We start from the raw sequence: 144179 nt of genomic DNA on the forward strand, positions 1-144179 counted from the left end.
AATTTTCGTATTTTAAGTAGAAACAAACTTTTACCATGTTGGTAAGGCTAATCTTGAACTCCTAACCTCAAATGATCTGCCTGCCTAGGCCGCCAAAATGCTGGGATTTCAAAAACAACAAATAAATCCCAGAATGATGACTGGGAACTTGCCTCTTCAGTAAAACAACACAGAAAAGCCATGAACAGATGCTCAGCTGCTTTCTGCAATGATTACCCTCCTTATAACAAAGCAGAAAGCCTTTCGCAGAATTATCTGGGCTGTCATCACTCATTGCCCAGGCCTGTTAACAGAATCCTGAAACCCAGTGCTGTGAGGTTCAAATGTGCTCCTGCAAAAATGCAGTAGAAGGCCCGAGATTCAACATAATAGTATCCTTGAGTCCCTGGAGATGTTTAAGGCTCCAGAATATATAGATTCTATGAACTTTATGTTTTTTAAAATCTCAGATTATGGTTGTATCCACCACTGAGACAGACAACCAGTCTAAAAAATTATAATACCAAGGTCCAGAATGAAAAAAAAAAAAAGTTTTTCTTAGAGCCTCCTTATAACTGCCTGATTTTTCTGTAGCTATAAGAACTAGAGGTCAAGCTCTGCCTGATGTAACTGACCTAGGCATATGTAGATTTATTAATTGTAGAATGATACCTTTAAGGTAAAATGGCTCCATAAATTATTGAGTTGCTGTTTTTGAGACAAGTTCTCACTCTGTCAACCAGGCTGGAGTGCAATGGCACAATCACAGCTCACTGCAGTCTCAAACTCCTGGACTCAAGCAATCCTCCCAACTCAGTCTCCTGAGAGCTGGGACAACAGGTGCACACCACCACACAAGGCTAATTTTCTTTTTCCTTTTGGTAGAGATAAGGCCTTTGTATGTTGCCCATGCTGATCTCAAACTCCCGGCCTCAAGTGATTTTCTGCCTTGGCCTCCCAAAGCACTGGAATTATAAGTACGGCCACTGTAGTCAGCCTTAGATCACATTTTTTCATACACATAGCTTTCCAACTAAAAATATTTTATTAGAATCCTCTTAATTCAGCAATGCTATGTTATTATTGACTCAATCTTCACTTAATTTCAGCTTACATACAGGAATAAAATTACCTTTATTTTTAAAATTATGTTTTGTTTTATATTTTTAGGTGCATATGTTGTTTGAGAAACAAATCCATAATGAAACGATTACTAAACCCAGGCAGATTAACGAATTCCTCATATCACTTAGCCATGCTTTTTTTTTTTTTAATGATAAGAGCACCAAAAATCTAGTCCCTCAGAATATTTTCCAAACACAGTACAATATTATGAAAAATACCTACAGGCTGCACATCAGACTCATTTATCCTACAAGACTGTGCCTTTACAACGACTGCCCTTCATCTACCTATGTTCTTCCAACCGCTCTAACTAACGTCACTTTTCTACTCTCTGGTGTTATGTATTCAACTTTTAAAACTAGATTTCAAATATGAGTGAGACCATAAAGTATTTTTCTTCTTGTATCTTATTTCACTTAGGAAAACTACCATTTCCATATCTCCTAAATTTAGTACAGAAACATAGTGCTAGCCAAGAATGTGCTCAGTTTTGTTAAATTATTTTTTCCAGGTTATTCTCTTTACCAATTTTTTCTTTCTGTACTAGAAAAGAATCAAAATTCTTGAATTAAAAAAATCTGTAACCAGGCTATTGATAAATAACTTCTTTTAGGGATATAAAACAGGAAGTTCAAGATTTCTAGATTAATGATTGACAACGTTCTTAGCAGTGTCTTTGATTTATTTCAATTGTAAGTAAGTCTTGGAGATAGTCTAACATAAATTCTGAAAGGTGAAGAGAATAAATAAATTATGTATCTCTAGGAGCATCAGTAGAATAAAATTCTCTTGGCTAAATGGCTAAGAAAATATGCTAAATAGATACAGTACCTTTTTTATCTTCCAAAATCAGAGTCAAATACTAAATGATTGTAATGTCACTAATTCTCTACTTCTGTAAAAGTAAATCTTAGCTAAGTTAGAGGAATGTCGGGAATAAATTTTTTTCTTGAAAACTAGGAAAAAATAAGAAAATTAAATTAGGAGGCATTGACTGTTTCATAGAGAGTTTTGGCATCAACAGAAAAGCTCAGGAAACACAGGTGAAAATCAGAAAGGAGTGCTGGGTTGAAGTTCTAAGGGTAATAATTTCATCATCCCAATCACTTGGAAAAAAAGCAGCAAGTCCAAAAGAAGCCAGTGATCAGCTTTCTCTCTGCTAACTCCTAATGTGCTGCATGAAATATGTAGAGGGAGAAGAGAGACAGTTAATATAGAATCTGTATGGTATGGAGTGAAAGAATCGGAGACCATTTCGGGTAAGTATTTTCAACATTTGGAGAATTATTCCTATCTAAATCATCCACTTAAGGGACTAAAATACAAGTAAGATGTTTCCTGCCACCTAACCCTCAGCTAACCAGGCTCTGACAGGAAAGCAACGGACACCCTGACAGTTGTAAAAAGCAAGGTTCACCCACTCTTGAATACTAAGACCTGGTGCTAACCTTAAGCGACACCTTATCTGTTTTGTTGAGGTCCTGCTTTGTCTCACTGAACCAATCTCTTGGGTTATTGTCTGTTGTGCCAGTCATTTAATTTTTTTCTCAACAAAATGATAAATATAAGTATCTTTTGTGTGGAGACAGGATTCCCAGATATACCTCACAACTTCGTGTGCCACATGTCTAATTTTGAAACTACAGGATGGGAACAAAAGTGTTGTGAGAAACAACAGATCATTTCCTTAAAGACAAATACTCTTGTCCTTCCTGCTTTTCTTTCAGGTTTTCTGTGCATGGGGCATGGCATAAATGGCAGCTTCTTCCACACAGAGATAAAATTCAGTTGTTGAAGATGTCAGTCTTATTCTTGACTAACTCCTACATTGGCCCAAACAGGTGAGAGAAATGCACCCTCTCAATCATTTCAAATTTGAGGTCTTTGTTAGAGCAGACAAGCTGGTGCCCTAGGAGACATAGCTATTACATTCCATTATACAAGGTTCCACTCTATATCTGGATTCTTATTTGAAACGTAAATTAATTTTGTTCTTTCTACTGCATAAAGAGGTTCATACCAGTTTATGCTTAGTAAGTAATTAAATGTATATGTCAGTTGAAATAATGACAGTCTCTATTATTCTAAGTCCTGTTCCTGTTCCCCATCATTTTATATAGGAAACTTTATCTTTCACTAGTTCATATTAAAAAGCCTTAGACAATTGAAATCAACTTTATAGAAAAAAATTATGCTGTAATTGTTTTAAACTCTAACATAATAGTATTATCTTTGACTATAAATGTAAAAATTGATCTGTTGTCTTTTGATAGCTATTCATCATGTTCTATCCTATTTTGTTACTTACATTTTGGAAAAGTTTTCCAATGTTAGAATAATACTTGTACATATTAACACCCCTACTTATCCATTTACACATCTTATTTATTGTGTATTCTAAAAATTGCACTGATAATATGTTAACAAAGAAGGCAAATACTGCTTTTGCCTCCTTGAAATTTCCAATCTGGTAGTAATAAGAGTTTTCTGAATATTATAATCCGATATAATGTACTCAGAGAGGATGAAATAGCACAGCCACCCAGCACTGAAAAACTATTGTATGAGCTGAAATGTGATTAATAATTAGGATGATAAGAAGTAAAAAAGTCTGTGAGATCAACTTAATTTGGTCAGATGTAAAAAGAAAATAAGCCCTCTTCTTTATTATTGTAAGATAAGATATCCAGCACTTCATTTTTTTACCACAGGCTGGTTCAAATACACAAGTAAGACAAATGGTTTACAATGTGTACAAACTTTGAAAACACACTCTGAAAAAATATCAGATTTTTAAAAACCCTCATATAGTATTTTTTTTTTACCTGAATGCACAAATTGAAAAGCAGATTAAGTGTTATGAAGAAATGGTGGAGGGTGAATGGAGAATAAATGTTAATGGTTATTGGGATTCTTCTGGAAGTGATAAAAATGTCCAGGCAGTAGGTAGTTCTGATGGCTGCACAAGTGTGATATACTAACAACCTCTGAATTAAATACATTAGAAAAGGACTTTCGTGGTAAGGGAATGGATCTCAATAAACCTGTTACCAAAAACGAAAAGCTATAATTGATGTTCTAGTAACAATTACACAATAATTTATTAAAATAACTTAATTAACAAAGGTATACAATCAAGGTGGTTATTTCATTTATAACCATAAAGTAATTACATTCCATGAAGTTACAATGAGCTCACAGGCTCCCACACATAGGCCTCTTTCCTCGAATAAGGTCTCAGAACACTATTTGCCTCATTTATGGGGGGAGGTCACAATAAATCATCATGAAACCAAATTTTCATGTGGAACCAAAACAAAAGAAAGGCCTCAGAGGGGAAGAGAAGAAGGAAAACCAAAGATAAGAGAACCTTTATAAACATCAAAGAAACTCACAGCTCCATTCTCATAATCCAGAAACATCCCGACCCAATCCCGAGGCCTTTGCACATAATGAATTATAGGTGGAGAGACTATAGTGATTGCTACTCTTTGGGGAAAATTAAAAACAAAACAAAACAAAACAAAAACACCTTTCATCAGAACCAATAATGATATTGGTATCTGCTGTCTTGGAATCTTTGCAGACTCCCAGAATGCAGTTGGGGAGTAGGTCACATCCACTTCCCAGTAATGCCTGCAGGAGGAGAATGCTTGAGCTCCCCACAGCGCAAATCTCTCCACTCCTGGGGGATCCATGACTGCACTGCGATAGTCAACTCCAAATATCACTTGTCTCATGTCCTCAGAAAGGCTTATAGAGCAAGGAACCATTTCTGTACTCAGAGAATTACCCACTGCCAAAGAAAAAATACTGCCAAGCACTCAGTGAGTGCTATGAGGGGCAGGGGCTCTGTGGTCCATTTATTCACTTCATTTGATCTTCTTCTAAGAAAATGCAGAATGAAAGAAGGCAAAAAAATTCAGCCCCATGCAACCTTGAAGATGAAATGTTACTACAGCTCTACAGCACATACAATTATGTATTATTCTGTAAATGATAGAGAAAAAAATGTGACCGTATCACTGGGTGGAGTAATGATTTAATATGTATCTCTACATAGTTTGTTTCAGGACATATCTAAAAATTTTTTTAGTAGAAAATTCTTCTTGTTTTGTCTTTAAGATCACCAATAGGTAGACATCACTTCGTTGTGATGCATTTATTGGAATGAAAATTATCAAATATTTGGTAGAAATTAACACATGTAAAGCTTAGAAGTTTCTGAAAATAATATTCTGGCTTTACATTATCTGTTTAGCCCCTGATTCAAGCTACTCTGGGTTCCTGCCCTTTGCTGCCTAGACCTGCTCTCTTGAGTGGGCCTAACATGGTCAGGCCATGTTCACAATTCCTCACCTTTCAGTGATTATGAGAAGTATCTGATGGTATCAGAATTGTCCTGATTATGGATATGTTAGTCATTTTCTATGTTGATCAAAACTTTCTGATTTTATAAATAATAAAAGTGCTTGTAGAATGTATATAAATGTACTTAGAATGGAACCAATTAAAAGCCATTATGCCAAATCTAAGGCTTCAAAATTGAATTATAATGAATAAACATGAAATATTGTTGCCACCATGAGAACTAATGTCTTCATAACTATATAAGCTGAATATTCTTTGTCCTCTTATTCTGCAGATACAGTATGTATCTCATTTTACATTTTCTTCAAAATGTAAGTCAGGAAATTGAGTTTTGATTATTGTAATATTACTATGCAGGTAAGGAAGATGCAGATGTTTTAGTAAACTCTGTATTACCTACATGTTAGAAATAATAAAACTTAAGCTGGGTGTGGTGGCTCAAGCCTGTAATCCCAGCACTTTGGGAGGCTGAGGAGGGTGGATCACGAGGTCAAGAGATCAAGACCATCCTGGTCAACATGGTGAAATCCCGTCTCTACCAAAAATACAAAAAATTAGCTGGGCATGGTGGCATGTGCCTGTAATCCCAGCTACTCAGGAGGCTGAGGCAGGAGAATTGCTTGAACCCAGGAGGTGGAGGTTGCGGCAAGCTGAGATCGCGCCATTGCACTCCAGCCTGGGTAACAAGAGCGAAACTCTGTCTCACTACAGGCCCAGAGCTAATCACACGGTTGTACAAAGATACCATATTTTCATGCAAGAGGTTTCCTCAGAATTCTGCCAGTTTTGGTTAACTGCATTTACATTTTATTCCATTCTCTTGGGGACATGAGGATGTTACTTTTTCTAAATTTTACTTGCACAAAAACTCACTTTCTCCAGACATATTATTCTCAGACATGACACAATTTCTAAAGGCATTAAAAGTCATTGCCTCCCTCTGCCCATCACACCCCCTGGAAATATACAGAAATCCTGGAAATATTACAGAGAGCAGAAAACTCAGACCGAAACATTTGTGACATCAGCCTGCAGTTGTCACTAATGCTAGTCAGTGTCTAACAGAGACTGTTCCATGAGACAAAGGACTTAATCTTTTGTGCAAAATGAAGGGGTCTAATTCGAGCCTGAAAGCCCTGCTGCTGAGGGTCCTGGGGTGACCATCTTCCCGAGGTCTTTCCTACAACTGTATGTCTTGTGATGGAGCAGGTCTGGGATGCTTTTGGGAACAAACCTCCTTCCTCAGCCCATGCTTAGGGAATCTCCCTCCTACCTCTGTCTTCTTTACCTCCCACCCCTCTAGAATAGAAGACATCGCTATGATTCCTCAGAATAATTTTTTATAAAGATCTGTGGGTTAGAGCTGGGCAGGATGGATGAATTGGGAAGAACAATCTTCAGAATGGAAAATTGTTTTTAAATATATTTGAATTCATACAAATTTTAAAATGAAAACTTTCCAGACCAAAGAGAAAAAGACATCAGGGCCTCTTTTGAAACAAAATCAAAAATAGCCACTGAGGAATGCTGGGAAGATGGCCACCTAAGAACAGCTCAGGACTTCAGCTCCCAGTGAAAGTGCAGCGGGTGAGTGGACGCCACATTTCCAGACAAACTCTTATTGCCCACAAACCAGGAGATACCCAGGCAGAGGGGTCGCCAGCATCGCAGTCCCAGCCGGTGCGGCTGTTTTGGCCCTCGCGGGGCTGATTCCACCCGCGCGGCTGCTGTGACCACTCCCTGTTGCTGCGGTTCTCCGTACAAAAGCCACTGGTCTGGGAGCCCTCTTAGCTGGCAAGCAGAGCCCTGAGATGGCAGAGTTGCCCATTCATCTGAAATAGCGAGTCAGGCCAGGAGATTCCTAGGCAAAAAATCCGCCAGGAGCCGGCGCCGCAGTTCGAGCTGACTCCGTGAGTCGCAGCACGGGAGATCCCGGCGCCTTTTCAACAAGTGACCGGAATGTGGGGTTGTTCAACTTAAAAGAAAAGACTCTGAGTCAGGGAGCCAGGTGATCAGGCTCGGTTGGTCCCACCCCTCCACCCCCAACAACAACGAAAACAAAAACTGTAATTGGAAACCCTCTGGGTTGAGCCCTTCAAACCAAGCACAGCTGAACCAGGACGGTCCGGCTCCGTGGGGGAGGGGCTTCTGCCATTACTGAGACTCTCCACCGCTACGGAGGCAGGCTGCCGTTGCTGAGGCAACCCGCCATTGCCGAGGCAACCTGCCACAACAGAGAGAGTCCGCCATAAAAGAGGTGGGGCCACTGTTGCTGAGACAGTTCTAGGTACGCCCATATAAACAGGACTACAGGGAAGAGCTCAGGGCAGCTGGGCAGAGCCCACAGCAGCTCAGCAAAGCCCCTGCAGGCAGGCAGTGGCTATGCGTGCTGCTAGCTGGGCGGGTCAGACCTGAAAGAAAAATCAAAAAAGGCAGTAGTGCAACGGAAACTTATAAAGCCCCAACTCCCCGGGACAGAGCACCTGGGAACAAAAAGTGCTTTATGAGTTCAGCTGCAGCAGACCTAAACGTACCTGTCCAGCAGCTCTGAATGAACAATGGAGCTCACAGCTCAGGACTTAAGCCCCAATAAAAGATAGACTGTCTCCTCAAGTAGCTCCCTGACCCCCACAGATCCAAAGACTCACCTCATAAAAGAGAGAACGAAATGACAGTTGGCGAGCATCCTTCTGGGACAAAGATAGCAGAAGAGGAAACTGGCAGCAACCCTTACTGTTCTGCAGCTGCTGCAGGTGATCCCCAGGCAAGCAGGGCCCGGAGAGGACCTCAGCAGTCCTACAGCAGAGGGGCCAGACTGTTAGAAGGAAAGCTTAAAAAAAAAAAAAAAAAAAAAAAAAAAAGTAACTTCAGCATCCATGAACTAGAAGCTCACTCAGAGACCCAATCTGAAAGACAGTAAAACTACAAAGACAACAGGTGGATAAACCCACAAAAATGGGAAGAAACCAGCTCAAAAAGGAGGAAAACTCCCGAAACCAGAACACCTCTCCTCCTAAAAGCGATCACAACTCCTCACCAGCAAGGGAACCAGACCGGATGGAGAAGGAGGGTGATGAAATGACAGAATCAGACTTCAGAAGGTGGGTAGTAAGAAACTACAATGAGCAAAAAGAAAATGTTCTAACCCAATGCAAAGAAAATAGGAACCTTGAAAAAAGATTGGACGAACTGCTGACGAGAATGGACAGCATAGAGAGGAGTATAAGTGAATTGATGGAGCTGAAAAACGCAACACGAGAACTTCGTGAAGCATGCACAAGCTTCAACAGCCAAATTGACCAAGCAGAAGAAAGGATATCAGAGGTCGAGGATCAACTCAATGAAATAAAAAGAGAAGGCAAGAACAGAGAAAAAAGCACAAAAAGGAATGAACAAAATCTTCAAGAAATGTGGGACTATGTGAAAAGACCTAATCTACGTCTGATAGGTGTACCTGAATGTGATGAAGAGAATGAATCCAAGCTGGAAAATACTCTTCAGGATATTATCCAGGAAAACTTCCCCAACCTAGCAAGGCAGACCAATATTCAAATCCAGGAAATACAGAGAACACCACAAAGATATTCCTCAAGAAGAGCAACCCCAAGGCACATAATCGTCAGATTCCCCAGGGTTGAAATGAAAGAGAAAATGCTAAGGGCAGCCAGAGAGGAAGGTCGGGTTACCCACAAAGGGAAGCCCATTAGACTCACAGCAGATCTCCCAGCAGAAACCCTACAAGCCAGAAGAGATTGGGGGCCAATATTCAACATCCTTAAAGAAAAGAACTTTCAACCCAGAATCTCCTATCCAGCCAAACTAAGCTTCATAAGTGAAGGAAAAATAAAATCCTTTGTGAACAAGCAAGCACTCAGAGATTTCATCACCACCAAACCTGCTCTACAAGAAAGAGGCTCTACACATATAAAGAAACAACCAGTACCAGCCACTCTAAAAACACACCAAATGGTAAAAGAGCATCAACACAATCAAGAATCTGCATCAACTAACCAACAAAACAGCCAGGTAGCATCAAAATGACAGTATCAAATTCACACATAACAATACTATCCCTAAATGTCAATGGACTAAATGCCCAAATCAAAAGACACAGACTGGCAAATTGGATAAAAAGCCAAAACCCATCAGTGTGCTGTATCCAGGAAACCCATCTGATATGCGAGGATACACAAAGGCTCAAAATAAAGGGATGGAGGAAGATATACCAAGCAAATGAAGAGAAAAAAAAAAGCAGGAGTTGCAATTCTCATCTCTGATAAAATAGACTTTAAAGCAACAAAGATCAAAAGAGACAAAGAAGGACATTACATAATGGTAAAAGGATCACTGCAACAAGAAGAGCTAACGATCCCAAATATATACGCACCCAATACAGGAGCACCCAGATACATAAGGCAAGTTCTTAATGACTTACAAAGAGACTTAGATTCCCACACAATAATAGTGGGAGACTTTAACACCCCATTGTCAATATTAGACAGATCAACCAGACAGAAAATCAACAAGGATATCCAGGACCTGAACTCAGACCTGGAACAAGCAAACCTAATAGACATTTACAGAACTCTCCACCCCAAATCCACAGAATATACATTCTTTTCAGCACCACATCACACCTACTCTAAAATTCACCACATAATTGGCAATGAATCACTCCTCAGCAAATGCAAAAGTACAGAAATCATAACAAACAGTCTCTCAGACCACAGTGCAATCGAGTTAGAACTCAGAATGCAGAAACTAACTCAGAACTGCACAGCTTCATGGAAACTGAACAACTTGCTCTTGAATGTTGACTGGATAAACAATGAAATGAAGGCAGAAATAAAGATGTTCTTCGAAACCAATGAGAAGGAAGACACAACATACCAGAATCTCTGGGACACATTTAAAGCAGTCTCCAGAGGAAAACATATAGCAATGAGTGCCCACATGAGAAGAAAGGAGAGATCTAAAATTGACACTCTATCATCAAAATTGAAAGAGCTAGAGGAGCAAGATCAAAAACACTCAAAACCTAGCAGAAGACAGGAAATAACTAAGATCAGAGCAGAACTGAAGGAAATAGAGACACAAAAAAACTCTTCATAAAAACCAATAAATCCAGGAGCTGGTTTTTTGAAAAGATCAACAAAATAGACAGACCACTAGCCAGATTAATAAAAAAGAAAAGAGAGAATAACCAAATTAATGCAATAAAAAATGATAAAGGGGATATCGCCACAGATCCCACAGAAATCCAAACCATCATCAGAGTTTATTACAGACAACTCTATGCAAATAAACTAGTAAACCTGGAAGAAATGGATAAATTCCTGGACACCTGCATCCTCCCAAGCCTAAACCTGGAAGAAGCCGAAACCCTGAATAGATCAATAACAGGGTCTGAAGTCAAGGTAGCAATAAAGAGCCTACCACCCAAAAAAAGTCCAGGTCCAGATGGGTTCACAGCTGAATTCTACCAGACATGCAAAAAGGAGCTGATACCATTCCTTCTGAAACTATTCCAGACAATCCAAAAAGAGGAAATTCTTCCCAAATCATTTTACGAGACAAACATCATCCTGATACCAAAACCCGGCAGAGACTCAACAAGAAAAGATAATTTCAGGCCAATATCCATGATGAACATAGATGCAAAAATCTTCAATAAAATACTGGCAAACCGATTGCAACAGCATATCAAAAAGCTCATCCACCATGATCAAGTAGGATTCATCCCAGGGATGCAAGGCTGGTTCAACATACGCAAGTCCATAAAAGTAATTCACCACATAAACAGAACCAAAGACAAAAACCACATGATTATCTCGATTGATGCAGAGAAGGCTTTCGACAAAATTCAACAACGCTTTACGCTAAAAACCCTCAATAAACTAGGTATTGACGGAACGTATCTCAAAACAATAAAAGCTATTTAAGACAAACCAACAGCCAATATCATACTGAATGGGCAAAAACTGGAAGCATTCCCTTTGAAATCTGGCACTAGACAAGGATGCCCTCTCTCACCACTCCTATTCAATATAGTACTGGAAGTTCTAGCCAGAGCAATCAGGCAAGAAAAAGAAATAAAGGGTATCCAAATTGGAAAGGAGGAAATCAAATTGTCTCTATTTGCAGATGACATGATTGTATATCTGGAAGACCCCAACATCTCAGCCCAAAATCTCCTGAAACTGATAAACAACTTCAGCAAAGTCTCAGGATACAAAATCAATGTGCAAAAATCACAAGCATTCCTATACACCAGTAATAGACTTCAAGAGAGCCAAATCAAGAACGAACTGCCATTCACAATTGCTACAAAGAGAATAAAGTACCTAGTAATACAACTAACAAGGAACGTAAAGGACCTCTTCAAGGAGAACTACAAGCCATTGCTCAATGAAATAAGAGAGGATACAAACAGATGGAGAAACATTCCATGTTCATGGTTAGGAAGAATCAACATCGTGAAAATGGCCATACTGCCCAAAGTAATTTACAGATTCAACGCTATTCCCATCAAGCTACCAATGATCTTCTTCACAGAACTGGAAAAAAAAAAAAAACACCTTAAACTCCATATGGAACCAAAAGAGAGCCCGCATAGCCAAGTCAATTCTAAGCAAAAAGAACAAAGCAGGAGGCATCACACTACCGGACTTCAAACTATACTACAAGGCTACAGTAATCAAAACAGCATGGTACTGGTACCAAAACAGAGATATAGACCAATGGAACAGAACAGAGGCCTCAGAGGAAATACAGCATACCCACCACCATCTGATCTTCGGCAAACCTGACAAAAACAAGCAATGGGGAAAGGACTCCCTGTTTAATAAATGGTGTTGGGAAAACTGGCTAGCCATGTGCAGAAAGCAGAAACAGGACCCCTTCCTGACACCTTACACCAAAATTAACTCCAGATGAATTAAAGACTTAAACATCAGACCTAACACCATAAAAACCCTAGAAGAAAATCTAGGCAAAACCATTCAGGACATAGGTGTAGGTGAGGACTTCATGAGCAAAACGCCAAAAGCAATGGCAACAAAAGCCAAAATAGACAAATGGGACCTAATCAAACTCCACAGCTTCTGCACGGCAAAAGAAACAGTCAGTAGAGTGAATCGGCAACCAACAGAATGGGAAAAAATTTTTGCAGTCTACCCATCTGACAAGGGGCTGATATCCAGAATTTACAAAGAACTAAAGCAGATCTACAAGAAAAAAAACAAACAAGCCCATTCAAAAATGGGCGAAGGATATGAACAGATACTTTACAAAAGAAGATATACAGGAGGCCAACAAACATATGAAAAAATGCTCATCATCACTGGTCATCAGAGAAATGCAAATCAAAACCACATTGAGATACCATCTCACGCCAGTTAGAATGGCGATCATTAAAAAATCGGGAAACAACAGATGCTGGAGAGGATGTGGAGAAATAGGAACACTTTTACACTGTTGGTGGGAATGTAAATTAATTCAACCATTGTGGAAGACAGTGTGGCGATTCCTCAAGGACCTAAAAATAGAAATCCCATTTGACCCAGCAATCCCATTACTGGGTATATATCCAAAGGATTATAAATCATTCTACTACAAGGACACGTGCACACGAATGTTCATTGCAGCACTGTTTACAATAGCAAAGATCTGGAACCAACGCAAATGCCCAACGATGATAGACTGGATAGGGAAAATGTGGTACATATACACCATGGAATATTACGCAGCCATCAAAAACGATGAGTTCACGTCCTTTGTAGGGACATGGATAAACCTGGAAACCATCATTCTCAGCAAACTGACACAAGAGCAGAAAATCAAACACCGTATATTCTCGCTCATAGGCGGGTGTTGAACAATGAGAACACATGGACACAGGGAGGGGAGCACTACACACTGGGGTCCGTTGGGGGGAAATGGGGGAGGGGCGGGATGTGGGGAGGTGAGAAGAGATAGCATGGGGAGAAATGACAGATACAGGTGAGGGGACGGAAGGCAGCAAACCACACTGCCATATGTGTACCTATGCAACAATCTTGCATGTTCTTCACATGTACCCCAAAACCTAAAATGCAATAAAAAAAAAAACATAGCCACTGAGGATGATTTTAGTAGCTCAAAATGTATACATACACTTCATTAACAAGAGAATGACCTGTTCAGAAATAACATTATTTTAGTGCAAACTCACCTTTTGAATACATTTCCCACATCCTGCATAGAAATAAAAGATAATGTTAATTGTGAAAGTATTTTCCTTCTGCACATTTTCCCATACTTTTGTTTCTTTTTGGTTCAGTGTTTTAATAATGTATATTTTCTTATTCCCCTCTAAGGAATCATTCCAGGTTACGTTAATAATAGAACCTCAACTAAACCATGAAACACTTCATCGGCAGACATTAAGAGCAAAGGAGCTCAGCAAGAGATTGTGGAGTAAATCAAGGATACCTGGGTTTCCAGGGCCATTAGTTTCCTAATCTTATTCCCATGGAAAGGTCTGACCGCATATGACAGCTATTAAAACAAAACAGAGAACTATATGAGAAACAGAGTATGCTGACACTGATGAACAACTTTTACAAACCTTGCCCAGGCAAGAGGAAAAGCCTCAATAGCTTCAGTAATCACTGTTGTATGGGACATCAGAGAGTGGAGAGGAACCAGGGCACATAAATGGAGTATTAGTAACCTTCCCCTCACCTGGGGTTCTGCTGACCTTGGATAACCTCTCTGTGTGGATAGTACTCCTAATTATATTGAAGAGAATGTTTTCCTATGTTAGGTACTACAATGGCAAAAATTTCCCAAAGATTACCAAAGTATGCAGTAATAAATGACTGGACAAATGTAATGATGGGTGTCAGACAGCAGTTGTTACTTAGCAAACAGTAGTGACCTATGCAGGTGACATACCATGTCCTGGCAGCATTGGCCAGCAAAGGCTTCCTGTCTCTGAGGATGGACCCTCCCTCCTCACCTGGAGCAGCTCCATGCCAGGCATGTGGCTCAGCTCCCACAGCTCTCTGTACATGTCTTTCATCCTTTCTAAATGCTGGGTCATTCTCACTTGACTGTTTGGGAGTGGTTGGAAAAGCTCTTCTCTGTCCAGTGCCTGTAGATGAAGTTGCTCCTCCTCTTCAAGAAATGGATACATCTTTTGATATTGAATATTGATTATCACCTGCCTTAAATCCACATAGTCCTGCAGAGACATTTGGTTAAAATGATTACATGTTGTAACTCTCAACAGAAAACTGCAAATAATTATATTCTGGGTGTAATCAAGCAATTTAATAAATTTTCTGCCTACTCTTGCAAAGAGTCTTGAGTATTTGCCATTTCTTCTATCATTTAAAAAAAACTGTTCCTATTCTCTTTCCCTGTTTAAATCGAAACCTATATAAAGACTCTTCATTTCTCTTCCTGTGATGATTCTTCACAGTTCTTACCAAGTCAGTTATTTTCCCTATTAATCTTCTGCCTTTTAGGTTTTTTCCATGCCTGATTCACTTAAATATTAAAAAACATTTTAGCCATACACCATATTATGCATACAGGGTTTTTTAACTGTATTTTTCCTTTACATATTATTCTATTTATTTCCTCTTCCTCACACCCAACCTTAGTAAAATGTTGTCTCATTTCCAGTGTCTGAAAATGTTTATACCAACCTTCGAATTTGAACTAGGAGACATAATATGCCATTTATCTAATATATTAAAATTACTTGGCTAGCTTGTGTGGGCTTCTCTATTTGTGAATCCTATTATATCAATTGAAATCATTATATTTTTTATGGGACGAAACCACTATCTTTTAAGTGGTAGTTTGAATTTAGCTAAAAATTATAAGCCAACATTGTGTTTATTTGCATAAAAACAAAAGGAAACATTTTCATTCTTACCACTATCAAACGAGTGTTGCTAGTTTCCTGATTTAGATTGTTTTCTGTTTCTTGATTGATTTTCCATAGTCCATTTCCTTTGTGAGTTTCTTCTGCAACATAAACAAGAAGCTTAACAATAATGAGGACAGTATAGTAGATTTCATCCCATTACTGATTTTTTAAAAAGGCTGTATTTGAAAGAATCATGAATTTAAGTTAGAGTGCAGTGGTCAGATTTTTCCATGTTAAACAAATTTGTTTCCAATAATTTGGAAGTGAAAAGTAATAGAAGCATAATAGAGTGTTTTAAGGGACCCTTCAGATAATAGCATCAATTTTCTGAGAAACTGGCTTTTATATAATCTGACTTTGAAAAGTGTTTTGCTGCTGGCCGCCTGCTTCACAGCTCCATACCACATATTTGAACAATGTTTCTAAGGAAATCTGCTTTAGTGAAGGCTCAACACAGCTTTGATTAGAGTGTCAAATTAGTCGGCAACATTGAAATGACACATTTCTGTCTTTTTTATTGCATTTTAGGTTTTGGGGTACATGTGAAGAACATGCAAGACTGTTGCATAGGTACACACATGGCAGTGTGATTTGCTGCCTTCCTCCCCTTCACCTATATCTGGCATTTCTCCCCATGCTATCTCTCCCCAACTTCCCACCCCCCACTGTCCCTCCCTTATTTCCCCCCAACAGACCCCAGTGTGCAGTGCTACCCTCCCTGTGTCCATGTGTTCTCATTGTTCAACACCGACCTATGCGTGAGAACATGCGGTGTTTGATTTTCTGTTCTTGTGTCAGTTTGCTGAGAATGATGGTTTCCAGGTTCTTCCATATCCCTACAAAGGACACGAACTCATCGTTTTTTATGGCTGCATAAGGACACATTTCTGCTTTATGACTGCCATGGAATAATCACCACCGCCACCATCTGCATTCCCATCACCGTCATTAGCATAGGCCCTCATCTTTGTGATTTAAGATTCTGTAGATTTCAAACTGCCTTAGAGGCATCATGTACCCTGCAATCCTCAGCAGCCCATCCTATTGGGCTGTGGCTGTGAGCCATGAGCTCTGGTGACTCAGAGCTGAGTGCACAGAGCAATCTCCTGTCAGCCTCGCCAAAGAGCTCCTTAGTCTCCTCATGTCACACACAGATCTTGGCTGAGCTGTTGATGTTTCTCTGAGGTCTGCTCTGTCTGGCAAGGAAAGCCAGCTTTTTGAGGGCCACACTGGTTTTGAATTTGGACTTCTCTGAGATTTTTCTGCACACAGGGCAGTGCATTGGTGCTCTGCCTTCTTCCCAGCGGAGGCAGAGGCAGGGCCTGCAAAAGTTGTGCCCACAGGCAATGGTGACCCGGTCTATGAAGCAGGTCATGCATATGGTGCAGGTGACCTCATTCTGGAAGGCCTGCAGGCTGCTGAATCCAGGTTTCTGAAAATTAAAAAAAATTCTGAGAATTTCTCTCTCTTATTTTATTTGTATTTTCCCCTATAATAGGGGAAAAAAAGGCTGGTAGACAATTTTCCTTGTTTACTTGACTTCTGTCCAATCTATTCAATAACTTAGCTCCAGTACAAACTGAGACATAGTAAATTAGCAAACATGCTGAATTTATGAAGTTTTTCCTCAGTAGCCATTAGAGATTGGGTCCAGGGCTCCCTGAGATACCACAATCCTAAGATGTTCAAGTCTCTTTTTAGAAAATGGTGTAGGATTTGCATGTAACCTAAGTCTACCCTCCTGAATACTTTATCTTTAGATGACTTTGAATACCTAATATAATGTAAATGCTGTATAAATTCTTGTAATGCCATACAGTTTAGGAACAGCGAGAAGATTGTTTAGGAACAGCAAGAAGATTGTTAAAAATATGTACATGTTTGGCTGGGTGCAGTTGCTCAAGCTTCTAATCCCAGAACTTTGGGAGGCTGAGGTTGGCAGACCATGAGGTCAGTAGACTGAGACCATCCTAGCTAACACGGTGAAACCTAGTCTCCACTAAAAATACAATAAAATTAACTGGGCATGTTGACACATGTCTGTAGTCCCAGCTACTCTGGAGGCGGAGGCAGGAGAATCGCTTGAACCCAGGAGGCAGAGGTTGCAGTGAGCCAAGATCTGGCCACCGCACTCCAGCATGGGTGACAGAGCAAGATTGTCTCAAAAAAATGCATGTACAGCTGCTTTTTCTTCCTGCAAATATTTTTTATCTGAGATTAGTTGAATCCATGGGTATGAAACCCATGGATATGAAGATTCAATTGTGATTCAAATGGGAAAATGAGACGAGAGTCCTCATGGTATTATTGTTAAACAAGCAGTGCTCTCAATCATTCCCAATTACTTAGACAAGCTTAAATCCTGGGAAGAGGGTCAATGTGGGGATGCGTTCTGAGTCACTTATATAAGCTGATTAATGAAGAAGCACATTCTGAATCTCTTCCTGTCTCTGTCATTCTATCTCTCTCAAAGATTCCATGATGATAATATACGAAAGACACTTAGTATCTATGCTATTATTCTATACTCCCTGCCTCCAAACTCACCTGTGAAGTTTTCTTAGACAACTATGAATAGGTTTTATCTAAGATTGATTAATCAATCAAAGTGGACTTCAACTGTCAACTCCCAAAATTATCATTCATTGAATTAGTCCTTTTAGCTTTAACATCAAAACTCTTCCTTTCAATAAATTAAATGTAAATAATGTCTTAATTTAGAAACTTTTCCATAGTCAATTCAGATGATCAGAGAGAACACTTTCACATTCTGAAATAGTATTTAAACTATAATAGCAAGAATTCATAAAGAACTAATAAATTATCTTCTAAAATAACAAAAAAGTGAAGACATGCTTTAGGTTTTCTGTGCTCAAGTAGAAAATTCAGAAATGCAGTTAATGGAAGTGTAGCCCCCAATTCTTCTTCCTTCCTTCCTTCCCTCCTTCCCTGCTTTTTTGTTGCAACCTTACTGCAACCTCCAGCTTTCAGATTTAAGCAATTCTCCTGCCTAAGCCTCCCAATTAGCTGGTATTACAAGCACCCACCACCATGCCAGGATAATTTTTTCATGTTTTCAGCAGAGACGGTTTTCCACCATTTTGGCCAGGCTAGTTTCTAACTCCTGACCTCAAGAGATCTCCCAGCCTCGGCCTCCCAAAGTGCTAGGACTACAAGCATGAGCCAGCACACTAGGCCAGTTAGATCTATTTTTAACAGCTTTCAAGTGTCATCTGCAAACTGAAAATTGTGAAGAGACAGCAAATAGGACTTTTCCAACAAGAATTTTCAAAGCAATTCAACATTTTTAAATTTTACTGTGGTGAACATAATAACCATTACTACATTCCCACATTTCAGTGAACATTTTAGGTATTTGATGGGTTCTATCACTGCATGAAACCCTGGAAAGATATCTTTTCATACCTAAAAAATCCAACAATACAGAAAAAAAAATCAAATAGCAAGGGTACAAAAATGCTGTTACAAATAAAAGACACTTTATCTTGATTCGATGTAAAATCACTAGGACAGCTACTTGTTTGCTTAGAAAAGACCCAAGCATGCTGTCAGGTAAATTTAAAGTATTTTTAAGAGAAAAGTAAGCATGATGGGTTTACTGTAAATTTGATACTCACAAGACTACTATGAATGGTGTCTTTTTAGAAGCTCTGTCGATAACCAGATTAGAAGTAACTCCTGGTGCTCCAAAGCCCAAAAGCCAGAAATCCAGTGGGTCCTCACTGAAGGAGAGGTCCGTGGATGGGCATCCTTTTAGTGTGTAAGGGCCCACACAGGACCACACCCACTTCCTGAAACTGATTAGATTGCACAGGAAGGGGTAAATTGGCTGATTAGATTTATATAGTACAGAAAACCACACTTGGGGGCTCAAAGCTCAACAGACAAGTTTGGGATGCAAGAAAGTTGACTTTACACAACTTGTTCAAAGAAATATTTTATGTAAAACAATTATTTCATTAAATATGTTTTTATTTTGCACATGCTAACTTTTATTTATTTTTGAGACAGTGTCTCATTCTGTTGCTCTGGTTGGAGTGCAATGGTTGAATCTTGGCTCACTGCAACCTCCCCCTACCTGGTTCAAGTAATTCTTCTGCTGCCTCAGCCTACCAAGTAGCTGAGATTACAGGTGCCCATCATTACACCCAGCTAATTTATGTATTTTTAGGAGAGAAAGGATTTAACCATGTTGGTCAGGTTGGTCTGGAACTCCTGACCTCAGTTGATCCTCCCACCTCAGCCTCCCAAAGTGCTGGGATTACAGGCATGAGCCACCGTGCCCAGCCACATGCTAACTTTTAAAATTTTATTTCTTACTGTGAGTTTTAAAATTATAATTGCTTAAGTGCCTAGCCATTATTTAACAGAATATGTCCAAAGATAAAACATTAACTGGGATTACAACACATCTGTACTGTGTAACTCCCTTGTTTAAAAAAGTGTTGGAGGAACTCAATTGTGTTTCATATAATTGTATATATAATGCTTAGTGGAATTAGTTGTATTAAGCTTTTTTTCTTATTTTTACTATTTTATGACCATTTCATAATGGTTGTTTTATATAAAAATAAAATCTTTTTTCAATTCATACACCTTTTTGAATAATTTCACTACAGATACTTTACATATATGTACACAAATATCTAAAGCAATGTATGTATTCATATTTTTAAAATTATATAATAGTTATTTACAGAATAATAATCATTATTATTACCTTTTTTTGAGACGGAGTCTCCCTCTGTCACCCAGGCTGGAGTGCAATGGCATGATCTCAGCTCACTGTAACTTCTGCCTCCCAGATTCAAGCAATTCTCCTGCCTCAGCCTCCCAAGCGGCTGGGGTTACAGGTGTCTGCCACCATTCCTGGCTAAGTTTTGTAATTTTAGTAGAGATGGGGGTTTCACCATGTTGGCCAAGCTGGTCTCAAATTGCTGACCTCAGGTGATCTATCTGCCTCCAACTCCCAAAGTGCTGGAATTTCAGGCCTTAGCCAAGGCACCCAGATGCTATTTACAGAATAATTACATGCATAATTATCTTTAATAGTGTATAAAAGATATTTTTAACACAGTCGCCATACTAGCAGATTTTGTTGTTGTTTACCATGATTTAATAAATCACCAATGTTTACACATACTTGTATTAACAGATTATCTAAAGTTTGCGGATTTCGGTCATTTCTATAAACTAAAAATTAACAAAGCTTGCTAGAAACTGAAAAAGTAAAAATCTAAATAAAAGTCACCATTTACATATTAACAGATATTAAAACAATTATAAACCTTATAAAAGCATGTCCTAGTAAAGGATGCAGTGGCTGTCTTTTTAATCAATCCATGGCATTGCAAATTAGTATGTTTTCTGAGGTGTCATTTGATCAGCATTATGCTTCAAAAGATAGATCCAAAAAAGTTAGAAAAGGTAATCATAGATACATATATGCAGAGTCTTCCATAAATGTTGTTTTTTGAAAACTGCTTCAAACACTTCTTAAAATGTTGTATATTATCTACCTAAGTGTAGAGAAGAAAGGCTTTCTACTAGTCTCACTTTTCAGGAAAAATTCAATGCTGTGTTGTGTAGAATGCCCTGAATTAGAAAGAAATAAACAATGAGCACTTATGAGATGCATAAAAAAGAATGAGCAATAATTGCAAACTTTAGTGCTAGAGGCTGAAAAAGTTACCATCTATTATACTACAACTGTGTCATCACGCAGAATAGGTAAGAAAGAAAAAGCAGTATTTCATTACCTAACTAAAATATACGTCATTCAAATGAAAATATCAGACATTTATTAATTACAAATTATATGCTACAAGCTGTTCTAAGTACTAGCTTACTTAATTCGTACAGCAACCCCATGAGATAAATAATATTTCATACTCATTTAAAGATTAATAAATGTTAAGAACAGGAAACTTCAATAATTTGAATAGTTATATTCAAATTAAGTAGGGTTTGAACACAGGCAATCTGTCTCTGAAAACTGTTTTTCTCTCAGTGATATTAAATATGTTGCCAAAGTATGTTCCTAAGCCACAGAACTGCATACAATATTTTGCGGGAAATGCTTCTTGCATGCTGGCAGAATTGATTGGAAGTTTACACAGCTTTCAAGTATTGTGCAGGTTTTGGTGCATTTTATAGAATAATAATATTCACCTTGTCCCACATCTATAACGCTGTCCAACTCTCTATCAATGACATCACAAAAAGTCTGTTGGCATGCTCAGCCAAACCCCATAACAAAGGCATTGTGCAATTCCTACAATGCAGTGTAGCTCGTCTGTTCAAAGCCCAGAATGTCTCAGAGGATCTCGTGTGTGCACTTCTCTGGTTACTCACAAAATGAGTGTCTACTATGGACTCTCCATATTGGTAGGGATTGGAGCCAAAATAGTAACAAACCTACATGTTCTGCACATGAGTCCCGAAAATTAAATTTTTAAAAAAATTTAAAAAATGAAAACTCAATCCTTAAGGAGCTCATGGTCTAGTAGGTGATACAAAGGAAGGGACAGTCATCCTGAAAGTCTTCCTAAGAGAAGTAACACCTAAACTGAAATCCAACAGATGAGGGTAGTCTTATCTTTTCTGAGGGTAAAGTTTACATGACAGCAGTTGCCATGAGAAAAGATTTTAGGACCTGGAATAGTGGCTCATGCCTATAATTCCAGCACTTTGGGAGGCCTGGATAGATAGACTAGTCAAGCCGAGAAGTTCAAGACCAGCCTGGGCAACCTGGTGAAACTCCATCTCCACAAAACACACACACACACACACACACACAGACACACACACACAAATTAGACAGGCATGATGGTGCACGCCTGTAATCTCACCTACTTGGGAGTCTTAAATTGGATGATTGCCTGAGCCCAGATGACAGAGGTTGCACTGAGCTGGGGTTGTGCCACTGACTCTAGTCTGGGAGACAGAGTCAGACTGTTTTTCACACACACACACACACACACACACACACACACACACACTTGTTCTGTTCTCTTGCTGGGTTGAAGCCCTTCTATTTCATCTACGTCCGAATGCTTTCTGAAATACAAATGTGCCTATATTCCTACCTGCTTAACCTTATTACGGGATTTTGATAAACTACAAGAAAGTAGTTACACTCCTCTGGATGTCTTCCAAAACTTATTTGAACTATTTGATGCTCAATGTATAAATTGTTCTTCCCTCAAATCCCTTGGATTTTATTTTATTTATTTATTTTTTGAGGCAGAGTTTCGCTCCTTACCCAGGCTGGAGTGCAATGGCGCGATATTGGCTCACCGCAACCTCCGCTTCCTGGGTTCAGGCAATTCTCCTGCCTCAGCCTCCTGAGTAGCTGGGATTACAGGCACGCGCCACCATGCCCAGCTCATTTTTTGTATTTTTAGTAGAGACGGGGTTTCATCATGTTGACCACGATGGTCTCAATCTCTTGACCTCATGATCTACCCACCTCGGCCTCCCAAAGTGCTGGGATTACAGGCGTGAGCCACTGCGCCCCTTGGATTTTAATAAGAGTGAGTTATTTATATTTCTTTAACTTGCCACAATCAACCATACTTCTATTATTTTTATGTAATATGATTACCCTGTTAGTAGAAATATAAATGAAATCACTTTAAAACAGTAAGTGGCATTGCTCAGTAGAATTGACAATCCACAAATTTTATAACCCAGATATTCCACCTATCGGAAGATGCTGTCAGGAAAGAGAATCTCTTGATTATTTGCATGAGCAGACATGCTCACAAAACCAAAATACAAAAATAAATCCAATGTACAACAGCAAAAAATGAATAAATTTATTATGCACCAGTTATCCAAACTTGGGTTATCCACTCGCTCTTGATTTTTTACATAAATAGATCTAGACATTTTAAATATATATATATAGTCAAGTGTTAGGATGTCAGTCTTTTTGAGTAGAAGACATTGGAGAGAATTCCAAAAACGTGCTTCCAATCTGCTTTGGAAATGACATCTCCGGTATCTGGCCCAGATGGTATGCAGGGGTACACCAGTTCCCAGATTCTGTAGTTAAGGCTGCTGCTATAGCACTCACTTCTTCAAGTTCATGGTGACCAGGAGACCTCAGCAGCCAAGAGCTTCTTCTGATACTGGCCTTTTTTCAAATTTGCAGTGGAGCACCTCAGAGATGACATTTCTACCTAAACAGCTTTACAAGTGGCCCAGAAGGCAAGTTTCCAGGGAGTCCTGAAGTGTGGATTGAAACCAAGTTTTTTTTTTTGTTTTTTTTTTTTTTGTTGTTTTTTCCTTTGTAAGCGGTGTATTTTAAATAACTTTCAAGATACACATATTTTTTTTCCTTTAAAAAAGTCTGCTGTAGCAGTTTTGTTCTTGAATTTTGCTGGTCATCCTCATGGTCCCGAGCCCCCAAACTCTGGGTTGTGGAGGCAGCCGAGGCGGAGGCTGGGGGGCCCACACGGCCTGTCCTGGCGGTGCTCGCAGCACTGGCGGAGCAGCTGGGCCCCATCTTGCCACAGCTCACGCATGGCCAGCATGTGAGCGAAAACGTCCATGTATTTCAAAGCAGTAATAATTTAAAATTATAAAAACCTTTCCGCCACTGAACGCTTAGAAGGTGCGGTCAGACAGCGAGGCCAGGGAGGCCGGGGTGCCCCGGCAGGGGCCATATGGCGCAGGCCTTCCCAAGCCAGGGGGCCCGTGGGCCGGGCTCGGGTCTCGCCCGGTACAGGCCGGGCCTGCGGTGCCGACCAGCCAGGAGCGGCGCCGCCGGGGCACACGGTCTGCGAGGGCCACGTGGCGCCGGCCGGGGGTGGGGGGCAGAGGCCCCGCACTTTCCCCGGAGCCTCGGGTCCCCCGGGCGGGGGTGGGTGCGGACCGGGGTGGTGCCGGCAGACGCGGGCTCAGGAGCTCCTTGCGGCGTTCTGGTTGCCGGGCGAGCTGGAGGCGGAGGAGGACGCGGAGACGCTCAGCCCCGCCAGGCCCGGGGCGTTCGTGGCCGAGTTCTGTCCCGTGAGGCTTTTCCGGCAGCCGGGGCAGCCGCCGTGCTTGGCGGGGACAGCGGCGAGGGCGGGAGAAGGGGCAGGTCGGGGCGGGCGCGCGGGCGGGCACCCCCTGCTCCCGCCAGGGCACCGCGCGGCCTCGCGGACCCGGGGGTGCAGGGCAGCCGCCGCCCGCGCAGGCCCGGCGCACGGTCGTCCTCGCACACGGGCGCTCCCGCCCGGAGCCCGGTGCCCCTCGGGGCCGGGGCGGCGGGCAGGGCCTGGGTCTTCTCCGTCCGCCGGTGGGGGCCGCGTCCTCAGACGGATTGAGCGGCCGCGTGAGGACGGCGTCCGGGCCGCGGGCCGCGGGCCGCGGGGTCGGAGGGCGGAGCTCCCCAGGGACCCAGGCCGGGGACGGCGGCGGGCGCGATGTCCGTCGGCGCCGGGCGACCCCCTCCAGCGTGGGGGCGCCTTCGTGTCGGCCGGTGGCCCGCCGCGGGGGGAGGCGGCGCGGGGCCCGGGGGCGGGTGCCGGGACTCGGGCTCTCGCTCCCCCCGGCGCTCGGGGTCCCTGCCGTCGTCAGCCTGCGCCCCCGGAGGGAGCGTGGGGGTCTCGACGCCGCCGTCAGCGATGCCGAGAGCGAACTGTCTGTGACCCTGCGGTCCTGAGGTCCTGGTCCACGTTCTCCAAAGGCAGCCGGTTCCAGCGGTTCCAGTCCGTGAGGGCTGCGGAGGGGGCAGAACCATCCTCTGTGCCCCTGGTCTCTTCTGGAAGCTCCTCGATGAAACCAGACTCGCGTCTTGGGCAGATACAATCCGGCAGGCGTCGGACGATCTCCACGGAGCAGCAGTGGCAGAAGCACCGTCCGGGCTGTGGCGACGCCTCGCCATGGCCTACTCTGTGCCACCCACCCCCAGTACTTCAAGTCCAGGAAAGTAGACGTATGAGCCACAAAAGGCTGGATTACCAATAACTACACATGTTCTCTCGCAGTAATAAAGTTCTAGCCCAGACACTTTTTAGAGTGATTGTGCTTAACGAAGAGTAGAGTTGATGAATGAAGATTCTGTGTATTGACTTAAAGGAAAAAATAAGTCCTTTGCTTCCTCTTTTTCAGAAAATTTCTGATGGGTGTTCACCGATTTGTCTCTCTCTTTCTCAAGACGTTCAGTCTCCAGAGACAGCTTATACATCTCCAGGGCCATTTCCACATCATCTGGGCTTGGCAGGCGCTGCATGAGCTTTCTGCCTGTGAGCACCTGCTCGCAGCCTGCGGACACCGCCCAGCCACATCCGGGCACTTCTGGGTACCAGGTACCAGGTTCTTCCCTCTGAGCAAGTGATACTTTTTGGACTGACCAAAAGTTTTTCATGTGCAGCACCACAGCAACTTTCAACATTCAGTGAGGGCAAGATGTGAGGGGACTCTTCATCGGCTTCTCAAACTTCACCCTGGAAACAATGGCAATTCCTTATATGTGCTCATCACATATGATTTAGACTTCTCCTTACACTTTACTAGACAATATTTCATTGCTCAAATTCTATTATAATTAATCATTCTTTATATTAACTTTCCGTATTCACATTATTATGTATTTTCTTTGTCTTGATGGTCCATGAATCTTATTTTCATTTGAATAAATGCTATCTATCTATCTGAACACTTAAAGACCTGTGGGAAAAAATCAAGTACCATAAAAATATACATGGCATGATTGCATTTATAAAAAATAGTAAACTACATAAAACACAAACATAAAATATGTAAATAAGATAGCCATGTATGATAAAATCATAAAGAATAACAGGAAATAAACATAACAATTCAAGAAAGTGAAAAAGCACAACTGTTGTGAATACATAGGGGACCCAAAGATATTGAAAATATTATTTTCTTAATATAGCTAGTAGGTTCACAAATGTTCACTTCATTACTATTTTTCTCTACCTTGTGTGTTATATGATAGTGTTTTATATAAAATACTTTTAATAAAAAATTATTTCTTATGCTATAGAGTGATTACATTTACTAAAAGTGTAATTTAATTAGTTTCTCAACCATGTGCTGAGCTAGTGATCCTCTGAGCCCTGGGGGGCCAGGCAGGGCGTGAGGCCTCCGCCTTGGAGCAGTTGTGCATGTTCCCCAGTGCGCTCTAGGACACACTGATGCTTTCCTATGTGTGAAGTGACATGAACAGATTAGACTTGATTCCCTGATAATGCCAGATGAGAGTTTTACCATATTTACCCATTCCCCTTGGATGTTTTACTGAGTTTGATTCTTCCATTTCAGAATAATTATTATTTTTTTTGCCTAATTATTATTTTGTATTTTTAGTCCATAACAAGGAAATAAAAGAAAAATATATACACAGATAAATATATGAACACTCACATGACTGTATATAATGTCTAGCTTTATTTCTAATATACTCCTTTAAACTTCACCAATATACCCATCATAAGCCTTTCTGAATGATATACCACAAAAATCTCTATGGATTCTCTAAAGAACCCTCTCAGGCTGCTTCTTTCAAAGCCTCTGCAGCTGCCTGCACTGTGAAGGCTGCAACAGCAGTCTTTCTCTTCACTTCTCCCTTAGTTTTGCAAAGATCCACTTTGGTTTCAATATCAAACAGAGCATCAGAAATTCCTGAAAATGACTCCCTTGAATACTTGCTGTGGCTGCTTGGAGCATGGATGACATGCCTGTTGATAAAACAGTATGGTCTTTATTAGTTGCCTAAATGTTACAGAAGAGAAACACAAGAGCATGCTACCATTTTAACATTGAATATTTCTAATTTAACAATTTGAACAAGTCACTTCTCAACTGAACTTCCACATTCAATCATCTCTAAAGACTAGTCTGGCCAGGGAAGGTAGTACAAGCCTGTAATCCCAGCCGCTTGGGAGCCAGAGGTGGGCTGATCACAAGGTCAGGGGTGCGAGACTAGCCTGGAAAGCAAGATGAAACCCCGACTACTGAAAATACAAAAAGTTAGCCAGGCATGGTGGCGCATGCCTGTAGACCCAGCTACTCAGGAGGAGGGAGAATTGCTTGAACCTGGCAGGCAGAGGTTGCAGTGAGCTGATTATGCCACTGAACTCCAGCCTGACCTATAGAGAGAGACTGTCTCAAAAAAAAAAAAAATCATAGTCTATGAAATACATATTAATTAATTATATTTTCACTTTGAGCAAAAACTTAGAAGTGGTAAGTGGTTCAGTGCTACAACAGTAACAACAATATAGAAAACACAGCAATCATTCTTGATAAGAGTATTTAGTTACAATTTTCCAAATTCTTCAAAATAAATTACACACAGTTTGTATTAGTATTTCACAGAGAAGAAAATTGAGGTCTGAGAAATCAAGTGACTGAAGTATCTGTCTCAAGGCACATTATAAATAAGTCCTGATTTTTTAATGCATTATAATAAGTTATAGCACAACAGTGATCATTAAAGTCTTGTTTGTGATTAGCCAAAATTTTATTTTTTTGTTCTTTTTTAAAAAGTCACACTATCATGTTAGAATATGTGACATAAAACATGAAGAATCATCAGAAACAATTTTGTAATGTTTCACATGACCACGGCAGAAGAATATTTTACAGTAGGAGCTAAGATAGTTCATGCAATAGACCAGGAAGAGAAGAACAAACTCTGATGTAAATAAATAAGCTCCAGAGCAGTGGCTCATGCTTTTAATCTCATAAATTTGGGAGGCTGAGGTGGGAGGACTGCTTGAGGTCAGGAGTTGGAGACAATCCTGGGCAACATAGGGACACCCTATCTCGACAAATAAAAGTACAAATATTAGCTGAGCATTGTGGCACGTGACTAGTCCTAGTGATTTTGGAGCCTGAGGTAGGAAGATTGATTGAGCACAAAACTCACATTTTGTAATAGTATATGGTAAATGAAACACAGAATCCCTGTTAGCAGCTCCCATAAACAGATGAGACAATCAAATGAAACATAATTTTAATAAAATGCTATGGGCTTCTGAATCAAAATTACAAGGCATTGCTACAAATACAAAAATTGATGTGGTTACCATATGTAAAGCATGTACACATATAAACACACACAGACACACATTCTCTTTCTCTGTATCTTGTGTTAACACGCTGTATCCTTTGTTACAGGGGAAAGAAATAATACAAGAAAAGAAGGATGAAGACACAGTTCTTCCTTTGGTTTCAAAGGTTTGGATGGAAATTCAACATTCAGCTTAATTTACTTAGTGAGAAATTATTATGTGCAATGCACTGCTCAGTTGTTTCAGGAATTGTAAACATCAAATAGAGACACAAACTAGATCTTTACTATTATTTGGAGAAAATGAAACAAATATAGAAATAAGGAAGAAAAAGCTATGTGTCCTAAACAAACCATGTTTCTAATGATGAGGCATTTTGTCAAGGAGGGACATCATCATTTTTCTTTTCAAGTTAGAAAATCAGCTTCATGGAATACACCGTGTTTGAAATCTACTGAAAGTGTTATTCTCATTATTGACTTCTTACCCACAAAAAAAATTGGAAAGAATTATAAACAATAAGGAAACAATTCTCCCAATATTTCCCTAAAGATAACACAATTATTATACTAATTGATTAAATCCCTTTAATTTTTTCTATATTTGTTAAAGTAACCAAATTCTATTTACAATTTTATATGATTTCTGCTTACTTTATATTTTGTCATAAATATCTTAGTATATTGTATTCCTAATCATCAATTTTTTTATATTTATTTATTGATTTATGTGTTTTGGAGACAGAATCTCACTATATCATTGCAGTGGCATGATCTCGGCGCACTGCGACCTCCGCCTCCCAGGCACAAGCGATTCTTCCGCCTCTGCCTCCATAGTAGCTGGGACTACAGGTGCCTGCCACTGCACCTGGCTAGAGCTTTCTAGACTTTCTCCCTATACCCCTTGAGCTGGGTTGAGCAGTGCCAGGTAATATAGGAGGGAATCATATGTCCCACGGCTGCTGAGAGGCCCTTGGAAGGCTTCATCTGTAGCACAAGAAGGAGAAATATTCCTTCTGGAGTCGGGAGGCCAGGAGTAGCCCTAGATTAAATTCTTACATTACCATAAAAGTGAATTGCTGGGGGCTGTGGCTCAGGCTGCAATTCCAGCACTTTTGTAGTCCAAGGCAGGCAGATCACTTGAGGTCAGAAATTCCAGATAAATCTAGCCAACATAGTGAAACCCCCTCCTACTAAAAATGCAAAAAAAAAAAGTTAGCCAGGCCCGGCAGCGGGCACCTGTAATCCCAGCTACTTGGGAGGCTGAGGCAGGAGAATTGCTTGAACTTCAGAGGCGGAGGTTTCAGTGAACTGCGATAGCTTCGCGGCACTCCAGCCTGGGCGACACAGCGAAACGTCATTAAGAAAAAAAAAAAAAAAAAACCTTTTGTTTTGAAGAAACTTAATCAACTGTGTTAACACCCACCTACGCCCTCTGAAATCCAATTAGAGGAAAGGGGTGTGGTCTTCAGAGACGTATAAAAGGACACCGCAAGAGCCAAGCTCATTCTTCTCCAGCACCCACAGAGTGGCTTTGCAACTGGCCTTGGAGACTTCCAACAGCTACCGCCACTGCGCCGTGAGACCCTGATCCCTGAGCTGACTTCATCTTTTTGGACAGCAAGCTTTGGTGAGAACGTAGATCTATTTCTGAGGTAAGTGTACACTTTCCAGAGTAGGAGCTGCTATTAGGTTACAAACCAAAACAAACAAAATTTGGGGACTTTATCTGCAAACTTAGATTTTTTTTTTAGATTAAATGATGTCATTTTCTGAGTTTTAAAAACAGCTCCATTTCTTTTTTTAAATTATTTTAAACATAACCCATAGGTTTACAAGCTCCATTTAACCTATTTACAAATTAAACATTTTTGTCATCTGTCTTGCTGCATGATCCTCAAATGAATGTTATGATTAATTTTTTACTTAACGTATTTTTTAGTTGTTTTATAGATTATAATCATTTTGCAGTAGTTTCCAAATATCTAGTAATTCTTTAATCTCTGAAGACTCTGTAAATGGGTTAGGAGTGTTGTAATCTATGTGTAAAAATGTGTTATATTCTACTCTACTAGGGAAAATGTGCCTATGTTGCAATGTATGCCTGTACATAGGTAGAGTGCTTTGAATGATTTGGGCAAACATTTTTTTTCTAAAACACGGTAAAAGTCTCTTCAGAAACCTCAGTTCCTCTGTGGAAGAAAGCCAGAAATGGCTATCCATGTAGGAAAGTCTCACGGGCAACTATGCAGAAATATCAGAAATAGAGGGTTTCTGTATTTATACTGTGTAGAAACCAGGATTTTAGATTTTTCCTTTCTTTGTCTCTTTCTTTGTTTTAGACAGGGACACACAGCCTAGAGTGCAGTGGTGGAAATAATCCTCACTACTGGCTCTACTTAATACCTCAAGCAATTCTTCAGCCTCATCCCCCAAAGTAGATGGGACTACAGGCATGGACCACCATGTTGGGCTTTACATATATAATCTATATAGTGTGTGTGTGTGTGTGTGTGTGTGTGTGTGTGTGTGTGTGTGTGTGTTTAAAGATGGGGTTTCACCATGTTGGTCAGGCTGGTCTTGAACTCCCGACCTCAAGTGATCCACCTGCCTTGGCCTCCAAAGTGCTTGGATTACAGGCATAAACCACCAGGCCCGGCTGTGTGTGTGTGTTTTTAGAGACAGGCTGATCTAGACACTTTGCCATCATGTCGCCCAGTCTAGAACTCCTGAGCTCAAAAAATCTGCCTGACTTGGTCTCCCAAAATGCTAGGATTACAAGTTTGAGCTACCTTGCCTGGCCTACGTTTTCTTCCCCCCACCCTTCCATTTAAAACACCACCTTACTGTCTAGTGCCTTTTATTATTGCATGATACTGAGTATTTTTCTGACTGTGTGAAAGAGTAATGACAATGCTTCCAAAGGGCTTAGAAAACATTTCTATCCTCTGTTAACCCTTCTATATTTTATCAATATATCCCCAAACTAACAGACAGTCCAGGAATAGTAAACATGCCACAAAGTTTTTGTTGATTGAATGAACACAGCAGCCTAAAAAATGATTGTTTGTTCTATCTTGGAGAAGTGCCTTTACCTTGGTTTGTTTTGCCTTGGAGTGTAAAGGCTAGCTTTGCCTGATTTTGGACAAAGAATGACCTCTGCTTTATTTTCAAGCAGGGGCCCTCTGGACAACTCTGAGGGATCCTTGTTACAGTTAAATCAAACGATGAGAGTAGAAGAGCTTAGTTAGCATCCCTTCTCCAAACCAGTCCCTGGCAATTTAGAGTGTAACTACCCCATGAGTTGATAGCTTGATTAAATCCTAGAAGCCCAAGCAACTTGGTGGACACTAACACCTCAAAAAACTGACATTCTTCTGTGCAAAAGAGTTGGGTTTGGAAAGCTGGTTGTGCGTTGACTGGAGAACAATCACATTTTTCTGCAGAGGTTGATGGCTCTTAGTGCCTCAGTTTTCTATTTGTCCTATCTCTGTCATTGCAAATGAAAGCCAATTCTTCTCTAGAAAAAAAAACAAGATGTTATTTGATCACAACCTGATTGAGACTTTGCTTGGATCTTTGTCTCTCCAGGGCAGAAGATTAAATTCTTGTGGTTTTCTTCCCTCAGGAAAATGGACTCAGACTTCCCACAGGCCTTCCAGAAGGAACTCACCTGTGTCATCTGCCTGAACTACCTGGTAGACCCTGTCACCATAGGCTGTGGGCACAGCTTCTGTAGACCCTGCCTCTGCCTTTCCTGGGAAGAAGCCCAAAGTCCTGCCAACTGCCCTATGTGCAGGGAGCCATCACATCAAAAGGATTTCAAAACTAACATTTTTCTGAAGAATTTAGTGACGATTGCCAGGAAAGCCAGTGTCTGGCAATTCCTGAGCTCTGAGACACAAGTATGTGGGACCCATAGGGAAACAAAGAAGATGTTCTGTGCCACGGACAAGAGTCTGCTCTGCTCACTGTGCTCTAACTCTCAGGAGCACGGGGCTCACAAACACTGTCCCATTGAAGGGGCAGCTGAAGAACACCGGGTAAGACACAGTGCTGGGATCACCTGCAGGCTGGAGGGTGGAGGAGTTAAAGAGATGAGAAGGGAGATGAGAACCATTGTGGTGATCACTCCATCCTTTACTGAGTGCCAGGTGCTTTTGGAGGTACCAATGATGAAATTTTGAATTCAATATGCAACTATACCTGCCTTCACAAAGCCTGCACCCAAAAAGAGGGTGATTAAGTGAATGTCACTATTACTTTGACTCTACAGTATAACACTAAAGGCATCGAAAAGCTACCAAAACTACAAGAACAAAGAAAATACATTTTGGAAATGTATTTAATCTTACTGGACAAATGACAAAAGCAGGCGGCCAGCATAGTGGAAGGGTGTTTCACTGATCATTACCTAGGTTACAAGAAATCTTCACTCACCAGTTCCCTAAACTGTTATACATCTGAAACCTCAGATTTGAAAATACTGAGGATGAGCAGTGAAAAAACTTGGTTTATTTTCCTCTCTCTAGTCTGTTCATACATTTTAACCCTTGCCTGCGTATCTCACTCAGAGTATGGAATCTATGGTATTTGATTTTCTGTTGCTCACCCTCATAATTCTTTTGCAGGAGAAGCTCTTAAAGCAAATGAGGATTTTATGGGAAAAAATTCAAGAAAATCAGAGAAATCTAAGTGAGGAGGTAAAAACAAGCATCCTCTGGAGTGTAAGTATGAGATCATGTGTCTTCAGGACATGTTTGAGTCAGGCATGCCGAGAACATTTATATTAGCAACTTGAGTTGAAATTCTCATATGCCAGATTTTGTCATATGTTTATTTATAGCCTGGAAAACAACCTGACTGTTCAACATAACAATTGTTCAGGTGTTCTGGAAATGTTTTTCAGATAAGTAAATATATATATGTATATTTACATATATAAATATATATATGTATATTTACATATATAAATATATATATATGTAAATTCTGAGAGGCCAGTGTGCGCTTAAAATTAATCAGTATTTCAGGCAGAGGTTTCTGTATGAGATGAATTATGTAATACTGATTAAATAATATGTAAATGAGAAATAAAGGCATTTAGCAGTAAATATGATGTTGCTCCTAGGGAAAAAAGTGGGTGGAAACAGTAATTTAAGAACTATGCCTGTGTTAGTGAAATCTGATAGCAAAGGACCCAGACCATGATGCCTGTTTGAGTAGGAGAAAATGTAACATGATGAAAAGCTGAGGAGAAGAAACGAAAATGACTAGGGGAGTGAGAGAACAGTTTGTCAGTATTGGGAGGAGAAACACAATGGAATGGGGATTCATGTTCTTAGAATGGTGAGGTGAGACTGTAGCTTTAGACAGAAGAAGGGAGGAGACAGAGCAGAGGTGGTCAGTTTCAGAGATGGGGGCTACAATGTTTATTGAAATCTTTTTTGTGTGACGGCTTCTGACCCTGATTAGAATATACTGACAACATTTACTAAGAATGACTGTTTAGGCTGTGAAGTACAAAGATTTGAGACTACAGACTAATTGAGTAACAAATATATATATTGTTGATGATGATTTAACAATCAATGATAAATTTTACTTGTTTTCTAGTGGTATTTCAGATTTGAGAGGACATATATTTAAACATTTAAATCTAAAGGGCTTTTATGCAGGTGTTCAGGAATTGATGAATTATAAACATTTTGAAGGAAGGTCTTTTTTTAGGTTCTGGGGTACATGTGCAGGTCATGGAAGATTGCTGCATAGGTACATTCATGGCAAGGTGGTTTGTTGCCCCCATCCCCCCATCACCTATAACTGACATTTCTCCCCACGTTATCCCTCCTACCTTCCCTCCCACTATTCCCCCCAGCACCCACAATGGACCTCAGTGTGTGAGGCTCCCATCTCTGTGTCCACATGTTCTCATTGTTCAACATCCACCTATGAGTGAGAACATGTGGTGTTTGATTTTCTGTTCTTGTGTCAGTTTTTTGAGAATGATGGTTTCCAGGTTCATCCATGTCCCAACAAAGGACACAAACTCATCATTTCTTATAGCTGCATAGTATTCCATGGTGTATATGTGCTACATTTTCTTTGTCCAGTCTATCATCAATGGGCATTTGGGTTGGTTTCAGGTCTTTGCTATTGTACACAGGGCTGCAATGAACACATGTGTGCATGTGTCTTTATAATAGAATGATTTCTAGTCCTTTAAGTATACACCGAGTAATGAGATTGCTGGGTCAAGTGGAATTTCTATTTCTAGATCCTTGAGGAATTGCCACACTGTCTTCCACAATGGTTGAACTAATTTACACTCCCATCAACAGTGTAAAAGCATTCCTATTTCTCCACATCCTCTCCAGCATCTGTTGTCTCCTGATTTTTTAATGATCGCCATTCTAACTGATGTGAGGTGGTATCTCAATGTGGTTTTGGTTTGCATTTCTCTAATGCCCAGTGATGATGAGCATTTTTCATGTTTCTTGGCCTCACATATATCTTCTTTTGAAATGTATCTGTTCATATCCTTTGCCCACTGTTGGATGGGTTTGTTGGTTTTTTTCCTGTAAATCTGTTTTAGTTCTTTGTAGATTCTGGGTATTAGCCCTTTGTCAGATGGGTGGCCTGTGGATATCGCTCTGGTTCTGTGTCTCACTCAGTGGGAGCTGCACTCCAGAGAAGCTTCCTTTCAACCATCCTGGTCTCCACTAAGGAAGATCTTTTTAACTTATCCTAGTGTTTGCAAATAATGAAAATTAAACGAAGGAAAGGTCAGGATGAATTAGTGGGTTCTGTGAGGTGGAAGTAGACCTGGGTATGTAACCTACAAAATCCATGTCTCTCCAGGCCTATGCACTTCTTCGTGCACAGATGATCAGGGTTGAGTATATGAAGGTGCATCCAGTTCTCCATAAGGAAGAAAAACATTTAGAGAGACTGTGCAAGGAACACCAAGAGATATTTCCACAAATCCAGAGAAGTTGCATCAACATGCATCAAAAGAAGAAGCACTTGAAAGAAATGTATCGGGAACTAATGGAAATGTGTCATAAACCAGATGTGGAGCTGCTCCAGGTAAGAACTGAGGATGTCCCTTGAGACACTTTGTATTAGCTGACATTTACATCTTTGCTTTTCATTGGGTACCAAAGACATACTTCATCTCCTGCATTGATGGTGATAGACATTCCCACCTAGTTATAGAGATAAACTACAACTCCTAACCTAATCATAGAAACAAAGCTTTATGGAGCTGTGCAGATAGATTTCCACAGAACATTTTCCACCTCAAGCTTTCTTCTCCAGTTCATTCCATTAAAACTCTGGAAGAGAAAACTTTCATGTGAAAATAATATTTTTGTCTATGTTGGATGATACATAGAAATTATGAAGAAACTAACATTTCCTTCTTCCTTTTTTTGGGCAGTCCTAGGTTTGAAATGCCCTTGACTTGAGCCACATTACCCCTCAGGAACTAGCCCTGAAAAAGACCACATTGTAGACAGCTGCAGCAATGCACAGTCACTACTCAACCTTTCTCTCTCACTCAGATCCAGGGTCCTGAATTTATCCAAAACAGATTCTGTCAATTGGTCTTACTGGTATTAATGTGAGAAATGAGAATACATTTTAAAAGACCTGCAGTGATAGTACGTAGTACTTCGAAAGTTTTCAAAACCTAAAGACTAGACAGGTGGAATCTAACAACTTGTGTGTTCATTTGCTTCCTTCTTTTGAGACAGAGTGTTGTTCTGTCACCCAGTCTGAGTGCAGTGGCCTAATCTCAACTCACTGCAACCTCTACCTCCTGTGTTCAAGCAATTCTCCTGCCACACCATCCCCAGTAGCTGAGACTGCAGGCATGCACCATGACACCCAGTTAATTTTTTTGTATTTTTATCAGAGATGAGGTTTTGCCATGTTGGCCAGGCTAGTCAGGATCTCCTGTCCTCAGGTGATCCATTCACCTTGGCCTCCCAAAGCGTTGGAAATACAGATATGAGTCACTACACCCAGCCAGAATAACAACTTTCTAAAGAAGTATCTTTTTTCTCTCTCTCTTTACAGGATTTGGGAGACATCATGGCAAGGTATGTTTTTGGTCATCATTGCAGGCCGAAGCACAAGGTGTGCTATGAAAAACATCAAGCTGTTTTCAACAAAGTGAAAACATAATTTGTTAACATAATGTGTCAGTGTGATTGTGTGTGTATGTGTGTGTACTCAGGTGTTCGTGTGTTATGTTGAATATGTTTTCTTATGCCCTGTATCAGATTTTAATCTTTTCTTACTTTCCCAAGTGACTCAGGGGGTAATGTTTTGAAGAGTTCAATGCAGAAGTTACAAGGATATAGTTGCCTAATTTTAAGATTCAGAATCATAATTAGAAACAAACTATTTGGTGGCAGATAGAGAGAGAGGCAATTATCTTTCAGTGATAGTAGGTTAGAAATGGAGTGAATCCTTAGAAAGATTCCCTAAGAGAGCCATAAACCCATCCTAGGATTGTGGAGTTACATGACAATATCAGAAGTGGGTTTGAATGAAGGATTTCCTGTTGGAATCTATTTCTTAAACACAGACACCAGAAAGGTTAACCAACTGCACCTGCTTCCTTGCAGGAGCGAGTCCGTGCTGCTGCACATGCCCCAGCCTGTGAATCCAGAGTTTACTGCAGGGCCCATCACTGGACTGGTGCACAGGCTCAACCGCTTCCGAGGTGAGTGTCGCCGTCTTGCTGGGATCAACATGTAATGTCTTCAAGTATGGTTTCTATGGGCAGTTTTCCTAGTGTAATGATATTTCATCTGGAAGAAACTAGTTTGTGAATAAGTCTTTATATTTATAGTTTCACTATCATCAAACAGACTAAATTAAAAGCTGGTAAAATGTAATAAGAATCAGCCATATAACATATTACTTAGAAAAACATAAAACATGCAGAATGGCTCCTTAGGACTTAGAAACATTCTCTGACAAAATTTCATGTATACAAGTATTACATGAGGTATACAGAACTGAATTAATTCAGGACATTTCAACTTGAAATTAAGTGCTGTTAATGATTGTGATTTGGTGACAGTGTTTTTTTTTTTTTTTTAAGTAAACTTCAGGTGAAGTTTCATAGCATTTGTAATTTTAATCATGTGCATTTTAATCAACCAAAACACCCATGAGTAACTTAAATAACAATGCAAATCTGAGAATCTGCAAACAATAGGAAAGTGATTTGGTGGTTGATGAGCCCTTAGATAGAACTCCAGGACAGATCATGATCAATCAGGCAGATAAAAGAAGTCTGTGCTGAAATCCAGCATGAAAGTCAGATAATTCCTGCAAGGAATCTGCACTTTCCAGAAGATGGATTCAGATTTTCTCTTTAAGTATGAATTTGCTTACTTAAGTGGCAGATCATATTTCTGGCAAAGTGATAATTGATTTAGGTGTAAGAATGGCTCCCCACCTCATCTCCTGTCCCCAGCCTCCTGCTCTTCCCTGACAGGGAAGAGGAAATGCACATATATTTTATTGCCATGGACTTGGATGCAGTGCAAGAGCTTCCAGTTTTTCCGTTGTTATAAGAAGTAGCTGACTAGACTTAGGCATGACAATCCTCCCCTTATATTTTTGAGTTTATAGAAATTGTGGTCCTTGTAGTTTAGCCATGTACTTATGCAGGTATCCTAACACCCTCTGATTCCAACATTTTTCCAGACAAAAGTTGCCTTTTAATCTTGACCTGTGGTTTCTAGTGAGAGTCTCTTTCTTATCTGAACCTAAGAATGTAGAAGCTGCTTTTCGCTGGAACATTCTCTTTTTTCTACAGTGGAAATTTCCTTCAATTATGAAGTAAGCAATCCCATTATCAGCCTGTTTGAGGATGTGAGAAGTTGGATGTTTAGACCTGAACGGGAAGGTGGATCTGTGAATTCTGACAGACCTGACTATTTTGCTGCATGGGGAGCCCAGGGCTTCTCCTCTGGGAAACACTATTGGGAGCTGGATGTGGACGACTCTTGGGACTGGGCTCTGGGTGTCTGTAAGGACTCCCAGATAAGGAATAATGGCACCATGATTACATCTGTGGACATATTTCTTCTTTTATGTGTGAAGGTGAATCATCATTTCCGTCTCTTGACCAGCTTTCCAATGCTTGCTCACTATGTAGAGAAACCTCTGGGCCGGGTTGGTGTGTTTCTGGATTTTGAAAGTGGAAGTCTGAGTTTTTTTAATGTAGCCAAGAATTCCCTCATATGGCGTTACCCGGATGGCTCCTTAAATTTCCCTGTCAGGCCTTTCTTTTACACTGGCCACAGATGATTAAGATAAAGAAAGCTGACTGTTTGGGAACTGCATGTACAAGGGAGTCCTTCACTGTTCAAGCAAAGGAATCATACTGTTCAGGCTTTTTTTCTGTTTTAGTGTCACTTTATTACAGTTAAATAAAAAATATGTAAAATGCAAAATATTTTTGTATGCTTTTCTACAATTAAAATAATCTCTAATGGCCCATTACCTAAAGTGTATATTGTGATTTTCAACTGCTTTGTGAATTTATTGGATGGAATTCTGGAAATATGTGGGTGTGTGATTCCAGCTGAATGATCTCAGGCAGGAACATAATTTGCACATCATGGACAGTCAGGATTTTGTACAATGCATTTGCAAGTGTGGGAGCTCCCTCCTATTGATACAATAAAGTCTGCACCTCATCACTTTAGGGGGAACATTTATTTTACACCTAAATTGTCACTGAATCCTTGGGCAAAAATGAGGATTTAACAGGCATGTGTCCTATGGTGACAAAAACACATTCTGAGAAATGCATTATTAAGTGATTTTTATCACTGTGTGAACATCAGAGTGAACTTACAAAAACCTAGATAGAACAGCCATCTGCAGACATGGGCCAAATGGTGCAGCCTGAGGAGCCTTGCTTCTCTGAGAACTTGCCAGCAATGCCTGAGCTAGAACCCAAAAGGTTTAACCCACATTGACTTCTGTAGCTGTTTAAAAAAGCAAACAGCATCACCCAGGGGAAAATAGACAGAGGAGCACACTGTCTGCTTTAAAATGTGTTTATACTTAAAATTCACACAGATTGTGAATTCTCACTGATAACCTAGACCTGAGACATCATCATCACCTCACGTTACAGTGGGAACACATTAGTGTCAGGAAAAAAGAAAACAAGACAAAACAAGCAAAACCCAGTTCTGATAAAAACCCAGATTCTAGTGAGTCAACTGAGTCTGTCTACCTACCACATGGTCATTTTCATGATCACCAATTAAATAATGGCAACAGATGTTCCACTCCCAGTCTAGCAGATGATCCTGACTGATGTCTGGGGTTCCTTAGTTGGGGCTGTTACCTCGAATATATTCAAAGGGCCTCTTCACGTAGCCACTTGGGCTTGCTCACAGCATGGTAGTTACCTTTCCACAGTGAAGATTCCCACAGAGTCAGGAGAAGTGTTATTATGCTAGAGTAAAACATCAGCTATAGTCACAACACTACACAAAGTAAAGGGACTAGAACATTCAACAGTAGCAGTCTTGAAGTTACATCATAGGAAGAGAATCTGGGATGGAATGTATCTTTAAGAAGTGGACATTGAGGATCTACATCCAGAGACTGTGGTCCTATAAAACATGAGCTCTAAGAAGCCCTTTAGATCTGCCCCAGATTCGTGTAAAAGGGCAATTGACAATTGAGACCAAAAAAGAATTAAATATTCTTTTGGAATTTTTCTTCAAGATTTAGTATCAACTGGACAATCATTATGAAAACAACATGGCAAAACCGTTGAGGAAGATGCACAAGATACTGAAGTAGAGGGAGTGAAGGATGATCCATCTCCTTCAAGTTGACCAGAGACAGACCCACTAACTCTAGGACAGTGAGATGAAAAAGGTCAGTGCACCCTTGGCAGGAACCCCTCTGATGTCTCTAAGTGGCTGGAAACTATTAATGTAGGCCTTCTGAGTGCCTTGTACTTTTCAAGATTTCTTGATGGTAAGAGCCACTAACCAGATTTCATAATACATAGAATACCTTCAGCACAGAGGGTGAGAAAGTCTTTCCTTCAAAAGCCAGAAGTTCAGAAACTTGTAGCCACGGCATCCAATGGACCTTACTGTAAGTGTGGACTAAAGAGAGAGAAGCATTGGCTTTAACCTCAGATAAACGCTGTTCCATTCTCACTGCCCTGTGACTCCCATACTCACAAGGGAAGGTGAGGTTAGGTGCTGTGGCTATTCCTTCTTCTGGACTGTAGAAATTTTTGATGCTGACTCAGAGATATGTTCTCTGTTTATTAAAATCTAATGCCTATTAACATTCTGCTGTGAAGGAGATAGGCTGTGTCCTGTCACAGGCCTCTCACCCTGTGCCCATATGTTCCACTCCTCTGGCCCTTAGTGATCCATGATGCCTGCCAGAATCACTGAAATTCTTCTCCACCTCCATCAGTCCTCTGGCCCAGGTCTCAGAACACAGGTCCCTGTCTATCCATTTCTCATTATCTGCCCTTGTCCTTCAAATTCACAACATAAGAAAAGTTGGTCATCAAAATATCCTGGAATGGGAAACAAGGGTTTCCTCTTTGGCCTGAGACCCAGCAATGCAGATGCAGGATTCAAAGGTAGGAGGAGGAAGCAAAAGTGGATGCCCTTGAAACTACTCAGTCACATCCTTGTGACATCTGAAAAGGTAAAAGGTATTTGGGGTTAAACAATTGGAACGGAGAAAGAGGACAGTCACGTTCAGGTGTATATGGAGAAAGAGAGATTCTGTCAGTGCCTTACACAAAGTACAACTCTCTTACTTTAATGGGATGTACCCATGCATGTGTCAGAAAAGTAATCCTAGGTGAGAAAAAGCAAAGTCATAGTGAAGAAGGGATCCAGATAAAGAAGGGAACAGGCAACATTTCCTGCACATTTCAAAATGATCATTTCCCGGAATTAGCATGAAGTGTCTGTTGTATATCAGTATCCAAAGTGAAAAAGACAGCTGAGAGTAATATGGTGTCATGGTTTAGAGCAATGTCTTGAAGTTAAACTGCCTCACTTTGATTCCCACACCCACTGCTTATAAGCCTCATTCCCAGAACAAAGTGCCTTTCTCAAAGCAATGTGTGTGGATGTGGACTCCATGGGTGTGTTATGCGTATATTTACATAATATAGTGTTGATATATACACAGTAATTGTGTGTACACACACACACACACACACACACACACACATATCCTGCACCTATATAAAATAATTGGATCAGTACCTTGCAAAATGGTTAAAATTTACTTAAACAAACAGCTATAAGACAGAGAAACTGTAAAGGTAGTTCAGCCAAAAAAAAAAGCAAATAAATGAGAATAAGAGAAATAACAGAAACTTATGAGGAGGCAAGGAAAAAAAGAGCAAATCATTGAGAGAGAACCCAAATTTAAGATAGCAGTAAGAGAAAGTGCCAGAAAAAGCATTTTAAAACCCAAAGAACTATAAATCGTTCTACTATAAAGACACATGCACATGTGTATTCATTGCTGCCCTGTGTACAATAGCAAAGACCTGGAACCAACCCAAATGCTCATCAATGATAGACTGGACAAAGAAAATGTGGCACATATGCACCATGGAATACCACACTGCCATGAAAAACAATGAGTTCATGTCCTTTGTAGGGACTTGGATGAATCTAGAAACCATCATTCTTAGCAAATTGACACAAGAACAGAAAACGAAACACCACATGTTCTCACTCACAGGCGGGTGTTGAACAAGGCAAACATGTAACTCAGGGAGAGGAGCATCACACACTGGGGGCAGTTGGGGGAGGCGAGGGGAGGGACAGCAGGGGGTAGGGAGTGTGGGGAGGGATAACATGGGGAGAAATGCCACATATAGTATGCACCTATGCAACAACCCTGCATGATCTGCACATGGCTCCTAGAACCTAAAGTACAATTTAAAAAAATTAAAAAATTTAACAAAGTTCTTTAAAACTTCTAACATTTGCATTAGAAGATTGATTAGAGAAAGGACACATTTGCATATCACCTGGGACGGAGGTTTCATTGGTTCTCACACTCAGGGTTCTAAGATGCCATGATCGTGACATGCAGCAGTCACAGATCTCAAGGATCACTGGAGCTCTCCAACCTGCCTCAAAAGAAAGCAGAAAATGCTGAAGGTCTCGGCTAAGGGATTCACAATCTAGGACTTGGGCTTTAGCCTGTGAATCACTTTCCTGTATGTTGTCCTCAATTTGTAGAGTTGTGACACAATGCTACTTTTCAGCTCCCAGAACATCTCAAATGACACCACAGGCTGCTCCCCTAGGCTCCTAAGCCTTGCTGTGTCTCCTAGTCTTAGTTTGGAGAGCCATGGTGGCTCCAGTCACCCTCACAGTATGTGAGGCAGACACCCCAGCCAGTTTATAGTGGAGCCACAGAAAAATGGGAGACTTAACGAGGCTGTGTGAGGACACTGGGAATATGAAGTATAAAGGACTGAACCCATATGTTCTGGCTTCAACATTTTTCCCAATCACCCAGGTGTGCACCCACTCAGGACTCAACTTTCCTTTTGTTCAGTGATGCCTGTCAAATAAGCTTTAAATAAACTTCCATAGATTAGGGAGATCTGGCTTTTAGCTTAACAGGTTCAATGAAGGACTTCACATGACTGATTATCTGTGAGAAATGAACCCTGATTTCCTGGGGTTGAGAATATTATAGATTTTATAATGTCTTCACATTTCAGTCCACATTTATTTTATGAATATGCTCCAAAATTTTATTTGCTTTCTTTTTTTTTGAAGACGTGTTCATATTTCAGTCCACCTTTTTCTGCAAACTATGCTGAAAATTATTTTACTACTTTCTAACTCTCTCTCTCTCTCTCTCTCTTTCTGAGACATGGGTATCTCATTTTACTATAAAAATCTGCATTCTCTATCTACTAGATTATTCTTTCAAATGTAAATAGACTTTGTACTATCCATTCCATAAGTAATTTATACTGCCTTTTACTTTGTAATTTACTACACATTGGTTTATTACACTTTGTGTTTCTATAACAGAATTCCTGAGGTTAGGTATTTTGTAATAGAAAGAAGTCAATGCCCACAATCCTGGCTACTGAAAGTCTAAGATTGGGCAGATGGACCTGGTGAGGGACTCTGGTAGAGTTCATTTATTCCAGGAAGTGGAGAAGAAGCAGGCAGGTTCAAAGACATTACGTGGTGAGAGAGAAAGCAAGAGAGAGAAACCAGGAAGACAGATTTTTTTTAAAACAACTTGCTCTCTCAGAAACATAATCATTCCTGCTGAAGCTAAACTTCACAACCCCATCTCACCCCCAAAACATGAAGGCATTCCCATGACCCAAACACCTCGGAGTAGGCTCTACCTCTCAACACTGACAAACTGGAGATCAGTTTCAACATGGGATTTCACAGAAAGGAGCCAAACCATAGAACATATGATAGTTTAAGTGATGGTAGCCTCCTCATTTTAAGTTTTATTTTCTCCTTCCCTATCACTTTATCTTTTTTTAATAAATTGAAGATCCAGGAAAAGTTTCAAAATCAGCACTATGAAATAAAATTTTGTTGTAATTATTTAAAACCTAAACATAATGATATTTTCTTAGACTGTGAATCTGGCATTCAATCTATTTCTTGATTTTGTTGGCATTCGTCACTTAGAATTTTCATTCATTATGTTCTTGGAAACTTCAATGCAATATTTCTTTATATTAGGTCTTTTATTTGTTCATATATTTGTTAGCTGCACATGTAGTATGTATTATGTTCTAAGAATTGCATTAGAAAGTGAGAATATAGTGGCAAATAAGACCAATTCTGGCCTTACCATTTTAGAATGTACAGTTTCATAGTAATATCTACAAATTGAATGAGAATTTGTTAGATATTATGAGGAGCTAGCATAATATTCTTAGAGTGTGTAATAATAACTGTCTGGTCTACAAATGGTGGGAGGAATTTCCTAAAATGCTTTTGTTTGAGGTTTTCTGAAAAGTAATGAATGATTAGGATTTAGAGACATAATCAGCCACATAATTGGATCTACCCATCTAGATCAGACTTCAAGAGAAAACTAAGAGCTCTAATGAGTTCAGTAACTTAGATATTCAGCACTTTATTCTTCTACCCCAACTTAGTTTAAACAGGTGAGTAAAACACATTGTTTACAACACGAATGCCTTGGATAAATTATGTGAAATGCCAGAAACAAGACACAAAGAACCACATATTGTATCATTTGATTTACACAAAATGTCTACAATGCACAAATCCATAAAGATCTTAGGTATATATACTTATTTGTAGCTCTAACTCTCACTATGCATATAAAAATAGAGACAATTATAAACAAGAGACAAGAATAACACAGAAGAGAGAATTCTCAGATTTTTCTCAAGAACAAAAACAAAGGTTCTCTAATAATTATATATATGGACTGCAATTCTTTCTTTTTCAGATATGGTTGAGCTTCCTTGAAGAGACTACATAGTTAAGTGTGTTGATTAATACCCTGCAATGGAGATTGTATTGCTTAGGTAGAGTATCTTTAAGGTCCCATGTAATTGTTTTAAAAGGTATAAACCTTAAAAACTATTTTGAGTTTGTTTCATTTTGTCTTTTAGCCACTCAATAATAAATTTTCTGTGTATTCTTTTCCCAGTGTCGTAGAGACTAGAAGCCCAGAACATCTATTTCTTCATAATTCCTGCCAGCAGAATTTTAGATTGTATTCCACAAATACAAGGCATTAACAAAAGCATTGGAGGGGATAACAGAAGCAAGTATCACTCCTGTTCACGTGGGTGCAGCAAAGAATCACATGGGACAGGACATGCATATGACAGACATAAGGTTTTGCTAGTGACTGTGGACATTGTCTATCAAAATACTCCCACTAGTGCTGCAGAAGTCTGAGAAAATCAATGACTACTTCCCTGTTAACTAAACAATTTTCATCTTCTAGAAGTCACTGGCAGATTTCCTTGGCTTTTTCTTCCTCAGATTTTCTATAAAACAGCTATTTTATAAGAGCTGTTTCTAAATTCCTTTATTAAATATCTTTCTGTTTGCTATAGCTACAGTGCTTTCTGTCTTCATGGTCATAGCAAGACTTGTTGAGAAAAAATGTGCAAATGACATACCAATAATACAACATGTTTATAAACAGCAACTTTTAATATAATATGCTATATTTTAATTTCTTATTGGTATCATCATTGATGCCATGCTCTACTTCACATATCAAAAATATTTTAAATTGGCTATAAATATATATGCTTATATTTAATCTGTGAGAAAAAAATGAAATCATTAGCTTAAGAGCATGAATTATTGTCACTTCTAGGAATCACTTAAGGAATAACCATAATAGATTGTTGTAATAATTATGTTTTTTTAATTCACAGGTAGCCTTACTGAAGCATATTCTGACTTTTATTTTCAATGGGCTAAACAAACAAAATTTTATGTCTTGATTTTCTCACTTTCAGTTTGTAATACATATTTAATTTCCATAGTCACTGGGTAACTATAACATGGAAAACACAATATTTCTAAAATTAGCTATTTGTGTTTAATATCATTCATTAAATAAAATGTAGTTTTTAAAAGAATTGCCTCTGATGGCAGTGGTGGCCTATCTGGAGCAGCCTCTGTGGGGGTGCCAGCTGCAGTGGGGGAGGCACAGCCAGGGATGCACACTCCATGGAGCCAGCGGGAGCCAGGAACAGGTGGGAAGCCTGCCCCCTGCTGAGTTGGTAAGGCAGAAGAGCTAGGCTCAGGGACACAGCTGCAGCTGGATAGCTGCAGCTCCAGACTCAGGATCCCTGCACTCTTGGGGACCAGGAAGCGCCTCTCCCCCAAGTGGCTCAGATGTCTCTGTTCTTACTCCCTGGACTCTGCCTTTCCCTTGGCACCTGCAATAATTTTGGAGGAAAGCTGTGGTCAAGCCCGAGTGCTGTTGCAACCCAGCCAGTTGTGCACATACTAAAGACAGCACTGACAATATCCCCCACCACTGCCTTGGTGTCTTCCAGATTTGGGGTGCCAAGGAGCACAGGAGGGAGACTGGAAGGGGCTAATGGCAGCTTGGCACAGGGTTGCAAGTTCTCCTCTGTGAAAACAGAGTGGTTGAGTTGTACTGAATGCAGATGGTGGCAGGCAGACAGGTTCTTGGGCACAAAGGGTGGGTCCCTGTTGAAACTCAACCTTCAAGCCAGGGATGGGTTACCAGTTCCAGGTGGAGTCTGTGGCTTGGAGTGAGAACTTATGGTGCTTTTTTTGGCTCATCCACGGCCACCTATTGATCAATCAGCACTCAATTCCTCCCTTCTGAGCATATAAAAACCCCAGACTCAGCCAGACTCACACAGACATTGGTACTACCAGCTGCAAGAAAGAGTTACTCACTTTGGATCTCTGGTGAGCTGTTTTGTTGCTCAGTGAAGCTTCTCTCTGTCATGCTCACCTTCCAGTTTTCCACTCATTCTACTTGGACGTTGAACAAAAACTCAGGACCTGCCAAATGGTGGGACTGAAAGAGCTATAACACAAACGGGGATGAAACATGGCCCCTACTCATCACTAAAAAGAGAGAAGAGAGAAGAGCAGTGGCCCTTTTGGAAGCCTAGATCTAGGTGCTCCCCAAGCCAGGGCTGACACTCTTTGAGGCTCTGCAGTTTCTGGTGTCTCCAAGCTGCCTGGCACCCACAGTGGAAGATAATTTTAATACACCTGGTCCAGCCACAGCCTCACTGGGTGCCAGCACCTGTGCCAGGGCCTAGAGCTGCCCACTCTGCCACAGCTGGCACACCTGGCTGTGAGCAGTGGCCAGAACCCACACTGGCTTACACACACCTCACTGCTCTATGCCTTGCTCACTCTTGGCAGGCACAGAATCTGAGCTGCTAGCATGAGCCAAGCACAGCCTGCTGGGCCTAGTGGATGGAACCAGCCCCGTGACCTGAAAAGAGCTCAAGCAAAGATGCTACCAGCCACAGATGGAAAGGTGGCTGGTTCTGAGCTGGAAAAGTGACACCCTAAGGATCCTGTGACCCTTCCATCATATTTTCTACTTTGAACTCGAGAAAAAATATGTAAAATTAAAAGTCCAGTATTAAAGGTAACTGATTCCATATTTCTGTTAATATCTACAACTGTTATTTAAAATCTGTTCTAAATTTTTAAATTATACCTTGACATTGTTCAATTTTATGTTTATAATTAGGATATGCTTTAAATTATTTACTTTGGCTTTCAAGGAAATTTAAATATTACACAGAAATGTGACACTAATAAAAAACAAATATGCTTTCAGAGTAGTTTGATTATTTAGGACACAGGACTATTTAATTATTCTAGTCTCCTAGATAGCAGCTCAATATATTTTTCATACTTTACTGCACCATTCTGTGATACATAAAATGTAAAACTAAAGATATATATTAAATTGTACCTGAGACTATTTTATTTCATTTGATGTATTAATAAAAATTCAGGTTAGTGTATACATGACTATTTTAAGCAACATGAATATGTTTCCATTGTTAATGTTTTTGCAATATAATACATAAGTTGCATAGTTCTCTATGTGTACAGATATAAGTTCAATGTGAGCATTAAATGTCAAATTGTATTTTATTTAACTCATATAATTAAATTTCATGGTAAGGTGTTGAGGTATTATCTGATGATAAATATTAAAATAAATATTAAAATATTAAACAATTTTCTTTGAAAAGTGTTTAAATAATTTTTAAAAATAGCATGCTCTTCTTGTCTGTAAATGCTATGGAAATTTAAAGTTATCTTTTTATGTCTAAATGTTCAAAGACCCTCAAATTAACAATCAATTTAAAATTTGTAGTTTTCTTGAAGGTTTTAGTAGCAGGCAACTTTTATAAAATGTAGAATGTGAATTGAAGATTTATGTGTCTGTAAAACTCATTATGGAAATAGGTTCATAGTGTTCCATCAGAAAACAGCACCTGCTTTTGTTTAAGTTCTATTTTGTGAGAAAACAAATTTAATCTATTGCAGAACTAATCCAGTTACATGCATTTTGTGAAATATAATACATAAAAACAAATTATGGAAAATTTTGACTCAGATATTCCTGTTTCTGTAAAGCTTTGCCTTTCATTCTCAACCAAATATGTTGCTGATATCATGCTTATCAAAAAACATAATGTTTCATGAAGTTTGTATCTTAAAAAGAAACTTTACAATTGTTATTTTTTTTACTTTTATTTTGAAAAACATTTTATAAACTTAAGGAGATGATAATCTGAATGTAATTTACAGGATAATGCACCACATTAAAAGTAGAGGGAAGAAAGTGAAAAATATATTCAATAAACCAACTTGCAATTCTGGATTGTTCCTAAATATAGTAAGCTTTTGTAGCCAAATAAAAATTGATGGACATAACTTTTTTTAAATCAAACCCTACTCTATATAGAAATCTGAGGTTTTAGAAACTAGAGAAAACCATATATAACAGACAGAATTTTAAAGAATAAATGAGACATTTTCTTTGCGTGGCCTGAGCTATATTTAGTGTTTAAAATATGCATATGTAATATTTTCTCTTAAATTATTAATTTGCACATAGACATATACATTATACAAAAATAGGTTCAAATGTTTTTCTCAATTTAAATGAAGGACTTTTTAGGGCTAGAATAATATTTTAGATTAAATCATTGATATCTTTCTAATGACAACATGTCATACTGGTTCATTTTTAGCGTTTTGCAAACATGTTCTTTTAAAATTTTCCAAATGCACATATGAAGTAGAGATTACAATGAACCTCCATGCAACAATTTCCCAACTATCAGTGCTTTCTTCTGTAGTAACAGATGATCTACTAATCTCATCTTAACATCTATATTAGCTTTGACATTCATTCTGAAACCACAATGTGGGATAAAGTTTCCATCTCAGTTTTGAAGCAGATGAGAAAAGCATGGCCAAACCACAATGAAGCTCTTCAAGTTTCTCTGCAAAATGGTACAAATCAATTTTTCTTACTTTTTTTGGCCAAAGCCGGTTGCCAAAGGTGGCCAGGTTCAGCTCAGTAGGCGTCGAAGTCTTCTCCCTCAGTGAAGCACTGCAAGTCCTGTGGCAATGGTTGGGATGTATTAATTATTTTCCAGGGAGCATAGTGAATAAATTATAAATTTGTCAGTTGACTTGAACAAGAGTAACGTTATTTTTTGGAGTCTTCCTATCCAAGGGTATAGCATTTATTTTCAATTTGTTCAAATCCACTTTGTGTGTCTTGGGAAATTTTCTTACTTATGTAGCAAAACAACAACAACAACAACAACAACAACAACAACAAAAATGCTTTTGTTACATATACTGTTTAGATAACTTCTCATTATTATTATTATTATTATTATTATTATTATTTTGTTTTTTTGAGACAGAGTTTCACTCTTGTTACCCAGGCTGGAGTGCAATGGCATGATCTCGGCTCACTGAAACCTCTGCCTCCTGGGTTTAAGTAATTCTCCTGACTCAGCCTCCCGAGTAGCTGGGACTACAGGCTGTGCCACCATGCCCAGCTAATTTTTGTATTTTTAGTAGAGATGGGTTTTTACCATGTTGACCAGGATGATCTTGATCTCTTGACCTCGTGATCCACCCGCCTCAGCCTCCCAAAGTGCTGGGATTATAGGCATGAGCCACTGCACCTGGCCTCCTTTTTATTATGTCAGATAGAACTTATGATTGTCTTTTGAATTTAAACCATTTTTATTTTATTGTTTTTATTAACTTAATTGCAGCAGATTTTTTATAAACAACAAGCAGTGTGAGAGGCAATATAAAATGTGCAAATAAGTAAATATGTGTTCATGTTCTTAAGCAGCTCATAATTACAAAAGACATAAGATATATCTAGTTAGTGACACTTTTAATACTACTTAAAATAGTAGGTAACAAATATATAAAATGGTTTGACTATGAATGTGATTGATTTAGACATATGTTCCTCTGTGGAGCAATGTATTTAATTGAGCTAAGTAGATTAACAGTGTGTGGCTCTTTATTATTCCCTAAATACCTCTCATGAACTACAAAATAGTATTCAATAATATAAATACATATGTGAAAAAACATTTTTCTGACCAGTGGCATACTTACAGAGTTTTAAATAAATATGGGATATATACAGGATGCTGTGGAACAATAAATATTTGATTAAATTCTTTTGTCATCGAGGCTAAAATTTAATGCTAAATATTTTATTTTAAATTATCTGAAGATAAGAATTTAATAATATTGGACACTGTTAGAGTAGATCTCAATCATTGGCACTAAAATAGTTACCGCTGTCTGCTGAACTCTGAAATCTTACCAGTATTACTTTTCTTGTAAGGTACAGCTTAGGGAAGATTGGCCCCATTGCCATGCAAAGAGAGGTAAAGTGAGATTCTACTCAAAGCAACCTTGAATTTGAAACTGGGTCTTCCACTGTTTCAAAGCTGAACTGTAGGTCCAAATGTGTACATATTTGGACATCATTATCTTCATCAGAATCCTCAGGCATGTGTCCTCAAGGGCTTGTGTGTCGGCAGTACTCAGCATAAAGTTATTTCTCATTATGGCAAATTATAATTAATTTGCCAGTATATAATTCATTATCAAGATAAAGTTATTTATCATTATGGCAAGGACAAATTTAGAAGACTTACTAAATTTACTTCTTTGTTTCCCCAGCTGGAAACAGTCAATAGCTACTGATATCACCAGTGTGATACCTTGGCTGAATACCTTGGCTGTGTTAACTGCTTTGACTCAACATGCAGCAGAGGTATTGGTGTACTGCACCTCGAGATGCTGAAATATGGCTGAAGTCCAGGGTCACTGGCCCAGGCCATCCACTGAGGTCATCCCATGCGGCATCAGCCACTGGTTCCGATGAACCCACCATCACTACACTTCTCATCAATCACCAGTCACTAGACTGAGAATTGTGTGAAAGCTGGGATCCTATTTTACTCACCTCTGTGATCACGGTTCTTAGCTAAGGGCCCAGCACAGAGAGGCCTCTCAGCAGTGTTCATCCATGACTGAATAAAATTGATCAGAAACCTCCGACTCTTTCACCTACATTTCTGTTCCCTATGTCTTGTAAGGATGCTCTTTCTCTCAGAATGCTGCAAATCCCCTTCCCTAAAGAGGCGCCTGCCCTACACCATCGCGGCCCCAGGATCCTCTCCTGTGGGAGCTTGAAGGAAGACAAGCCTGTTCTGAATTTTTTTTGTTTTTGGAGGTGGAGTGTCGCTCTAGTTACCCAGGCTGGAGTGCAATGGCATGATCTCAGCTCACTGCAACCTCTGCCTCCTGGGTTCAAGCAATTCTCCTGCCTCAGCCTCCCGAGTAGCTGGGACTACAGGCGCACACCACAATACCCAGCTAATTTTTTTGTATTTTCAGTAGAAATGGTCCACCATTTCATGTTGACCAGGATAGTCTCAATCTCTTGATCTTGTGATCCACCCACCTCGGCCTCACAAAGTGCTCAGATTATAGGCGTGAGCCACTGCACCCAGCCAATCTGAAAATGTTCTCTTACACCTCCCCCTGTCATTAGGAGCAATGTCCTCTGACATACCCTCCCATCTTCCAGGCTGCCACAACACCTCAGTTGGGTAGAACTACCGTATCTTGTTGAAATGATCTGTGTGTGTTCTTCCACTCACTGGCTTGTGTTTTTTTAGAGACATTAAATACCTGAATCACAAGTGCTTAGCCAATATAAAGAAAAGTAAATAATAAATATTTATGGGAAACTTCCCTCAACTGAAGATGCAGAAGAATAGTATAAGTATCACTGTTTCATATACAAGCAAGGGACACTTACTCTGGCACCTGACCTAGGACAGAGCTGTTTGATTAAGAATGAACATCTCCAACCTTTCTCCAAGCACGGTTATTCCCTCTAACCCACACTGACCTGAAGAGCATCCACTGCTACGGCAGCCCCGAGGTCGAGGCTCCTGGGTCTGGGGTGGGGGCTCACGGTCACATCCTCCTGCTCCTGGAGTTGAAGCTGCCCCTCACTATAAACCAGCTCTGATCTACCCTATGCCTCTCTGGCCAGAGGCAGGAGATTCCCGTGGAGTAAGTTTCCCAGTCCCCACTGCTCAGCTCATGCTGCTCCTTGAGAATTTAAATGATCACAGGCAGTGCCCATTTCCCTTCAGGCTTCTGTCCCAGTTTTCCCTTATTCTCCCATTCTTTGGTTTTCATCTACCAATGGCTTGTCCTTTGGGGATTATTCTCATCCCCTAAAGCTGCTGAGTTTCTTTATTCCACCTGTTCCCTGATCTCTGGGATTCCAGTGTGTAGACTCAGCTCAGCCTTCTGCAGGAGACACACAGAGTCAGGTCTCAGCTGAAGGTCCCAGGCAGTATTGAAAACCATCTCAATTCCTCAGAGATGCAGAGAAAACAGAGCAGGAAGTGACCTCGGAGAGGTACAAAAAGCCCCTACCTTGCCGATGAGGAACCTGAAGCCCAGAAAGACTGAGACTCTCCCAGGCTCCCTCCCTCACCACTTGGTGGCAGCAGATCCCACACAAGCCTTGGCCTAACCCTCCCTGTGCAGAGCAGGTAACTCACCCTCCAGAAGCTCACTGCTGCCGTTCAGAAAACTTTAGATGAAAAACAGCAATGTCCACTGTGATAACAAAAAGAGTAAAAGCCCCTTTCTTTGGACAAACCCTTTATCACAGTTCTATAGTCCTGGTGTTTATACTCAGTCAGCTGTCATTCACTAGCTGCTAGATTGGGGCAGGGAGCACGTAGGATTGAATAGCGTTTCACACAACCCTGCTTTCCCGGCCTGGGCTCTCAGCTCCTCCATTCTTCTTCAGAAACTTTCTTCTGCTCTAACTGCTGGAGAGTCTAGGCCCTCATGTGAGTCATTTCTCCATGAAGATCCCTGTTATTTTCTTCCTCTCCTGGAGATAGAGAGGGCAGAGATTGGTTCTGGGACTCCACAGTCTTAGGTTTTCTCCTAAGCCAGCCAGGGCAGCTGAAAGGAATCATGACTGCGAGAGGTCAGGACAGTGAAGAGGAGCACGGGCTCACAAGGACAGCCCCTCGTGGAGACGGTCAGGACTGTGACACCAGCAATATCTGACCAATTCTGCTGGGATGATGCAACAAGGATTAAGTGGAGGATGCCGCCATGAGGAGAAAGGGGAAGAACCAAAAGAGTGGGGGAAGAAGAAAAATAAAATGTTTTCAATAATGATAGAAAAATATGCAGAGCCCAGAGACAAAGCCCCCTGTCACGGAGGGTTAGTTCCAGGCTGAGGAGCCCAATCAAGAAATTCCTGCTGGACTTTGCTCAGCCCCGTTTCAAAATGGTTTTGGATCAGTGACTTTGTTCCCTCCACTTTCCCTCTTTTTGAACAAGAATCACTAGCGTCGTTACTCTGTGACTGTCCCACCAGTGCACATTGAGGACAGATAAGCTGTTTGTTCAGTTTCACAGGTCAACAGAGGTAAGGGAATTATATCAAGGATCTGTATTTGGGCCAGGCACGGTGGCTCATGCCTGTAATCCTAGCACTTTGAGAGGCCTAGGGGGATGGATCCCCTGAGGGCAGGAGTTTCAGACTAGCCTGGTTAACAGGGCAAAACCCCTTCTCTACTAAAAATACAAAACAATTAGCTGAATCCAGTGGTGCATGCCTGTAATCTCAGCTACTCAAGAGGCTGAGGCAGGAGAATCGCTTGAACCCAGGAGGCAGAAGTGGCAGTAAGCCAAGATCACACCCCTGCACTCCAGCATAGGTCACAGACCAAGACTCACTTTCAAAAACAAAAACAAAAAAGAATCCGTACTTAATGGACACCCTCAGAAGCCTCATTCACACTTGTGTAGATGATTTAAATGAGATTTTAAACTTTTGATCAGATTAGAGCTACATGACATTTTTCACTTTGAACTAATGCATTCATGACACGAAACTTGGAAACCTTAGGTGAAAGGGTGAATGTATTTTGCATCTGTGAGGGATGTGAATGTCTGGGGAATAGAAGTTAAACTGTGATAGGCAGAATTTCTAAAATGGTCTCCAAACATGCTGTACCCTTAACTCTGGAACCTGTTAAGCTGATAAGACATTCCTGTGATTACATTGTTACATGGCAGTCATATGACTTTAAAGAGTGATATGGTTTGGCTCTGTGTCCCCACCGAAATATCATGTTGAATTATAATCCTGAGTGTTAGAGGTGGGACCTGGCAGGAGGTTATTGGATCATGGGGAAGGTTTCTAATGGCTCAGCACCATCCCCCAAGTGCCATTGCATGAGAGTTTTCATGAGATCTAGTTGCTTAAAAGTATGTAGCACTTCCCCCCGCTCCTCTCTCTCTCTCTCTCCCATTGGCCATGTGAAGATCGTGACTGCTTCCACTTCCACCATGATTGTAAGTTTCCTGAGGCCTCCCCAGAAGCAGAAGCCTGCACAGCCCACAGAACCATGATCTGATTAAACTTCTTTCTTTATAAATCACCCAGGTCATTAATTATACACTGCAAGAACAGACTAATACAAAGGCTGTGCTTTCCTGAGTGCACCAGATCTAATCACATCACTCCCTCAGTGTCAGAGATTTCTCTAGTGGGTAGGAAAAGAAAAAGTCAGAGAGAGGATAGGAGCTGCAGAAGAATTCCATGGGCTGTTGTTGGTTGGAAGATGGGAAAAGTGAGAAAGAATGCAGGTGGCCTCTGGAGTCAGGGTGTCTCCTGGCTGAGAGCCAGGAGCACTGAAAAAGGGATCTCAGTCCTCCACCCACAAGAAGAGGAATTCTGCCGATACATCTGTAGTAAACTTGGAAGAGTAGCCTGATCTCTGGATGAAAAACACAAGGCAGCCCATAACTGGATTTCAGCCTCCTAAGACCCTGATCAGAGAACCCAATCTTTCCTGATTTCTGTGGTTTCAAACCACTAACTTGTTATAATGCGTTAATAGGTAGCAACAGAAAACTAGTTACAGGTGCCTATCTGTACTCTTTTTATATTTTCACATACATGTATGCTAATCCCTATAGGCACAAAAAAGAAAAAAAAAAAGCAAGGGACTACATTAAAATGTTATACTTACCTTTGTGGGAGCACTGTAAGGGCTGTTCCAGAGCCCTTGCAACTAGAAGAAGATAATGAAGGGCATTTCAGGCAGGTGAGAAGTGTCTTTTCCATGTTACCAATCCAAATTCTGAAAGAAAAAAAAGATGGTAAAATATTTAACTCCCAGCCAGGTGTGGTGGCTCATGCATGTAATTCCAGTATTTTGGGAGGCTAAGGTGCGTGGATCACCTGAGGTTTGTAGTTGGAGAGCAGCCTGACCAACATGGAGAAACTCTTTGTCTACTAAAAATACAAAATTAGCCGGGTGTGGTGCTGCATGCCTGTAATCCCAGCCAACTCGAAAGGCTGAGGCACAAGAATCACTTGCACCCTAGAGGTAGAAGTTGCAGTTAGCTGAGATATTGCACATAGCACTCCAGCATGAAGGCTCATGCCTCCAATCCCAACACTTTGGGAGGCTGAGGAGGGCAGATCACCTGAGGTTGGGAGTTCAAGACCAGCCTTACCGACATGGAGAAACCCTGTCTCCACTAAAAATAGAAAATTAGCTTGGCATGGTGCTGCATGCCTGTAATCCCAGGTACTCAGGAGGCTGAGGCAGGAGCATTGCTTGAACCCAGGAGGCAGAGGTTGCAGTGAGCTGAGATCATGCCATTGCACTCCAGCCAGCACAACAAGAGTGAAACTCCAGCTCAAAAACAAACAAACGTAACTCTGCATAACATTATCTGCAAATTCATCATCTACATTTCTAATAGAAGGATTTTTTTTTAGCGCTTTCACTGGACAAGGTTTGATTGCAACTATCTGCTACCAGCATAGACGAACCAATTCAAGGAGAGCAATAAATAGGACTAACTACTAAGTTCCCATAAAGAAAGTCCTTAAGAATAAAATCTTTCCTCTAGTTGACACAAGATTAAGACAATGGTCCATTACATAAAATCCCAATCTAATAAAAGCTGAAATGTAATGTTGTCTGTTTCCCAAATTTTAATTTTGTTCAGGCTCTGTCATGGTGACCAGGGATTGGAAAATGACTGCAAAGAGCCTCTGGGGAATCTGGGGAGGGAAGAAAAGTAGTCTGTATTCTAAGAGGGGACTGAGGTGATGGCTACAAAATTCTACATATCTACGGAAATTATTCAATTCTACATTTGTGATTACTGACTTTCATTACAAGTAACTTGTTCAATAAAATTTCTGGTTTCTACTCCAACCTGCAAGGAGCCAGGAGGTCACCACTTGTCCTTACAACAAGAAAAAAGCTGAACAAACTGAAAATTATCAAATCTTATTAGCGGGCCTAGAAGAGAGGTCACAGGGCAAATTGCCATGCTGAAAACAAGACAGACAGGCAAATACAAGGAACAGAAGCTGCTGAAGCCAGCACTTAAATGGTACTGACAGATTACTAGAAGCTGAGGGTGGCCTGCCTTGAGCATTCAAAACTCCTTGGGGCCCAGATTTAGTGGGGATCTCACATTTTTCTAAGTTTTATCACCTGGAGCCCAACCAGGTTCTCATAGTAAAGATCAGAAGAAAAATGCCCACAGAACTGACACTGCCGACTTCAGCACTAATTATAAAGCTACAGTAACCAAACAGTGTGGAAATTGGTGAAGAAAGAAAAAAGCAGACAAATAGGTCACTAGAAAAGAACACAGAGCTCGGAAATAGACTAACCTTTGAGAAAGGCACAAAGGCAATTTAACAGGCAAAGGATAGTCTTTTCAACAAATGGTGCTAGAATGACTAGATATCCACATGTAAAAAATAAATAAATCTAGACACAGATTTTACACCTTTCACAAAATGGATCTTACACTTCAATGCAAGGTACAAAACTGTAAGACTCCTAGAGGATAACATAGGGGAACATCTAGGTGACCTTGGGCATAGTGATGACTTCTCAGATACAATGTCAAAAGCACAACCCAGGAAAGAAAAAATTGATCAGTTGGACTTCATTAAAATTAAAAACTTCTGCTCTGGGAAAGGCATTGTTAAGAAAATGAATAAACAAGTGATAAACTGGGAAAAAATATTGGCAAAATACAGCTCTGATGAAAGACTGGTGTCCAAAGTACATAAAGGACTCTTAAAACTCAATAATAATAAAGCAAACAACCCAATTTAAAAATGGGCAGAAGATCTGGATACTCCACCAGAAAAGACATACGGATGGCAAATAAGCATATGAAAAAGATGCTCAAAATCATGTGTCACTAGGAAATTGCATATTAAACCAAAGAGATGCCACTACACTATAATATATACCTAATAGAATGGCTCAAATCCAAACAAGTGACAATACCAAAGGCTGCCAAAGTTGCAGAGAGGCGGGAACTCTCATTCACTGCTAGTGGAAATGCCAAATGCTAGTCACTTTGGAAAACAGTTTGGCAGGTGTTTTTGTTTTGTTTTGTTTTGGTTTTGTTTTTGTTTTTTGCAAAGCTAAAAATAGCCTTGCCACATAATCCTGCAAATAGCAGTTTTAGGTATTTACCACAGTAATGTGAAAACATGTTCACTCAAAAACTTGCATCCAGGTATTTACAACAGTTTTCTCATACTTGTCAAAAACTGGAAATAACCAAAATGTCCTTTACTAAGTTAATGGCTAAACAAACTGTGGTATATCTGTGCAACAGAATATGATTCCGTTATAAAAAGAAATGAGCTATCAGGCCATGAAAAGACATGGAGGAACTTTAAATACATAATGCTAGGAAGAAACGAGTCTAAAAACTCTACACACTGTATGATTCCAACACTAGGACATTCCAGGAGAGTCAAAATGGTAGAGATAGTGAAATGATCAGTGATTGCCAAACGTGGAGGAGGGATGAATTGGTTGAACACAAGGAGGTTTTCAGCAGTGAAACTCTTCTGTGTGATACTGTACTGAGGATTCATGACACTAGGTAATTGTGAAAACCCACAGAACTATAAAACTCAAAGAATGAACCCTAACGTAAACTATGGAGTTTAGTTAATAATAACATACCAATATTGATTGATCAATTGTAAACATCTATCACACTAATGCAAGATACTAATGATAGAGGAAATTGTGTTCTAGAGGACAAGAGAGAATAGGGGAATTCCCTGTGCTATCAGCTCAATTTATCTGTAAACCTAAAAGTACTCTAAAAAATAATATCTATTAAATTTTATTAAAATTCTGACATGACAGCCTCAAATCAAAATGTTGGTGGCATCCTGTTACTGTGTGGTTAATAATGGGCATTGGGGTGGATCAACCTGGAGTCAGAACGGTCAGAGATAGCAATGCCTGTGCCTTCAACCTCTGGCTCTGCGGGTGTCCCTGGAATCCAGAGAGCAGATCAGTTGGCTTGAGACAGCCTCAGTGCTCCAGATAGTGCAGGCTTCTGGTAAGGACAGGGAAAAATCATCTCAGGGCAGTAATATGGCTGACATAGATTTTATTTTGGACGTGGGTGAATCTTGAAGTCTAAAAAGTATTTAACTTAGAAGACAGATACTCTCTGTTCATGATGTTAAGAACAAATTTAGAATTGTTAAACCTACATCTTTATTTCCCTAGCTGGCCAGGACCTCATCAGTAGCTACTGATGTCACTAGTGTCCTCTGATCACCTTGGCAGTGATAACTGTTTTGACCCAACAGAAAACTGAGGTGTTGCTTGTACCTAAGATGCTGACACCTGGCAGAAATCCAGGGTCACTGTCCCAGAGCAAGCCAGCCAGCTGTTGATTAACAACCAGAAGGGGGACCCGGTCATCCACTGAGGTCATCTCCATGCAGCATGAGCCACTTGCTCTAATGAAGCCACCATCACTACATTTCTCATAACTTGCTATTCACTAGACTGAGAGTTCTGTGAAAGCTGGGATCATATCTACTCATCTCTGTGTTCATGATTCCCAGCTTAGGGTCTGCCACTAAGGAAGGTCTCAGCAGTGTTCACTGAAGATAGGATAAAACTGACTATAGATATCCAATCCAATCACCAACAATCCTCTCCAAAATGTCCTACCAGGGACGCTATAATTTCTCCCAAGATGCAGCAAGCCCCCTTCCTACACCTGTAGACCCCTGCTCTACACCAGTCACATCCCAGGATCTTCTGTGGGACACTGGAGGAAAAACGGGACTACTCTGAAGAATTCCTCTTACGGTTCCCCTTGTCATTAGGAGCAATGTCTTCACCTACACTCCCAACCTCTGGGCTGCCATGACACACCACTTTCAGAGAACTACTATATTTTCTTGAAATCATGTCATTGTGTTCTTTCTCTCATGAGCTTGAGTTGCTTGGGGAAACACTACTATTTGAACCCCAAGTACACCCAGTAAATACTCATATCATATAGAGACCTTCCTCAACTGAAAGTGCAGAGGAATAGTGTAAGTATCACTGCTTCATATACTGGCAAGAAATACTTACTCTGGCACCTGACCTAGGGCAGAGCTGTTTAATGTAAGAATAGACATCTCCAACCCTTCTCCAAGCATGGTTCTTCTCTAACCCACACTGACCTGAACAGCATCCACTGCTATGGCAGCCCGGAGGTCGAGGCTCCTAGGTCTGGGGTGGGGCTCAGGGTCAAATCCTCCCCCTCTTGGAGTTGGTGCTGCCTCTCACTATAAACCAGCTCTGATCCCCCCTTTGGCTCTTCCTCACCAGGGTCAGAAGACTCCTGTGGATTAAGTGTCTTGCCCAGTTCCCGCTGCTCAGCTTGCGCTGCCCCTCGACTGGTTGAATGATCACAGGCCCATTGCCCATTCCCCTGAGGCTTCTGGCCCAGTTTGTCCTTATTCTCCCCTGCTTTGTTTCTCACCTGTTCTAGCGCTGACTTGTCCTTTACAGGTTCTTCTCTTTTCCAAAACCTGCTGACTTTCTTCCATCTGTTCCCTCAGTTCTCAGCTTCCCAGGTGTGAACTCAGCTCAGGCTCTGAAGGAGAAACACAGGGGCCAGAGTCAGGAGTCAGACCCAGAGAGGTCAGAGGCAGGTTAGAGGTCCAGGCAGTGTTAAAGACCATCTCAGTCCCTCAAGGACTCAGAGAAAACTAAGCAGGAAGGGACCTCAGAGAGGTACAATTAGCACCTACTTTACTGATGAGAAAACTCAAGTGCAGAAAGACTAAGACTCTCCCAGCCTCCCTCATCACCCAGTGGCAGCAGATATACCACGAAAGCCTTGGCCTCACCCTCCCTGTGCAAAGCAGGTAACTCATCCTCCAGAAACTCGCTGCTGCCTTTCAGAAAACTTTAGATCAAATACAGCAATTTCACCTTGCAAACAGAGTAAAAGGGTCTTTCCTTGGACAATTCTTTATCATGGTTCTGTAGGCCTATTACTTACTCCCAGTCCGTTGTCATTCACTGGCTAGCAGTTTGGGGCAGGGAGCATGTGAGGATTAAACAGTGGTTAACACAACCCTGCTTTCCCAGTCTGGGCGTTCAGCTACTCCATGCTTCCTCAGGGAGTTTCCTCTGCTGTAACTGCTGGAGAGTCCAGGCCCTCATGTGGGTCATTTCTCCATGAAGATCCCTGTTATTTTCTTCCTCTCCTGGAGATAGAGAGGGCAGAGAATGGCTCTGGGACTCCATAGTCTTAGGTTTTCTCCTAAGCCAGCCAGGGCAGCTGAAAGCAATCATGACTGAGAGAGGTTAGGACAGTGAAGACGATCTCAGAGGAGCACGGGCTCACAAGGACAGCCCCTTGTGGAGACAGTCAGGACCGTGACATGGGCACTATCTGACCAATTCTGCTGGGGGCGATGGACCAAGGATTAAGCAGAGGATGCTGCCATGAGGAGAAAGGGGAAGAACCAAAGGAGTAGGGGAAAATATGATAGACAATAATGGTTTCAAGAAATGCAGAGCAAAGATCCCAGAAGCAAAGTCCCACAGGATGGAGGGTCAGTCTCAGGCTGTGGATCCTACTTAAGTACCTCCTGCTGGATTTTGCCCAGCTCCATTTCCAAACTATTTTGGATTGGTGACTTTTTTCTCCCTTCCATGTTCCTTCTTTTTGAACTAGAATCACTGTAATTGTTATTCTGTGCCTGTCCCGCCATTCCACATTAGGAGCAGATAAGCAGTTTGTTCAGTTTCACAGGTCGACAGAGGTAAGGCAATTATGTCAATAATCTGTACTTAATGGACACCCTCAGAAGCCTCATTGACACCTGGTGTGGATGTTTTAGATCAGATTTTAAACTTTGGATCTGATGTGGCCTATGTGACATTTTTCATGTTGAACTAATGCTTTAATGACATGAAATTTGGAAACTTTAGAGGAGAGGATGAATGTATTTTGCAGATGGGGGAATGTGAGTGTCCAACTGTGGTAGATGGAATTTCTGAAATGGTCCCCAAACATGCCATACCCTTGTCTCTGAAGCCTGTTAAGGTGATGAGACACCACTCCTGTGATTATGTTTTTATGTGACAGTTACATGACCTGAAGATGATGAGGTTACCTGCATGAAGTGGATTGAATCACATCACTCCATACATGACAGAGCTTTCTGTGGCTGGTTGGAGAAGATGAAGTCAGAGAAGGAAGGAGCTTGAGAAGGACTCCATGAGTTGTGATTGGTTGAAAGATAGAAAAGACAGGTAAAGAGGAAAGCAGGTGGCATCTGAAGTCAGAGTATCTCCTGGCTGACAGCCAGCACAGAAAAAGGGCCCTCAGTCCCCCACAAACAAGAATAGAAACATTTTCCAATATCTGCAGTGAACTTGGAATAAAAGCTTGAGCTCTAGAGAAAAAGCATAGCTAGCCCATTTCTGGATTTTAGCCTCACATGACCCTGATCAGAAAACCCAGGAAGGAAGAAAAAGAAGGAAAGAAGGGAGGGATAGGGGAACAGATAAACTTACGTGAAGATGAGGAGATCCAAGGAAACTTACACCACCGATATGTCCAATTAACAGGAACACGCTAACTAGTTATTAGAGAGACACACTACTATAAATCCATATACTGTTTCCATGGCAGACAATCATTCCTGCTTCTCTGAAACACTTTCTGTCTCCGCCTTGCTGTTGTTAGAGACACTGAGTCTTCCCTTTGGACAAGTTCTGGCACCCACAGGAATGAGATGAGACAGTGAACCCCAGAACACCAGGCCACAATGTTCCCTGCTGCTCCTTGTCCACTCCAGAAGCTGCCCAGCTGCAGGGGAATGTGAGCCTCAGTTCCTGGGTCTGACATCATCCCTTTGCCTTTCTCACTGGGCTTCTCTCCTTGCACTGGCTCCCACTCCCCCAGGAACTGGCAGGTGACTACGTGAAAATAACACAAACAGGCCACGCCCCTTTCTTTCTCCTCTCTATGCCTGCAGTGGTGGGTTCCATGGGGTAGTGATCTGACATTTACTCATTATGGTGCCCCTAGCCCAGAGCAGGGCCTGGCACCTAATAGCCACCATGTGAATGCTCAGTGAAAGAAGGTGACCACCACAAGGTCATGAGGAACCAAGAATTCTACTGTGGCCCATCAATTTTAAGTCTTACACAATTCTAGAATGGGAAATGTGAAAGGCCTTCAAAAGTGGCCACTCTCTGAAACCATTATACTGGCAGCTGAGCCATGTTTCCCCATCCTGGACACATCTAGAGGGCACCGCCTAAATCCAGACGCATCTCCCCACACAGGACAGTTCAGGAGACTTAGCCTGGGAAATGTGGTGGACAGGGAGGGGGGAATCATGAAAGTTGAAGAGGTAAAAGCAGGTGAAAGGGAACAGCAAGGTGGAAAGAGAGAGAGAGATGGGGATGGAGACTGGGGGATGAGAGGGGAAGAGAGAGGAGAGGGACGCAGATCCAGCCACTGAGGAAAAGGCCTGAAGAGAACACTGTCCTCTCCTGAAGTCAAATAACTTCCACCTGACCACGCACTGCAGCTCGTGGGTGGCACATGTGGGTCATGCTGCAATGTTTAGGGCCTATGGAATCTTCCCTTCTCATCTGAATCGTAATGGAGAGAGGACTCTCTGACCCCATCCAGCTGGCAGTGCCTCGTGATTTTTACCTGTTAGATCTGGCAGCTCTTCATGTCAGCCCACACCGCATGAGGCTGCTCTTGGTGAACCGAATGGGGAAGATTCTACATCAGTGCCTCGGAGAGTCCACTGGAAGCCCTGGACAGCAGGAGTCAGTGGTGCCCCAGCATGGAGGCCAAGAGTACACAGCACTGAAGCTCCAGACACCCTCAGGAGGACAGTAAAGGACAATGTGCTGGTGAGAGCCTGGGTCAGCAGGAACCTCTGCCTGGGTCTGAACATGATAGGCCTTCATACGAGCTATGACATAAAAGAGAGAAATCAAGGTTAACATTAAGATTTGGGGCTTGGGGAACTTGAAGGATGGAACTGCCATTTGTTGAGACTGGGGAGACTGAGAAAGGAGCAGATTGAAAGGCGGTGAGGAACTAGAATTGGCTGGGTTTCTGTCATATGCAATCAACAGTCCTGACCAGCCTGGGCAACATAGTAAGACCCTGTCTCTGAAAATAAAAAGTTAGCCAAGCATGGTGGTGCACACGTGCAATCTCAGCTACTCGGGAGGCTGAAGCAGGGAGATTCCTGAGTAGCCAGAGAAGTTTACACAAAATAAGTAATATTTGGGGCAGATCTTAGTGAACAGGAATTCCATTCTTTCCGTTAGGAAATTAAGAGAGTGTGGGTGTGGTTAGTTAATGATGATTGAACTATCTTTGGAATCTCATCCACTGGTCTATCTGGTCTATTTATATATGTATATTCTATCTGCAGTCTCACTGAGCTTTGCTAATTTATGTTGCAGTAACAAAAGCCCCAAAATCTTAGCAGCTACACATACAAAGGTCTATTTTCATTGACATTTCCTTTTATGGCAGGTTAACTGTGACTATTCTATACAAGCTATTTTATTTGTTAGACAGTGAAAGCTGTGATACTTAGAGAATTGTTGAATGTGGTTCATTCATTCATTTAACAACTATTTATTGAATATCTGTTTCATACCAGGCAAGGTCAGGCACTGAGAATACAGTAGTAAATAAGAAACAAGATCTCTAATTTCCACAAGCTTATTTTGAAAATGAGATTAAACACAAAATAATCATAACAATATTACATTCATAAATAATAAATATTTTAAATTAGAAAAATATAAAATTATTAAAACTAAAATGGCCAGGAGTGATGGCTCACACCTGTAATACCAACACTTTGGGATGCCAAGGTGGGAGGATCATTTGAGCCCAGGAGTTTGAAAACAGTCTGGGCACCATAGGAAGACGCTGTATACAAAAAATAAAAACTGAGCCTGGCATGGTGGTGCATGCCAGCAGCTACTTAGAAGGCTGAGGTAGGAGGACTGCTAGAGCCTGAGAGGTCAAAACGGCAATGAGCCATGATCATACCACTGCACCACTGCACTCCAGCATGGGCGACAGAGCGAAACCTTGTCTCAAGAAAGCAAAGAGAAGAAGATATGTTCAAACTATATGCAGGAGAAAAAAGAAGGAATAAAGAAGAAAAGAGGAAGAAAGAGGAAGAAAGAGGAAGAAGAAGAAGAAGAAGAAGAAGAAGAAGAAGAAGAAGAAGAAGAAGAAGAAGAAGAAGAAGAAGAAGAAGAAGAAGAAGAAGAAGAAGGAGAAGAAGAAGAAGAAGAAGAGAGAAGAAGAAAGGCGGAGAAGGAAGAGAAGGAGGAGAAGGAGGAAAAGAAGAAAAGAAGAAGAAAAGAGGAAGAAAAGAAGAAGAAGAAGAAGAAGAAGAAGAAGAAGAAGAAGAAGAAGAAGAAGAAGAAGAAGAAGAAGAAGAAGAAGAAAGAGGGGAGAAAGAAGAAGAAGAAGAAGAAAAAGAAACAATTTCATTGATGTAGTCCTGAAACTATTATGTAGAATACTATTGTCTACATTACATCACGTCAGTCCTTTAATGGCTTAACAATTAGATATGATCCAAAAAATTTTCCTGGTAATTAGGTATACTTAAGAACAATTAAGTATAGAGTTATTGCCTTGACAGGAAGATGGTAAAATTTTTTAAAAGACAAATAAATAAATAAAATAATAAAACCTGTAGCTCTGTGAGTCTCAAATAACATCTAATTGAAGTCAGTGAACATCTAGCAATCATTCTGAACACATAATTCTCTTAATACATGTTGCCTAAACTCCCAACAGATCTGATTTACCAACACCTGTATGTAGCCAAAAACTGACAATCATTTATAAATTATCACCTATGACTCCATCTTCTCTACCCACTTAAAAACATTTTACATCTTTATTTATGATTTTTTGTAGAGATGGGATCTCACTATGTTGCTCAGGTTGGTCCAGAAACAGACCCACACTGATTTCATAAATCAGATGATCATACAGCCATCTGATTTATGAAAAAAAGTGCCACACAGTCCAGAAGGACAAGGATGTCCCGGTCAATATATGGTGCTACATTAAACAGTCACATCCATGTATTTTTAGTAGAGATGGCTATTTTTTAGTAGAGTAAAAAGTGAATCATGGCTGGGTGGGGTGGCTCACACCTGTAATCCCAGCATTGTGGGAGGCTGAAGTGGGCAGACTACTTGAGCCCAAGAGTTTGAGACTAACCTGGGAAAATGTTCAATGCCCATCTCTACAAAAAAAAAAAAAAAAAAAAAAAAAAAAAAAAAAAAAATTAGCCAGGCATGGTAGCACATGCCTATGGTCTCAGGTACTCAAGAGGCTAACGTGGGAGGATCGCTTTATACAGGAGGTGAAAGTTGCAGTGAGCTGAGATTATGCCACCACACCCTAGCCTGGGAAATAGAGTGAAAGTCTGTCTGAAAAAAAAAAAAAGCATAAACTAAAATAAAATTGCTATGAGGTTAACACAGAAAAAAATGTGTTCATATTCTTAGGTTAGGCATTGATTAACAGGACACAAAAAGCAGTCACCATAAAGGAAAAGATTGATCAAGTATAATTTCATTAAAATTAAGAAACTCAGGCTGGGTACACTGGCTCATGCCTGTAATCCCTACACTTTGGGAGGCCAAGGCAGGTGTATCACTTGATCCCAGGAATTCCAGACCAGCCTATGTAACATGTTAAAACCCCATCTCTACTAAAAATACAAAAAGAGCTGAGCATAATGGTGCTCCCCTGCAGATCCCAGCTACTTGGGGGTTCAGGCAGGAGGATCACCAGAGCCTTGGGAGGTCGAGATTGCAATGAGCTGTAATTGTGCCATTGCACTCCAGCCTGGACAACAGAGTGAGATCCTGTCTAAAAAAGAAAAAAAAAAAATAGAGAATCTCCATTCATTTAAAAACACCATTAAAAGAGTGAAAAGGCAAGCTACAGTTTGAAAAAAGAGAAATGCAATACGTATATATCCTAGAAAGGACACATAACCAGAATAAAGTGTTACAAATCAACAGAAAAACAAGCATATCCTGAAAACAGGATACAGAGATTTAACAGGCACTTCACAAAAGAGGACATATAAATGGCAGTAAAAAATACTCAACCTCAATACCAGGAAAAGGCAAAATGAAACCACACTGATACATTACTGCACCTCTACTCCAATGGCAAAATAACTTTCAACTGACAAGCATCAGCAAGGATGTGGGATAAGCAGAATATTCCCTGATAAGTTTTACAACCACTTTGGGAAAATGTTCAACAATATCTGATACCTCTAAAACCAACAATGTGACTCTTACATATATACCCCAATCTAGCAATGTTCTATTTCTTCATCTGTGGTGAATTTTACTTAGTATAAATTTATTACCTGTACTTTTTTTTTTTTTTTTTAGGTTCTCCCTCTGCCATCCAGGCCTGCGTGCACTGGCAAGATCACTGCTCACTGTAATCTCAGCCTCCCAGGCTCTGATAGATCCTCCCATCTCAGCCTCCCAGGTAGCTAGGGACACACCACCACAGACAGCTAATTTTTGTATTTTCAGTAGAGATGGGGTTTTGCCATGTTGCCCAGGCTGGTCTGGAGCTCCTGGGCTCCAGTGGTCTGCCCACCTTGGTCTTCCAAAGCGCTGGGATTACACGTGTGATCCACTGCCCCCCGACCACCTGCACATCTCAAATTGTCAACTTCTTCCACAGACTTCTGTAACTTTTCAAAGATTTCTTTGACACAAAGTTCTCAGAAATCTTAAAGCTAGCATTTTAGAATAGAAAACCGAGCTGCTGGTTCACAGGTGAAATTTTACCAATAAAATGTAACAACAAAAGAAAGCTACTAACGCGTATCAGCTCAGAACAAAGCTTTGAAACGACCAGCAGATCACTTTAACGTCCTGGAGCACTGAGAGTCATTCCTTCGGGTGAACAACACTGTACCCCAAAGAAATAAATGATAGCACTTCAAGAAAAGACTTCCTGTGGAAAGCAGCTTTACCAGCAAAAAAAAAAAGGAAAGCGAGGACACCGCTCCAAAAGTCTTGCTGCGCTTCGGTGAAAGGATGCCCGGTGAGATCATCTGAGAAGCCCCAAAGACCCGCTCCCGCCAGCGGGATTCCTCCCGGCGCCCCGAGAGGAGGGCTGCGGCGGCCGCGGGGAGAGGAACCCGGCGCAGGGACTCCAGCCCGGCGGCCGCCCCGGCCGGCTCGCCCAGCAAACGCTGCGGAGGCCCCCGCGCGCGTCAACCCAGCTGCGCGCCGGGGTCCCGAACTCCCCGCCCGCGGCCTGGCGCGGCGCCCTCACCCCACAAACGCTGGTGGACTTCCCGGCAAACCTTCACTTCCCACAGGCATGGCGGCCGCCACGCCCCGCGCCTCCGCCCTCCGCAGCCCGCCCGCCTGTCCTGCGTTTCCAGAAGCGCCGCACTCACTGAGCGGCTCCAAGCGGCGGCGCCACCCTCCCCTCCCCTCCCCGGCCCTCCCCTCCCCTCCCCTCCCCGGCCCTCCCCTCCCCTCCCCTCCCCGGCCCTCCCCTCCCCTCCCCAGCCCTCCCCTCCCCTCCCCTCCCCTCCCCTCCCCAGCCCTCCCCTCCCCTCCCCAGCCCTCCCCTCCCCTCCCCTCCCCAGCCCTCCCCAGCCCTCCCCTCCCTTCCCCAGCCCACCCCTCCCCTCCCCTCCCCAGCCCTCCCCTCCCCTCCCCTCCCCAGCCGTCCCCTCCCCTCCCCAGCCCTCCCCTCCCCTCCCCTCCCCAGCCGTCCCCTCCCCTCCTCTCCCGATCCCTCCCCTCCCCTTCCCTTCCCCATCCCTCCCCTCCCATTCCCTTCCCCGCCCCAGCCCCTCCCCCGTCACCGCCCCCACCGCGCTCCTCTCCTCCCCCCCCGCCCCGCCCCTCCCCTCCCCTGCCCTTCCGCTCCCCAGCCCCTCCCCCGCCACCGCCCCCACCCCGCCCCTCCCCGCCCCTCCCCGCCCCTCCCCCGCCCCACTCCGCCCCGCCCCGCCCCACCACGCCCTTCCCCGCCCCTCCCCTCCGGCACCGCCGCTGTCTCAACCACCGCCCACCGCCCCCCTGCGGCCGCTTGGTCCTCCACTCCGCCCCCGCCTCCGAGAGCCCCAGGCGCAGGCGCAGCGGGGCCTTAAAGGGGCCGCCACCTCCACCGCACAGCCGGGTTAGGCCAGAGTGGGCAGCAGCTGGAGCCGAGTCCCAGGAACAGCTGCGCTCCCAGAACGGGAGAGATCCACTCAAAGGTTGTGGGTTCCAACAGAGCAGAAGATGAAGAACAGAGGAATTAAAAGTGAGAATCCCTCCTCAGAGGGTGCCTGGGCCGTGTTCCTTGGCAGTTCGGGGGTATTTGCAGTATTGATCTGAAATGCTGCAGCTCCACGGGACGGGACGTGCTTTCGGATGCGGTCCTTGTCTTCTGCCTTAGACGCGCCCTCGGGGGCAGCCTCGGTTTCCAGCCCCGTCCATTGGCCACCTGCCCTGTCATTGCTTTGAGGGAAGAGGAAACAATTTTCAACATTGAAACTTGCCAGGGTGTCTAAGAACCTGTCTGTAGATGAGCTGCCTAAAGATCACCGGGGAAGACTTTTTTAAGGCAGATTTTCTGTTGCAAGAATTTATAATTCTCTAAATCTACGTTAAGGCCCGGAAAGAATCAAGAAAGCCTAAGGAATCTGCACATATTAAGAGTTTTTCCAAGTTTCCCAGAGAGAAGGAGCGGGCGCGTGGGGAGCAGAGGCCGTGGCAGGCAGCGGAGGCACCAGGAGCCGCCGAGTGACCTCGCCGCCCCTCTGGTCCCCTCCCCACCCACAGGCCCATGACCCGCGCCTGTGGCCTCTGCGCACCCAGACTCCGTGCATCCAGACTCCAGCTCCCCAGACTCCGTGCCCTGCAGCACCCACCAGTTCTCCGCCGTGGCAGCCTCACCGAGTGGCACCTCCTGCACACTGCCCTGGCCACAGCCCCTGCGCCCACGGCAGCAACCCAGGTGACCATGATAGTGGTGGAGGACGCTGGTGAGTGGAAGAGAGGGCAGCCCGGCCACCGGGCCTACTTTCTTGCCTTGCTGATTGTCTATTTTTATAAGATTGTCTACTTTTCTAAGAACTTTGTAAACAAAGAAACTTTTTAAAAAGGATGACTCTAATTTATGTTTAATCTAAAGAAGAGGGATGTCAGGCAACTTGGGGGTTTGGGTTTTGGCTTCGTTTCTAAGTCTTCTCTTCGTTGACTTTGGGGCTCAGGTGCCCCAGATGCTTCGGGCTCCTGAGGACCTTCTGGGCCCTCACATTCATGAGGCAGCCACCTGGCGAGTCTGACAGGGCTGTCAGCGAGGCGCTGCTCCCACCTTTCTCCACGTTGGCGTCTGGCCGGGCGGGAAGGGAGAGGACACTGTGTTCAGCAGGTGCTCCAAATAACCCGATTAGCCGCTGGCAGGAGGAGCTCTCCCACATGAAGGACTTCCCCCAATGCTTCCTGGCCACGCCGGGACCTAGTGGTGGCGACCGTGGCCACAGACCTGCCGGAGCCACTGCAGCTTGCGGCGGTAGCAACCTGGCCCCCTGCCCCGGAGAGAGACCGAGGAGTTCAACGACCTCCTGGACCTGGGCCTTGTCCTCTCCAATTCGCTGTCCATCAGCAGTCGGTGGCCGCCACTGTGCCCTTGTCCGCGTCCGCGTCTTCCTCGTCGTTCCCGTCGAGCAGCAGCCCTGCCAGCGCACCCTCCACCTGCAGCTTCGGCTGTCCGATGCCGGCGGGGCGACCCAGGCGTGGGGACCCCACGGGCGGAGGCCTCCTCTGTGGCAGAAAGTCCGCTCCCCCTCCGACGGCTTCCTTCGACCTGGAGGACATCCACAACATGAGCCCCTCTGGCGGCTCTGCGGCGGACCTGCTGCAGCCGCAGTTGGAGCCGGGGTCCACTCCACCGCTGCAGCTGCAGCTGCCAGCTGTTGGGGTGACTGGCAAGTTCGTGCTGAAGGCATCACTGAGCGCCCCCGGGCAGCGAGTACACAGCCAGTTGTCATCAGCGGCAGCGAAGACGGCCCTGACGGCAGCCACCTGGTGGTGGTGGTGGCGGCCCCCACAACGGCGGCCCGCAGCGCCCGTACCCCCAGATCAAGCAGGAGGAGCCTCCTCGTGCACCCACTCAGGCGCTGGACCCCTCCCAGCCATGGCCACGGCGGGCTGCACACGACGTCCCCCTGGGGCGGCAGCCCCCGACCCCTGGGACCTGAGGAACTGCTGAGCAGCAGGGACTGTCACCCTCCCTGCCACTTCCCCGGCTTCCATCCCCACCCGGGGCCCGATTACCCATCCTTCCTGCCTGACCAGACTCAGCCGCAAGTCCGCCGCTCCATGACCAAGAGCTCAAGCCGCCGGGTTCCTGCCTGCCGAGGAGCCCAGGCCAAACAGGGGAAGACGATCGTGTCCCAGAAAAGCACGGCCACCCACACAAAGAGTTCCCATCCCAAGGCACACCTGCGAACCCACACAGCTGAGAAACCTTACCACGGTGACTGCCAGGGCTGTGGATGGAAATTCGTCTGCTCAGATGAACTGACCAGGCACTACGGTAAACACACTGGGCAACGCCCGTTCCGGTGCCAGAAATGCCACCGAGCATTTTCCAGGTCAGACCACCTCGCCTTGCACATGAAGAGGCATTTTAAATCCCAGACAGTGGATATGACCCACACTGCCAAGGGAGAATTCAGGTTTTTGTTTGTTTCTTTACCTTTTCACCTGGTCTTCCTGATGAGGGGCGGAGCCCAGCCAGAAAGCACTACATTCACGGTCAGGTTCCCAGCTGAGTCAACTTGTGAGTGGATAATCAGGAAAAACGAGGAATCCAAAAGACAAAAATCAAAGAATCGATGGCGTCTGTGACTGGATCTTCTATCATTCCAATTCTAAATCCAACTTGAATATTCCTGGACTTACAAAATGCAAGGGGGTGATTACTCCCTTTCTCTAAGCAAAGTGTAAAAAGGAATCAAGCCCCTTCTTCCGGGCCAAGAGAATTTTGAGCGTTAGCTGTCTCTTGGTCACTGGCAACAAAGAACTCCTGATTCTATCTCAGAGTGTGGCACTTTCCTTACAACTCGCTTGGTTACAACATTAGCAGTGTGAAAACAGACTAACGCCTGCACACATAGGTCTAAGTTAAATGAAAATTGACGGAAGAAGCAATGTCCCGTTAACAGTAAGCCTAAGGGGGTTGAAAGCATTATATTGCTACCGGTTATATTACTACCAGTAAAGAAGAGATTTTCAAATGAAATGTATTACCAGAGATTAAAAAAAGAGAGAGAGAGACATTTCACAATAACAAAAGCATCAATCCAACAAAAAGACATGCAATCAGAAATCCGCCCAATAGCTTAACTTCAGAGTTCACAAAGAAATGGATAAAATTACAGACAGAAATGGAGAATTCTATGAGCATGATTAGATATGTTAAAACTTTAGCAATAAATTTAAAAACTATAGAAAATTCCAACAAAGAACTAGAAAAACAAAAACATTAACCACACAGACTTTATGTATATAAATACATATGAACATCAGTGAAAAAATATATATTGTCTCAAGTGTGAATTATACATTTACCAAGAGAAACTATATCTCAGGCCATCAAACAATACATTTGAAAATATTGAAACCATACAAGACGTATTTTCAGACCATATGAAAATGCATTAGAAATTGGTAGCAATAAGGTGATCCTGTGGACTGAATGTTTTGGTCATTCCCTAAGTTCATATATTGAAACCTAATCCCTAATGTGATGGTGTTTGGAGGTGGAGCCTTTAAGAGGTGATTAAGTCATGAGGGCAGATCCCTTATTAATTAGGTTACTGTTCTTATAAAAGGGACTTCATTCAGGTCCTTTGCCCCTTCCACCATGTAAGAACACTGAGAAAAGACACCATTTGTGAATCTGGAAACACCTGAATCACACACTCATTCCGCTATTGTCTTGACCTTGGACTTCCCAGGCTCTGGAATTGTGAGAAATAGATTTCTTTTGTTTATAATCCACACAGACTATAGTATTCTGTTACAACAGCCAAAATGGACTAAGATACATGATTGTAAAAATACCAAGTATTTAGAAATTAAACATCAAAACTCTAAATGACAATTTTGTCAAAGTAGAAATCACAAGAGAAATTAGGAAATCCTCTAAACTGAAGGATATTAAAGTAAAATAAATCAGAATCTATGGTGTGCAGCTGAAATAATAGAGAAAAAATGACATTTTTAAGTACCTCTATTAGAAAAGAATAAGATGTCAAATTAGTAACTTAGCTTCTGCCATAAGAAATGAAAAGGAACATGCAGAGGAAGGAAATGATAATGAAACTGAAGTCAATTACTTAGAAAGATAAATAAAATTAACAAATCCCAAACTTGCTTGTACGGGAAAATAATCAGTAAATTTTATAAAACCCTAACTAGATTGATCAAGACAAAAAGATACAAATTAACAATAACAGGAATAAAAGAACATCAGACCACTGTGACCTTCAGGTGAAGAAAAGGAATATTAATAATTTTATGCCAATAAGCTTGACATCCAAATGAACAATTTCCTTGAGAGAGAAAATTCATGAAAACTGATCTAAGAAGAAATAGAAAATGTGACCAGCCATATATAAATTGTAGAAATTGAATTTGTAATTGAAATCCTTCCCATAGAGAACACAGAAGGTCCAGAAGGCTTTGCTGATGAATTATATGAAACACACAGTTGAAAATAGCATCAATTTTACACACACCTTTTTTTTTTTTTTTTTTTTTTTTTTTTTTTTTTTTTTTTTTTTTAAATAAGGAGCACACTCTTGCCACTTTTATTCAGTGTAGTACTGGATGTTCTAGCCAGTGCAATTAGGCAAGAGAAAGAAAGAAAAAGCATCCCAATTGGAAAGGAAGAAGTGAAATTGTCCTTTATTCTCTTCATGTGGTGTATCACATTTGTAAGTCTGCATATGTTGACCCATACTTGCATCTCTAGGGTAAATCTCATTTGAACATGGTGAATAATTTTTTCAATGTGTGTTGAATTTTGTTTGCTAGTGTTTTGTTGAGGATTTCTGCATGTATGTTCAGCAGGGATATTGGCCTGTATTTTTATTTTTATCTTTTTCTATTTTACTTTTGGTAGCGTCCTAGTCTGGCTTTGGTTGAAAGCATTTTCTTCTCTTTAATTTTTTGGGGATAGTCTGAGAAAGACGTATTTTTTTTTTCATTTTCCTTTTTTCTTAAGATTGAAAAAATTTGAGTATCTTCGTAATTTCTCCCTTCCCTTTCAAGGCTTTGACACACACCTTTTTAGAAATTAAAGGAGGCAATTCTTTTCCACTGGATTTATGAGGCCAACATTACTCAGATTAAAAAAAGAAAATGCAGACAACAAAATTAGAAGAAAAAAGAACCAAGAACAATGATTTCTCTCGAACAAAGACCAAAAATTCAGTGCAAGAAGTTAATAAATTCAAATACACATTTTAAAAAAAATATGTCACTCCAGATTGGTTTATGGGGAAGTGTTTGATTCAAATTAACTGCAAATTAAATAACACAACTCAATTAATACAATAAAAAACAGGCCGGGTGCAGAGGCTCACTCCTGTAATCCCAGCATTTTGGGAGGCCAAGGTGGGTGGGTCACTTGAGGTCAGGAGTTCCAGACCAGCCTGGCCAACATGGCGAAATCCTCTCTCTACTAAAAATACAAAATTAGTCGGGCATGGTGGTGGAAGCCTGCAATCCCATGTACTCAGGAGGTTGAGGCAGGAGATCTTTTGAACCCAGGAGGCAGAGGTTGCAGTGAGCCAACATCACATCATTGCATTCTACCTGGGCAACCAGAGCAAAGCTCTGTCTCAAAATAAAAATTAGCAAAGTAATACCATGTTCAGGCATCAATTTTTTAATAGTGTTTATAATTTCTTTCTTTTTTTTTTTTAAAAAATAAGTTTATTTCCTTTTCAAAGAAGATACCCCCACCCCCACCCACTTTCTGGGGTGCCTGGGTTAGCCTACTTCCCTTTTGGCAGCTCTTCTGAACCTGAAGACTTTCTTTTTCTTTGTCTTTCTTTCTTTTTTTCGAGACAGAGCCTCCCTCCGTCACTCAGGCTGGAGTGCAGTGGCGCAATCTCAGCTCACTGCAACCTCCGTTTTCCAGGTTCAGCCGATTCTCATGCTTCAGCCTTTTGAGTAGCTGCGATTATAGACATTTGCCATCACGCCTGGCTAATTTTTGTATTTTTAGTAGAGATGGGGGTTTTGCCATGTTGGCCATGGCTGGTCTCAAATGCAGGACCTCTGGTGATCTGCCCGCCTCAGTCTCTCCAAGTGCTATGATTACAGGTGTGAGCCACCGTGCCTGGCCCCAACCTTGGTGACTTATTTTGGTGACCAGGTAAAATGCTTTAGAGTCCCTAAATAATGACACATGCCAGGGATGAATGCAAACCCCTACATTTTTGTCCAAAAATTGGACAATACAAGAAAACATCTGTGTGACATCCCAAACATCCAGCCCAACTTCTAATCAGGAACCTAGAAGTCCTAGGATACCTAGCCCAGGCCTTTGGCAGGCAGTATACTGTCAGCTGTTCAGAAACACTGGCGAGAAAAATGTCCTCTGCAGGAGAGAGAGCCAGTGGAGGGTAGGAGAACTGGCATACAGGTCTCCATGAAGTGTAAGCTCTTTCCTTGCAAACAGAGCACCAGAAGGATGCATCTTGGGATCCATCCACTGAGTGCCACTGAGAACTGTGGGTGAGCTGCCTTCATGCTTTTCCCCTCTATTCTCTAATTATTTCTTCATTGCTCCATGCATGGCTTGCTTTAATTTGGTTATTTAATCTGTTACATAAGAGGTATCCATGAACTCACCATGTAAAACAAAACAGAACCAAGCCAGATCCTTGACAAGAAGTGACAGTGACTCGTAGGGTTCTCTGCCCTCCCATGGTTCTGCCTCCCCCGGTATCAGTACCTGCATCCAGAATCCGATGTTCGTCATTCCTTGCTTTTCTCTCCGTATTGTTTTAAACTTTCTTTTTTATAATGGAAATTTTCAAAAATACCCCAAACTAGAGACTAATCTATTGAACCACGTGTACCTGTTGTCCAGATTTTAACTTCAGATCATGCCCAGCCTTCTTTGTCCTACCCCAACCCCACATTTCCTCTGTTTCCACATTTTTAGGCAGTTGTACTTTACTCACATGTGTCCCTAAAGGGTGTCTATTTCTTATCTTGGTTGTTTCTTCTTTTTTTTTTTTTTTTCCTTTTTTTTTTTTTTTATTGCATTTTAGGTTTTGGGGTACATGTGATGAACATGCAAGATTGTTGCATAGGTACATACATGGCAGTGTGCTTTGCTGCCTTCCGTCCCCTCACCTGTATCTGCCATTTCTCCCCATGCTATCTCTTCCCACCGCCCCACCCCCGCCCCTCCCCCATTTCCCCCCAACAGACCCCAGTGTGTAGTGCTCCCCTCCCTGTGTCCATGTGTTCTCATTGTTCAACACCCGCCTATGAGCGAGAATATACGGTGTTTGATTTTCTGCTCTTGTGTCAGTTTGCTGAGAATGATGGTTTCCAGGTTCATCCATGTCCCTATAAAGGACGTGAACTCATCGTTTTTGATGGCTGCATAATATTCCATGGTGTATATGTACCACATTTTCCCTATCCAGTCTATCATCGTTGGGCATTTGGGTTGGTTCCAGGTCTTTGCTATTGTAAACAGTGCTGCAATGAACATTCGTGTGCACGTGTCCTTGTAGTAGAATGATTTATAATCCTTTGGATATATACCCAGTAATGGGATTGCTGGGTCAAATGGGATTTCTATTTTTAGGTCCTTGAGGAATCGCCACACTGTCTTCCACAATGGTTGAATTAATTTACATTCCCACCAACAGTGTAAAAGTGTTCCTATTTCTCCACATCCTCTCCAGCATCTGTTGTTTCCCGATTTTTTAATGATCGCCATTCTAACTGGCGTGAGATGGTATCTCAATGTGGTTTTGATTTGCATTTCTCTGATGACCAGTGATGATGAGCATTTTTTCATATGTTTGTTGGCCTCCTGTATGTCTTCTTTTGTAAAGTATCTGTTCATATCCTTTGCCCATTTTTGAATGGGCTTGTTTGTTTTTTTCTTGTAGATCTGCTTTAGTTCTTTGTAAATTCTGGATATCAGCCCCTTGTCAGATGGGTAGACTGCAAAAATTTTTTCCCATTCTGTTGGTTGCCGATTCACTCTACTGACTGTTTCTTTTGCCGTGCAGAAGCTGTGGAGTTTGATTAGGTCCCATTTGTCCATTTTGGCTTTTGTTGCCATTGCTTTTGGCGTTTTGGTCATGAAGTCCTTGCCTACACCTATGTCCTGAATGGTTTTGCCTAGATTTTCTTCTAAGGTTTTTATGGTATTAGGTCTGATGTTTAAGTCTTTAATCCATCTGGAGTTAATTTTGGTGTAAGGTGTCAGGAAGGGGTCCTGTTTCTGCTTTCTGCACATGGCTAGCCAGTTTTCCCAACACCATTTATTAAACAGGGAGTCCTTTCCCCATTGCTTGTTTTTGTCAGGTTTGTCGAAGATCAGATGGTTGTGGGTATGTTGTATTTCCTGTGAGGCCTCTGTTCTGTTCCATTGGTCTATATCTCTGTTTTGGTACCAGTACCATGCTGTTTTGATTACTGTAGCCTTGTAGTATAGTTTGAAGTCCGGTAGTGTGATGCCTCCCGCTTTGTTCTTTTTGCTTAGAATTGACTTGGCTATGCGGGCTCTCTTTTGGTTCCATATGAAGTTTAAGGTGTTTTTTTCCAGTTCTGTGAAGAAGGTCATTGGTAGCTTGATGGGAATAGCGTTGAATCTGTAAATTACTTTGGGCAGTATGGCCATTTTCACAATGTTGATTCTTCCTAACCATGAACATGGAATGTTTCTCCATCTGTTTGTATCCTCTCTTAATTCGTTGAGCAATGGCTTGTAGTTCTCCTTGAAGAGGTCCTTTACGTTCCTTGTTAGTTGTATTCCTAGGTACTTTATTCTCTTTGTAGCAATTGTGAATGGCAGTTCGTTCTTGATTTGGCTCTCTTGAAGTCTATTACTGGTGTATAGGAATGCTTGTGATTTTTGCACGTTGATTTTGTATCCTGAGACTTTGCTGAAGTTGTTTATCAGTTTCAGGAGATTTTGGGCTGAGATGATGGGGTCTTCCAGATATACAATCATGTCATCTGCAAATAGAGACAATTTGATTTCCTCCTTTCCAATTTGGATACCCTTTATTTCTTTTTCTTGCCTGATTGCTCTGGCTAGAACTTCCAGTACTATATTGAATAGGAGTGGTGAGAGAGGGCATCCTTGTCTAGTGCCAGATTTCAAAGGGAATGCTTCCAGTTTTTGCCCATTCAGTATGATATTGGCTGTTGGTTTGTTGTAAATAGCTTTTATTGTTTTGAGATACGTTCCGTCAATACCTAGTTTATTGAGGGTTTTTAGCATAAAGGGTTGTTGAATTTTGTCAAAAGCCTTCTCTGCATCAATCGAGATAATCATGTGGTTTTTGTCTTTGGTTCTGTTTATGTGGTGAATTACGTTTATGGACTTGCGTATGTTGAACCAGCCTTGCATCCCCGGGATGAATCCTACTTGATCATGGTGGATGAGCTTTTTGATATGCTGTTGCAATCGGTTTGCCAGTATTTTATTGAAGATTTTTGCATCTATGTTCATCATGGATATTGGCCTGAAATTTTCTTTTCTTGTTGAGTCTCTGCCGGGTTTTGGTATCAGGATGATGTTTGTCTCGTAAAATGATTTGGGAAGGATTCCCTCTTTTTGGATTGTCTGGAATAGTTTCAGAAGGAATGGTATCAGCTCCTCCTTGTATGTCTGGTAGAATTCAGCTGTGAACCCATCTGGACCTGGGCTTTTTTTTGGGTGGTAGGCTCTTTATTGCTGCCTCGACTTCAGACCATGTTATTGGTCTATTCAGGGTTTCGGCTTCTTCCAGGTTTAGGCTTGGGAGGTTGCAGGTGTCCAGGAATTTATCCATTTCTTCCAGGTTTACTAGTTTATGTTCATAGAGTTGTTTGTAATAATCTCTGATGATGGTTTGGATTTCTGTGGAATCTGTGGTGATATCCCCTTTATCGTTTTTTATTGCATCAATTTGGTTATTCTCTCTTTTCTTTTTTATTAATCTGGCTAGTGGTCTGTCTATTTTGTTGATCTTTTCAAAAAACCAGCTCCTGGATTTATTGATTTTTTGAAGAGTTTTTTGTGTCTCTATTTCCTTCAGTTCTGCTCTGATCTTAGTTATTTCCTGTCTTCTGCTAGGTTTTGAGTTTTTTTGATCTTGCTCCTCTAGCTCTTTCAATTTTGATGACAGGGTGTCAATTTTCGATCTCTCCTTTCTTCTCATGTGGGCACTCATTGCTATATATTTTCCTCTAGAGACTGCTTTAAATGTGTCCCAGAGATTCTGGTATGTTGTGTCTTCGTTCTCATTGGTTTCGAAGAACATCTTTATTTCTGCCTTCATTTCATTGTTTATCCAGTCAACATTCAAGAGCAAGTTGTTCAGTTTCCATGAAGCTGTGCGGTTCTGAGTTAGTTCCTGCATTCTGAGTTCTAACTCGATTGCACTGTGGTCTGAGAGACTGTTTGTTATGATTTCTGTTCTTTTGCATTTGCTGAGGAGTGATTTATTGCCAATTATGTGGTCAATTTTAGAGTAGGTGTGATGTGGTGCTGAGAAGAATGTATATTCTGTGGATTTGGGGTGGAGAGTTCTGTAAATGTCTATTAGGTTTGCTCGTTCCAGGTCTGTGTTCAGGTCCTGGATATCCTTGTTGATTTTCTGTCCGGTTGATCTGTCTAATATTGACAATGGAGTGTTAAAGTCTCCCACTATTATTGTGTGGGAGTCTAAGTCTCTTTGTAAGTCATTAAGAACTTGCCTTATGTATCTGGGTGCTCCTGTATTGGGTGCATATATATTTAGGATCATTAGCTCTTCTTGTTGCAGTGATCCTTTTACCATTATGTAATGTCCTTCTTTGTCTCTTTTGATCTTTGTTGCTTTAAAGTCTATTTTATCAGAGATGAGAATTGCAACTCCTGCCTTTTTTTGCTCTCCATTTGCTTGGTAGATCTTCCTCCATCCCTTTATTTTGAGCCTTTGTGTATCCTTGCATGTAAGATGGGTTTCCTGGATACAGCACACTGATGGGTTTTGGCTTTTTATCCAATTTGCCAGTCTGTGTCTTTTGATTTGGGCATTTAGTCCATTGACATTTAGGGATAGTATTGTTATGTGTGAATTTGATGCTGTCATTTTGATGCTACCTGGCTGTTTTGTTGGTTAGTTGATCCAGATTCTTGATTGTGTTGCTGCTTTTTTACCATTTGGTGTGTTTTTGGAGTGGCTGGTACTGGTTGTTCCTTTATATGTGTAGAGCCTCTTTCAGGAGTTCTTGTAGAGCAGGTTTCGTGGTGATGAAATCTCTGAGTGCTTGCTTGTTCACAAAGGATTTTATTTTTCCTTCACTTATGAAGCTGAGTTTGGCTGGATAGGAGATTCTGGGTTGAAAGTTCTTTTCTTTAAGGATGTTGAATATTGGCCCCCAGTCTCTTCTGGCTTGTAGGGTTTCTGCTGAGAGATCTGCTGTGAGTCTAATGGGCTTCCCTTTGTGGGTAACCCGACCTTTCTCTCTGGCTGCCCTTAGAATTTTCTCTTTCATTTCAACCCTGGTGAATCTGACGATTATGTGCCTTGGGGTTGCTCTTCTTGAGGAATATCTCTGTGGTGTTCTCTGTATTTCCTGGATTTGAATATTGGTCTGCCTTGCTAGGTTGGGGAAGTTTTCCTGGATAATATCCTGAAGAGTATTTTCCAGCTTGGATTCATTCTCTTCATCACATTCAGGTACACCTATCAGACGTAGATTAGGTCTTTTCACATAGTCCCACATTTCTTGAAGATTTTGTTCATTCCTTTTTGCGGTTTTTTCTCTGTTCTTGCCTTCTCTTTTTATTTCATTGAGTTAGTCTTCGACCTCTGATATCCTTTCTTCTGCTTGGTCAATTCGGCTGTTGAAGCTTGTGCATGCTTCACGAAGTTCTCGTGTTGCGTTTTTCAGCTCCATCAATTCACTTATTCTCCTCTCTATGCTGTCCATTCTCGTCAGCAGTTCGTCCAATCTTTTTTCAAGGTTCCTATTTTCTTTGCGATGGGTTAGAACATGTTCTTTTAGCTCATTGTAGTTTCTTACTACCCATCTTCTGAAGTCTGATTCTGTCATTTCATCACACTCCTTCTCCATCCGGTCTGGTTCCCTTGCTGGTGAGGAGTTGTGATCACTTTTAGGAGGAGAGGTGTTCTGGTTTCGGGAGTTTTCATCCTTTTTACGCTGGTTTCTACCCATTTTTGTGGGTTTATCCACCTGTTGTCTGTCTCTGTCCCAGGGAGTTGGAGCTTTATGAGTTTCCGTTGCACTACTGCCTTTTTTGATTTTTTTTTTTTTTCAGGTCGGACCCGCCCAGCTAGCAGCATGCCTAGCCTCTGCCTGCCCGCAGGGGCTTTGCTGAGCTGCTGTGGGCTCCGCCCAGCTGCCCTGAGCTCTTCCCTGTAGTCCTTTTTATATGGGCGTAGTTAGAACTGTCTGGGCAATGGTGGCCCCGCCTCTGTTATGGCGGACTCTCTCTGATGTGGCAGGTTGCCTCGGCAACGGCGGGTTGCCTCGGCAACGGCAGCCTGCCTCCCTAGTGGTGGAGAGTCTCAGTAATGGCGGAAGCCCCTCCCCCACGGAGCCGGGTCGCGCCCAGCCCACCAAATATTCTTTCAAAGGCTTCTGCTTCTTTAAAGTTGCCATTTTCCATACAAACAGCGATAGCCTGAATTTCGATTAAATTCTCTTATTTCTTCGTGAAGTTTGTCCTGTTCCTTTTCCACTGAACCCCAGATCATCAGGGCTGTTCCAAGGGTGTCATTCGTTCATCATTTTCAAACTGTGCATCCAGGTTTTTTCCTGCTGCAATTCGTATCAAAAACTGACCTATGTGCGCAGTTCTCAATGGATAAGCGGTTGGACTGGGTGGTCCGTGAAGAACAGCCTCGGTGCTGCCGTGGGCGAGAGTCCTCGGAGCGGCTGAGAAAACAGAGCATCCAGCCGGCAGCCACGGCCTTGGCCTCGGCCACAAAGCCGGGTCCTTCCCCTGGGCGCCCCCAGCCGCGCCTGGCACCGAGCGGCCCCTCTCCGTGGTGCCCCGTTTCTGCGCGGCAGCTCCCCCACCCGCACGGCCGCGGGCCGCGCTCGGATTCTGCGGAGCAGCGGAGGGAGGAGCGGGGGTGAGTCAGGCAGAGACCCGGAGCCGCGCTGGGCATCTGCGGGGTGAAGCGGCCTCTGGCAGCCGGGGACCCCACCCGCGGGAGGAGCGGGAAGCTCTGGAGCCGCCCCTGAGGTTTCTGTCTCCTCATCCCCTCTCCAGCCCTCCGGGCCCACCCTCCAGAAACCCGGAAAGAAGAAACGTTTTCTTCTGCTCCTTCTTCCTTTTCAGCGCTCCTGCTTCCTGTGACAGCAGTGACACGTGCGCAACTTCTTCCCGGGAAGGGCGCCCGAGGCGTGATCACGCGCTCATTTCTGGCAGAGGAACTGGGGTATGGGGAGGGCGGAGAACATGGTGAAAAGTCCCTCTCGTGGGCAAGGCCCTCTCCAGTGACCGCCCAGTTTACCCAGGTGTGGCTGTGCGGTGGGGCCAGACCGAGGCCCGCCCAGGCATCATGGTTTATCCAGCACCCCAGGTGTCCATACTTCAGAGCCTCTGCACAGCCACTCCCCTGCCTGAAACTCATCTCCAGGGCTCCCTTCCCCGCCCCCCGCCCCACGTTCTCCTCATGCCCACCGGAGCCTGTCTCTGCACTGCCCACTTGGCATCTCCCATCCCCCTCACCCCACCCTGCTTTGTTTTTGTTCGCAACCCTTTTACTAACATTTAAGAATTCTTTACTTATTTGTTTTGAGAGACAGGGTTGTGCTGTTACCCAGGCCGGAATGCGGTGGTGCAATCTTGGCTCACCATAGCCTCAAACTCCTGGGCTCAAGTGATCCTCCCACCTCAGCCTCCCAAGTAGCTGGGACTACAGGTGTGTGCCATCACACTCGGCTAGTTTCGTATTTACTTTTGGTACAAACGGAGTCTTGATATGTTTCCCAAACTGTTCTCAAACTTCTGGCCTCAAGTGGTCCTCCCGCTTCAGCCTCCCAAAGTGCTGGGATTACATACATTTGTGCCCAGCTATGAATGTATTTATTTTAATTGCTTATACTCTTTCTGTCCTCTAGCATACATGCTTTATGAGGACAAGGACAGTGATTTTGATTGTTCACAGCTGCCTCGAACAGTGACTGTTACTTTAAATATACTTGTTGAGTGAATAAATGAATGAATGAATGCACACATAGACTCATACACCATTGCACACAGACAAAAAGATGTCACACATATTGACACACATTCTTACTCAGACACTCTCGACACAATGACACGTCCACACACAACTGACATTCTCATGCACATGCTCTTGAATGCTTTGAAAGGCCTGATATATTTTTTTTTCTTCTCTCTCTCACTCTTTTTTTTTTTTTTTTTGAAACATGGTCTTGCTGTGTCACTGAGGCTAAATTGCAGTGGTATGATCACAGTTCACTGTAACCTTGAACTCCCAGGCTGAAGCAATCCCCCCACTCAGCTTCCCAAGTAGCCAGAACCACAGGCACCTGCCACCAGGCTCATTAATTTTTTAGTGTATTGTAGAGATGGGGTCTCGCCATGTTGCCCAGGCTGCTTTCAAATACCTGGCCTAAAGTGGTCCTCCCAGCTCAGCCTCTAAAAGCTCTGGGATTGGATATGAGTCACCTCAGCCAGTCTTGAAGTTTAATTTTCATTCAACATGACGTTGTGAACATTTCTCATGTGATTATGTAGTATTAGCTTTAACTTTTTTCTCCAAGTTATTTAAAAAATTTCAGAGTGTGGGGAGCGGCACAGGCCAAATCCTGGGGCCAAGAGAGCCCAGGTGCCGCTTGTGGGAAGCTGTGAGCACAGGCCAAATCCTGGGGCCAAGAGAGTCCAGGTGCCGCTTGTGGAAGGCTCAAGTCCTGATGATTCAGGTCCAGCCCGTGGACGGCACGAGGCGTCACGGGGCTGGTAGCGGCACGAGGCACACCAGGCCGGAATTTTCCAACTGCAAGCTTCCTTTGCCCCGCCTCCCTGCCTGGCCTATTTAAGCTGTGAGCTCAGCAACAATAAACGAGACTTGATCAGACTCCTGTCTTGTCTCCATTTCTCGCGTCTCCTGCCCATCCATCCCCACTCCCTCCCTTCGGGCCCCTGTTGTCGTCCTGCAGGTCGGGACAGTTTGGCGCCCGAACAGGGACCCGAAGTACGAGGGACACAGTGAGGGACGTCGTCGAAGCCGGCCGGATTGAAGGAAGAAATCCAGAAGAGGAGTCACCACGGGAACCTGCTGCAGCCTTGCTCTCTGGTAGTAAGTGGACGACGATATTATGGGTCAGGAAATTAGTAAGCATGAGTTATTTGTAGAAGAATTAAGCATAGCATTAAAGGCGCGAGGAGTAAAGGTGAAAGTAAACCGGTTAATTAAATATTTTGATTATATTAAGGACGTTTGTCCCTGGTTCCCTCAGGAAGGAACCATAGATCAAAAATGTTGGAAAAGAGTAGGGGAAGTCCTAAAAAATTATTATGATGCTTTTGGGCTTCAAAAGGTCCCTGTAATTGCTTTTTCATACTGGAATCTGATAAATGAGGTCATTGCCCGAAAACATGACGATCCAGTCATTGCTGATCTCATAACCCAGGGGGAAACTTGCCTGAGAGACTCATGTAAAAATTTGTCCGATAAAAGTCCCCCCTTTAAAGAAAATTCGTTAGTTTTGGAGAAACCAGAACCCAAAGAGGGCAAGGAGAAAAAGTCAGGGGAAGCTGACTTAATGTCATTTAATAGCAACTCTGGTAAAGAGGAACAGAAACCTGCGGAGAGCGGTGGGTCTGTGTGCTCCTTAGAGGAATTTGCTGAACGTGTAGCCGCAGGCCTTAAACAAAAATTAGCTAACCCAAAATATCGAAAGAGGATTGTATGGCTAGCCAGCAGAGCCAATAATTCAGAGGACGAAGGCATTGATGAGGGTATTGATTGGAACGATCTTGAGGGTGAAGCGGCTTGATACCAAAATTCTGATTTGCCGCCTGCCTCACTTCGGCCACCTCCGTATGTGCCTCAGCCTTCAGCTCCATCTATGGCTTTCCCCGCCATTGATCCTCAAAAAGAAACTCAATCTAAAATAGAATATCTTAAAACTCAAATAAAGCTTGAAACTGAACATCAGGAACTTATTAAGCAATTAGAAAAAATCAAACTAGGAAAGGTAAAAGGGGACGCTTGCTTGCCCGTTGCCCCTCCACCTTGTACTGGAGCCATACCTAGGCAGCACCCTGTAACCATGGCACCCTCCGGTACTGACCCTTTCATGTCCACTGCTTTTCCGGTCACTGAAACCATGGACCAACAAAATAACGCCTGGCGGCATCATAATGGGTTTGATTTTAAGGTCATAAAAGAGTTAAAAACAGCGGTGGCACAATATGGTGCAACTGCCCCCTATACTACTGCCATTATAGAGTCTGTGGCCGAAAATTGGCTGACCCCCGGGGACTGGCAGACGTTAGCACGAGCCACACTCTCCGGTGGGGATTATTTATTATGGAAGTCAGAATACCATGAGTGTTGCAAAGAGACTGCTTGCCGCAATGCCCAAGCTAATAATAATTGGACTTTTGATATGCTAGCCGGCGAAGGCAATTTTGCCTCCAGTGACATGCAAATGCAATATGATGCTGGCCTGTATGCCCAGATACAGGCCGCGGGTATGAAGGCTTGGCGAAAGCTCCCCGCAAAAGGGGATGCCAGTTCCTCTCTAACTACCATAAAACAAGGCCCCAATGAACTTTTCTCTGAGTTCGTTCATCTCCTTCTTATGGCAGCGGGCAGAATTTTCGGCAGTGCTGAAACTGGAACTGACTTTGTTAAACAACTTGCATTTGAAAATGCTAATGCTGCTTGCCAAGCCGCCATACTTCCGAAAAGGACAGACCTTTCCGGCTACATCCACCTTTGTTCTGATATAGGCGCTGCCTATCAGCAGGGCTTAGCAATGGCTGCCGCTTTACAAGGCTATACAGTCAAACAATATTTAACTCATCAAACAAAAGGAAATGTTTTCAGTGCGGAAATGTGGGACACTTTGCCAGGGATTGCAGGGCAGCGAGAAACCTTCCCCCTAAGGCTCCTGGCCTTTGCCCTCGATATAAACGTGGCAATCACTGGGCAAACGAATGCAAATAAAAAAGGGACGCCCAGGGACAACCGCTTCTTTCATGGTCGGGAAACGGGCACAGGGGCCAGCCCCAGGCCCCGAACCAGAAACAAATTTTTGGGGCAGTCAGTTTTTTCCCCGCAAGGTCATCAAACTCCCAGCAACAGTCCGTTTCTACCCTTTACAGAGCCACGAAAGGAAGCGCAGGACTGGACCTGTTCCTCCACCCACACAGTATTAACACCTGAAATGGGGTCCAGGCTTTGCCTACTGGTATTTTTGGACCACTGCCAGATGGCACATGTGGAATTGTTCTGGGACGTAATAGCCTAGCCATGCAGGGCTTGCAGGTTCTTCCTGGATTAATAGATAGTGACTATTCTGGGGAAATTAAGGTTATGGTTACTTCTCCTAAGGTCATTAGTACCATTTCCCCTGGACAAAGGTTCGCTCAGTTGTTATTACTACCTATGGTAAAAACCAATAATCCTGCAAAAAAACGCCAGCGAGGGGATGCAGGCTTTGGCTCCTCAGATGTTTACTGGGCTCATTCTATATCTCATAATAAGCCTATGATGACCTTGTGGCTAGATGAAAAACGATTCGAGGGACTTGTAGATACTGGAGCAGATGTTACCATTATATGCAAATCTCAGTGGCCTCCCAGTTGGCCCAGTACCCCCACACTTACCAGCCTTACCGGCATTGGGCAGTCTAAAAATCCAGAGAAGAGCTCTAAATTATTAGTCTGGAGGGATGAACAAGGCCACACAGGAAACATTCAGCCTTATATTCTGGAGGCCCTTCCCTTTAACCTCTGGGGCAGAGATCTTCTCACCCAGTTGGGGATTGTAATTGGTAGCCCTAAAGACATTGTCACTGCTCAAATGCTTAACAAAGGGTATGTCCCAGGCACTGGGCTTGGAAAAAATAACAATGGGCTCTTACAGCCTTTACAGCCTAGTGGAAAAGCCGATCGTACTGGCCTAGGGTATTTTCCCTAGGGGCCTCGGTCTTTCCTGTAGCCCACGCTGAAAAAATCACGTGGCTGTCGGATCAGCCCGTGTGGGTTGACCAATGGCCCCTCTCAAAGGAAAAACTAGCTGCTGCACAGCAGTTGGTACAGGAGCAGCTGCTGGCTGGACATATTGAGCCTAGTAATTCTCCCTGGAATACGCCAATTTTTGTCATAAAAAAGAAGTCAGGAAAGTGGCGGTTGCTACAAGATTTAAGGGAAGTAAATAAATCCATGGTCCCTATGGGAGCTTTACAACCCGGCCTCCCTTCCCCTGTAGCCATACCTCTGGGATTCTACAAAGTTATTGTTGACTTAAAAGACTGTTTCTTTAGTATTCCTCTCCATCCAGAGGATTGCAAGCGTTTCGTTTTCAGCCTTCCCGCAATTAACTTTAAAGAGCCTATGAAGAGATATCAATGGAAAGTTTTGCCTCAGGGCATGGCCAACAGTCCCACTTATGCCAGTCATATGTGGCCATTGCCATTGCTAAAGTTAGAAAAGATTGGAAGGATGTATACATCATCCATTATATGGATGACATACTTTTAGCAGCAGCAAAAGAGGAAGTGGTCTTGTCTTGTTTCAAAAGTCTACAAACTGCCCTTACTGCTAGTGGATTAGTCATAGCCCCAGAGAAGGTGCAACTTACTGATCCCTACACTTACCTAGGATTTCAGTTAAGTGGAAGTCGCCTATCGACTCAAAAGGTGCAACTCAGGCTAGACTGTTTAAAAACCCTCAATGATTTTCAAAAATTATTAGGAGACATAAACTGGCTGTTACCTTATCTAAAATTATGCAAAGCTGATCTCAAGCCCCTATACGATATATTGGTAGGGGATCCTAGTCCTACTTCTTTAAGACAACTCACCCCTGAACCAAAATCAGCTATCAATTTAGTTAACCAAGCTATCAATAACCAAACCATCACCTTTTTCGATATTGACAAACCACTCCAATTTATTATATGTCATACCTCATTATCTCCCACAGCTGTGTTCTGGCAAACTGCTCCACTTATGTGGATCCATCTTAATATGCCCACTAAAGTCATTGAACCTTACTACCTTATGGTAGCCAGTCTAATTACCAAAGGAAGAACCCTAGGAAAGGAATATTTCGGACAGGAACCTAACAACATTGTCCAACCTTATACCAAACAGCAGATCCATTGGCTCATGCAAAATACTGAAGCATGGCCCATTGCGCTTGCCTCTTATACTGGCAACCTCGATAATCATTATCCTCCCAATAAGCTTCTAGATTTTGTTAACAGACATGATTTCGTTTTTCCTAAAAATACCAGACTTCATCCTCTTCCAAATGGAATTACCATTTTCACTGACGGGTCATCCACAGGGCTTGCAGCCTTTGTTACCCCAAACCAAACTATCAGCTTTCAATCCCAATCTTCATCTGCCCAATTAGCAGAGCTACATGCAGTTATAGCTGCATTTTCCATGTTTCCCAATGATCCTCTCAATATCTATACAGACAGCGCATACATTGCTACCTCTGTCCCAAAGTCAGAAACAGCCCCATTCATAAAACACACCTCAACTGCTGCAAAACTATTTTCTCAACTACAAAAGCTATTAATTTCCAGAACACAACCTTTCTACATTGGACATTTACGTGCTCATTCAGGCTTACCTGGTCCATTGGCCTCTGGAAACGCCAAGGCAGACCTAGCCACCCGTGTTTTGTTAGTTCAACTTCCTAACACCCCTCTAGCTCAAGCACAACATTTGCACAACTTGCATCATCTTAATGCTCAATCCTTAAGACTACTCCATCACATAACTAGAGAACAAGCCCGACAAATAGTAAAGTCCTGCACACAATGTGCACCTCACTTACCGGTCCCACATCTTGGAGTTAACCCTCGAGGCCTCCTACCTAACGCCCTTTGGCAAATGGATGTCACCCACATCCCAGAATTTGGAAATCTTAAATACGTTCATGTTTGCATTGATACTTGTAGTGGATATATCTTTGCCACTTTACAAACCGGAGAAGCCACAAAACATGTTATTGCTCATCTTTTAACTGCCTTTGCATCCCTGGGGTGTCCACGTAAAATCAAAACTGACAACGGGCCTGGTTATGTCAGTACAGCCTTCACTCAATTCTGTACTCAGCTAAACATCCAACATGTTACAGGCATCCCGTACAACCCCCAGGGACAAGGCATAGTAGAAAGAGCTCATCTCACCATAAAAACCACTCTAAATAAAATAAAAAAGGGGGAATGGTACCCCCATAAGGGATCACCAAAAAACCTTTTATCACACTCTTTGTTTATTTTAAATTTTTTAACACTGGATCAAGAAGGACACTCCGCTGCTGATCGACACTGGCATTTTGAATCCAAAAGCCATTATGCATCGGTAATATGGAAAGATCCCATGACGGGCGCATGGCATGGCCCGGACCCGGTCCTGATTTGGGGTCGAGGATCGGTGTGCATTTATGCCAAGGAAGCCGATTCGGCCAGGTGGCTTCCCGAGAGACTTGTAAAGCAAGTAAGTATCAAAAAATCCGAAAAACCAACTCCACCCAGGGACGACATCGAGCCCTGAGGGTTTTCTATCTTTTCCCTTTTTGGGAGTCAACAACATGGTATTATTTGTTCTGATTGCTTTCCCTCTTTGTCTTATTGTCTAAACGGTCTTGTTATACTCAGCAAACTCAGGAGCTTCTCAGGATCACAAATTGAAGCCATGAAGATGCAGCCCATTCAGGTCCATTACCACAAGCAGGAGATGGTAGACCTAGAGATGGAGCTTGATACCTTTCCTCTCAGTTCACCCGGCGAGCTGAACTGGTTAGCCAATGACGGGCAACTGAGGAGCATGAGTAAGGACACTCCGCCTAAGATAAGGAGGAAAACGTTTTTCCCTCCCCATGATGAATAAGGAGTCAATGTTCTCTCATGTGGGGTCCTCTGACCTAAGACAGGCACGGTTCCCGCGGGCATAACTACCACTCAGCCTATTTCTAAATAAAAAGGGGGACCTGTGGGGAGCGGCACAGGCCAAATCCTGGGGCCAAGAGAGCCCAGGTGCCGCTTGTGGGAAGCTGTGAGCACAGGCCAAATCCTGGGGCCAAGAGAGCCCAGGTGCCGCTTGTGGAAGGCTCAAGTCCTGATGATTCAGGTCCAGCCCGTGGACGGCACGAGGCGTCACGGGGCTGGTAGCGGTACGAGGCACACCAGGCCGGAATTTTCCAACTGCAAGCTTCCTTTGCCCCGCCTCCCTGCCTGGCCTATTTAAGCTGTGAGCTCAGCAACAATAAACGAGACTTGATCAGACTCCTGTCTTGTCTCCATTTCTCGCGTCTCCTGCCCATCCATCCCCACTCCCTCCCTTCGGGCCCCTGTTGTCGTCCTGCAGGTCAGGACATCAGAGTCCAAAAGTTGGAAAGAATACAATTGTCACCATAGATCTAATTATTTCCTTTGTGTATGTAATAAATTATATGTCCACGATTTTTGCTGAAACATTAGGCAATCACTTGCCAACATCATGACCTTCATTTCTAAATACTTTGGTGGTCATCTCTTAAAAAATAACATGTTTCCGACAACAGTATTATTATTACACTGAAGAGAGTTACTACAATTCCCTAATATTACAGAATTTCAAAGTGATGTGAAATTGCCTTAACCATTTCCCGCGCGTCTTTCTAGTGGAGGTGAGCAGCGCTTGGGAGCTCCAGCCCTCTCCGAGTTTCTGTTCTCCCTGCAACTTGTCTCTCCAGCCCCTTGAGACCAACATTCAGGGAAACTGAAAAGTAGGAAAATTTTCTTCTATTCTCCATTGCTCAGTTGTATTTTTTTTTTTTTAGGGTCCCATTTACTTAGTTTTCTTTTATTTGGGAAAAACACCTCCACGTCCACAAAATATTCCCAGGTGTGGAGATATATATTGGCATTATGAAATCTGAGCACAGCTCCCCTGGGCCTTGGTCCCCTCAGCAGGGCAGAAGAGGGCTCCTGTGCTGGGATCCACGGGGGACCCAGAAGTGGCACCCCCTGAAGAAGGCATCAGGGTAGACCTGAGACCTAGAATGAGCTCACTTCCTTTCCTTGGGGTCAAGAATCAATCCTCTAAGAAGCCCGCTGTGTCAGGAACTGCAAACTGTCATCAGGTGGTCAAGAAAGGTCCACACAGCACGGAGACCCAACCACTCCACCATCCTCACTTCCATGGACAGAGCCCAGGTGAGAGCCACCCCTTCTCCTCCTCCCCTGTCTCCCACAGCCTCAGCACCATCGTCTTCCTCAAGCCCACCACGACTGAGCTTATCATGCCCTCTCCCTGTTTGTGTCAGTCACGCTGGGTCCCCCACATACTCTGCACTTGAATCCACGAGGCTCTGCACACTCCTCTTCTGTCCACATCATCCTCCCTCCCCAACTCCACAAATCTTCCCACTGCACCCCCTGGAATTCTCAGTCCATGATCAGCAAAACCTCCACATTCTCTCTCAGGGTGTCCCTGCACCTCGCAGCTCCAGCAGAAACCTGGGTTTCCTGGAGGACACAGAACCTTGTGTCCTCCTTGAAAATTTGAAGTTTAAAACTATGGACTGCTTCACGAACTTGCATGTCACCCTTGTGTAGGGACCATGTCCTTGTGTGTTCCTTGAAAATTCTGGACATTAGACATTGTCAGATGGATAGATTGCAAAACCTTTCTCTCACTTTGTAGCTTGTCTGTTCACTCCGATAATAGTTTCTTTTGCTGTGCAGGAGCACTTTTATTTAATTAGATCTCATTTGCTAATTTTGGCTTTTGTTGCAATTGCTTTTGACATTTCCTTCATGAAATTGTTGACTTTTCCTATGTCCTGAATGCCATTGCCTAGATTTTCTTCTAGAGTTTTTATAGTTTTGTGTTTTACAATTATGTCTTTAATCCATCGTAGTTAATTTTTGTCTAAGGTGTAAGGGAGGGGTCCAGTTCCAATTTTTTGCATATGGCTAGCCAGTTCTCCCAGCACCATTTGTTAAATAAGAAATCTTTTCCCGGTTGCTTGTTTTGGTAAGTTGGTCAAAGATCACATAGTTGTAGATGTGTGGTCTTATTTCTGAGTTCTCTGTTCTGTTCCATTTGTCCATGTGTCTGTTTTTGTACCATTACCCTGCTGTTTTGGTTACTGGCCTTGTAGCACAATGTGAAGTCAAGTAGCATGATGCCTCCAGCTTTGTTCTCTTTGCTTAGGATCATCTTGGCTATACAAGCTCTCTTTTTAGTTCCATATGAATTTTAAAGTAGTTTCTTCTAATCCTGTGAGAGATGTCAGTTTCATGAAAACAGCATTGAATCTATAAATTACTTTGGGCAGTGTGGCCATTTTCACGATATTGATTCCTCCTATCCATGAGCATGGAGTGTTTTTCCATCTGTTCGTGTCCTCTCCCATTTCCTCGAGCAGCGATTTGTCATTCTCCTTGAAGAGTTCCTTCAATTCCCTTGTTAGCTGTATTCCCAGGCATCTTATTCTGTCTGTCTGTTTGTTTTGACATGGCGTTTTGCTCTTGTTCCGCAAGCTGGAGTGCAATGGCACCATCTCAGCTCACTGCAACCTCCCAGGTTCAATCGATTAACCTGCCTCAGCCTCCTGAGTACCCAGGATTACAGGTGCATGCCACCATGCCCAGCTAATTTTTGCATTTTTAGGAGAAACTGGATTTCACCAAGTTAGCCAAGCTGGTCTCAAATGAGATCTCAGGTGATCTGCCGGCTTCAGCATCCCAAAGTGCTGGAATTACCAGCATGAGCCACCACACCCGGCCCTCTTATTCTGTTTGCAGCAATTGTGAATAGGAGTTTATTTATTATTTGACTCACCACTTTTATATTGTTGTTGTATATAAATGCTTGTGACTTTTGCACATTGATTTTTGTATCCTGAGACTTTACTGAAGTTGCTTATCAGCTTAAGAAGCCTTTCTGCTGAGACAATCAGGATTTCTAGATACAAAATCATGTCATTTGCAAAGACAATTTGACTTCCTCTCTTTTTATCTGAATATCCTTCCTTTCTCTGACCTGATTGCTCCTGCCAGAACTTCCAACACCATGTTGAAGAGGAGCAGTGAGAGAGGCCATCCTTGTCTTATGTTAAAGGGAAATGCTTCCAGCTTTTGCCCATTCAGTATGATATCGGTTGTGGGTTTGTCATAGGTGGCTACTATTATTTTGAGGTATGTTCCTTCAATACCTAGTTTGTTGAGAGTTTAAAAATACGGACTGCTTCACGAACTTTCATGTCACCCTTGTGTAGGGACCATGCTGATCTTCTGTGTATCATTCCAGTTTTATTCTGCATGCTGCCAACGTGAAAAATGATCACAAGCTCTTAAAAGTGGAGATAACTGAAGAAATGTAGGTGAGAGGGAGTGTTGGATTTCATCTGCATCTGGTGAAATGGGACCGTCTCTGTCTTTTATTCTTTAATGAAGTGGTAAAATGCATTGCAGATAAGTTAAAGTATTCTTGTATTCCTGGAATACATAACCTGGGCAGGATTTTTAAATTGTTTATAGCTCATTGGTGGACACCGTCTACTGCTGTTTTTCTCAGTATCTTTATGTCTAACTGCTTAGAAGTGCCTATCCTATCATACTTTTCTCTTATCTATTCTCTAGCTGGCTTTAGAATCAGTGTTATTGGTGCCTAAACAATAATGAGTTTTCTAGCTATCTCTATGTTTCCTTATTCTCTTGGATATTATGTATAAGTTCAGTAAACTTCATTGAAGATTTGGTCAAACTTATTTTCAAAACAGCCTGGATATGCCTGAAGGGAAAAAACGTTTTAAAACCATTTTAACTTCTTTACTGATAGTAAGTTCTTCCCGTTGGTATAATCTTGTTCATCATTTCAAAATTATTTAAACCTCTACTATATCATTAGTGGCATATTTATCTGTCATAATGCTATTTTATTCAGAATTACCATTTCCTGTTTTGTCTCCATCCAAAGTAACAGCTGCTTTTGGCAGGCTGGGCCCTCAATGGTGGCAGCTGCCAGGTCAGCCTTGTCACCAAGGTGGTGATGCGATTGCTATGCCCATGCAGTGTCCATCCCAGCCACCACGGCCACTTTGTGCAGGGACTCCATGAGCAAGCCCTGTGTGGCTGAGTGGCATCACCCGTCAAGCCATCTCACCAACCTGATCACAGAGAGCCCCATCCCCAAAAGACCCTCTAGTAAGCATCCACACACAACCACTATCTTCACACATTCTGTGTGTAGTAAGAGGTCTATGAGTACCTCTCTCCTCTAAATACCAATTTTTTAACTCTGTTTTCCCCAAGTTCATGACTTGCCAGCCAAGCCCAGAGCCACTGCCCATGACTCATTCATTCATGCACTCCTGGGGCATCACTTCACATCCTTCACCTCCCATAGGCTTCTCTGTATTTTGATTCCTGGTTCCTAGCTCGACATCCATTCCCAAAGCTTTTGTGGTGTCAGCTCCCAAGCCAACTGCTCTTGTCGTCAATTCTCCTCTTTATATGTACTTATTTCCTGGAAAAATTGCACTGATTTTTTCAATGCAGCATTTGCAAGGATGTGCAGTAGGAGCAATTCTTCTTATTGTAGATAGAATTGCTTCAAAACATCAGAAATGTATATTTGAGTGAAGGACAACATGCATGGAGAAAAGAGAACAATCCTCAAGCGGGCAGCGGATTTTCACAAAGTGAGCCCTCCGGCAAACCACACCCACATCCAACCACAGCAATCACAGCCCCAGGGAAACACTTTTGGGTCCTACTCAGCCATAAACCACTCTCCCCCACCCCAGAGGAGCCACTCTTGATTTCTAACACAAATTTGTTCTTCAGGTTCTGGCTGAATGGCATTACACAGTCACCATCACGCCCCTGGGGCTCATCATCTCTGTCTGTGGTCATAGGCTAGTCATTCTCAAGGCTGTCAAATGCTGCACTTTATAAATAGCTTACACTTCCTGTCCCTTCACTGTTGATAGACGATTGTGTTATATCCAGATTTTACAAATCGTGCTGCTGTGAATACTTTCATATATTTTAGCACACACATACATGCGTTTCTATTGGTTTATAACCAAGAGTGCAATTGCTGGGTCATAAGGGAGTCGATGCTTGGCTTAGTCTCTCAATGAACAAGTTTCTAGTCATAAACAAACAGTAGAGGAGGGTAAATCTCTTACTTTAGAAATTATTCAGATAATAAATGAGGAAGGAATGAGATACTGAGACTATAAAAACTGTTTTGCAACCCATAAGGAATTAACAGATTTAGCCATTGAACAGCAATGGCAATTAACAACACAATAAAGAAAAAAAAAAGCTAATGTTACGTTCTTCCTCTTGATGGCAGAACGCAGTAGAGTACCAGCAGACAAGAGCAAGTGAAAAGGAAATCAAGCCTGAACTAAGCTAACCTCCATAGCCAGTCACCGACTTCGAGGCAATACAAACCATAGAAATACATATCCAACTACACCTTGGGGAGCAGTCAGCAAAACGCACACTGTGGGAAACTCTACCACAGAATACGTATTTTGAGAAAGAATCTACAGAATAAAGGAGAACAAAAGCATAGTTCTAAAGGTAAAACTAAATTATAATTTGGGATTATAAAAATATAAAATACAACAAGAAAGGATGACCCTAAGAGTCAGGATGTGTTTTCATTTGGGGGAGGAAAGAGTTTATTGCTGAGCTGGGGCAAATAATGGAGCTTTTGGTTTGCCCTGCAAACATCTATCCCTGGTGGCTAATGGGCATTTACTTGTTATTAAAGTACACAAATTTTAGACAGTTTTTTTTTTCCCCTCTGGAGTCCTACATTTTATGACACAAAGTCTACTGAAAAAAATAATTCAGAGAGTATAGTTACTGTTTGGAACAAAGCCTCTTCCTCATCCTGCTCTCTGGACACTGAGCACCCAGAACAACCAGCAGCCCAGGGACCCCCAGCCAGGGTGACCTCACTTCTAAGTGTGCATGCAGTGCACATCACCAGAGGCCATGCACAGGGCTACTCCTTGACTCCTGGAAAAACCTGCGAGGACAGGGCTGAGGGGAAGCCTTCCCCGAGGTCTGCAGGCTCTTGGCTATCAGTGTAGATAAAATGGGTCCTCACCTCTCTGCAGGTGCCTTTATGGCCAGAGCCTCCTCTCTGCATGGGGTGGAAGCCCGGGCTCTTCTCCTGAACACGGTGACATGGATCACCCCAAAGGTGGAGATGACACCATTCCTCCCCCAGCAACCTCACGCTTCTTTTGCTTTACAGGAAAGTTGACACAGGCTGGTGTCCACTGAAGAAGTCCCAGGTGCCTAGGAAGGAGAGGGCTGTGCATGATCTGCAAAAGGAAGTGCGTGGACCACCAGGTGGTGCTGCTGCGCTGCTCCTGCTCCCAGGAGGTGGACGCCCAGGATGGGCTTTCAGGTGGGGAGGGGGATGTCATTGCTCAACCTCCAGGTTCCCAGTAGAAACCTCCCTGCCCAACCCATCTTGTTCTCCCTGAATCCTCAGCGCTAATGAGGACTGTCTCCTTCTCACCTCCCTGGACTGGGCTTTCTATCACTGGAAAGTGGATGTGATTTCTAGTTTCAGCATGTCCTGGCTTATTGTGCTGCCAGGAAAATAAAATCAAAATACATGTTGAATAAATAATAAATTACGCATAGTGAGCAGAGGCTTACGATGTATTTTTTGAGTCAAGATGTCACTCTGTGGCCTAGGCTGGAGTCTCATGGTGCAATCATGGCTCACTGCAGCCTTGAATTCACGAACTCAAGGGATCTTCCCACCTCAGCCTCCCCAATACCTGGAAATACAAGTGCCCACTACCATGTCCAACTAGGTTTACTTATTTGCTTTTTTTTAAGAGGAGGGTCTCACTATGTTGTCTAAGCTGGTTTCCAACTTCCGATATCAAGCAATCCTCTTGCCTTAGTGTCCTGAAATGCTGGGATTATAGGAGTGAGCTGTCATGCCTGGTTTGTAACATACTGACACCATCAAGATTTTCTTCTCCTCCAAGTGTGGACACAACAGCAGACACTCCTTGTCTCTTCGGTCAGGACACTGGGTAGAGTGGAACAGCAAGGCAACAGAGTCACTGCAGAAAGTGCCCACATGGAAGAGGTCCAGTAGGGAGGGCCAGCTGTGCCAGGGCCACCATAGTTAGGGATAATTCCTCTTTCTGGGCAGGACTGTTCTTTGATTACTTTTGTATTTATGATAGTTCTGACATCATAGGATAAGACTCAAGACTTGGTAGGATTTTTTTTCCAAAAAACCATCTTCAAGATTTGTTGATCTTCTGAATGTTTTTTTGTGTGTTTGTCTCAATTTTCTTCAGAACTTAACTCATTCTTAACATTTCACAATCCACTTTGAGTTAATAATACATTAGTACCCACAAATATAGAAATCTTACAACCATTTATCCTCTATAAAACATCCATTTTTATGGTATATATATTATATGTAATATGTCTACGTAGGTTATAAGTCTCATAAGAAAAATGTTTTTCTTTAAACAGTTAGATGTATATAAAGTAAGAGTAAATGAGGGGAGCAAGATAGCCTTTAGCACTTAGCTCAATATTTATTTTTGATCAACTTCATCTGTCTTGATAATCTCATTTTCCACCTGGTATCATTTGCCTCTAGCCTGAAGAATTTTCTTCACCAATTGTTATTATGTAGACCTGCTGGTGGCAAATTCTCTTAATTTTCTTTTACCTGAAATATCTCCAGATTTTGCCTTTTCTTGAAGGACATCTGTGCTGGATATAGAATTCTTAGTTGACCTTCTTTTTCTTCCGGCACTTTAAAGATGTTATTCTACTTTCTTTTGTTTCTATGGTTTCTAATAAGTCATTGGTCAGGACAAGAGTAGCAGAGAAACAGGAACTGGAAAGCCAACATGGTAGACCTAAAACTTATCATATTAATAATGACAAAAACTACACAAATCAACACTCTAGTGAAGGGCAGAGATTGTGTGACTCTGTTTATGAAAAACACAGAACCCAATCATATGCTCTTTCCAGACATGCACTTTTTTTAAATTGACCTTTTATTTTTAGTTAAGGGATACATGTGCTGGTTTGTCATGTAGGTAAACTTGTGTCATGGGGTTTTCTTGTTCAGAGTATTTCTGTACCCATCAGTACTCACTCAGGTATTAAGCCTTAGTACTCATTAGCTATTTTTCCTGATCCTCTCCTTCCTCCCAACCTCCACCCTCTAGTGGACCTCAGTGTGTGGTGTTCCCCTCTACACATTTATGTTTTCTTATCATTTAGCTCCCACTCATGAGAACATGTGGTATTTGGCTTTCTGTTCCTGTGTTTGTTTGCTACGAATAATGGCCTCCACCTCCATCCGTGTTCCTGCAAATGACATGATCTCATTCTTTTTTATGGCTGCATCATATTCTGTAGTGTGTATGTGCTACATTTTCTTTATTCAGTCTATTATTGATAGACATTTTGGTTGATACCAAGTCTTTGCTACAGTAAATACTGCTGCAATGAACATATGTGTACATGTAAGATGTGCACCTTCTTTTTAAAATGTATTTTATTTTACTTCAAGTTCCAGGATACATGTGCAGAACATGCAGGTTTGTTACATATGTATAGTTAGTCTGCTATGGCCGTTTTCTGCACCCTTTGACCCATCCTCTAAGTTACCTCCCCTTTCCCCCTACTCCCCAACAGGTCCTGGTGTGTGTTGTTTCTCTCTCTGTGTCCATGTCTTCTCATTGTTCAATTCCCACTTAGGAGTGAGAATATGTGGTGTTTGATTCTTCTCTTCCTATGTTAGTTTGCTGGGCATAATGGCTCGTAGCTACATCCATGTCCCTGCAAAGGACATGAACTCATTCCTTTTTATGGCTATGTAGTATTCCATGGTGCACATTTACCACATTTTCTTTATCCAATCTATCATTGATGGGCATTTGGATTGGTTCCATGTCTTTGCTATTGTAAATAGTGTTGCAATAAACATACATGTGCATGTGTCTTTATAGTAGAATGATTTATATTCCCTTAAGTATATACCCAGTAATGGGATTGCTGGGACAAATAGTATTTCTGGTTCTGTATCTTTGAGGAATGGTCACACCATCCTCCACAATGGTTGAACTGGTTTACATTTCCGCTAACAGTGTAAAAGTGTTCCTATTTCACCACAGCCTTGCCAGCATCTATTGTTTCTTCACTTTTTAATAATTGCTATTCTGACTGGCAAGAGATAATATCTCATTGTGGTTTTGATTTGCATTTATCTAATGATCAGTGATATTTAGCTTTTTTTCCCCATGTTTCCTGGCCATGTACATGTCTTCTTCTGAGAAGTGTCTGTTCATATCCTTTGCCCATTTTTGATGGGGCTGTTTTTATTTTTGCTTATAAATTTGTTTAAGGTCCTTGTAAACAAACCTGTATGCTCTGCTCATTCTTGTTAAAACACGAAACAGGCATCCTAACCAGTGCAACATGACAAGAAAATGAAAGAAAAGACCTATAGAAGGACCAGGCATGATGGCTCACACCTGTAATCCCTGCATTTTGGGAGGCTGAAGTGAGAGGATCACTTGAGTTCAGGACCTTGAGACCACCCAGATCATGAGACCTCATCTCTACCAAATAAAAATAATTTTAAAAGAAAAAAGATCAACAATAAGAAAGAAAGAAAGAAAAGTCTTTCTTTGACACCAGCTTCATTGTATATGTAGAAAACACTAGGGAATTCTGAAAAAGACTCTGGAATTAATCACTGAATTTGCAAAACAGTTCTTAAAATATATGTCATAAGTCACCTAGATGAACATGAAAAGATAACAAACAATACTGGCCATCAAAGTAGTGCAGGTTAAAACCACAATGAGAAACCGTCACGTGTCACCTAGAATAGGTACAGTTAAAAAGACATACGATAAGTCTAAATACTGGCAAGAATATGGAAAAAATAGAAATGCATGATATTCATGCTAAGAATGCCAACTTGTAAAGCAGTTTTGCAATTTCTTATACCGCTGCCATTTCATTACCACGTGACCCAGAAGTTCCACAAATATGTATTTATCCAAAAGAAATTGTTCAACACCCACCTATGAGTGAGAACATGTGGTGTTTGATTTTCTGTTCTTGTGTCATTTTGCTGAAATAGGGGAGGGACAGCAGGGGATGGGGAGTTGGGAGGGATAGCATGGGGAGAAATGACAGATATAGGTGATGGGGAGGAAGGCAGCAAATCACACTGCCATGTGTGTACCTATGCAACAATCTTGCATGTTCTTCACATGTACCCCAAAACCTAAAATGCAATAAAAATACATAAATAAATAAACACTTTTTAAAAAAGAAAGAAATAAAAATGTAAGGCCACACTTGTAAGCAGCTATTTATAGTGGCTTCATGAATAACAAACCATAATGGAGTAATCCCCATGTCTATCAACTGGAGAACAGAGAAACCAGTGAATAAATTGGGATTCCAGCAATACCCGGCAGCTGCTCAGCAACAGAAAGGAATGAATGGCATCATCCCAAACATTGTGAAGCTAAGAGAGAGATCAAAAAAGGACTACATAATGAATGATTGCATGTCCATGAAATTCTAGACATTTCACTATTGCAGTGACAGAACGCAGAGTGGTGGCTGAGTGAGGGGAAGGGGTGAGGGTGGGAGGCAAGGACTAAATAGAAAGGGGATGAAAGAAGTTTTTAGGGAAAGGAACTGTTCTCTACAGTGCCACAGTTCAGGGGTGACTGGGCGGTGGGAATTGAGGGGAGAGGAGGGTCTGAGGGGTGACAGGGCAGAGAGAAGGGCTGGGGAAGCAGGGCCTGAGGAAAAGGAGCAGGGGAAGGACACTAAAGCAGAGGAGGAGCCTAGCAGGGGGTTCTTTGCATTCAGTGTTTCTCTACTGGGTAGTGCGGTAGGTTCACCACTATAAATAATTACTGATATTCACCGAACAGCACAACTAAAACTGGTGAATTTTGTTACATGTAAATGCCCTAAGAAGAAAAAAAAAAAAAGAGGGAGGAAGAAGGCAAAAATAAAGATCGTCAAAACCATAAAATTCATTTACTTGGGGGCTTGCACTACATATTATTTTAAAGGAAATTTGACAGGCTGAAGGGATATGATACTAGATGTTGACCCAGATACAGAGAAAGGAAGAATTAAAAACAGAAACGAGGCACATATACGTATCACATACACACTCACTCAATTTCCTGAGGACATATGGCTGCTTGTCTAAAACAGAAAGTATTACACTGTATCATTGAGTTTATAATGCATATTGATATAATACATACAATAGTAATAGCGTAATGGTAGGTTCAATAAAACTACGCTGTTACCAATGCCCTTTATTTCCTTGGACATAGTTTAATATGACCTGAACTTCACTGTGAAAAGTCAAGGAATAGGGTTTTCACTCTTACAACAATAAAAAATTAGTGGAAAGAAATGTAGCTAAAAGCCATCAGGCTAATTAAAACCATCAACTAAAAAATGTTTACTTGACATATATGAAAGTAGCAAAGGAGAAAACGAAACAAAAATATTTGAGACAAATTGGAAACAAACAGCAAAATGGCAGACCGAAATCCAACCGTGGTAAGCGAAGAAATGACACGACCTGAGTCACATTAGCAGGACTGGCGAGCACCGTGGGGAGAAGAGACACGGGCAGGAAGTGAGCGACGGTGTTAGTGCCACAATTCAGGAGTGACAGGGTGGCAGGGACTGCAGGAGAGGAGGATGTGAGGGATGAGAGGGGCAGAGAGAAGGACCGGAGAAGCAGGAGGGGTGGAGAGGGAGAGGAAAGAATTCTAAAGCGGTGCAAGAGCCCAGCCGGGGTTCTCTGCATTCGGTATTGAATACATCTTGTGGGAATGCCTAAAAACTAATGGCCTCCCCATGATTTATAAAAAAAAAAAAAAGTTACAACGATACCAAGTGTCCAAATAAAATATGCACACTGCTTAGATGTGCCTCGTTCACGAAAGCAGGCAGCGCTGGAGCATGGGGGAAGAGCACTGGGACTGCCCGGAGCACTCGCAATGCTCAGGTGGTGACTACAGGCTCCTGCCATGTACGGGAACGCACCCTGCTTCTTTATATTCAGGAGATGTTCTGGACGCACAGGGGGAAATGCCAGCTAGGGAATGAAGATTGTTTTACATGCAACAACCCAGAGTCACAGATCCAGTCCGGGAAAGTAAAACTTAGAAGCTTTGAGAGTTTAATTGCAATGCTGTTTTCACACAGGTCTTTTATTGATTGGAATCTTAATCATTCAGGGATTACCAATATTGTGCTACCTGCTGTATTAATAAACTAAAAGGAAACTCGTCTCCATGTGAATCTCTATCCGGTGACTTCAGACAAAACTTCGGCAGGTTTGAAGAGAAAACCCCTCTTTACACCTTCACTCCCAGGGCGAGCTCACTCTCCGGCATCAGGTCATCCTGGTGAGTTTCTTTGTACAGGAGTCGAAGGGGAGAGCCACGGGGTGGGAGGCCCCCGTCCGGACAGGGATTCCGGGACGAGAAGGGAAGGGGAAGGGGCTGCGCGCAGCCTGGGGGTCGCTCCCTGGTTTCCACAGACAGATCCTTGCCCAGGCCTCAGGCAGACAGTGTGACAACGAGCCTCTGTGTAGGAGGAGAGGGATCGGAACAAAGTCCCAGGTGCCGGGTGTGGCTCTCAGTGTCTGGGCTCCGAAGGCCGCGTCTGCACCGGGGAGGCCCAGCGTTGGCGATCCCCACTCCCCTGAGCCTCACTTCTCCCCACCCGTGTCTGCCCCTTCTTCCAGGACACTCTCGACGCGTCCCCAGTTCCCACTCCCATTGGGCGATCTGCGTCCCCGGTCCCGGTTCTGAAGTCCCCAGTCACCCCCGGACTCAGGTTCTCCCAGACGCCGAGGATGGGTCCGTGGCGCCCGAACCCTCCTCCTGCTGCTCTCGGGACCCGGACCGAGACACGGGCGGGTGAGTGCGGGGTCTGGAGGGAAACGGCCTCTGCGGGCAGGAGCCAGGGGCCTGCCGGCGGGGGCGCAGGACTCGGGAGCCGCGCGGGAGGAGGGTCGGGCGGGTCTCAGCCCCTCCTCGCCCCCAGGCTCCCGCTCCGTGAGGTGTTTCCGCACCGCCGCGTCCCGGCCCCGCCGCGGGGAGTCCAAGTACCTCGAAATCGGCTACGTGGACGACACGCAGTGCGTGCGGATGGACAGCAGCCCCGCGAGCCCGAGGATGGAGCCGCGGGCACCGTGGGGGGAGCAGGCGGGGTCGGACATTGGGACCCGGAGGCTCGGAGGGTCAAGGCCAGGCGGGGACTTTCCGAGGGAACCTTTGGACCCTGCTTCGCTGCTACGACCAGAGCGAGGCCCGTGAGTGACCCCGGCCGGGGCGCAAGTCACGACCCCTCCCCCTCCCCGGCGACGCCGGGTTCCCTCGAGTCTCAGGTCCGAGACCCACCCCGAGGCCGCGGGACCCCCCAGACCTCCGACCCGGGAGAGCCCCAAGCGCCTTTACACCGTTCATTTTCAGGGGATTCCGGGACGAGAAGGGAAGGGGAAGGGGCTGCGCGCAGCCTGGGGGTCTCTCCCTGGTTTCCACACACAGATGCCTGGCCAGGCCCCAGGCACGCAGTGTGACCAAGAGGCTCCAAAGTCCTCGCGGGGTGGGTGGGGCGGGCGCGGGGCTGCCCTGGGCGGGGGGCCAGGGTCTCAGGCCGTCCGGTCGGTGACTGGCTGCCGCGTGGGGCCCGAGGGGGCCTCCTCCGCGGGTGTGACCCGCAAGCCTAGGACCCCGAGGACTTCACTGCCCCGAACGAGGACCCGCGCTCCTGGACCTCAGATCACCCAGCGCGAGTGGGAGGTGGGCCGTTCGGCGAAGAGGGCGAGACCCTACCTCGAGACTGAGCGCCTGGAGCGCCGCCACAGATAACTGGAGAACGGGGAGGAGACGCCGCGGGGTCCCAGCGGCCCTGGGGAGCCTTCCCCACTTCCTATAGCTCTCCCGGGACGGTCTCCCCGAGGAGGGGAGGAAAATAGGATCACAGAGAACATCGCCCTCCCTTGCATGGAGCACGGCATGAGTTTTCCTGAGATTCCTTTGCGGGCTCCCTCTGCTCTCTAGGACAATTAAGGGATGGCGTCTCTCAGGAAATGGAGGGGAAGAGTGTCCCTGGAATACTGATCAGGGGCTCCCCTTGAACCCTGCATCCATCTTGAGCTTTGTGACTTTTTTCCTCAGGCCTTGTTCTCTGCCTCACACTCAGTGTGTTTGAAGGTCTGATTTCAGCTTTTGTGAGTCCCTCGACCTCCACTCAGATCAGGACCAGAAGTCGCTGTTCCTCCCTCAGAGACTAGAACTTTCCAAGGAATAAGAGATTATCCCAGGGTCCTGCGTCCAGGCTGGTGTCTGGATTCTGTGCTTTCTTCCACACCCCAGGTGTCCATCCTCAGCACGATCACAAGGACGCTGCTGGGGTGTCCCATGAGAGATGTGAAGTGCCTGACCTGGCAGCGGGATGGGCAGGACCAAACTCAGGGCACAGCTTGTGGAGATCGGGCCAGCAGGGGATGGAACCTTCCAGAAGTGGGCGGCCGTGGTAGTGCCTTCTGGAAAAAAGCAGATACACATGCCATGTGCAGCATGAGGGGCTGCCAGAGCCCCTCACCCTGAGGTGAGGTGAGGAGGGGGATGAGGGTCACATCTCTTCTCAGAGAAAGCAGAAGCCCTTCTGGAGCCTTCCAGCAGGGTCAGGGCGGAGGCCTAGGGTCAGGGACCCTCACCTTTCTCTCCTTTCCCAGGGCCATCTCCCCAGCCCACCATCCCCATTGTGGGCATCGGCGCTGGCCTAGCTGTCCCAGGAACTCTGGTCCCTGGAGCTGTGGTTGCTGCATTGATGTGGAGGAGGAGGAACTTAGGTAGGGGAAGGGGTGAGGGGTGGGGTCTGGGTTTTCTTGTCCCATGGCAGTTTCAAACCCCAGGTAGAAGTGGTCCCTGCCTGGTTACTGGGAAGCACCATCCACACATGGGCCGACCCTGCCTGGGGCCCTGTGTGCCAGCACTTGGTCTTCTGTGAAGCACATGTGACAATGAAGGACAGATTCATCACCTTGGTGATTGTGGTGTTGGGGTCCTGACTTCAGCATTCATGAGTCAGGGCAAGGTCCCTGCTAAGGACAGACCTTAGGAGGGTGGGTGGTGCAGGACACACACCTGCTTTCCTCATGTTTTCTGATCCTGCCCTAGGTTCTGAGTCATAATTCTGGAAACTTCTCTGGGGTCCAAGACTAGGAGGTTCCTCTAAGATCTCACGGCCCAGCCTCCTCTCTATACCCTCACAGGACATGTTCTTCCCACAAGTGGAAAAAGAGGGCGTTAATCTCAGGTTGTATATAAGTGGGGGGGCAGGCATGTGGAGGAGCCCACCCACACCACAAGTCCTCCTGTCCCACGGGTCCTGCAGCCTCTGGCCAGCTCCTGTGCTTCTTCCACTCCAGGCACCAGCAGTGCCCAGGACTCTGACATGTCTCTCATGACTCCTAAAGGTGAGACTCTGGGGGTCTCACGTGGGTGGGGGTGGGGCAGAGGGGGAAGGACTGGGTAAGGGAGATTCTTTGATTGGGCCGTTTCGAGTGTGTGGCTGTTCAGAGTGTCATCACTTACCATGACTGACTTGAATTGCTTCATTGTTTTCTGTAGCCTGAGACAGCTGCCTTGTGTGGGACTGAGATACAGGATTTCTTCACACACACCCCCTTTGTGACTTCAAGAGCCTCTGGCATCTCTTTCTGCAAAGGCATCTGAATGTGTCTGTGTCACTGTTAGCATGATGTCAGGAGGTGGAGAGACAGCCCAGCCCGTGCCCACTGTGACCCCTGTCCCCACGCTGACCTGTGTTCCTCCCCAGTCGTCTTTCCTGTGCTAGAGACTCAGGGCTGGGCATCTCCATCTCTGTCTCAACTTCATGGTGCACTGAGCTGCAGCCTCTTACTTCCCTACTGAAAATAAGAACCTGAATATAAATTTGTTTTCTCACATATTTGCCATGAGAGGTTAAGGAGTTAATTAAATAAGTCAATTCCTAAAATTTGAGAGAGGAAATAAAGACCTGAGAATCTTCCAGAATCTGTGTGTTTGCTGTGCTGAGTTTGTTGCAGGTGGGAGTGGAGAGGGCTGTGAGGAGCCGAGTGTGGATGGGGCCTGGGCCCAGCTGCGGTTCAGTCCATCATGGGCTTCATGTGGTCGGTCTTCAGCTGGGTTAGCTTCACGGCTCCACTGTCCTTGTCCCTTCAGTGGAAACTTGTCCAGTTGGAGCTGTGATCACAGAGGGTCAGACATCACCCAGGGTCTCCCCTGCACACAGGAGTCTCTGCACTTTCTGAGACAAATGTTCAGACCATTTCAGCTCCTGCCCTTCTTCCAGGGCTCCTCTTCTGCTCTGCTCTCCTGCCCTCTGCCTGTGCTGGTTCCAGTATTCTTGCTGCTGGCTCCAATACCCAACTCATGACTCTAATCAGAGTCTAATTTAGATGTAGATTTGTTTGTGAAATTGGACCCATCCTCAAGGACTGTTCTTCCCTGAAGAGAGAAGGCTGATGGTGAGCTGCAGTGTTGGGGGGAGGGTTGGTGTGGGAGGAGACATGGGGGAGGGGGACATACAAACAGCTCTGCTGAGAAAAGCACAGGTGGCCTCGATGTCAGTGTGAGGGGACCTTGTGCTGTAGTTGCCACAAAACAGCATTTGGCCTGAGGTTATGTTAATAAAGCTATTGCCTTTAGAACAGGGAGGTCCCCTGCAGTGATCACTCATTCAACTGTCCTTGGTTGTGGGTCAGACACAGGACAGAATGGTTCTGCATCTGGTGAACATAATTGAAGTCAAATGAGAAAAATCTCTTACCTTGTGGAGCATGTGTTCCAGTGGGAAGAGGCAGATGGTGGATACACTGTAGCCAGAGCAAAGAAAGAAAGTGCTAGAAGGTGGTGAGTGCTGTGAGGCAGGTGAGCCAGGGTGTGGGGAGTGGGGACAGGGAAGGCGGCTGTTGTGCTGGGTGGACAGCGTGTGCCACATTGCAAAGGTGACCTTTTAGGAAAGAGTTGGCCACAAGGATGTCTGGGGACGTCCTTTCCCAACAGGGGAACCTCCAGTTCAAATGCACTAGTGCAAGAGGGTGTCTGTGTTCCCAGAAGAGGAAGGAACCCAGGAGGGCCGGACAGAGAGAAACTGAGGTGAGGGCAGAGGGACAGCCAGAGCAGGTGGGCCTGCAGGGAGTGGGGAGGCATCTAACATTTTCTCTGAGTCAGCTGGGGTGGTAGAGGACAGTTTTGAGCAGAAGAGGGACATGGTACAACTTCTCCTTTAAAAGATCTCTGACTGCTATGCTAAGAACAAAACTAAGAGGTGAGGAACAAGAGAGGCAGAAGGGAAAACAGCAGGAAGTGAGTGCAGTATTCCAGGCTGGAGATGTCATTACCTTGACTGGGGTGTGAGCAGGGGAAATAGTGGGATGTGAGGGGATTCTGGACGCGTTTTAAGATGGACCAACAGCATTTGCCAATGGATTGTATCAGTGGTGTGAGGAAGATGAATCAAGGACACCCATCGTTGTAAAAGGAGTGAGTAGACGGAAGGGTGGAGCTGCTGTCAGTGGACATGGGGAGGCTCTGGCAGAAGCAGACGGAGGAGGGCACATCCCAGGCACTCAGTGGAGAAAATTCTGCTAGGAACGCAGGTGAGGGAGCTCACATGCCAGTCGGACAGACAATTCCAGAGTTTAGGGGAAAGGAAAAATATACTGGGCTGGAGAAATCGATTTAGGAGGTCACACCATATAAATGCTACTTAAAACCTCAAGCCTGGATGAAGGCACCAAAGGAGTGACCCGCTGTGGAAAAGAATGAGCGCAAGGATGGAACCCTGGACCTCCAGTTCTAAGGGATCTCATCAGACTATACCCAGAGCAGACTGCACGGTCCTGACCCCATGTCCAGAGGACACTTAGACAAGGAACTTCCTTGAGCACAGGAATCACCTGGACATGGTGCTGAGATCCAGTAAATCCAGAGCCCAGCAAGAGATTCTGGATTTATGGCAAGGCTGGAGCTCATGTTTCTGGTCTCCAGATCTAGAACACCAGGATCCCACGTGTCTGAGAATTAGCCTCACTTGTAGCACTTGTTATATAAGTGATTCCTTGGTCTTGTGCAGAAGACTCTGAGACAGGTGTTCTAGGAAGCTGCCTGAATATTTTCTAATCCCCGCCAGCAATCCTGTTGCTCAACCAGATTGGGATCCACGGAGATCAGAGATCTCCGCCCAGGGTGGGTGGACCGGGTGGGTTTTCAAACCTCATTTAAAAGAGCATTCTTCTCGTAGAAAGAAAAGGGAGGACGTATATCATCAATTATGAGACGTGAGATTCCCTGTTGTTCTCTCCACTATGGAGCAGAGGCCAGGTAGACAATTTAGGATGCAGCTCTCACACAAAGAACACCTCTCAGTGTTGCTCTCTGACACTGGTCTGCAGACTGATTTCTCGCTTACTTCTTGGAGCAAACTACAGAAAACAAATTTCTGTAATTTACACATAAACCAGGATATCTGGTGTTGGGGGCTAATTTTACTGGGGCGAAGGCCACAGAACCAGGCTGGAAACTACACATCTAGGAGCAGAATCCGCAGCCCACACTAGAGCAGGTTCCACCGAGGGACACCTGCCCCTACTGCACAGACACCGCAGCTCAGACCTCTGACATCCTGGGGCTGGACACTGAACCCTGAGGTGAGGTCAGATGTCACTGCTGCATTTGGAAACTGGAGATCACTGCTGCCGCTCAGACGTCTTCACTACAAAGCGTTCTGCACAGTCCAGGTTCTCTGTGCCACCTCATTCCGGCTCAGACCCTGTCGGTGATACAGGAGTTAAGAAAACATTATTTAGGCAGACAGTGAGACGGCGGAAGTCCTGGGTAAGGTTTTTCCTTTTAATGAAACGCAGCCCCCAAATATTTTCTTTTCTAACAAAGAGCAGTCTGTAAAATTACTACATTTAATCAGAGAGATAGACTCCAATACAATAATAGTGGGGACTTTCAACATCCAAACCTTAGGATTAGACAGGTCATCTACACAGAAAATCAAGAAAGAGCGGGATTTAAACTGAACTTTAGACCAAATAAAGCTGACAGATATTTACAGTGCATTCTAACACTACAGAATGTACACTCTTTTCATGAACACAAGGAATGTTTTCACGTTTTCCGGCAGAGGGCCTGTGTTCAGCCACAAAACAAGTTTCAATCAATTTTCAAAAACTGAAATCATATCAGATATCTTCTCTGGACACAATGGAATAAAACTAGAAATGTACACCAAGAGAAACTTTGGCAACTAGACAAATACATGGAAATTAAACAACATTAAAGAACATGTTGATTCAATGAATAATCATTGAGTCAACAGAGAAATTCAGATGGAAATCAAAAAGTTTCTTGAAACAAATAAAAATTGAAAGATAACATACCAAAACCTGTGGGATACAGCTAGACAGGGCTAAAGGGAAGATTACAGTCAGCCATTTCAAATCTGCTAGGCCAATGCTTCCTTCATTTTTTATTTTTTTAAGACAGAGTCTCACTCTGTTGCCCAGCCTGGACAATCATGGCTCACTGCAGCCGTGACCTTCCAGGTTCAAATGATCCTCCCACCTCAGCCTCCCAAGTAGCAGGGACTACAGGAGCATGCCAGCATGCCGGGCTAATTAAAAAATATATATATATTTTTTTTGAAATGGAGTTTTGCTCTTGTTGCCCAGGCCGGAGTGCAGTGGCACGATCTCACCTCACCGCAACCTCCGCCTTCTGGGTTCAAGTGATTTTCCTGCCCCAGCCTCTCAAGTAGCTGCGATTATAGGCATGCACCACCACACCCAGCTAATTTTGCATTTTTAGTAGAGACAGGGTTTCTCCGTGTTGGTCAGGCTGGCTTGAACTCTCAACCTCAGGTGATCCCCTACCTCAACCTCCCAAAGTGCTGGGATTACAGGCACGAGCCACCATGCCTGGCCTTTATAATGTTTTTGTACAGACAGGGTCTCCTCCTGTTGCCCAGGCTGGTCTGAAACTTGTAGGTTCAAGTGATCTTCTTGCCTCAACCTCCGAAAGTGCTGGAATTACATGTGTGAGCCACCATGCCCAGCCTAGATCAATACTGTAAAATCCAAAAAGGCCCTCCGATAAACTCAGGAAAAAAACTTACATCGTATAATGGTACCTATATTGTAAAATGACACAAGACGATGAGCTTATTATACCTAAGAGGTTATTTGCAAACCTACAAAGTATGAAGTCTTAGACAGCTGCCTGTAATCTGGATGTCCTCACTGCAGTGCCCAGTTCTAATTCCAGCCACCATGCCCAGCCAGTGAAAATCTGCATTTTTAACAAGCTCCCAGATGATCCTGATGTTGGTGGTGAGGGAAGCACACTAAGAACCACTGCTCCAGCCAGGTGCAGTAGCCCACACCTATAATCCTAGCACTCCTAGCCAAGGCAGGAGGATCCCTTGAGCCCAGGAAATGGAGGTGGCAGTGAGCTATGACTGCACCACTTCATTCCAGCCTGGGTGACAAGCAAAGTAAGACCCTATCTGAAAAAAAAGAAAAGAAAAGAAAAAGCCACTACTCTAGATTGACAATTTTTTTTTTTTTTTGAGACAAGATCTCATTCTGCCACCCAGACTGGAGTGCAGTGGCATGATTGTGGCTCACTACAGCCTCCACCTCCTGAGCTCAAGTAATTCTCCCACTTTAGCCTCCAGAGTAGCTGGGAGTACAGTCATGTGCCACCACGCTTGGCTAGTTTTTGTATTTTTTGTAGAGATAAGGTTTTGCCATGTTTCCCAGGCTGGTCTCAAACTCCTGAGCTCAAGTGATCCACCTGCTTCAGCCTCGCGAAGTGCTGGGATTCAGGTGTGAGCCACAGCACCTGGCCTCACTTTTTAAAAATTGTGGTACAATATACATAACAATATTTATCATTTTTACTATTCCTAAATATGCAATTCAGTTGCATTAAATAAATTCACATTGCTGTGTAACTGGCACCACTATTTGTAACCCAACACTGTTTTATCATACCTAGCAAATATTCTGTACCCATTAAACAATATCTTCCCCTTTCCAACTTTCCCCAGCCTCTGGCATTCTACTTTCTGTCCCTATGAATTTACCTCATGCGAGTGAAATCATACAACAGCCAGTAGGCACCTCATGCAAGGGGAATCACACAACAGCTGCCCTCCTGTGTCTGGCTTATTTCATGAAGCAGAATGCTTCCAAGGTCCGTCATGGTAGAGAAAATATCAAGACTGCCTTCCTTTTAAGGCTGAACAATATTCCATTAGATGTATATGCACCGTTTTGTTCATCTATTCATCTATTGATGGACACTCGAGTTACTTCCACCTTTGGCTATTGAGGAGATTGCTGCTGACCAGGCACAGTGGCTCACACCTCTAATCCTAGCACTTTGGGGGGTAAAGGTGGGCAGATCACCTGAGGTCAGGAGTTTGAGACCAGCCTGGCCAACATGGTAAAACCCCATCTGTAATAAAATTACGAAAATTAGCCAGTTGTGGTAGTGCGTGCCTGTAGTCCCAGCTACTTCAGAGGCTGCGACGGGAGAATTGCTTGAACCCGGGAGGCAGAGGTTGCAGTGAGCTGAGGTCACACCATTGCACTCCAGCCTGGGCAACGGAGTGGGACTCTGTAGAGAGAGAGAGAGAGAGAGAGAGAGAGAGAAAGAGAGAGAGAGAAAGAGTCAGAATAGTGCTGCTATGAACATGAGTGTACAAGTATCTCTTTGAGGTGCTGTTTCAATTATTTTAAATATATACCTAGAAGTGAAATTTCCAGGTAATACAGTAGTTCTATGTTTAATCTTTTGAGAAACTGCTAAACTGTTTTCCACAGTGGCTGCACCATTTTGCATTCCTAACAGCAACGTCAGCATTTGCTGTCCATTTTGTTTAGTTTTGGTTCTAACCATCCTAGTAGGTAGTGCTGAGCCGTTATTATTATCACAACTTTTGATGTGGGCTTTTGCCAATACTTGTAGCACTGTAAGGGCAGCACGACAGCAGTGAGAGGTTCTGACCACTCTCCAGCTTCAAAAACTTCTAACAGTTCCATTCAAAACACAAGTTTTCACAGTTGCTTCTAATTTTTTTGAAAATTACCTCCAAGGTAATTTTCCAGCTTCATTTCAACTTACCAAGCTTCCTTCCTTCAACTAAGGAAATGGGCTGGGCATGGTGGCTCACACTTGTAATTCTAGCACTTTGGGAGGCCAAGGTGCGTGGATCACCTGAGGTCAGGAGTTCGAGACCAGCCTGGCCAACATGGTAAAACCCTCTATCTACTAAAAATTTTTAAATTAGCCTGGTGTGGGGGCTCATGTCTATAATTCCAGCTACTTGGGAGGCTGAGGCAGGAGAATCACTTAAATCTAGGAGGCAGAATTTGCAGCAAGCTGAGATTACAGCACTGTGCTCCAGCCTTGGCAACAAGAGTAAAACTCCATTTCCAATAAATAAATAAATAAATAAATAAATAAATAAATAAATAAACTTGTTTTGGAAAATTTTCTACCTCAACTTTCTTATAATTGACACAATTTGAAAAAAAAAATCCAGCTTAAAAACAGAAAAGGGGAAAAAAAAACAGGCAAAATGAAAGTACTATGGAAAAACAATTTCAAAAGCTTTGTCCCAGATATTTCATATACTTTCCCATTACACTCACTGTGGTACTTAAGAGATTAAACTGCACATATATAAGACTATGGCTCCAGCTGGAGTGCAGTGGCATGACCATAGCTCATTGCAGTCTCAAAGTCCTGGGCTCCAGCGATCTTCCCACATCAGCCTCCCAAGCAGCTGGAACAACAGGTACATGCCACCATGCCCGGCTAATTTATTTTTATTTTTTTACTTCTGTAGAGATGGGGTCTTGTTATATTGCCCAGGTTGGTCTCAAACTCTTGGCCTCAAATGTTCCTCCCACCTTGGCCTCCCACAGTGCTGGGATTACAGGCATGAGGCCCTGGGTCTGGCCAAGATGGATTTTCATAAAGGGCAACAGCAGAGTTTCTATTCTGAGAGGTACAGCCAGAGGCTTATATGAACCCCCCAACTTCATTAACCTCATTAAATCATATAATTTCCATCATATGGAAATGTACATTAAACAGTGATACCTCGGGACAATAAATAACTGGGAACAATGTAGCCACACCTCTATAGGGAAACTTGTGAATGGCTGAAACCAGGAATGTTGAACCCACACGTGTCCAGGGAGAGCTATTTCCGGGGTGTGTGTGTCGTCCATAAACACACGTGGTTACTGGCAGATGAAGTGCACTGGAGACAGCACCGAAGTTAACCAGGAGAGTGAGTGTCAGCGTTTCCCCTGCCTCGGAATAGCATCCCTGTATCTTACAGATAATCCCCCTAAGCAAAGCAATACCTGCTTTGTACGCTATGTGAGGAACAAATATTTTAACAGTTTCACTCATTCTTCAGCAAACATGTTAGTTTTCTTGTTTTCTGTTTTTCTTTCCAACTTTTATCAGGTTCGGCGGCATGTGTGCAGGTTTTTTACGTAGGTAAATTGTGTGTGTCTCAGGTTTTGGTGTACAGATTATTTTGTTACCCAGGTAATAAGCACAGTACCCTATAGGCAGCTTTTTGACCCTCACCCTCCTCCCACTCACAACACTCAAGTAGGCCCAGGTGTCTATTGTTCACTTCTTTGTGTCCACGTGCACTTAATGTTTAGATCCCACTTATAAGTGATAAAGTGGGGCATTTCTTCCACCTCCTCTTCTCCTTCTCCTTCTCCTTCTTCTCTTTCTCCTCCTTCTCCTCCTTCTCCTCCTTCTCCTCCTCCTCCTCCTCTTCTTCTTCTTTTTCTTCTTCTTCTTCCTTCTTCTTCCTTCTTCTTCCTTCTTCTTCCTTCTTCTTCCTTCTTCTTCCTTCTTCCTCCTCCTCCTCCTCCTCCTCCTCCTCCTCCTCCTCCTCATTCTTCTTCCTCTTCTTCTTCCTCTTCTTCTTCTTCTTCTTCCTCTTCTTCTTCTTCTTCTTCTTCTTCTTCTTCTTCTTCTTCTTCTTCTTCTTCTTCTTCTTCTTCTTCTTCTTCTTCTTCTTCTTCTTCTTCTTCTTCTTCTTCTTCTTCTTCTTCTTCTCTTTCTTCTTCTTCTTCTTTCTTCTTTTGCCCAGGCTGAAGTTCAGTGGTGCATGATCTTGGCTCACTGCAATATCTGCTTCCCAGGTTCAAGCAATTCTCCTGCTTCAGCCTCCCAAGTGGCTGGGATTACAGGCACCTGCCGCTATGCCTGGCTACTTTTGGTATTTTTAGTTGAGACAGGATTCACAATGTTGGCCAGGCTGGTCTCAAACTCCTGACCTTATAGAATCCACCTGCCTTAGCCTTCCAAAATTCTGGGATTACAGGTGTGAGCCAGCATGCCTGGCTGGCATTCAGTTTTCTATTGTCACATTAGTTCGCCTAGAATAACGGTGTCCAGCTCCATCCTTGCTGTGAAAGATATGATCGTTTTTATGGCTGTGTAGTATTCCATGGTGCATACGTACCACATTTTCTCTACACAATCCACTACTGATGGGCATTGAAGTTCATTTCATGTCTCAGCAAACATATTTTGAGCCTTCCAATGTGTACTAAGAATTCAGAAGCTCGACTCCCTGTCCTCACTGCACATGACAAGTCCTCCTCCTTGACAGTTACTCTCTAGTTTTATAAGTGCTTTCAAAGAAATAGAGGGCAATTCCTCAAGGATAGAGAGTTCCAGCCCTGATAAACAAGGATCTGGCACATACCAAGAGATGATAAATGATTGCCGATTGAACAAACTGTATTTCTGCTTATGATCTACAAACATTTCCTCTCAGTTGACATTAACATGAAAAATGATGGATACGTAAAAATCAACACTGTGTGGTGATTATCAGGAAACAGAGACCCTTCATACCCACACCCAGAAACATTTGGAGGTACACGTACTGAAACATCACACTATGTATAATTATTATGTACAATTATAATTACGTACAATTATGTAAATTTAAAAAGCATAGAGATAGGGTCTCACTCTTTGCCCAGGCTGGGGTGCAGTGGTGAAATCATAGCTTCAGTAACCTCAAACTCTTGGGCTCAATGGATCCTCCTGTCTCAGCCTCTCAAAGTGTTGGAATTAGAGGCTTACACTACCACGCCTGGCCAAAAACAATAATTTTAAAAAAGAGAAACATTTGAAGGGGAGAAATTAAAATGAAACCACATTATCATGCCATGGCAAGGCTCAACAGCGTTCTGCCTATAAAATTTCTATTTGTCCAGTGCAGCAGCTCACACCTGTAATTCTAACGCTCTGGAGGGCAAGGTGGGAGGATCCCTTGAGCCAAGGAATTTGAGACCAGCCTGGGCAACACAATCCATTTTATTATTTTATTATCTATTAAAAATAAATACAGGAGCGCACCGAGATGGCCCAGCCATGGGGCCACGCGGGAACAAAGGCGGGTGGAGAGGAGACCCAAGCTATGATGGCTGAGCAGGGCTAACTGCCTCCCTCCGAGCCTGCCCACTCGCCCAGCAACGAGGGACTACTCCGAGCCTTCCTGCAGAGCCAGCGCACCCTATTCCACATCCTGGACGACCAGCGGCTGCTGCACTTGCGCAAGATCGAGTCCCACTGACAGAATGCTGACGCGCGCGAGCTGCTCCGCGGGGTGCTCCAGGGTCTGTGCCAGGTTGCCCCGGCCAGCGGCGACTTGATCTTCAAGCACTGCGTGGCCGGCCTGCTCACCTCGCTGCTGAGGCTGATGGAGCCCCGGGCCCCAAGCACGCCACGGCACCGCAGGGTACCAGCCGCGGCTGCCGCCTCTGCCGCGGCTGCAGCTCCTGGTGTCAGTGCCCCCCTACTAGCCATGGCCTGTCCTGGAGAGGAAGGCCCTGCCCCGGGCATGCGTGCTCTCCGGCCGGCCCCAGCAGTGCGGACCCGCAGCCCGGAGCAGCTGTGTCCCCTGACCTGGCGACGCCCTGCCCCGCAGAGCCCTAGTAGCCCCAGAGCGCGGCGCTGGAATGGAGCCAGAGTGCAGAAGCAGGTGCAGCGGCCTGCAGGCCCTGGAGACGGAATCAGGGGTTGCCCGGCAGCCCGGTGCCCAGGGGGAATGTCGGAGACTCACCATCACCGGCGGCGTGGGCTTCGGCCTGCCGAAGCAGGTGAAGGAGCTGGAGCAGGAGGAGGTGCTGCTGAAGGGTTCAGAGATGATGGCTCAGGGCAGTGACTGGTACCAGCAGCAGCAGCAGGAGTGCTGGAGCGCCAGTGCACCCTGGGCCAGAGCGGAGGCTGCACGGACTTTGGGGCCACAGGGAGTCCCCGGCCACTGGGGGGCTACTGCCCGAGGGACACGAGATGTCCCGGGGCTTGGGGGAGCTGCTGGCTGCAGCCTGTGCCAGCCGGGCCCTGCCCACTCCTCCTCTGGACCCCCCTGCCCTGCCCTGACGTCCACCTCGCCCCGTGCTGGCAGCAGCAGACCATCCTCATGCCAAAGGAGCAGAACCGACTCCTCACCCAGGAGGTGGCCAAGAAGAGGGAGCGCATCACGCAGCTGGAGCAGGAGGAGTCACGCCCATTAAGCAGCTGTTGAGGCCCCGTCCTGAGCCAGCAGGACGAGGGGGGCTCTGGACTCCACCTTCATCTAGCCCCTGGGACCCCAGGGCCGGCCTGGCACTCAGCCCTGCGACAGCAGGCACCCCGTCACACTCATCCTCTCTGTCTGGAGACCCCCGGCAGGCCCAGGCGCAGTCCCTGAGTTGGCGCCTTCCTGGCCCCCTTGCCATCGGGCTCCCCAGGCCTGCCCCAGGCTGACCTCGCGCCGAGCCCTGGACTCGGTTTTGGCCCCTGGTGTTGACATGGGCTGGGGCTCTCTTGAGTCTGCATAGCCTGCAGCTACTGCTGCCGCTGTCAGTGGACACGGGGTGGGGTGAACCCTCGATGAGTTAGCAGATCTCTGGCCACCCCAGCGGCTTCCAGCGGTTTCCAGCGGTTTCCAGCGGTGCTGCCCTGGGCCCCCTCTCCAGGGAAAGGCGCCGCTCACGCCAGGCTGCACCTCCGAAAACGGCCCGCAGAGGGTGCGGGAGGCTGCGATGCGGGTCCAAGGCCAGCTTTCCCCTCCCCAGGGCACCAGGACAGGGTGGCTGTCGCTTGGATGGGAGCAGATGGGGGGTGGGGTGGCCTCTAAGCGGGGGTATGCTAGCCTGGCAGGGATGGCCGTCGGATTTCTGGTCCCGGCCAAGGCTGAGGGAGTCTGGCTGCAGCAGATCAGGGAGCTTGGCATGCGTGTGCCTCCCGCAGAGCCCCCAGCCCTGTCCTGGCCTTCCTCATCCTGGCCAGGATGCTGCCCCACGCTGAGTCCCACACAACAACCTGTGAGCCTATCTCCCCTGGAGGGCCCGTCCCCAGGAAGGGGGTCACTCTGCGCCCCCAGACAGCTCCCAGATATGTCATAGGCAGAGCCTGTCTTTCTGCCCCCCACTCAGGATTCCTAAGGTCTGGGGTCCTGCTCACCCCCCTTTTTATGCCATGCCCAACCCAGGTTTCAGGAGAAGCCACTTCCCTGAGCCAAAGACAATGAGAACCCCCAGTGTACAGGAGGATGCTGGGGCAGGTCCCCTTGGGTATCACTCCCTGCCCCCCACCCAGGCCTACTCCTGGTGTGCTGGGGTAGGTACTGGTTGGGGGCACCTGCCGAGCCCAGACTGGAGGTACTGAGCGCCACCAGAGCCAGGGCATGGCAACATCACGGATGGGTTCTGCAGTCCAGGATCCCTGCACAGGGACCCTGTGCAGACCACAGGGTCAGTGTGGGGGGTGAAGCAACCCCAATGTGGGCTCAGTGTGTGGGGCGGTACAGGGATTCCAATGCAAGGTCAGTGTTTGTGAGGTGCAGGGACCACAATGAGGGGTCAGTATGAAGGGGACACAGGGACCCTAATGCAGAGTTAGTGTGTGGGGGGTGCAGGGACCCCAGTGCAACGTCAGTGTGTGGGGGGTACAGGGACCCCTCGTGCCCAGGGCACTTTGGAGCACTGTCCCACAAGGCACCCCTGTCTCAGAAGAGGGGTCCTAAGAGGCAGTGGTCAATTCCTTTCCGGAATCCAGCTCCACACTCATCTGCCCACTGCAGCCCCACAGAGCCATGTCCCCACCTGCACCCGGTCTGCAGGGGTGTCCCAGAACAGGCCCAAGCCAGCCCAGCATGCAGCTGCCCTCCTCCCCTGAGGATGGTAGTGGGCTTTCCTGGGGACATAAAGACACCGGGACTGGACCTCCTGGCAGGAAAGGAAGCGGGTCCTGAAGGCCTGTGCCCCACAGCCCCAGCACCAGGTGGACAGCAGCACAGTGGGTAGGCCAGCTGCAGACCAGGAGAATCCTCCCTCCCTGATAGGAGGCTGGGGTCTGCCCACCAGGGCCTGCCCACGTCTGACTTTGAGGATGCCTCCCATGCCCTGGGGTTTCCCGGCAACTTTACAGGACTGGAAGCAGGAGACAGAACAGTGTCTGTCCCAGGGTGACTTCATCAGGAGACCACCCACACAGAGCTGGACCCTGCAGCTAAAGCAGAAACGTGAGATGGGCTGGCACCTCTGGAACAACTGCCTCTCAGCCTTGGGGTTCCATGCAAGGTGAAGAAAAATTGGTCCTCCAAGTTACAGCTTGAAATCAGGCTACAGTGTGGCCTTGGAGACCATGAGGGGAGAAGGTAGAGTGGCCCCGGGTGGCAGGGTCTAGGTGGCTGGCAGAGGCACAGGCAGATCCTGCCTGGAGCCCGCCCTGGTGATGCTGGTGGGTCAGTCTCCCTGCAGGATATGAGCAGCATCCCTGGTCTCTATCCCTGAAGTGCCCATATCATGTGCAGGGACATACATGTGTGTGCACACACAGCTGTGACACCCAGAAATGTCTCGGGATGTTGAAATGTGTCCTTGGGGGCAGAAGTGTGCCTGGTTGAGAATCTGCCCCAGGGGAACACAACCCACCAGGCCTCAGGATTTTGTGTTGCTCAAGTTCCAAGGAAAAGGAACATCTCAGCTGGGTGTGGCAACTCATGCCTGGAATCCCGGCACTAGAGGCCAGGAGTTGGAGACCAGCCTGGGCAATGTAGGGAGAGACCCCCATCTCTAAAAAAAAGAGAAAGAAAAAAGAAAGAAAGAAAAGAAAAGAAAATGAGATCTCCAGTTTTCAAAACTCAAAAACACCGCAAGGAAACAATACACTCTGAGACCCAGCAGAAACAACAGGTAGACTCTGCAGACACAGACACTGGAATTATCAGAGAGAACATAAAGTAACAATGCTTTATATAGAGAGAGAAACAAAGAGATTTCTGAAAATATGGAAAAAAAATACATAGGCTGGTCCTAGTGGCTCATGCCTGTAATCCCAACACTTTGGGAAGCTAAGGTGGGTGGATCACGAGGTCAGAAGATCAAGACCATCCTGGCTAACATGGTGAAACCTTATCTCTACTAAAAATACAAAACATTAGCCAGGTATGGTGGCATGCACCTGTAGTCCCAGCTACTCAGGAGGCTGAGGCAGGAGAATCGCTTAAACCCCGGATGTGGAGGTTGCAGTGAGCCAAAATTGCTCCACTGCACTCCAGCCTGGGAGAAAGAGGGAGACTCCATCTATAAAAAAAAAAAAAAAAAAAAAAAAAAGCAGATTTGCAATACTATTAAAAACTGAGATCTCAGCTTTTAATAGTGTAATCTTAAATGTGTAAAGAACACACAGTACTTTTCACAAAATGTTATTTTCACTATAAAAGAAAGATGGGGCGGTGCGCAGTGGCTCACGCCTGTAATCCCAGCACTTTAAGAGGCTGAGGTGGGCAGATCACCTGAGGTCAGGAGTTCAAGAAACATACGGGCTGGGTAGAGTGCTTCATGCCTGTAATCTCAGCACTTTGGGAGGCTGAGGAGGAAGGATAGCTTGAGCTCAGGAATTGCAGACCAGTCTGGGCAATATAGTGAGGTCCTATCTCTATTTATGAGAAAAAAAATAGCTGGACATCATGGCACGTGCCTGTGGTCCCAGCTGCTCAAGAGGTTTTAGTGGGAGAATCGCTTGAGCCTGGGAGGTCAAGGCTGCAGTCAGCCATGGCTGTCACCACGTTCCAGCCTCAGCAACAGAAACAGGATCATTGCACATCATCTAAATCACCCTTGTTTTTCTTTTTCCTCATCTGGAAGCAGGGACGCTGTCTCCCAACACGCACACTTCCCAAGGTTGTCAAGAGACCACGTGAACGTTTGGTAAACTGGGAAGCCCCAGCAGAGATGCTGGAGCCAGATTATTGCTGCCCTGCTGGTTGCCATTATCTTCCAGGCCTGTGTTTCTCTGTCAAGCCAGCAACAAGGCAGGGGGAGGCTCCCAGCTAATCCCAACTTGAATCTCAGCTGTGGGCAGGAGCGCCCTATCTGGAGGCTCTGCAGACATCTGTGTAGGTGGAGAACAGGGAAGATGGGGAGGAGAAAGAGTGGGGAGATGGGGCCAGTGGAGACCTTCACCCAAATTTTTGATTCATAGAGCAGAAGCCTTCTCTCTTCTTTTTCTCATTCCTGAAAAGAAAGCTCTTTTCCTCCAAACACAGTCTTCCAACAGCCCCTCAGCCCCAGGCCCATATCTGTCCAGTAGTTAGCCCCTAACGAGGACCAAATGTCCTGCTGACTTGAGAAGGAAAAACAAGGGACAAGTTGTGGAATCAATAGCTTCACCGCCACTGAGGCCAGCCTGGCACAGTCTCCATCCCAGGCCTCCCAGGGTACCCAGATGGAAGTACTAGGTTTGCCCAGATCCCCACAGAACAGCAGCAACTGGTTTCTTAGTCAACCACAGCAGGCATTTATTGCACCAACTGTATGCAGCAGCCTCTGGAGGGGAAGGTTCAAGCTTTGCCACAAGGGAGGTGATATGTGGAAAGCTGTATGTAAACCACAAATCATAGGGATGTGCAGAATGACAGAGTCAGAGGAGAAAGAATAAGCATTTATTGAGCACCTACTGTATGCCAGGCCCTGGGCTAGGCACTTGAGGTACATTAAAGCATTTAATCCTCATCAACTCAATTTCACAAATGAGGAAACTGCCACAGAGAGGTGAGGGGACTTCAAGATTTGACAGCCAAATAGGAGAGCTGGGATTCAAACCCAGGTCTCTATGGTTTCAAGAGAAACCATAACCCCGCATGGACCTGGAGCCCGCCCATCACATCTCAAAAGTCCTGTCGCTCAGCCCGCCGGGGTGCAGTCTGGGCTGTGCCCCACCTCCAGCCCCTGCCCTGGCCCTGGCTTGGACCCTGGCTATGATGGCCAGACTTGCATCCGCAGGTGAGTGAGGGGCCTGAGACCCTGATCCAGCCTGGCGGAACTAGAGGGGTTCCTCAGGGAGGGAAAAAGGACAGGAGGAGCCAGAAGTGGCCCCAGATCAGGAGTCAAGCAGGCTGCACTTCTCCCACCACAGGCTGGGGTTGCCAGGGATCTCCCCTGGGGTGGACACGGACCCCACTATCTCAGGTTATGGGGTTTCTAGCTAGCCAAGGCTCTCCAGTTGGAGCAAGGGCAGGCGACCCAGGCATGGATGGCCTAGGGCGTTGCTTTGTCCGTTTGGAGTGTCTGAGACACCCAGTGGGGCCACCCCAATGCTGGCCAGACTTCATTTGCCAGACAAGTTTGAGGTGGCCATGTTGGAGCCCAAAGGGACCCAGTGAGAAGTGGGTCCTGCAGCCTCAGATGCCCTGGGCCAGGAATGGGCAGTGCTGCAAGGAAGGAAACAAGGCAAGTGTCACCCTACCCTTCCCGTGAGGAGCCCCACACACCCCTCCAGCTGCTCCCCAGCTCTGCCCCTTCTCCCTCCACTTGCTCCCCTGTGGACCGATCTGTCTATCTGCCACTCCCCTCTCTTTCTGCCCTTCTCTCCCTGCTCCTGTTGGTGACAGGCGGGACACCCACTCACCACCCTCTCAGCCTCCTAGAGGCAGAGCTGGTGCCCCTCAGATACCCTGTCCCCCCAGCGGGGGCTTGTCCTACAGATAGCCCTGGACCACCACTGCCACACCTCCTCGTCCCAGCAGGGATGCCTGACCCAGCTGAGGCTGAATGGAAGTTTGCTTTTGGAGAGGTATGCCGTGAGAACTGCAGCCTCAGGGCACACCCATCATCACCTCCCATGCGTGATTCAGTGCCTCAGCTACCTCTTTGGGACCATGCCCAAGAGCAAGGTGGAGCAAGGAAGGGCCTGAGCCTCCTTCACCAGGGCCCAGGCCACACCCTTCTCCCCTTCAGATGGAGCAGCCAGCTCTCAGAGAGGGCATCATGGGGTTTCTGGAAGGGAAGTGAGTCAATGGAGGACCCCCCGGGGTGAATCAGTGCTGGATCCCCAGGCTCCCTGTTCCTGTCTGCAGGGACCAGATCCCCTAAGATTTCAGGGCCTGAGGGAAGGGCTGGGCCTCCAGGGAGATGGGAAGGGAGCATCCAGGGTGACCGGGGCGGTCAGCTCATCCAGGCCCAGCCTCCAGCCAAGGGGGGATTCCAACGCTCCCACGTCCTTGGGCTTCAACTGAGAGCCATTCTCAAATCCCTTCTCAGAACCGACAATGTGCAGCACGCCCAGTTCCCAGACGCAGCCTATACACTTCCTCCGTGAGCGCCACACACACCCTACTCCCCTCCCACCGTCATCGCCAGCCGCCAGGCCCACCTGGTGCGGCCCATCCCCGGGCCCCCAGGCAGGCAGCACTAAAAGGCCCTTCTTGTCCTGCCTGGGCGGGCGGGCGTAGGGAGGGAGGCTCAGTTCCACTTGTCTCTGGAACAGTTTTCTCGAGTGAGTCTGGGTGGGCTGGGCCAAGGGTGCTGGCCCCGGGGCACTGCCCTGCTCCAGAGGCCTGGGGCGGCACAGAGGTGCACACAAGGCTCAGCGCCTGTCCTGATCACGGTCGGTCCCCCGAAGCCATCCTCAGAGGCAGCAGGATCTACCCTGCTTCAATTTCTTGTACCTGGTGCCCCTTTGGCCCTGCTCACTAAGACACGCCCATCAGTTCTGAGCCCCGCCCCCCAACCCAGTAACACACAAGCCCTCCCTGCCAGGTACACCCATCTGGGTCCCACTTCAACCCCTCACATTCTGCCTTTCAAAGTCAGCAATGCCAGGCCAGGGAAGAGGTGTGGGAGTCACCATCCCTGTATGCCCTGCTCTCACTCTGACCCTCAGACTGGAAGGTCACCTCCTTCCTTCTCTGCCTGTCCTTCCAGCATCAGCTCAAATCCAGTCTCCTCCCATGCTTGGCTCTCTGTGGGGGCCTCCCACACAGCTCCGAAGGAGCTGGATACCGCATCTGTCATCACGCTCACAGTAGCCCAAGCGTAGCCCCCCACACAGGCTGGGAGCACCCTCAAAGCAGGGCTTGGGGCTCTTCCTGGGCTGCTGAGGGAGTTGGAAATAGCCATGACGTCCACACTTACTGGCACAGACAGATGAGGGCACACACACGTGCACACGGCCACTCCCACAGACCTGGCCGAGGTGGCGGAGACCAGGAGCCCAGCATGGCTACTGCCGCCGTCTCCAAGTCCCCTACCTTGAAGACCTGGGCCAGTGGCACTTGTGGGAAAGGAAGTGAGCACAGGATGGGGACGGGTGCCACACTGAGCTATATTCTATTCAAGGCCAGGAGCAAATGAACAAGAGGCTGTGGGTCTGGCCTGCAGCCTGGTCCCTCCCTGGTCTCTCTGCTCCTTCACTGCCTCACCCTGACTCCCACCCCATTCAGCTCTCCTCTTGCTTCCAACAGGCCCTCTGCCCCAGCTGTCAGTTCTATAGAGGCTTCCAGAGCTAAGACTCTTCCTCCAGCTGCGGGCATAGGCTGGGATTCGAATTTACCGTATTACTCTTCCTACTGAGTTTGTAGGAAAAGTGTTTGAATGAACTGACTTTGTGTGAACAGTTTTGTCCTTAGCTCTCCATGGGGCAAGGGTTCCCAGCTCTCTCTGCTTCTTAGGAGGGTCCATAATTCCAAACAGGAGAGGCCAGCTCTTTCCTCCAGGGACATCCCAGCGTGCCACTAACTATGTTGTCAGTCCTGCAGCCCACAGCAGCCCTGCAGGTCAGGAAACGGTCCCCGCTACCCACTCATTTTTTATTATTGAGATGAGGTCTTTCCATGTCCCCCAGGGCTGGAGCAATTTCGGCTCACTGCAGCCTCAACCTCTGAGGGTCAAGCGATCTTCCCACCTCAGCCTCCGGAGTAGCTGGGACTTCAGGTGCACACCACCACACCGGAGTATTACTTTTTTTAGAGACGAGGTCTCACTGTGTTGTCCAGGCTGGTCTCGAACCCCTGGGCTCAAGCAGTCCTCCTGCCTTGGCCTTCCAAAGTGCTGGGATAACAGGTGTGAGCCACCACACCTGTCCAACATTCCCATCTTACAGATGAGGAAATTGAGGCTCAGAGAAAAGCAGGGACTGTCTCCCGTCACTCTTTGGGCACAGAGGTCGTGGTGTTCTCACTCACCCCAACAGCAGCGAGCTTCCCCACATCAGGCCAGGGGGCAGTCACCCACCAGTGGCTCTGACCCCAGGAGGGGAGAGAGAGAAGTCTGCAGGGACAGACAGCTCCCTGAGAACACCAGATGTTTGTTCCTGTCTCCCGATCTCCCACCCACCACTGTTCTCTCCCTCTCCAACCACCCCCGACTTTCTCACAGCCTAAGCAAACCCCCTTCAATAAAGCGCCCCCCAAAAGCCAGAATTGCCGATGAAGCCGTGATTGTCTCTGATGTAGGGTCATGGCTGTAGGGCTGCTGTCAAGGTGTCAAGGTGGCCTGGTGGCAGGGGTGGGCTCCGCAGAGACAGATCCTGTCCTGTTGAGCATTCCTGCTCCTCACTCAGCTCCTCCCCAGGCCCAGGCCGGCTCCCAGCCTGTGGAAGAGCCTGCCGCTGTGCCAGCCCTGGCATTAGCCAGGCCTCCAGCCATTACTCCTGCTTCGACAGGCCCATGTGCGGATCTCCCATGGCCTAACGGTTTGGGTTGTCAGCGAGGCTGCCTCCCTTCCTGGAACTTACTGCAGAAACCCCTGAGCTGCATCAGACCCCCATGGATCCAGGGGAAAGCCCTGGGCTCAGAGAGAGGAGCCTGCTTGTTCAGAGTCACAAAGTAAGTTCAGCAGGTTGGGGGTGGGGCTGTGTCCCTGGTTTGGGTGGAAGCTTCACCCTCGGGACCCACAGCTCCCCAGGAGCAGACATGCCACCTGTTGTTCTCAGGGGTCTCCCCATGTTGTAGGCTCACAGCCCAGCCCCCAGACGGGTTTAGAGATCTCTGAGCCAACCTGGGATTTTCAGGCAAATCCCTGAAAGGGTCCTGTACCTGCACCCCTGGCCTTAGCCTGCAGGGCCCTGCAGAAGGAGGACGGACCTCAAGCCAGGACCCTCAGCGCCTTCTCCTGGAGAGAGCTGTGGCTGTGAGAGGCCCAGGGCTGCAGCCAGCTCCGGGCGCCAGTGAAGGGAGCCCCGGGACTCCCATCTGGGGTTTACACAGAGGAGTCGGGGGTCGCGTGTCAGAAGCACCTCTGCTTTCCACACTGCGTCTGCTTTCTTCCTCACAACTCCTCCGGGAGCTGGAGCTTGTTCTCCCCATTTCCACAGTGGAAACAGAGGCCCTGAAAGAGTTAGTCTCCTCCTGCACCCAAAGGCAGGACACGGAGGGTGCTGCTGGGGCCTGACCGCCAGCCCTGGGCCTGCCCCTAGGTGGAAGAGCAGCTCATCCGCTACGTGCATGATGGGAGCGAGACACTGACAGACAGTTTTGTCCTGATGGTGGATGCCTCTGAGACGGACCACCAGAGCCATCCTGTGGCCTTCACTGTCACCGTCCTGCTTGTCAACAACCAACCCCCCGTCCTCGCCACAAACACTGGCCTGCAGGTGAGAGCATCCCTGGGACCACCCCCCCATGTCTGCTTCGAGAAAGAGGCCAGCATCCCCTCCCTCCTGGCACAGAGCTTCCCCTCTCTGAGCCTCAGTTTCCTCCTCTGCAAATGGGGAGCTGCCGCGTGCCTCACACGGTGGCTGGAAGGAGAGATGTGAGATTGTGCTGAAGCAGAGCAAGGCGGGAGGTTTTGCTGTTGGACACTCGCAGGCACGGCAGGCAGACTTCTGAGCGGCCACACGTTGCTCTGCTGTTTCTTCTCCTGTGGCTCAGGACCAGAACACCTGCCAGAATCACTTACAAGCCCTTAAGGGCAAGTGCCAGAGCGGGAGTCGTTAAGCTTCCCACCTTCACCCCAGCAAGTGAAGGCATGGCCTGGCTCCCCAAACTCCTGCCCCTTGTGCCCCAGCAGAGCAGGGCCCCCATTCGGCAGGGGTGGAAGTAGAGGCCCGGACATGGGCTGGAACCTGTCATGGCTGCACATGTAGTTCTGCTGGAACAGAAGTGGCGTGCGTTTACTAAGCCCACACGGCAGGGCTTTGACCGCCAGCTTCTTGGGGGCATCCTCCGTGGTCAGGAGCCACTGAAGGTTCCGCAGAGGGCTGACTTGGGTTGTCTCCGATGTGGGGCACTGGGGGGTTTTGGTGGTCTAGGATGTGCCCGTAGAGGGCGGCCTGGTGGTGGGGAGGCCGCTGAAGAGTGAGTGGGACACAGCGCTCAGGAACCACGGGCCGGGACGGCTGTGTGGCAGCGCGGCCACCAGGTGGGGCCATCCACCTGTGTTTGCTCCGGGAGCCCAGCGCTGGGGCCCTGCCCCCCACATTAAGGCCCCTACTGCCAGGGCTGGGCCTGAGGGCTCCCTGGGGCCAGGGGAGAGGGCCCAGGAATGCCAAAGGGCTCCATTTTCCGGGCATGTGAGCCCCATGCCGGCACTGCCGAGCAAGACCAGACCTCAGGACCTCAGGAACCGGTGCCTGCTCTGCTTGCACGTGGGAGGCCTGAAGCGGGGTCCCCTTCACCCAGCATGAGCAGGGCCTGGAACTGCTCTGGAAGCACCCGGCCCATCCCAGCACTGCTTCTGTGCCGAGGACACTGCCAGCCATCAGCCCCCATGTGTCCCACCTCTCCAGACGTCCCACTCTCGGCGCGTCCCACCCCTCCCTCAGCTGGAAGGAGGGCCCATTTCCAAAATCACCATTCCCACCATGCCCAGTCCCTGCCAGACACACATGGAGGGCCTGAAAGGAGACCCCGTTGCCATCAGCGAGGCCAATTAGGAAGCACTGTTGGTCAGAGTTGGTTTCTGGGGGGTGAGAACTTGGTGAGGGTGAGAGATGGGGCCTTCCTGGGCAGGGGACACAAGCTGGCCTTGAGGGACATGCGGACTAGGCCAGATGGAGAGCAGGGAGGCTGGGCCTGGAGGGTGGCCTTCCCTGGGGCCTTCCCTGGGGTGACAGGGAAGGTGAAGTCGGGGAGGTCCCCTTGTGCAGGGGAGCCAGAGCAATGCCAGCCTGGATGCCAGCTGAGGTCTGACCTGCAGTGGGGTTGGAGTCCTGGTGGCTGCCCAGGCTGGGGACGAAGGGGTGGGTGAGCATGGCAGGGTAGAACCGTCACAGGCCCGTGTCCCCAGATGTGGGAGGGGGCCATGGCACCCATCCCTGCGGAGGCTCTGAGGAGCATGGATGGTGACTCTGGGCCTGAGGACCTGGTCTACACCATCAGGCAGCCCAGTAGCGGGCACGTAGTGCTGTGGGGGGTGCCGGGCACTGAGGTGTGCAGCTTCACACAGGCCCAGCTGGACGGCGGGCTCGTGCTGTTCTCACACAGAGGTGGGTGCTGAGGGCAGGCCCCAGGTTCCTGCTGCCCACGGGGAATCCCCAGGGTGGGGAGCCAGCTCAGGCCAGTGGACCCAATGCCCCCGTCCCCAGGAGCCCTGCTTCGGCCTCCCTGACGGCGGGCACGCTTCCTCCAGACACTTCTTTCGAGTGACAGCCCAAAAGCATGTGCTCCTTTCGCTGGAGGTCAGCCGGACCCTCACTGTCCGCCCAGGTGCCTGTGCTGACTGTGGGCGTTCCTGGCTGCTGGGAGCCCGGGAGGAGCTGAAGGTCGTACGCCAGGGTGACGCTGCCTCTCTGCAGCCACAGGCCTGGGCCTGGGTCCCAAAGGCTGACAGTCTCTTCTGCCTCTGGCAGGGTCTGTGCAGCCACTCAGCAGCCAGAGCCTCAGAGCCAGCTCCAGCGCCCAGATGACCGCCAGCTCCTGCTCTACCGTGTGGTGCGATGCCGGCCTGGGCGGCTGTTCTGTGAATCCCCAGCCCCAAAGGCAGCCCCCTTCATCTGTGACTTAGTCTGTTGTAGTGGTAAGCTGACACATCCAGGTGTGACCGTCCCTCTCTGTGGCATGCTCCTGCCCTGTTCAAGAAATAGCTATAAATACTCACATATATGCACACACCTCCACGTGGCTGACCGCCTCGCCTCTGGCACTGGGAATCAGTCACTGTGATGTCCTTGTGGTGGAGTCATGTGTCCCAACAAGAGAAAGCTGTCCACTGACACTGCCTCTCCAAAGTGCGCCACCTCCAGTGAGCCTCCCTGTCACCCAGGCCCCGCCATCCCTCCTGTCCCCCGACAAGCACCGAGGTGCTGCGCAGGCAGCCCTGTGGCCTGACAGTCTCTACCTCTCCTGCTGTCCCTTGACTGAGAGTCAAACCCATTTCTGGACGATGGGGAATGCGTTCCCTGTGGACTGTGTTCTCTCTGGAGCTCAGGGGAAGGGAAAGGACAAGCCATTTCTGGGGTGCTGTTGGGAGCAGTGAAAAGGCCCCACCCTTTCCAAGGAACACTGTTCCCGGAAAGCCCCTGGAGCTCAGCTGGTCTTGTCCCCTGCAGCCGGCTCTGGCCACGAGGGGGCAGGAGGGCCACGTACTCAGCCTGGAGGGAGCCCGCGGGGCAGCCGGCACTCTGGAGGGACAGACAGCACAGGCCACCAGGCGCAGACAGGAGAGGGAGGCGGGGGGTGGAAGACAGACGCCTGGGGTGGGCGGGAGTCAGCGCCCTTGGGTGCCGGTACCTGCCTTCCCGGCCACCGCTGGATCAGGCTTCTGAGCCTGCTGGGTGTCAGGGCCGGACGTGCCACCGCAGTCCCCGGGAAGTCCCCCAGGTGTCACCAGGCAGCACACAGGTAACAGGCCTGGAAGGTCCCCAACAGCCCGGCTGGACATGCTCAGACACTCTGGGGCTCCTCGTTCAGGGGCACAAACTCCAGGACCCAGTGAGGGAAACGGGACTACACCAGGCCGAGCAGTGTGGCTAAATCCATTTATTCCAAAATAAAAGGCAAAATAAACAGGAGTTGCATCACCAGGGAGCCAGGGCCCTGTCCCCGCCTCCTTCCTCTGTCCTCTGCTATCAATAAGTAAGTTTCCCAGCTGCAAATAATTATTAAAACCTCCTCCCCCATGTACCAGCTCCAACCTCTGCCAGGTAAGATACACGGGGCACCCAAAACCGCTAAAATATACGTTACACACATACAATATGTACACCGGGGAAGGGGGGGTCACCCCAGCAGCCCGTGCCCTCGCCTGGTCCACAGTTAGCGCCACAGTCCTGCCTCAGCTGCCTCTCTGAATAAGAAGATGGGAGCCCCCTGAGGAAGAAGCTGCTTTGGTGAGAGGAAGGAGGCCAGATCAACTCCAGCAGCCTCTGGCTCTTAAATAACAACCATCATCACCCAGAGATTTGAGGATTCAGCCCTGGTGAAGGTGGCAAAGGGTCTGTTTGTCTCCCCCCATTAGACGGGGGGCTTGTCTTGCTACGCTAGTAATAAAGGCATGACTGGGAAGGGTTGAGAGGGACATGGTGGGGCGGAGACTCCAGCTCCCCTTCGGGCCTTGCTGACATGGGCCTGCTTTTATTTTTATATTTTTCCCCATGATGATTTTAAAAAATCTCTTAACTTCCTTTTCATACATTTTATACATTTCATAAAATTTTTCCACATTTTATCCACGTTTTTTTACCACAACCTTTACACTATTTTTATCCCATAACTTTTAATCACGTTTTTATTAGTCTGTGTTCTTTTAATAAACACACTTGCATAGCTATATTACAATTTCATAAAAACACATTATCTCATGCCAAGCGTGCCCAGCATTTGCAGAGTCTCCATACCTTTAATACTATAGTTGTCAAGACACACAAAATTTTAAGGCAAAAACAGCACTTTGCAGCAATTGAATAATTTATTACATTACTGGAGCATCACAACAGCAGTCAATAATGTCGCTTTAGACAAAAGGCTCAGGATTTACATCTTACATTCTGTTCATAAGAGTTCATACATTGGTAAAAGTAATTCTTAGAAAACCTGGCAACTAAAGCTTTGGACTAGAATTGGCATTTCTTTCTCTATTTTTCCTTCCCCTGGTTTCTTTTAAACTGTGATATTCATATTTTAAAATGTTTTAAGTACTTTCAAAACATTAAGATAGCAGTTACATGTTTTAATAGTGATTTTAAAATGACTCTTTAAGATAAAGTTTTGGAGCAGCTATATTATGGGTAGGATAGGACTGATTTACATTTTCAAATTTTCTTAAAATCAGCTTTGGTTTCAGAACTGATTTTTATTCATTTCTGGAAAACCTATCAGGTTTAATAAAATCCTTTAAAAATGATTATCATATATTGCAATCTTTAAATAGGTATTTTGATTCTTTCTAAATAAATTCAAATTTATTCAGTCGAACCCACATTTGAAAATTCTATGTATTTTGTAATGACCCCTGAACAGAGAGACGCTGCCATTGAGCAGGCCTCTGGTATAGCAAACATGCTCCATTCAGGAGCTGTCAATATAGCTCTAGGTGAGCCCCTGAATCGTTCATGGTAGATTATGCTAAATAGTGAGATGTTGCTGGAGGTGTGGATGAGGACGTTTGTTGTTGTAATCCTTCTTTGCACCTTATTTTAAAGAATAAATGAAACATTTTTCTGGTTACCTTTCTAAAACTTTAAAATGGAGGGGAAGCATAGGGCAGGGCATTGTTATGTTCCTTCTGACCCTTCGGTGTTATAAATTCAACATATAGACTGACAACCTAAATCAATGGTGGAACACAGTTCCTTTTTTTTTTTGTATCTGTTCAATGAAAATAAGAAGGTACAACCCAAGTTTTATACTCTGACTAGAGGGATTCCACTTCAAGGTCTGAAAGTAGGACTTTTACCTTAAACAACAACAACAACAAACAAAAACTATCACACAGGATGAATAAGAAGATGCTTTAACAGTTTTGTGTGGATCCTGTTGGTGCTGAACTATGGCATGAGCCTTATAGATTATAAAATAGAAATAGTTGAAGCTAAAGTACAGAACTGAATTTTTTAAACTTTGTTTGCTGTTGAAGTCTGTGAAGTTTCAGTTATCTAAAATAAGCAGACACAAATAGGAAAAAAATAAAATTCGGTGTTTTTGATGAATGCTAACCTTCTGATGTTGCCTTCTAAGCAAAGAACAGATACTTGGCTGAATGAAGTACTGCAAAAGACTCACACGCACTTTGAAGAAAGACTTAAGTCACTGTCATATGATTTCCATTCTTTTTAGCTTTCTCTTAAATAGATGACAAAATACCTACACAGAGTGATGTTTCTGTTAATATAGTAAATGTATTTTGCAGACTGACATTCAGCTTAAATACACCTGTATGTGATTTACTCCATAGGTACCTGATGAACACATTCTTGTCAGATTGGGTACAGATGCTAAACACTATGTCAAGGTCATTCCTAGTCATTTATATTTCTTAGGGTAAAAGTGAAGTGGTTTGAACTATCAAAAGACCTTTGAAATAATTTATCAATGTACTAGATAAACTCAGTTTCAGAATGATCAAGAAAAAACGTTAGCCCAGATAATGTGGCTGATTAACAGAGGCACGATTTCTAGCCCGAGGGCTGAATATGGACTTAGACTAACTGTCTTTAAACTGAACTCACAGAATGCAAAAGCGGCAAGTTCAAAAATAAAACACAAGACAGAACTTTAAGTCCATTTTAAATCCCCCGGCTATAAATTGTACCACTGTTAATTAGCTGCATTATTTGGGCTAACGTTTTTTCTTGATCATTCTGAAACTCAGTTTATCTAATACATTGATAAATTATTTCAAAGGTCTTTTGATAGTTCGAATCACTTTACTTTTACCCTAAGAAATATAAATGACTAGGAATGACCTTCAGATAGTGTTTAGCATCTGTACCCAATCTGACAAGAATGTGTTCATCAGTTACCTATGGAGTAAATCACATGCAGGCATATTTAAGCTGAATGTCAGTCTGGAAAATACATTTACTACATTAACTAAAGTATCACTCTATGTAGGTATTTTGTCATCTATTTAAGAAAAAGCTAAACGTTTTTCCTTGATCATTCTGAAACTGGGTTTATCTGATACGTTGATAAATTCCTGCTTTTTGGAGGAGTCAGTTCAAGTCACCACGAACCAATATTTGCACTCTTTCAGTTAATGCAGACAAATATGTTATTCCATCTGTAAAATCATATTAGTGCTCTCCTGTTAATGTCATATTTATGAAAGTATCATGAAAAATGCTAAACATGGAGATGGTCAGTAACTAGGAATCTCCACTTCAAGGAGCACAAATACATATCTCCCTCCATCCTAACAATGGGACGTATTTTGGCATACAAACATTAGAATTTCATGAAATTTCAACTGTTGATTTTTTTCCCAAGCATCATAAGTTATGATTTAGACAATGTCTGACTGAAAGAATTCATTCATAATGTAGAGGCACATTAACATACATCTTGCACAAAATATGCCTCTAACTGAAACCGAAAGGCACAAAAACATACTTCACTCTTGGTGAAGAACTTGGTGAGGAAATACAACTGTGACTGTATACACGGTTTTCCTGATAATACGCCGACATTCACAAACAGTAGATGGCACTGCAGTCTATACACATTTTAAGCTGCATAAACTCTTTGATTTTCAAACATAGTACAATTCTGTCTACTGAAACTCCTTTTGGTTTCAGCCAAGTATTGTCACATATATTCGTTTATAACGTTTGTGATTATTTTTTGTTTGTGATTATTGTTTAAAGTCCTTTCTATTCAAGAAAAAGAAGGCAATTCCCATGTCAGAGTAACGAATGTGGTTGAAGAATAGGTATTAGCCAGAGAAGTCTGGATGGTCACATCAATCTAGCCTCAAAGAAGCTCCATGAACACAGAGAGAGCCATGTGACACAGAAAGCCAGGTGTCACATGGCTTTCCTGCACTCTAGTTCATTCTTGACAATCTGTATGCCTGTTCCAGGGACCTTTAAACTTCTAAAAATTTTTATTAACATTTTAATTTTATTTTCTGGACATTTAAACTTTAAAGGATTTCTTTTTTGTTGTTGTTGGAGATGTTTTATAAAAATGGACATTTTATCCACCGATACGGAGGCAGGAGGTTGCCGAGGCAACCTGCCATAACAGAGAGAGTCCGCCATAACAGAGGCGGGGCCACCATTGCCGAGACAGTTCTAACTATGCCCATATAAAAAGGACTGCAGGGAAGAGCTCAGAGCAGCTGGGCGGAGCCCACAGCAGCTCAGCAAAGCCCCTGCGGGCAGGCAGAGGCTAGGCGTGCTGCTAGCTGGGCGGGTCAGACCTGAAAGAAAAATCAAAAAAGGCAGTAGTGCAACGGAAACTCATAAAGCTCCAACTCCCTGGGACAGAGACAGACAACAGATGGATAAACCCACAAAAATGGGAAGAAACCAGCGCAAAAAGGATGAAAACTCCCGAAACCAGAACACCTCTCCTCTTAAAAGGGATCACAACTCCTCACCAGCAAGGGAACCAGACCGGATGGAGAAGGAGGGTGATGAAATGACAGAATCAGACTTCAGAAGGTGGGTAGTAAGAAACTACAATGAGCTAAAAGAACATGTTCTAACCCAACGCAAAGAAAATAGGAACCTTGAAAAAAGATTGGACGAAATGCTGACGAGAATGGACAGCATAGAGAGGAGTATAAGTGAATTGATGGAGCTGAAAAACGCAACACGAGAACTTCGTGAAGCATGCACAAGCTTCAACAGCCGAATTGACCAAGCAGAAGAAAGGATATCAGAGGTCAAAGATGAACTCAATGAAATAAAAAGAGAAGGCAAGAACAGAGAAAAAAGCACAAAAAGGAATGAACAAAATCTTCAAGAAATGTGGGACTATGTGAAAAGACCTAATCTACGTCTGATAGGTGTACCTGAATGTGATGAAGAGAATGAATCCAAGCTAGAAAATACTCTTCAGGATATTATCCAGGAAAACTTCCCCAACCTAGCAAGGCAGACCAATATTCCAATACAGGAAATACAGAGAACACCACAAAGATATTCCTCAAGAAGAGCAACCCCAAGGCACATAATCATCAGATTCACCAGGGTTGAAATGAAAGAGAAAATGCTAAGGGCAGCCAGAGAGGAAGGTTGGGTTACCCACAAAGGGAAGCCCATTAGACTCACAGCAGATCTCTCAGCAGAAACCCTACAAGCCAGAAGAGACTGGGGGCCAATATTCAACATCCTTAAAGAAAAGAACTTTCAAACCAGAATCTCCTATCCAGCCAAACTAAGCTTCATAAGTGAAGGAAAAATAAAATCCTTTGTGAACAAGCGAGCACTCAGAGATTTCATCACCACGAAACCTGCTCTACAAGAACTCCTGAAAGAGGCTCTACACATATAAAGGAACAACCAGTACCAGCCACTCCAAAAACACACCAAATGGTAAAAGAGCATCAACACAATCAAGAATCTGCATCAACTAACCAAAAAAACAGCCAGGTAGCATTAAAATGACAGCATCAAATTCACACATAACAATACTATCCCTAAATGTTAATGGACTAAATGCCCCAATCAAAAGACACAGACTGGCAAATTGGATAAAAAGCCAAAACCCATCAGTGTGCTGTATCCAGGAAACCCATCTTACATGCAAGGATACACAAAGGCTCAAAATAAAGGGATGGAGGAAGATCTACCAAGCAAATGGAGAGCAAAAAAAGGCAGGAGTTGCAATTCTCATCTCTGATAAAATAGACTTTAAAGCAACAAAGATCAAAAGAGACAAAGAAGGACATTACATAATGGTAAAAGGATCACTGCAACAAGAAGAGCTAACGATCCTAAATATATACACACCCAATACAGGAGCACCCAGATACATAAGGCAAGTTCTTAATGACTTACAAAGAGACTTAGACTCCCACACAATAATAGTGGGAGACTTTAACACTCCATTGTCAATATTAGACAGATCATCCAGACAGAAAATCAACAAGGATATCCAGGACCTGAATACAGGCCTGGAACAAGCAAACCTAATAGACATTTACAGAACTCTCCACCCCAAATCCACAGAATATACATTCTTCTCAGCACCACATCACACCTACTCTAAAATTGACCACATAATTGGCAATAAATCACTCCTCAGCAAATGCAAAAGAACAGAAATCATAACAAACAGTCTCTCAGACCACAGTGCAATCGAGTTCGAACTCAGAATGCAGAAACTAACTCAGAACCGCACAGCTTCATGGAAACTGAACAACTTGCTCTTGAATGTTGACTGGATAAACAATGAAATGAAGGCAGAAATAAAGATGTTCTTCGAAACCAACGAGAACGAAGACACAACATACCAGAATCTCTGGGACACATTTAAAGCAGTCTCTAGAGGAAAATATATAGCAATGAGTGCCCACATGAGAAGAAAGGAGAGATCTAAAATTGACACCCTATCATCAAAATTGAAAGAGCTAGAGGAGCAAGATCAAAAAAACTCAAAACCTTGCAGAAGACAGGAAATAACTAAGATCAGAGCAGAACTGAAGGAAATAGAGACACAAAAAACTCTTCAAAAAATCAATAAATCCAGAAGCTGGTTCTTTGAAAAGATCAACAAAATAGACAGACCACTAGCCAGATTAATAAAAAAGAAAAGAGAGAATAACCAAATTGATGCAATAAAAAAGATAAAGGGGATATCACCACAGATTCCACAGAAATCCAAACCATCATCAGAGATTATTACAAACAACTCTATGCACATAAACTAGTAAACCTGGAAGAAATGGATAAATTCCTGGACACCTGCATCCTCCCAAGCCTAAACCTGGAAGAAGCCGAAACCCTGAATAAACCAATAACATGGTCTGAAGTCGAGGCAGCAATAAAGAGCCTACCACCCAAAAAAAGCCCAGGTCCAGATGGGTTCACAGCTGAATTCTACCAGACATACAAGGAGGAGCTGATACCATTCCTTCTGAAACTATTCCAGACAATCCAAAAAGAGGGAATTCTTCCCAAATCATTTTACGAGACAAACATCATCCTGATACCAAAACCCGGCAGAAACTCAACAAGAAAAGAAAATTTCAGGCCAATATCCATGATGAACATAGATGCAAAAATCTTCAATAAAATACTGGCAAACCGATTGCAATAGCATATCAAAAAGCTCATCCACCACGATCAAGTAGGATTCATCCCGGGGATGCAAGGCTGGTTCAACATACGCAAGTCCATAAACGTAATTCACCACATAAACAGAACCAAAGACAAAAACCACATGATTATCTCAATTGATGCAGAGAAGGCTTTTGACAAAATTCAACAATGCTTTATGCTAAAAACCCTCAATAAACTAGGTATTGACGGAATGTATCTCAAAACAATAAAAGCTATTTATGACAAACCAACAGCAAATATCATACTGAATGGGCAAAAACTGGAAGCATTCCCTTTGAAATCTGGCACTAGACAAGGATGCCCTCTCTCACCACTCCTATTCAATATAGTACTGGAAGTTCTAGCCAGAGCAATCAGGCAAGAAAAAGAAATAAAGGGTATCCAAATTGGAAAGGAGGAAATCAAATTGTCTCTATTTGCAGATTACATGATTGTATATCTGGAAGACCCCATCATCTCAGCCCAAAATCTCCTGAAACTTACAAACAACTTCAGCAAAGTCTCAGGATACAAAATCAACGTGCAAAAATCACAAGCATTCCTATACACCACTAATAGACTTCAAGAGAGCCAAATCAAGAACGAACTGCCATTCACAATTGCTACAAAGAGAATAAAGTACCTAGGAATACAACTAACAAGGAACGTAAAGGACCTCTTCAAGGAGAACTACAAGCCATTGCACAACGAAATAAGAGAGGATACAAGAAGATGGAGAAACATTCCATGTTCATGGTTAGGAAGAATCAACATCGTGAAAATGGCCATACTGCCCAAAGTAATTTACAGATTCAATGCTATTCCCATCAAGCTACCAATAACCTTCTTCACAGAACTGGAAAAAAACACCTTAAACTTCATATGGAACCAAAAGAGAGCCCGAATAGCCAAGTCAATTCTAAGCAAAAAGAACAAAGCAGGAGGCATCACACTACCGGACTTCAAACTATACTACAAGGCTACAGTAATCAAAACAGCATGGTACTGGTACCAAAACAGAGATATAGACCAATGGAACAGAACAGAGGTCTCAGTGGAAATACAACATACCCACAACCATCTGATCTTCGACAAACCTGACAAAAACAAGCAATGGGGAAAGGACTCCCTGTTTAATAAATGGTGTTGGGAAAACTGGCTAGCTATGTGCAGAAAGCAGAAACAGGACGCCTTCCTGACACCTTACACCAAAATTAACTCCAGATGGATTAAAGACTTAAACATCAGACCTAATACCATAAAAACCTTAGAAGAAAATCTAGGCAAAACCATTCAGGACATAGGTGTAGGCAAGGACTTCATGACCAAAACGCCAAAAGCAATGGCAACAAAAGCCAAAATAGACAAATGGGACCTAATCAAACTACACAGCTTCTGCACGCCAAAAGAAACAGTCAGTAGAGTGAATCGGCAACCAACAGAATGGGAAACAATTTTTGCAGCCTACCCATCTGACAAGGGGCTGATATCCAGAATTTACAAAGAACTAAAGCAGATCTACAAGAAAAAAACAAACAAGCCCATTCAAAAATGGGCGAAGGATATGAACAGATACTTTACAAAAGAAGACATACAGGAGGCCAACAAACATATGAAAAAATGCTCATCATCACTGGTCATCAGAGAAATGCAAATCAAAACCACATTGAGATACCATCTCACACCAATTAGAATGGCGATCATTAAAAAATCAGGAAACAACAGATGCTGGAGAGGATGTGGAGAAATAGGAACACTTTTACACTGTTGGTGGGAATGTAAATTAATTCAACCATTGTGGAAGACAGTGTGGCGATTCCTCAAGGACCCAAAAATAGAAATCCCATTTGACCCAGCAATCCCATTACTGGGTATATATCCAAAGGATTATAAATCATTCTACTACAAGGACACGTGCACACGAATGTTCATTGCAGCACTGTTTACAATAGCAAAGACCTGGAACCAACCCAAATGCCCAACGATGATAGACTGGATAGGGAAAATGTGGTACATATACACCATGGAATATTATGCAGCCATCAAAAACGATGAGTTCACGTCCTTTGTAGGGACATGGATGAACCTGGAAACCATTATTCTCAGCAAACTGACACAAGAGCAGAAAATCAAACACCGTATATTCTCTCTCATAGGTGGGTGTTGAACAATGAGAACACATGGACACAGGGAGGGGAGCACTACACACTGGGGTCCGTTGGGGGGAAATGGGGGAGGGGCGGGGGGTGGGGAGGTGGGAAGAGATAGCAAGGGGAGAAATGACAGATACAAGTGAGGGGACGGAAGGCAGCAAACCGCACTGCCAAGTGTGTACCTATGCAACAATCTTGCATGTTCATCACATGTACCCCAAAACCTAAAATGCAATAAAAAAAAGAAGAGAATAAAATTCAGAAACCATACTGTATATATCTAAGTATTTAGTATATGAAACAAATAATATGATTCATAAGCAAAAAGTATTATAGGAATTTATATATGCATATAAATATTTGTAGGATACACAAAAAACTGCTAACATTGATCACCTCTGGGGAGAGAAAATGAACTGGGCTGGGTGTAACGGCTCACACGGGTAACCCCAACACTTTGGGAGGCTGAGGCAGGAGGATCACTTGAGACCAGGAGTTCCAGACCAGCCTAGACAACAAAGCAAGACCTTGTCTCTATAAAAAAAATTTTTTTTAAGAAAAAAAATGAACGGGAAACAGCACAGGAAGATAAACTATAAGTAATCTTTAAAATTTTAAACCATGTCCATGCACAATCTACTCAAAAATTAAATAAAATGTATATATTTAAAAAGATGAGGGCTGAACATGGTGGCTCATGCCTATAATCCCAGCATTTTGGGAGGCCAAGGTGGGCAGATCACCTGAAGTCAGGAGTTCTAGACCAGCCTGGCCAACATGGCAAAGTCCTATCTCTACTAAAAATACAAAAATTACCCAGGCGTAGTGACAGTGCCTATAATCCCAGCTACTCTGAAGGCTGAAGCAGGAGAACTGCTTGAACTTGGGAGGTGGAGGTTGCAATGAGCTGAGATCATACCACTGCACTCCAGCCTGGGTGACAGAGCGAGACTCCATCTCAAATAATAATAATAATAATAATAATAATAATAATAATAAAATGAGGCCAGGTGTGGTTCAAGCCTGTGATCCCACCCTGTCTCTACAAAACTTTTGAAAAGTAGCCAGACGTGGTGGCACACACCTGTAGTACCAGCTACTGGGGAGGCTGAGGCAAGAGAATCCTTTGAGCCCAGGATGTCACGGTTACACTTTGCTATGATGCCACTGCATGATCATAGCAAGAGCTATGCCTGGGCAAGAGCAAAATCCTGTCTCTCTTTCTTTTTTCTTTTTTGAGACAGGGTCTCACAGTTACCCAGGCTGGAGTGCAGTGGTATGATCACAGCTCACTGCAGCCTGGACCTCCTAGGCTCAAGCAATCCTACCACCTCAGCCTCCCGAGTAGCTAGGACTGCAGTGTGCACCATCACACCTGGCTAATTTTTAAATTTTTCTGTAGCGATGAGGTTTCCCTATGTTGCCCAGGCTGGTCTCAAACTCCTGCGCTCAAGAGATCCTCCTACCTGTGCTGGGATTACAGACATGAGTCATCCCGACCCACCTAGATCATCCTTTTTTTTTTTTTTTTTTTTTTTAAATAAAGACAGGCTCTCACTATGTTACCCACGCTGGTCTCAAGGAATCCTCCCACCTCAGCCTCCCAAAGTGCTAGGATTACAGGCATTTGAGTCACCTCATCCAGCAGCAACCTGAATCATTCTTACAGCAGCTGAACAATACAAACAGGAAGGCAGCACAAGTAGTGATTCCAATCAGACCTGATTCACATTTTTCTTTCTTTCTTCTTTTTTTTTTTTTTTTTGGGACAGACTCTCATTCTGTCATCCAGACTGGAGTGCAGTGGCGTGATCTCAGCTCACTGCAACCTCTGCCTCCTGGGTTCAAGAGATTCTCCTGCCTCAGCCTCCTGTGTGACTGGAACTATAGGCATGAGCCATCAAGTCCAGCTAATTTTTACATTTTTAGTAGAGACAGAGTTTTGTTTCACCATGTTGGCCAGGCTGGTCTCAAACTCCTGAGATCTGCTTGCTTGGCCTCCCAAAGTGCTGGGATTATAGGCATGAGCCAACATCCCCAGCCACACATTATTTTTTAATAAGTATTTAAAGTGCATTCAAATTTAGTTGACTCTACTCTTTTCTTTCATTGTGCCTATTTATTTGCTCTGTCTCTATGAACTAAACTGTTGTAAAAGTCAGTTTCACTTTTGTTTTTTATTTTTGATGCTTTCCTTCAAAAGGGTAGAGAAACTATGGGTATCTTATGTCTTTAAATTTTTTAATGATACCTTCTGCATGTCTTAGCCATACGAAATTCTATACGTCACACTTCCTAATAAATAAAATCTGACATACAATTTAGAAGTTCACACATTCAGGCCGAGCCTGGTGGCTCATGCCTATAATCGCAGCTATTTGGGAACCAAGGGAGTTACTTGAGGCAGATTACTTGAAGCCAGGGGCTTGAGACCAGCCTGGCCAACATGGTGAAACTGTGTCTCCACTAAAAATACAAAAGTTATCCAGGCATAGTGGTGTGCACATGTAATTCCAGCTACTTGGGAGGCTGAGGCAGGAGAATCACTTGAACCCAAGAGGCAGTGAGCCAAGATCACACCACTGTACTCCAGCCTGGGCGACAGAGATTCTGTCTCAGAAAAAAAAAAAAAAAGTTCACACATTCAAATGAGTGAACATTTCTACCTTCAGTGGTCTTCCAATTAAATCTTTTCTTCTAAACACCAAGTTTCTTCAGAGAGAAGATAGTAAATGTAATTTGTTTACTAAAGATAAATCATTGGCTGGGCATGGTGGTTCACATCTGTAATCCCAGCACTTTGGGAGGCCGAGGCAGGCGGATCATGAGATCAAGAGATCAAGACCATCCTGACCAACATGGTGAAACCACATCTCTAGTAAAAATACAAAAATTAGCTGGGAGTGGTGGCACACGCCTGTAGTTCTAGCTACTCAGGAGACTAAGGCAGGAGAATCACTTGAACCTGGGATGTAAAGGTTGCAGTGAGCGGAGACTGTGCCACTGTACTCCAGCCCGGAGACAGAGCAAAACTCTGTCTCAAAAAAAAAAAAAAAAAAAAAAAAAAAAAAGCCGGGCACGGTGGCTCAAGCCTGTAATCCCAGCACTTTGGGAGGCTGAGGCGGGTGGATCACAAGGTCAAGAGATCGAGACCATCCTGGTCAACATGGTGAAACCCCGTCTCTACTAAAAATACAAAAAAACAGCTGGGCATGGTGGCTTGTGCCTGTAATCCTAGCTACTCAGGAGGCTGAGGCAGGAGAATTGCCTGAATCCAGGAGGCAGAGGTTGCGGTGAGCCGAGATCATGCCATTGCACTGCAGCCTGGGTAACAAGAGTGAAACTCCGTCTCAAAAAAAAAAAAAAAAAAAAAAAAAAAAAAAAAAAAAAAAAAAAAAAAGATAAATCATTAATAGGACTACTCCCAATAATCTGGATAAACATATATTTGGAACTCAGAACCAACTTCTTAAAACAACATCTGACACAGAATCTTTCACAGTGAGTTTACAAAAATTTTCTTAGTTTAAATGATAACCCATACTATCAGATCTCTTTATTCTGATATCTACCTGTTGCAAGACAGAACATCTTTCTGGTTCACCCATTAAGGGACTATATGAACTTCAAACTCAAAGCCCTACAAATCTCATCAGAAAGGGTAAGGCCAAATAACCATGAACTAAAGCCTGGCCTGGCATGGTGGCTCACGCCTGTAATCCCAGCACTTTGGGACGCTAAGTCAGGTGGATCACTAGGTCAGGAGTTTGAGAATAGCCTGGCAAAACATGGTGAAACCCCATCTCTACTAAATCTACAACAATTAGCTGGGCATGGTGGCACAACGCCTGTGGTCTTCCAATTAAATCTTTTCTTCTAAATACCAAGTTCCTTCAGAGAGAAGATAGTAAATGTAATTTGTTTACTAAAGATAAATCACTGGCTGGGCATGGTGTAGCAGTAGCTGTAGTCCCAGCTACTCTGGAGGCTGAGGCAGAAGAATCGCTTAAACCTGGGAGGCAGAGGTTGCAGTGAGCCGAGACCGGGCTACTGCACTCCAGCCTGGGGGACAGAGACTCTTTCTCAAAAAAAAAAAATAATAATAAAATAAAAAATAAAAAGCCTAACACTCATCTGCCTTATGAAATCAAATGGGATGGTTCTGAAACCATGGTACTCTTCCACTTAGCACATCAAGCGTTATGCAAAAACCCAAGAAGAAAAAAGCTAACTGCTATTAAAAGATTAGTATCACATTGGGAACAGAACAACAGGAAACCAAGGCTGACCAAGTGAAGCTTCCCATCTGAGTCCAAAGCTTCAGGCAACACTGAGGGGCCAGAGTTAACTGAGCTGTTAAACAGGAAAAGCTCCTCAGTGTTAATGACTTCCTACCTGCACAAGTGAAGGGCTAAGGTTTATCAGCGCTCCACCAGCCAAGTGTGACAGCCCCAGATCTGGAACAATCTGTATCCAATACCTGATGAGCAGAAAATGTTCTATTCCTTTTCAAATGCTATTTCTGTCTCCCTTGGCTCATGGTTCCTTTGCACACATAAGACAGCATTAGTCACTTATTACAGTAAAGAAGTCAATTCAATCCCTTCTTTTTTTTAGAGCAAGATTTTGCCCCTCCAGCTCACACAGACCAAAGAGCATGGTCCTGCAAAAAATTACAATGGTAGCAACTGTGCATGACACATTTAAAATATACCAAAGAAGGAACCGTACTACATCATACTCAACACTGACAAGCTAAGTATTATTAACTGCATAAAGAAATTAAAGGCTCACAGAGGCAAAGCAAACTGTCCAAGGTTACTCAACCAATAAATGGCAGAGCTGATGTTCTGAGGACTGAATCC

At 44.4% G+C, this 144179-nt stretch overlaps 1 protein-coding gene, 1 long non-coding RNA gene, 1 other non-coding gene and 3 pseudogenes across 10 annotated transcripts; 2 read left to right on the plus strand and 4 right to left on the minus strand.

The window, feature by feature from the left end:
- Positions 1-4214: 4214 nt before the first annotated feature.
- LOC141583213 (tripartite motif-containing protein 64C-like) lies at positions 4215-6406 on the minus strand (annotated as a pseudogene).
- A 7277-nt stretch (positions 6407-13683) lies between these two features.
- LOC141583214 (tripartite motif-containing protein 64C-like) lies at positions 13684-23958 on the minus strand (annotated as a pseudogene).
- Positions 23959-26748: 2790 nt separating this feature from the next.
- On the minus strand, positions 26749-63823 carry LOC141583200 (uncharacterized). Of its 8 annotated transcripts, none has more exons than XR_012515908.1 (8): positions 63677-63823; positions 60473-60586; positions 55660-55770; positions 50675-50709; positions 49556-49643; positions 46931-47038; positions 42532-42633; positions 30378-31971 (listed from the first exon to the last, which is right to left on the minus strand). It is a non-coding gene; the product is annotated as an uncharacterized LOC141583200 (long non-coding RNA). The 8 variants fall into 8 exon arrangements; XR_012515906.1 differs by lacking the exon at positions 30378-31971 and adding an exon at positions 36932-37273; XR_012515907.1 differs by lacking the exon at positions 30378-31971 and adding an exon at positions 39836-39951.
- On the plus strand, positions 30016-38909 carry LOC141583199 (tripartite motif-containing protein 43-like). Its single transcript, XM_074392526.1, has 7 exons — positions 30016-30106; positions 32080-32494; positions 33083-33178; positions 35313-35540; positions 36534-36556; positions 37088-37185; positions 38293-38909. Exons 2-7 carry the CDS (start codon positions 32084-32086, stop codon positions 38784-38786), a joined length of 1350 nt encoding a protein of 449 aa, XP_074248627.1. The 5' UTR covers positions 30016-30106; positions 32080-32083; the 3' UTR covers positions 38787-38909.
- A 6456-nt stretch (positions 63824-70279) lies between the features above and the next one.
- On the plus strand, positions 70280-72224 carry LOC141583185 (Krueppel-like factor 4 pseudogene; annotated as a pseudogene).
- Positions 72225-93739: 21515 nt separating this feature from the next.
- On the minus strand, positions 93740-93847 carry LOC141583237 (U6 spliceosomal RNA). Its single transcript, XR_012515929.1, has one exon. It is a non-coding gene; the product is annotated as a U6 spliceosomal RNA (small nuclear RNA).
- Between the last annotated feature and the right edge of the window lie 50332 nt (positions 93848-144179).

The sequence above is a fragment of the Saimiri boliviensis genome (genome assembly GCF_048565385.1).
Source record: "Saimiri boliviensis isolate mSaiBol1 chromosome 19 unlocalized genomic scaffold, mSaiBol1.pri SUPER_19_unloc_1, whole genome shotgun sequence".
NCBI lineage: Eukaryota > Metazoa > Chordata > Mammalia > Primates > Cebidae > Saimiri > Saimiri boliviensis.

Coding starts and splice junctions, on each gene's coding strand:
- LOC141583199 (XM_074392526.1), top strand. CDS start 32,084: ATGGACTCAGACTTCCCACAGGCCTTCCAGAAGGAACTCACCTGTGTC. Junction 33,179..35,312: donor AAACAAGCATCCTCTGGAGT/GTAAGTATGAGA, acceptor ATGTCTCTCCAG/GCCTATGCACTTCTTCGTGC. Junction 37,186..38,292: donor CAGGCTCAACCGCTTCCGAG/GTGAGTGTCGCC, acceptor TTTTTTCTACAG/TGGAAATTTCCTTCAATTAT.